This window comes from Podarcis pityusensis (assembly GCF_964106645.2).
Source record: "Podarcis pityusensis genome assembly, chromosome: 8".
NCBI classification, from domain to species: Eukaryota; Metazoa; Chordata; class Lepidosauria; order Squamata; family Lacertidae; genus Podarcis; species Podarcis pityusensis.
Window position 1 is genome coordinate 9,947,970 of NC_138033.1, and position 137,447 is coordinate 10,085,416.

The window sequence follows — 137,447 nt, forward strand, 5'->3', positions numbered from 1 at the left end:
GAAACAGTCCCCACCCACCCCCCGCCTTAGGCCCCATCTGTGCCCTGCATTTAAAGCAGTATCATGGCACCTTAAACAGCCACGGCGTCCCCCACTGAATCTTGGGAGTTGTAGTTTGTTCAGGGTGCTGAGAGTTTCATAGAACTGGAAGGGGGTCCCCACGATCATCTAGTCCAGTCCCCTGCAATGCAGGAGTCTTTTTGACCCCAATTCTCTTCACAGAGTTGCAGTTCTCAAGAGTGGTTCAACAAACAATCTCTGTTCCCAGGGAACTCTGGGAAATGGGGTCTACTAACAACTCTCCGCACCTTTAACATACTACAACACCCAGGATTCTTTGGGAGACAGCTTGCCTGCTTAAGGTGGCATGATAATGCTTTATTTTTTCAGCGCAGATGGGGCCTCGTTGGATAAAACTGAAATGAATTGCCTCCTCACTCAGAATTCTCTAAACGCTAATGCTCAATATTGCCCTAGCATTCTCTGATTAATCAAATATTTCCAGAAGGTTTGATGCTGGCCATAAATATACCGATAACCCAGTTTAATTATTTGGTACACGATATCTGACATGCAATGGTGTCCGGCATTATTTCGTCACCGACATGCAATGGTGTTTCCTATCAGACTGCTTTTAGCCTTTTGAAACTTTCGGCTGGACGGCACCTGCCATAATGAAAACAATGAAGATATATATGAACAAGTCTAAGGTGCTCAGGTTTCAAACGCTGTGAGGAAAAGCAACACTGACATTTGGGATTTCTGTTTCCAATGTTGTTTGGCCAAATTTTGTGAAGGCGTTTTGGCTTAACCACTGGATGGCGCAGCAAAGTGAAGCCTCCAGATGCACAGAATACGTGTCCCAGGGAAGATAAATATGGGATGCTGAAGAGAAGAGGTTTCCAAATTGTTTTCTGAGGTACCCAGCCCAGCCCAAAACATTTTGGTACCTGAGGCTGTCTGAGACAGAACAGCAAATGTCCAGGGCCATTTTGACCCCTGAGGCATCAAATCCCGCAAGCACCTCTCCCTGGCAGTAAAAATACAATAGCAATGTATTAAATCACTACCATTTTCTCATAACATCCAACCTCAGGTGCCTAGAAACAGAAGCCTCTAACTAATGCTAGAGCCAGCCAACCCTGGATTCTCTGAGAGCCTATGGGGAGTTTCTCAAGGAGAAAATTAGTAATAATGCATAAGCTTCCCTGACAGAAAGAAAAAAATCCCACTAATTGCCGACTTCTTTCTGCAAGAGGCGATACAAGAAAGTTTTGGAAAACGGTCCGTATGAGCTATGCGCCATAGAATATTCTGCAACGTACAGGTTTCCTTCCGTGGTAAGGCATGGCTCCATAGAAACAATTTTGTTTACATTTTCATACACGGATTTACTTGTAAATATTTTTCTATGTACATATATGTATATGACAAAAGAGCCTTGTGGAATTTTAACAAACGTATTATGGCATCGGCTTTTTGTGGACTTCATCAGACACTGTGGTTCTGAAAGTTTGCAAAAACCTGATGCCTTAATTAATGTCGTCGCTCTTACAAGAGCCTTTGTAGTTTTGGCCTTCTGGTAATTTAGATGTATAAATGCAAATTTAGAATTTAGATGTCACAACTAATCTTCCGTCCAAATCACCCCAGATAAACACTTCAATTAATTTGCGCCGCATCCCAAATCACCCTCTCTAATCAGTTCTCCTTTCATTCATTTCTCCCTAATTAACTTCCCCAAAGACCCTGCTCAAAATCATTTCAGTTCCCCTTCATTTATTCCCTTCATTATCCCAAATCATCTCTAGATAAAGCCATCTGAAATTAATTTATTGCGCCCAAATTAATATCCTGCTCAGCAATCCAGAACATTGCCAATTCGATTCCTCCTGAATTCATTGCCAACCCAGAAACACTTGGGGAACTCAGAAAAATATTTGGGGGTCTCTGCCCTACATGCCCACCCATAGCAACGTCTGTGTGCTCAAAAGTTCGTTGGGAAGGGTTCTCTAAGGATACAACGTTTGAAAACGGCTACTCTGGAGGGTGGGGGTCAATGGTGAGGTCAGGAATTATGTGGGGAGCCAGTGGTGGAATTGGTGACTGATGATAATCTGTGCAGGGAGGTTTTGGAGCCTGGAGTCAGCACTATGGAGAGTGGAGGGCTGGAATTAAGTAGTAATAATCAATAGCACTTCTGAGCACATGCAGAGTGTCTTTTGCACCCCTGAGAGACCAGGGCATGCACCAACACATCTGAGAACGCAGAAGGCTTGTTTCTTGGAAGAGGGCTGCTTATTTTCTTATTTTGCAGCTTTGTTAATTTTAGATCTAGTAAAGTAAATAAATACATCTTTGGGGAAATACTCTTAGTCTTAGAACATATTTGAAAGCAGCGCAAGGATGAACATTATCATTAAACCTATTATTCCAAAACATTGCAAACCTGCCCCCCCTCCTTATTTTTTCCACGAGCCTATTAGATTGGTCTATATGTATTCTTTTGCAATAAGTTAATTTAAACATTATAGACCAGCTTCTCCCCCCCCCCCTTTCACATATAGCAGGAGATACACTGGAGAGATGCTTATTTTCAAAACCAAAAAGTGCCCAAGCAGACATTATCTCTAAACCCAGATGTGTGAGTTGTTTTTCCCCTTCTTCCTCCAGTTAATAATTTTCCGTATATTTCCTCTCTCACTTAGCCAACGTAATTGGGGAGATTCCAAAAGGGGGGGGGGAGTTGCTGTTCATCTCCTTGGTCAGAGTCCTTCAAGGTCCCCGATGCTATTTAGCATCTACATGAAACGATTGGGAGAGGCTGCCCAGGAATTTGGGGACTCACAAGCCAAGACGTAGGCTGTGTACACATAAAGCACATGACTTAAAAAGAGCCCTGATAGTGGCTCATCTAGTCCTTCACTGAATTTTCAGCGCCACACTGAAATTTGAGAGCCCCAGGTCCACCGTTGCCATCATGTCTAGCAGATCCCCCCCCCCCCCAAGAATCCTAGGAAATGTAGTTTAAGGGTGCTGGGAATTGTAGTTCCGCGAGGGGCAAACTACAGGTCCCAGGATTCTTTTGTGTGTGTGTGGGGGGGGGAACCATGTGCTTTGAATATGCTTTAGATGTTGGGTGTGTACATAGCCTTTCTTCTTCTTCTTCTTCTTTGGCGATCACTTGGAGCCGAGTAAGATTGTCTTCCATAAACACAGTTTTAACAATGAGTCCAGAAGTGACTGTGGAGGCCAATCCACATGTCCTTCCACAGTGGGGACATTGGTTTCTGGGTGGGAGTTGATCACAGTGTGGATTTGCCAAACTGTGCCTTCCTCTTAGCACATTTCTCCCTTGCGTCCTGAGTTCGAGTGTCTTCAAAGCCCATGACACCTTTGGTCAAGGCTGTTCTCCAACTGGAGTGCTCGCAGGCCAGTGTTTCCCAGTTGTCTCTATTTACACTACATTTTTTTAGATTTGCCTTGAGACAGTCTTTGAACCTCTTTTGTTGACCACCAGCATTACGCTTCCCATTTTTAAGTTCGAAATAGAGTAGTTGCTTTGGAAGACGATCATCAGGCATCTGCACAACATGACCAGTCCAACGAAGTTGATGTTGAAGAATCATTGCTTCAACACTGGTGATCTTTGCTTCTTCCAGTGCACTGATATTAGTTCGCCTTAATCTAGCGGACAATGCAGAAGGGATATCTGTTGAGGAGCAGGAGAGAGATTTCAGGATTAGGCATGCGGCTGGTTCTAGACAGGACCACACAGTCATCTTCTGGAAGAGTTCAGGCTTGCAGGCTGGAGCCATCGCAACTCTTGGGACATCCTGGTTGCAGCTATGTCTGGGAGCAGAGGTGGATTTAGGTTTGATGAGGCCCTCAGCCCTTTATATGTCCAGCTGTGCTTTGTCAATAACAAATTGTCACTGTTTTTTGTGTTGAATATATGCTATATGGTAGTTTATGGACCTAATAGGTTTCTAACACCATTTGCCCGTAACAAAATATATACTTTTTCAAAGTAATTGTTGAACTGAAATACAATTAAGAAATATATTAATAGTGAAATACAGGTGGGGCCCATTACTTACATCACAGGAGCCTACACAACACAAAACACTATTGCTGTATGTAGGTTTTCTTTTTTATGTTATATTTTGGAAATGTACATCCAGGTTTTTTCCCCCTTTAATTTTTTTGGGGCCCCCAAGAGAGTGGGGCCCTAAGCTATAGCGTGTTTAGCTTATACGTAAATCCGGCAGTGTCTAGGAGTGAATTTGCACAGCACTGGTTAACATGCCAGCTAAAATGTACCCTTTTACTGGAACAAACAACTTCGGTCTCTGCTGCTCGTGCCTTGATCGCATCCAGATTAGATTACTACATTGCATCTGCGTGGGGACGGTCTTTGAAAAGTTTCCACAAACCTCAGCCAGAGAATTGACTGCGGTTTGCGAAACTTCTGTTCAATTTGCATTGGCTTCAGTGCTCAGTTTGAAGTGCTGCTATGAAGCTCTAAAACTGTCTGGGACCAGGCGATTTGACAGGGGGCCCCTCTTCCGCCAGCCTGAACCTGCTCACCCCTTGCATGCGAAATCTGAGGCTTTGATCCAGGCCAAGATTGTTCCTCAGGGCCTTCTTGGTTGTGGTGCCTGGAGCATGGAACTCAAGCTCAACTGGCTTCCCTCCCTTCATGGCTTCCCAGCCACCTGTAAAAAATGAGCCAAGTTCTTGGTTTGATCTGAATTTTCTTCTTCCTCTTGCTACGAATGCATTTTTCAATTTTCTTCCACTTTTAATTTTACTTCTGGATGCGATTGGAGTTTTTTTTACTTGACTGCTTATGTGAACTGCTTTGAGCACAGATGTATTTATGGAAACTCCGGTATATAAATAAATTGCAGCTATTATTACCATGACCATTGCTTTGTTACAGCTATACTGTATATTTCACTATTTGGGGTTGTTGCTGTTGTTTAATTCCAAACTGCCTTGGAGACCCATTTGAGCAAAAAGAGGAGGTAAAAATACTTAGATAGGTAAATAGGCTGTATAAAGCAATATTAATTTCTGGAGTGGCAGCACCCCGCCCCCAAGAATCTTTGGCACCTGAAAGACTAGATTTATTGTCATAAGATTCCATGTGTTTCATTACAGCACACAAAGCATCAGCTTGAGTGACAGCTTTATGCATCAAGAAAAGAACGACACTCTGCACTTGCTCAGAGGTCCTCTCTTCTTATTTCTAGGTCTCAATCTCAGCGCTTAAAAGTGGATAGGCAAGGGGAAGTATAACTTCATTTGTATTTTAAGGGGATATGATATTGTTGTTATATTGTAATGTAACTATAGGAGCGGGAATTGATAAATTGACAGCTGATGGATAATGGGAAATAAAAAATAATACAAATTTAAAAATAATTGCAAATTGTATATATGAACTGAAATGTGAGTTAAGAGATAAATATGGAATATTTATGCAAAGGGAAAAACTAGGGACGCATCTAGGAAGAGGAAACTATTTTGCCAATTTTTTATTAAATTTGATTTAATTTGGCACTCATCTGTTTAAAAATTAGAAAACTAATAAATATTATCTGGCAAAAAAAGAGAGGCTCCGGGCCTGAAATCCGGGTCCAACGAAGTCCTGCGCAAAGGAGAGCTGAGTCCCAGCACCTCGCTTTTTAGAAACCAAGCCCCGAGGGAGAGGGGCAAGCGTAGGTGGGTGGGGGGCGGATCTCGGCGCGTAAAAGCGAGATAGCGGAGTGACGGCAACCCCCTTTACCTGGGAGTAAGCTCCGTTGAATTCAACAGGGCTTACTTCCGAGGAGAGGGGGCTCGGATTGCGCGCCGAACTGGCAACCATCTCCCCTCCGGCCTCCGCCGGCTGGGGAGCCGCTCGCTCGCTCTCCCGCAGACCCGGGGGGCGCGGCTGGGGCTGGCGCTGAGCCGCTGGGGGCGGGCCGGGGGGCGGGCCGTCTCGCCGGGCCGGAGGGGGCGAGCTGGCGGCAGCGGCTGGGGTGCCGGAGTCGGTCGCTGCAGCTCCTCTCGGACGCACCAAAGGCGCACCATGGGCTCCGCTCGCTCCCCGACGGCGCTCCCTCTGTGCGGCCTCGTGCTGCGGCTCTTTCTGCTCGCCTGCTCAGGTAAGGGGGCCGGGGAAGACCCCCGATCGCGGCACTGGCGGCTGCGAAGGCTGCTTCTGCCAGCCGGGAATGGAAAGGGAAAGCGGGAGCCCGGGCGCGCGCGCCCCGGGGTGAGAAGAAAGAAAGAGACCGAGCGCAGCCGCGCCGGGAATGGCAGCGCAGCTCGCCCGGGATCTCCCTGCGCTTTCGGACACCCCCCTTCCCCAAAACACCTCTTTGCCCACCGAGGAAGCTTCCCCGGTCTTAATTCCTCCCCCTCCGCGGGTTTAAGCGTCGGATCCACCTGCTCTTCTCCGCAAGTCCCTCCCTTCCCAAGTTTCTGGCAACTTTTACGCGTCCGCGGGAGGAAGGATTTGGTGGCGAAGAGGGGTGGGGGGTCGCCTTGCACCTGCGATCTGCCCCCCCCTATTTTTGGAAGCAGCCAGCCTGCCACCTCGCCCCGCAGAAAGGTCTCTTTTCTTTCTCCGTGCTTTGCGTTTTGTGGGGGGATGATCCTTCTTTTCTACCCGATCCCTTTTAGCCAACCACCTTTCGGGACCAGGAAAGGCGCCATGCGTTCTCTTCTCCAATCCCAGGGAAGAGAGAGCCCCAAATGAATGGGGCGGGGTGGTGGGGTTGGCGGCGGCCAGGTTCAGTTCTCGGGGAGGTGGAGAGGACGAGGGGGGGGGACCTAGTAGATCAGGGTGGGGTGCAGGGACTGGGAATAGTTCTCTGTGTTACTGGATAGGTATCTCTTCTTTGCAAGGAATTCAGCTTAGTAGTTGGAAAAGTCTGGGGTTGGGGTGTAAGCGTCTCCTAATGGGGACCAGTCAAAGACCCCATCTTTGCCTTCTCCATCCTCCCCTCTGACACCGCCCGCATTCTGCACCACCTCTCCAATTAATATGCCACAGAGCCCCTTGGCAAGATCTAGGGTCCCCCTTGGGGTCACCGCAACTTAAAGCGTGTGACCCCCCTTCTTTCTCCCCCCCCAACTCTCTGCGCTTCCACCTTCCCAGGATTGCTGCTGTTCCCTGCTCCCCACCCCCACCCCACTCATATCCTCCCCATCCTCTCTTGGCACCGATCCTCGTTTCCTGGCACTCTTTCTTGCTCAGCGGTGACTTGACCGTTCTTAAGTGACTCATGGGCAGGGTGAGGTGATTTGGAACGTAATTAAGGGAGGGAAAATAATGTGCGAGTTCCTTACCCCCCCCCCGTCAAATACAGAAGAGGAACTGTGGAGAAGGGTGCCATCCTGGACTCAGTCGCACCTCTTTTTGTCCACACACACACACACCAGATGGTGCTATTTTATTCCAGGCTAATTTAACCTGGAATAAATCCTGAAGCCCGGTTCTGTGCACATTCTTGCTCGCTTGTTGTAGGAAGCTTGCATTTAAAAATCCCACCCTTAAAACCTCAGCCATCTGGATTATGAAAGGTGTTTAGTCCTTATCATCTCAAAAAAAAGCTGTTTTGAGTGCTAAGCCTGAGTGCTCTCTGGAGCATGAGGATTAATACAAAAGAGTGCCTCTGGGCATGTGCAGAGTTAAAAAAAATATCTAAGGAACCGCTCAGCCCACTTTTACATATTTGGGATTAGGACACTGAGCTCAGAGGGTGTGGCTTTTACACAGGGGTGAGATCCAGCACCTCTAATTCTTGCTACTTGAAAAAAATAAACCAAAAACTACAACCCAGCTTTCAGTCCTCCTCATTGGAACTGTAGCAAAGAATGGCTCTAGCGGCCTGAGATTCAGAAAACAAGCTTTGCAGAGCCTTTTCGCTTGGGTTCAAAGTTACCCCTCAAGTACACTTTCCTCCCCCACTCCCTTTCAAATCATTTTGGGACCCCCTTTCTCTCAGGACACCGGGTTTTGCCCCCCCCTGCCAACCCCCCCCCCCCCGAGTCATGACCCCCTCGCGCTGGATTTTGTAGATGCTAGAGGCTGGCACACAGGGGAGGATGTTTATACAATCTGCTCTTAGGGAGGCGGATGGGCTCAGATGCTGGAATGGTACTGGGTTGGGTGTGGAGGGCTTTGCTGGAATGAGGCAGGGGGTGCCCAGAAGAGTGGAGGAGGAGGAGGAGGAGGAGGAGGTATAACTCAGTTGTAAGTCTCCCCCAGTCCCCTTCCCCCAGCTTGGAGTACTGGGAGGGATGCTCTTACCCAAACAAGACCCAGCTCGTTGTTTGCTCAGCCCCAGCCTCTTTGCATTCCTGGTCCCCTGCGTTAGCTTTTCCCAGCCTCCTGGGCTCTTCAAGAACCGCTCCCTTTACCCCTCCGAGCAGTGGCTGAGATTGCTGCTCCAAGGCAGCTCTGCCTCACCGCAGGCGGAGGCAACAGCAAGCGCCTTGGGAGAGGATTTTGGGGGGTGTCCCTCTAGTCCCCCCCCCCTTCTTGAAACCTTCCCATCCAGAGCACCCTTTAGAAAAGGAGGTGTTCTGAGACTTGAGCCCCTGTGAAAACCACATATCCGATTATTATCAGTTGGTAAGCCTCTTTTATGGCAGGCCCCTTTAAGAACCCATTTTGTAAAGTGCTTAATTCATCTGATCCTGGCGAGCTCAGCTTGGGCATCCTTCATAATCTTGAAGTCTTTTCTCCAGGCCCAGAAGTATGAGATCAGGGTGGCTCTCCTGGTTTTCTGACTGGTGGGGAGGAAAAAAAGAGAAGTCACTCTGCACATGCTCACTACAGCCATCGCCACCATGTTCCAGAATTGAATCTTGGCTGAGATTTCAGTTCTCACGCAGCCCCTCTTTAGGCGTATCCTCCTCCTCCTTCAAAGATTTTTACCCTTTTTGTGTACATAAGAGCCACGAAAATCAATAAATTACAGCAATTAAAGCCTCTCCAGGTACAATTTCAGCAACTACAGCAGCCAGAACATTAAAAAAGGAGGGCAGAGAAGTCAATATCGATAGCAAATGCCAGGATAAACAGAAAGGTCTTTAACTGCCTGGGAAAGCAGCCCATTGCCACGGCTTTGCTGATTTCCATTGGTAGCTCATCTGCAAAACGGGTGCCACCACAGATAAGGCCATCCTCTGAACCAGGCTTCAGGAAACAGGGGTCCGGTCTGGAGGGCTTCACGCATAGATCACCCTGAGCTGCGTTGGGAAAGGTGATCTTGGAGAGAGCCTTGTCCCAAACTCTTTCAGATCTTTATAGGTCAAAACACGCACCTTAAATTGGATGTGTGGCAGCTAGCTGGCAGCCACGCCCTGGGTGGCATAATGTGTACTGGGCACGATTCCTGGTTTCTCTTATCTGCGTTCGCAGCTTCAAATGACAAGGGCCCGAGATAAGGAGTTTCATTTACTTCAGTTTAAATTAATATCGGCAACTGCCTTTTGGATTTAAGGCTGCATTTTAAGAGAGCGTGTGTGTGTTTTATTAATGCATGCTGTCTTAGTGGTGTAGCTGAAAAGTAGGATATTTATTACATATTACATGAATATATACTTTTTAAAACAAATATCTTATTGTATAAAATGGGAGGCATTAACTAAGAGTTCCAAATGCAATGCTATATGTTTAAAATGCATTAGTTGCTTGTGACACCCATGATAAATCTCCTTGCACTCTGCTAATGGTGAGCATCAAGGAGCTGTGCGGACAGAGGTGTGGCATCAGCGCATGGGGTGGAGGAGGGTTTTATCTAGTCCCCTGATTACTAATGGGGTGCAGATGTGCTGTGAAATCATCCCCAGCTACTGTGTAGAAGCAGTGCAGATGGCCAGCTCCCCATGTGGCCGTATATCTGCCCTAATAAGTCCCCACTTGCTGAATTGAGGTGGTTAAAGAGGTAAGGAGATTTGATTTCTTGCAGATGCAGGGGTCCCTGTCCTTGTTAATGGGGATGAGGGGCAGGATAAAGGGAGGAGAATAAAGAAACCGCAAAGCTCAAAAGCGTGATGCAGAAATCGGGTGTCGTGTTCTCCAGCAGTGCGCTCATACAAGCCTAAACGGGCTCCTCGATTGTGGTGCGTGTAGCATCCTGGAAGAAGCCTTGAGCCCTTGAGGGGGCAGTTGTTTTTGCTCCTGCTGCTTCATTTTTTAAGCCTGCAGTTTATAGCTGCTGCGTTGTTTTTACGCTGTTGCGTTTTTATGATGGTTTTGGTGGGTGGGTTTGAACTGTGGATTCCTAACATTCTTACGGGAAGGCAGCATAAATAAATTGTTGTGGGAATTTCTGGTTTGCTTTTTTAAAAACTGAGTTTCTAGTCCTCATGGAAGTGGAGAAAAATTTAAGAGTCGAAGGAGGAACTAGCTTGCAATTGGCTTCTCAGTAGCTATTTTCTTGCTTTCTTTATGCTGCTTCTCCTTTCTAGAAGTAGCTGCTCTCCTTACCCCGAACCCCACAATTCAGTCACTCTGTCTTGTGACCAGTGCCTCTCCTTGCCTATAGTTTGGAAGTAAAGAGTGGAGAAAGAAAATGAGATTTGCAACCCAGTTTGTTTGTTCTGAAGTGAGTCCCCTGTGCTCAGTGAAACGTATTCCCAGGTAAATGTGCGTAGAACTGCAGCCTGCGTGTCTATTTTGGTTCTCAAGAGGATGGAAAGTTAGGAGTCAGATACCAAGCTGACAGATCTCTGCCTGGGGAGATGGTGGCACTTGGATTCTGCGAGATGCCTCTTCCAGGCTCAGCCTCAGGGCATTGTGAATGAGACCGGTGTGAGCCTGCTGCCTTTTGCCCAGCCCATGTGTGTGACATTTGAGGTGTGAAAATTGCCTTGGCTCTCTGCGTAGGGAAACAAGACTCGGAGCAGCTTTCCACAAGTGGCATGAAGGATGCTAGAAATAATTGCCTCTGCATGGGAGCCGTGCATGGAGCACACCGTGTCCTGCTGGGAGCTGCAAGCAGAGTGCATGCATGGCCACATTTGCACCAACTGTTGAAAGTGCTATGATACCACTTTAAACTCCGGGAGCTGCAGTTTGTTAGGGGCACCGAGATTTGTCAGGAGACCCCTGTTCCCCTCCCAGAGCTACAATTCCCAGAGAGGTTTTAACTGTCAATCCCTCTACACAGTGAACTTTGGGAACTGTATCTCCCTGAGGGGAACAAGCTATAACAAATGGCAACTCCCAGAATCCTTTGGGGGGAACCCATGGCTGCTTAAAGCCCTTTAAACATGGTGTGCATGGGGCCTGTGTGTGGCAGCGAGGGGTCAGGCAGTCGTGGCGGCTCTTCCACACAAACAGCTTGCCTCGTGGGTTGACCCTTGCGCCCAAAGAAGCCCGGGGCTCGCCCGGGTGCCGCAGGCCTGTCATGGCTCCCTCGGCGATGGGGCTACGTTTTTGTCCGTTTGGGGGCACCTCTCGCTCCTTTTCCAAATCCTGCCCGCTTGCTTCATATCCGCACAAACGCTCTCCCTTGCCAGAGAGAAAATGCGCCTGCCAGGAGGCGGCTAAGCGGTGCCCGTGACAGAATATGCCGCTCTTGTGTGCCAGCCATGGCACTCACAGTGCCATGCTGCCAACTCTGGGCTCTCTTCCTCCACCTTCTCCCCCTCGGCCTGATTCCCTGATAACATCTCTTATATCCCTGAGCCAGAGAGAGGGAAGACAACCGGTCTGGCCACTTCAAGGGGCCCTCAGATCCCAGAGCAGCGGCTGGGGGCTGGGCGGCTGTCCTTGCAGAAGGGGATGTTGCCAAATCCGCCCTTCAGGCCTACCTAAGGGGGCAGCGCCCCGTCCCCTATTCCCTTGGCAACCGCCCTCTGCTTTGTTCCCCTGCCTTTCCCATCAAGGCCTCTCAAAGCCCCTTTATGCGGCGGCTTCTGTGGTTTCAGGTGTGTTGAGGCCTGTTCCGTCCCACAAGGAACGCCTTTCATTGAAAGGCACCTGCCCGGCTTCCTTCCTCCCTGGGGCAAGGCCTGTTTTCGTTCCCCTGCTGTCTTTCTCTGCCTCTCCCTTCCCGACGCCCATTTCTCTTTCTTTCCCCCTCCGTTTCTCTTGCTCTGCCTGACTCCTTCTTCGCCCGTCCATCCCCTTCGCCGCATTGTGTTTATCTGACCAAGCGTGTAAACTTCTCTTCAAATCGCAGGCTAGAAATTAATGTGCGTGATTCCTCCCCTTCAAACACACGCGCGTGCATCCGTGGAAGAGCCTGGGCAAAGATTGCCCGGTAAACTCAGTCAGAAAGGACACTTGACTTGTGTATTTTGACTTCTGGAGCGCTTTTATGCGCACACTGGGCTTTGTGTTCTGCTTCTTCTAAGTAGCCATGCTGTCGCAGGGAACCCCGGAGTCCTGGAAATCCTGTTCCCAGACCTATGGTCTAAAGGCTCTGCTAGAAATGGACCCCAGAACCTTTTATTTTAAAACGCCAAGGCTATATGTGGAGACAGGTGTCTCTGAGCACGTGCAGAGTGCCTTTATCTTTCTGGTGATTATCCATAGCTTGCAGATTTTGCAAGGTTTCTGGAGCGGTGGTTGATAAGCGGTCTGAAGCCACCGCACAGAAATATTTGGGTTGTCTTCTCAGAGCTGGGGAAGTAACCCAGGAGTTCTGGCTTTGATTTTTTTCCGCTTGGAGCGCCCCTTCTCCTTGCTCCTCCTCCTGCTCTCAAATTCCTGAAAGTTCCCTCTTCCTTTGCTCTGTTTGGCAGCTCCCACACCAGGCAAACTCCACTTCTCCCCCATGTTAATTAGCTGGCTTCATTAAGCGTGTCTGCAGGCGCCCCAGCCCGGCTGGGATGCTGAGCTGATGCCTTGCTCTCATCGCTGCCCTGGGAGCCAGGGAGATAAACAATGTGCCCAGCAGCACCGCCTTCCCTTTCATCCTTAGACTGGCACTGAGGGGTGGGGTGGGGGGGGAGAAAGCTCATAAAGTCCTTGCTCTAGCACCAGCTTGTGGTTATTTCTAGACCCCGGGGCTTTTTTTAGCTCCTCTGGGGATTTGGGGCTGGTCCCCCCAGGCAGCTCTGGGCTGGATCTATTCATAGCTGGGCATTTGGTCTGTGGGAGCTGGGAAAGAAAGCGTCCCTCGCTGTCATTTGCTCTGAACGTGACGCTGAAGAGCAAAGGAACTGTGTCGGATTCCAGCCCCCTTGCTCCCACCCTCTGGAATCCATGTGCCGAACATAGCAGGAACCCGCGCGCATGCATGCTACCTGGCATGCCCCGGATCCGCAGGAAAGCTGCGCCACGGGACTTTGTGTGCGCATGCAAACCGCAGGAGAGTCTGTGGTGCAGACACGCATGTTGCTACATGTACTTAGAAACACGCTTAGGTATGTGCCACAGGGGACGTTTGCCGTGGGTGTGTGCATGTTCTGCGCTTGATTTTTAAAAAGCAAAAGCTCTTCCAAGGCGATCTGGATTCTGCAAGAGGATGAGCTGAATTCTGCGACCTGTGTACATTATACACATTAGGTAAATCTTAATCCCCGCTTCCCCGAGCTTGCAGAATTTACTTTGCAGAATTGTGCTTATGTCACACAGAGGAAGAGAAATCGGCCAGGCGCTGAAATTTACAACACATTAAAACGTGAAATAAAACAACCCGGAACAAAACAAATTCAAGCTACCAGGAAAATATTTCAGATCCTTCTTAATAATAATAATAATAATAATAATTTATTATTTATACCCCGCCCATCTGGCTGGGCTTCCCCAGCCACTCTGGGCGGCTTCCAACAAAATATTAAAATACAGTAATGCATCAAACATTAAAAGCTTCCCTAAACAGGGCTGCCTTCAGATGTCTTTTAAAAGTCTGGTGGTTGTTGTTCTCTTTGACATCTGGTGGGAGGGCGTTCCACAGGGCGGGTGCCACTACCGAGAAGGCCCTCTGCCTGGTTCCCTGTAACTTAACTTCTTTAAGTGACATGTTGCTTTCTCCCTATTTATTTAACTACTTATCTTATAGAGCTGCCCCATAGCAGAAGGACTCTCGGAAGGCAATGTGGGGTAGTGGTTAGAGTGTCGGACTCGGACCTGGGAGATCAGCGTTCAAATCCCCACTCAGTCATGGCGCTCATGGAGTCAGTCACAGCCTCTTGGGTCAGGGTCGTTGTGGGGGATTAACCGAGGAGAGGGACAAACCACCTACCCCTTGGGGAAAAAGGTGGGAGATAAATTCAATGAATAAGTTCTTCTGCTTACCTGCTTAAGATAGTTGGAGGGGCTAGCCAGATGGAGATGTCAGTCGCCTGGCACCCAGAGATCTCCACGTGGTCGCAACTGGACCGGCACCAGTAGCAAATTGGATAATTTCTAACACCCCATCAGGACCAGTAGCTCTGATGCTGCAATGCCGGAGGCTGCATCCAGCGTTTCTTGGTTGCCCATACTGTCAGGAAGGGAGTCCCCAAACCTCCTCTCTCCTTGCTAAGTGAACTTTTCTAAGCCTGCTTTGTGCAGCAGCTGTTGCTAAGTAAACGAGGGAACTCGCTATCTCCAGCCGTCCATCCAGCCTCCCCTTGACCTTCTGCCATCTAGTCAAGATGTTTCTCTTCCAACATGCATCTGGCCTCTCAGGTTCAATTTTTTAGCAGATCGACCTCTTTATTTGCACCGCTTTTCTACACTGCTCCTTTTTCTTGTTCTATTGATCGCCAACAAGTTACAAATTGATTTTGCAGTTTTTTGAAACTGTGGTTAGCTACTCTGCGATTGCAACAGAAAATCAGCTGAAATAAAAACGAGCCAAAGGATAAATATGAATATTGCAATATGTTTTTCTGCCGAAGCTGGACACCCTTCCTAACCGGCGCTGTTAGGGCTAGGGTGATGGTGAGAATTGCTCCTCTGGTGAGAATTTGCCCTTTTCCAGATCTGGTGTAACATTATAGACTTGATCATGTGTGTGTGGTGGGAGAGAATGGGCAGAAAAATGGAGGGATAGGCCTGTGCACTGCAAAACTGATTTCAGCTGCAGAACTGATTTCTTGCTTGTCCTTGGAATCATAGTGTTGTCGAGTTGGGAGGGACCCCAAGGTCATCTAGTCCAGCCGCCTGCAATGCAGCCGTCCCTGGGTGGGCTCGAACCGCCGACCTTCTGGTTAACAGCCAGACTCACTGACCCATGGCGCCTTTGCCTGCACATCTGGTTTCCTTACATACCACATCAAGCTTACTTTCCCTGTTTCGCTTCTAGGCTGTTTGTGTATATGTGTGCAAGCATAATATTATCGTTATTCTTGTTGTAAAAATCTTAATTTTATGGCAAGGAAATCCGGTTTCTGTAGAACTGGAAATAAAAATGGGTGCAAATCAATTGATTTGCACTCATTTTTATTTCCAGTTCTACAGAAACCGGTTTTTTTTTAAAATTTTGATTTCTTTAATGTGTATTCCGCCTTTCTCCCAATGCAGGGCCCAAGAATAAATTAAGCAGATGCAACTTTAGAGTGGGGGGAAATCAAATAAGGAACCCTATTAAACAAATAAGTACAGTGGTACCTCAGGTTAAATACTTAATTCGTTCTGGAGGTCCGTTCTTAACCTGAAACTGTTCTTAACCTGAGGTACCACTTTAGCTAATGGGGCCTCCCGCTGCCGCTGCACCGCCAGAGCACGATTTCTGTTCTCATCCTGAAGCAAAGTTCTTAACCTGAAGCACTGTTTCTGGGTTAGCGGAGTGTGTAACCTGGAGCGCATGTAACCTGAAGCGTATGTAACCCAAGGTACCACAGTAAATCGATCGTGCATTGTGTGATTGACGCAAAAAGATGCACATGCATGTCTTCATTTTTGTTTTCAAGGGCCCAGATATTCAAGGAATCATTTCATATTCTTTCAGAGAAATGATGGAGAGGCAGTATGGGACACGGGGGGGGGGGGGAGCCTGTAGGTTATCGTGGCTGGATGCTAGGAAAGAAAAAACAATGCGAGGGGGACTGAAGTTTGCCTCTTGATCTTTGGTACCTCTTCATATACTGCAAGGCCACGAGGGCTAGCCAGTTTTCTTTAACAAAGGAGGGAGTGAGACTCCCAGGATGCCAAGTTTTGAGCTGGCTGCCCAGCGCTGAGGTGCAAGCCCAAATCCCAGTGGCGCAAAAACGCCGCGTTCTTTCTGCTCCCATTAGTCCTTGGCTGCTCGTCTTCCTCTTGGTTCCTCCTCCTTCTCACTCGGTCCCCCCCCCCGCTCTTCCTCCCCCCCCCCCCTGTTTTTATTCCTTGGTTGTCCCTGGCTCCTTTTTCATGGCAGGCCACAGCTGTTCCCTGGGTCAGCGGCACCTGTTACTGTTTAATCAGCCTCCCCTTTCTCAGTAACTCCTTCGTCTCCGCCACCCCACCCCACCCCAGGGACGACCTGGAACCCACAAGGCTAGCAAGGGAGATCCCTCCCTCTGGGGATCTGCAAATAGAGAACGGTCTGTGTGATCCACTTCTAGGGCTTCATCAGGATCCTCCCCTTTTGCTCTTTTTGGAAGTGACTAAATAGCCGTGCTTCTCAAGTCGCTAGGAAGCATGACATAGAAACATGTGCATGGCCTCAGGGTATGTCCTTGGAATCCTTCACCTTTTCTCCTTCTGCCCCGTGTTTCTTCTTTTCCTTTCCAGAAGTGGTGCCTTTTGAAGATCAAACTGTTTCAGCAGGCCTTTGGCCTGATTGGCTGATGATCAGCGTTCGAAACTCCCGTTGTTCTAGGCGCATTTTGCGAGCGTCATCAGCGCGAGCGGTTTCTGAGCTCTGGGCGCAGTACCGCGCCTAAGATTTCAGATTAAAACTGCAGAGGGGAAGGAAAGGAGGACCTTTTTCTGCCTCCCCACTTCCAGCTACTCTCTGAAGACTGGAGAAGAGAGATTCTCTTAAGAATATTAGGGGGCTGGGCAGGGGAAGGACTAGACCATGTGAAAAATGAACACAATATTTTAGCTGCAGTTCATTCATTTTCAGCTTTGTATTCTTCTTTAAAAAAAGTGCGCCTAGACATTCTTTTGTTGCGCCCATAACCTAGGTTTAAGCTGCCATTTAGCCGCTAGCTTTCATATCTCAATTTCTAACACTGATGATATAGTTATTCCCTATGCCCCAAGATGTCTCTCTTATCTAAGTGGCTGGTTTGCATTTAATTTTTGTGGGGTTTGTCTGGTGCATATGTGTGTGAGAGAGAGAGGAAGAGAGAGAATTGTTCTGTACGCCATTCTGGGAAGTTGAGAAGCAGAAACAGACAGGCGACGAGACATCAATATTTTAAGTAAATAAATAAGCGTGCTGCTGGGCTCCCCATGGATGGGGCAGGCATCCTGCCTGACGGAGCTGTGTCCTAAATGCCTTTTCATGCTGTGAATGCATGTCAGCTACTTGTAGACATCTCCTGGCTATGCGTGTGGCGGGGACAGGAATCACCTCTCTTTATGTGTTTCTCCGTTCTGTCCCTCCTCCTCCTCCTCCTGTGACATGAAACCATATCAAGGTGCATGTTCAGAACAGCTAGCTTAACCCAAGAAGCTGCCTTAGGATAGGCCAGACCATCTCAGCACTCCTCTGGAGATCTGTTTGGCTAATAAAGAGTTAACGCCAACTCACTCGGTGTGATTTACTGCTGCTCGCTTCACAGGCAGGTGTCTTCTCCATCAGCCTTCCTCAACCTGGTGCCCTCCAACTATTTTGGACTACGACTACTCCTATTCTTTGGAGGAAATGTGGGAAATCGATTGAATAAGTGAAGCAGCTGGAGGGCACCTGGTTGGGGACAGCTGTTCTACACCACCTGCTACCTGATCCTCGTAAATGGGAGATGCCAGGGATTTACCGGATTTTTTGCTCTATAAGACTCACTTTTTCCCTCCTAAAAAGGGGAAATGTGTGTGCATCTTATGGAGCGAATGCAGGCTGCGCAGCTATCCCAGAAGCCAGAACAGCAAGAGGGATTGCTGCTTTCACTGCGCAGTGATCCCTCTTGCTGTTCTGTCTTCTGAGATTCAGAATATTCTTTTTCTTGTTTTCCTCTTCCGAAAACTAGGTGCGTCTTGTTGTCTGGTGCATCTTATAGAGCGAAAAATGCGGTAAATGGACTGTGGCAGCTTGTACTCCCTACTATTGAGTTGTGACTTTAAGTTTAACAGCCTAGCTAACCCCTCAAAACCTTTCGCTGAGCTCTTGCCCGATGGGAATAATTGCAGTGGCTTCTCCCACACACCACCCTTGCAACTTTAATATATCTGCGTGTAAGCGGCTGGCTAGGAAAACCTGGAGGAATTACATGTTGCAATTTAACTAAATCTTCTGCAGCAGCAGCAGCTCCCTGTTTGGAAGCCGAGTCATCTTTACGGTCTCTCTTTCATTCCCCTAATGCATTAAGACGCCGCGGCCAAGAAGGTTCGGAGAAACCGCAAGCCAAGCATGCCTTTCCATCTCGGCCCCATCCATTAGGAGCCTTCCCTCCAATTGGCTGATTAACCTGCAGATTATATGGTTTCAAGCTTTTCAAGGCCAGATAATATGGAGGAGTCCTAATCCGTGTTTGTGATTGGGGTGGTAATTCTGGATTAATTAACGCAGAGCAGGAGAGTGTGACATTGAGGTTGTTAACAAATGCTTCCTCCTTGTTGATGTTTTCCAGCAACAGGGTTTCTTCATTGCTTTGTTTATGTGACAACTTGTTGTTCTTCCTCCAAATTTGAGGAAGTGTCTTCTGCTTGGCCAGAGAGGTGTTGTCTAGTCTCTGTCCCCTTTATCAGCTTTGCGTCCCCCCCCCCCAAAAAAAGGACTTGTTTGGGATGATAGCAGGAAAAGCAGAGCATAAACGCTTTAGCGAATAGATTAATGTTCAGTGGCGAGCATCCAAGCAAACCAGATTGCTTCTCTATGCTTTGGAGAGAGTCTGTTTTTGTTCTGCGCTTCACACTACAAAGGTGTAGGTCATGGGGCTATGCATTGGCAAAGAAGACCAGTTCCCTTCTGACGGTCTCCTTGTTTATCATGGGATCTGTTGCTCTGCTGTGGCTAGTTCCTGGGCTCAGTCCAAAGGGCTGCTTTTGATCTCTAAAGTCATTTATGGCTCAGGTCCAGCGTATCTCAGGGACCTGGTCTCCTCATATGAACCAGCCCAAACCCTTCGTCAGAGGCCCTTCTCTGTGTGACCCACCTGAGGGCTGTCACCTGGAGGATGGAGCGAGCTTGTCTTCTCCTGCTCCGGAGGGTAGGACCCGAAGCAACGGGTTCAAGTTACAAGAAAGGAGATTCCGACTCAACAAGAGGAAGAACTTTTTGGCAGCCAAAGCTGTTAAGACAGTGGAACGGATTCCCTCGGGAGGTTGTGGGCTCTCCTTCCTTGGAGGTTTATAAGCAGAGTTTGGACGGCCATCTGCCATGGATGCTTTAGCTGAGATCTCTGCATTGCACGGGGTTGGACTAGATGACCCTCAGGGTCCCTTCCAACTCTTATGATTCTATGTTTCTAAGTGCAGAATGCTGCAATATGAGTGCTGACAGGAGTGAGGCCCTGTCAGCATATAATAACTTTGCTCAGAGAGTTGCACTGGTTTCTGATATGCTACCACGTAGGTAGGCAAACTAAGGCCCAGAGGCCGGATCCGGCCCAATCACTTTCTAAATCCGGCCCGCGGACGGTCTGGGAATCAGCGTGTTTTTACACGAGTAGAATGTGTCCTTTTATTTAAAATGCATCTCTGGGTTATTTGTTGGGCCTGCCTGGTGTTTTTACATGAGCAGAATGTGTGCTTTTATTTAAAATGCATCTCTGGGTTATTTGTGGGGCATAGGAATTAATTCATATATTTTTTTCAAAATATAGTTCGGCCGCCCACAAGGTCTGAGGGACAGTGGACTGGCCCCCTGCTGAAAAAGTTTGCTGACCCTTGTGCTACCAGGCCAAGTTCAGTGTGTTGCTATTAGTATATAAATCCCCACCTCTTCCCCTTGAAAACCGTCTCTTTAGTGCAAGATCAGTTCCCCAGAGATGCAGATAAATCCTTTGTCATCTTTTAGGCAGCAGGCTAAGACCTTCCTGTTTCCCCCCTGTTAATGCCTTTGGTACATTAATGTTGCATCTTTTTAATGAGGTGGGTAGAAGTGGTTGCTGGATTTTGTATTTTGTATTGTTGTTGACTTTTCCATTTTCCCGCTTTTAAATTGCTCCGACGTGTTTCGTTGTGCCCAGCCGCTTTCGAGGCTTTTCAGTTGTATAAAGTGGACCAGCAAATGGAATAAATAGATAAATAACAGCAATAAGAACAGAAAGGGGCTGGGGATAATCAATACAGGGGAGTGAAAGAGGCACCGCATTCTGCACCAAAGCAAAGTGGATTCTGAGACTGGCATAAGTGAAGCAAAACGCATCGTCAGCTGTTGTGCATCACATATCGAATTTCCCAGACTTGAGGATCGACAAGGAACTAACCTCGCAGCGCCATAAACCCCTGCTCCCTAGAGATCCTCACCAGCCCCTTCCCCAGCTTTTAAAACTTGGAAGCATAAGCCTGCCTTTCTCCTGATATATAGCTATCTATTTTAAGCTGCTGCATTATGTCGCCATTTCGGAATATTTTAGCCCCTGTACCATGCTGTCAAGGAATATGCAGTTCTGGCTATGATGTCTGGGGCCCGATTGCATGTTTTCTGTCCATTCACAAGAGACGGAAGAGAAAAGCCCACTTTAGGGGTGTAGGGATAGGAAACCTTGAACCTGCCTGGACAGCTCAGTCAATTAGTATGTGGTGTGGACAATGCCAAGGTTGCGGGTTCGATCCCCATACGGGACATATTCCTGCATTGCAGGGGGTTGGACTAGATGACCCTCAGGGTCCCCTCCAACTCTATGATTCTTTCCACTTGCCGCTGCTCCGCTCCCAATTGTCTCTTCCAAAGATGTCCCCCCCCCTTTTTTTTTTCTTTTGGAAAGAGCTTTCAAACTGCAGTAACAGGCTTTTGTGTGTCTTGTGTAATTTGGCACTGACAAGAAAGGGGGGGGAAACGAGGCGGGGAGCTGACCTGGCTTTGGAAACTTTAGTTAAAAGAAAACCGCTCTTTTGGACGCAGGTTAGTATGTCAGAGAGGGATAATATGTCTGGATTATTGCATCACTTCCATGGCTCTCAGCAGGGCAGAGTTGGGACACTTGCAACCTGACACTGTATTGTTTTGATTCCAATTCCCACCGGCACCAACCAACCCGCATGCCCAGTGGTCAGGAATGATGGGAATTGTAGTTCAGCAATATGTGAAAAAGGGACACGGGTGGTGCTGTGGGTTAAACCACAGAGCGTAGGACTTGCTGATCAGAAGGTCGGTGGTTCGAATCCCCGCGACGGGGTGAGCTCCCGTTGCTCGGTCCCTGCTCCTGCCAACCTAGCAGTTCGAAAACATGTCAAAGTGCAAGTAGATAAATAGGTACAGCTCCGGTGGGAAGGTAAACAGCATTTCTGTGCGCTGTTCTGGTTCGCCAGAAGCGGCTTAGTCATGCTGGTCACATGACCCGGAAGCTGTACGCTGGCTCCCTCGGCCAATAAAGCGAGATGAGCGCCAGAACCCCAGAGTCGGCCACGACTGGACCTAATGGTCCGGGGTCCCTTTACCTTTACCTTAATACGTGAAAAGTACCTAGTTCGCTATCCCTGCTGTAGGGGATGAATTCAGGTTGGAGGAAGAAGGTCAAGATTCGCAACTGAGGTCCCTGGTTTCTTTTCCCATTTTTGGGAAGAGAGTTGTAGGGTCCAAGGTGTGAATCTTCTCTGCATCAGGGCAGGAGTTAAGGATCACATCTTCTTCTTTTTTGCAAACCTGCCATCAAGCTGGGAGGTAGGACTCCTGGGTTCTCTTCTTCCCAATTCTGGGAGATCTATTATTTTTACTAAATGTTCACGCTTCAGGAGCTCTGTCTTCAATGAGCAAAAAGTGTGTTAGAGTTGCAGTTTTGTTTGTTCTGGTGAGGATGGGATTTCTTGCCCAAGTGCATTTCAATATGTTTTGGCTCCGGTTTTGAAAATGTGCTTGGAGGTGGAGAGGAAAAAAAACTTCCTGTTTTCTTACGGATAGGATGGTTATCTGGAGAGTCCATAAAAGGTGGTAAAAGCTTGGCTGGAGTTGGCTGGACAGAGTTCAGGGCAGGAGGGATTAGGAACGTTCAGAGTTTGGGAAAAGGGGGTTGTAGGAGCTAGCCGAGGTATTTGGGGCTCACTGAGAGGCAGTGTGGCGTAGTGGTTAAAGCATCTTTCCCCAGCATGGTGGCCTTCAGATGGTTTGGGCTAAAACTCCTATCTGGATGGGAACTGTAGTCCAAAACAGCTGGAGGGCACTTGGTTGGGGAAAGCTGGGCTAGAGTGCCAAACAAGAAATGACGAGACCCAGGTTCAAATCCTTCCTCAGTCACGAAATCTACCTCACAAGGTTGCTGTGAGGATCAAATTGTGTGTGCTGCCGGAGCGGAGGGTTGGGGAACAATGTGCGCTGACCGCCCTGAACTCCTTGGAGTAAAAGTGGGATCGAAATGTAATAACAGACAAACATTTCACCCCACATTTTACTACAGTGGTACCTTGGGTTACATACACTTCAGGTTACAAACTCCACTAACCCAGAAATAGTGCTTCAGGTTAAGAACTTTGCTTCAGGATGAGAACAGAAATTGTGCTTTAGCGGCGTGGCGGCAGCAGGGGGCCCCATTAGCTAAAGTGGTGCCTCAGGTTAAGAACAGTTTCAGGTTAAGAACGGACCTGCGAAACGAATTAAGTACTTAACCCGAGGTACCACTGTACATGTTGGCAGTGGTAAAAATTCTCTTTTTTGATGCAGGAGATAGAGGCTGAACATTTGTAGCACAATCAACACACACGTAAAGCCTTTAAACATACATAAAATCCCACCAAGAATCTAGGGAGCTGTAGTTTCTTAAGGTTACTGGGAATTGTATATGTGAGGGGTGAACTACGGTTCCCAAGGATTCTTAGAGGGGAGGCAGTGTGCTTTAAATGTCTGGTGCAACTGATAAAGTTAGATCAGGCGTCAGCAAACTTTTTCAGCAGGGGCCCAGTCCACTGTCCCTCAGACCTTGTGGGGGGCCGGACTATATCTTGGGGGGGAAATGAACGAATTCCTATGCCCCACAAATAACCCAGAGATGCATTTTAAATAAAAGCACACATTCTACTCATGTAAAAACACCAGGCAGGCCCCACAAATAATCTAGAGGTGCTTTTTAAATAAAAGGACGCATTCTACTAACGTAAAAACACGCTGATTCCCGGACCGTCCGCGGGCCAGATTGAGAAGGTGATTGGGCCAGATCCGGCCCCCGGGCCTTAGTTTCCCTACCCATGAGTTACGGTAGATTGTCTGCAGGGACTCATTGCTTTTGCAAATCCCCCGCCCCTTTGCTTTCTCCTCTGCCCTGAGAGAAGTTGGCTATTCTTAGGAGACCCCTCCTCAATATGAATAAAGAGGCTGGCCTGGGTGCACGCCGGCCTCTTTCATCTGCCCTTCCCATGCCACTGTGGGCTGCGTCTGGCGCAGGCTCGGGGATTTGGGGTGGGTGTGGGCGAGGGGGCTCCCTTCCCGGCCTGGGAGCGTCCCCAGCGCCAGCTGTCACTGGTCTGCGTCCCCTCTGCGGGAATCCCACTAACAAGGCTAATCTGTCACTCCAGCTTCTCTTCCCTGGCAGGGAAGGCCTGAGGGAGGACAGGGCAACCTGAACCCAGACAGGGCTGGGGGCTGGGGGTGGGAGAGAGAAAGATGGCCGGGTTGGGCTCAGATGGGACAGCTTTTGTGTGCGTGCCTCAGAGGTGGGACACCGTGGTCCCCCAGTCTGATACGGGGCGAGGCAGCTTCTGCAGCAGACATTTTAAGCTAACCAGACAAGCCTCACATAGTTTTTTGTAGTGGGAGGTGGTGAGGAGTCACGGATTGGGGTTTGGCCAGAGCCTCGGAATTTGCTTTTAAAAACAAGTAAACAAAACCTTCGAGTGAAAACTAGGGGGCTGTTAAGCTGTCAGAAGTGGCTGGCTATTTACAGTTTGGACATGGCGGTGAGAGGAAATTTAAGAAAGGGGAAAAAAGCAACGCTTTGCCAAATTCTGGGAGAACTAGCACCGGGATAAAATCTATTTAGCTGTTCTTTATACAGCGCAATGAAGCTTTAGGCGGGTGTTAAGATGCACATTTCTTATGCTTTTGTTTTTCAAAGCACCAGTGGCTCATTTGACAACCAGGGTTCAGGGTCGCCCCCTCCCCATTTTACCCTCACAACCACGCTATGAGGCCCACAACAGTTTGTTTGGTTTGCAGATGTGCCCCCCCCAATGGTGATCCCTTGTGTAGCTGAATGTTCCCTTATACATAAAAAATAAAATTCAAGAATGTGATAGTTCCAAAAGCTAATCTGGTTGGAGGTGGCGGGGAGATGAAGAGATGAACGCAAACATGGCTATGGGCACATTCCCAACGTGAAACTCAGCTGCTTCACTCTGTTCCTCAGTTTCAATGGGAGATGGTTTGTGGGCAGATGCATCAAAGCAGAGTGTTTCATAAAAAACTGCAGAATAGATAGGGAATAAAGCAGTTATTTTATGTGTACTGTGTTTCCAGAACAGTGGTGAGCTGACTTAGGCTCCAAAATCTAGTTGTTTCAGTGCTGGAGTTAACACCTACCATCTCATTGTTCCGATGTGCACAATTTCCTTTGTGTAGTGGAGAGAGTGCCCCTAGGTACATGCAGAGTTCAGTTCCCTTGACGCAGCCACCACAGCCAGTCCTCCCTCACCCAGGATCTTAGCAGGGCTAGGTTTCTCCACAAACAAAAGAGCCTTGGTGAATCTCGTTTTGCAAAGCAGGCAGTGTACAAAATGCGTTTCAAGGTCTTTCGCTTGCCCACACACATGGCTAGGAAGGGGGGATTAACTGCATACTATTTGCAAACATGTACATGTGCTCATGCGTTTGTTTGCATGCAGGCACGCAGCAGAGGGGGCAGAAAGCCATTTTTTTTCCAGTCAGTCACACTTTGGGTTCAGTGAGTTGTTACCAGAAGCCCAAGCCTTCCTCTTCTGCTAAAGGGACACTTTTCTGCTGCAGAAACTCATTACAAGACGGACATTCTTCAAGGGACTGCCTTAAATCTAGCCTAGGCTTCTAAACCCAGCTGCTAAGATTATCTGAATCTGAGTGGCAAAACCTTTGCATGGTTCAGCATTTGAGTGAATGGGGCTTCCTTTCCTTGCCCTTTCCCAATCTCCGCTTTTGGGTGTAATGCCAGGAATCCTGGCTGGTTGAAAAACACGTTGACAGTTGAGGTCGCTGCCTGTATGTTTTATCACTTGATCTTGTGTAGTTTTCATAAGTAAACATGCGAATTTGGCTCTCGTGATGAGTCAGAGCGTCGTTTCATCTAGCCCGGTGGTTTTCCCCTCTAAGCATCTCGGTCATTTTCCGCTTCAACTTGCCTTTCGAGTGATACCTAGGCATTACCTGAACTTTTCTGTGTTGAAGAGGATTCTGGGCAGGTTTTTGTGCAAAGTCTTGGTTCACGCATGGCGTTTGTTGCAGCCTATTGAGTCTTGCTGTGGCCCCGTGTAAATTGAAAGGTTGCCCTAGGCAGGAGTGTGTGAAATGACCGCCAGCTCATTTCTGAAAATAAATGTTCAGGCTGAGTGTGTGTGTTCATGTGTGCTGTGTTCTTTAATTTTAAGAGTGTGACTTGTCCACACTCCCCATCCCTCCCCACTCTCTGTTTTGCATTTGGCTCCTGTTGGTGAATACAGTGGTGCCTCGCAAGACAAAATTAATTCGTTCCGCGAGTTTTGTCGTCTTGCGATTTTTTTCGTCTTGCGAAGCACGGTGTCGGGAAAGTTTTGGAAAAGCTTCAAAAATCACCAAAGTCTTTAAAAACCTCAAAAAAGGCTACCACACCGCGTTCTATGAGTTGCTCCTCGAAGTCAAGTCGCAACTGTATTAACGGTGTTAAGAAAAAGGAAACAAACTTGCAAGACGTTTCCGTCTTGCGAAGCAAGCCCATAGGGAAAATCGTCTTGCGAAGCAGCTCAAAAAACAAAAAACCCTTTCGTCTAGCGAGTTTTTTGCCTTGCGAGGCATTCGTCTTGCGAGGTACCACTGTAAAGTAGATTTGACAAGCCTGACATCTGCCCACCCCTTCTTCAGAGCACGCCAATACACCCTGCAGAGGAATCAGAGGGACCCCAAGGGACATCTAGTCCAACCCCCTGCAATGCAAGAACCTGAACTAAAGCATCCATGACAGATGGCCATCCAACCTCTGCTTAAACAACCTCCCAGGAGTTTCCCAGCCGCAGTGTGAAAAGCCACAGGTCTAGCCTGGATCGCCATGTTCTCTGGCAGAGTTCCTCCCTGGTCTCGCTACCAAATATATATTTTAAAACAAAACAAAACTTGGGGATGTTGCAAGCTGAGCCATGGGACTGTTTACCTACATGAGTAATGGTTCCTCTCCTATACAAGCGGAAGGGCCCATACATAGTTCAGTGGGAGGACATCTGCTTTGCATGTAGAAGGTACCAAGTTCAACCCCTGGCGTCTCTCAGTAGGGCTGGGCATGTCTCTCTTTCTGAACCTCTAGGGAGCTTCTGCCCTTGGTGTGCGCACTACTGAGCCACGTGACCCAATGCTCTTAAATTTCTTATAAAGCAGCTTCCAATAATAATAATAATAATAATAATAATAATAATAATAATTTCTTATTTATACCCCGCCCATCTAGCTGGGTTTCCCCAGCCACTCTGGGTAGCTTCCAACAAAATATTAAAATACAGTAGTCCATCAAACATTAAAAGCTTCCCTAAACAAGGGACACCTGCCAACCTTGCAGTTCGAAAGCACGTCAAAGTGCAAGTAGATAAATAGGTACCGCTCCGGCGGGAAGGTAAACGGCGTTTCCGTGCGCTGCTCTGGTTTGCCAGAAGCGGCTTAGTCATGCTGGCCACATGACCTGAACGCCGGCTCCCTCGGACAGTAAAGCGAGATGAACGCCGCAATCCCAGAGTCGGCCACGACTGGACCTAATGGTCAGGGGTCCCTTTACCTTTACCTTAAACAAGGGAGGATAATGGTCTGCTCAGGCTCAAATCCTACTTTAGCCATGGACTGCCTCTCTGGAGCTGTCCTTGCGATATGGGTGCCAGATGTACCCGGTTAAGTGGAACAGTTCTGGGAAGCGCATGAACTTTCTCCCTGTCAGTAGAGCGCAACGTCACCTTCCTCTGCCGTGCTCTCCTGAGTGCCAGCGAACTGAGAGGGAAGGAGGGAGATGTTCATGTTGCGAATATGCTTTGCCGCCACTCACAGAAAGGCATGAAGCCATGCATCCCAGTGGAGCCTGCTGCCTGGGCGCACCCAGTGTGCCACTATGGCCCTGTCTCCCTCACGGTGCGGACAGGAGACAAAGCGAGCGAGTGGCACACATCTAAGGCTGGCAGCTCGCGTTTTTCTCACCATTATCTATATAGGCCTTTCGAGAATAACGTTCTTCCTACAGGGGAGCCCTTGAAAATCTCTTTCCCACCCTGCTTCTTCAATGCGCAGGCTGGAGCATGGCCCCAGGGGAAAAGTGTGCTTCACAGGCCCAAACCAACAAGGCCCATGCTCTGGATGTGGGCCAGAGGTCCTCATTCTCGTCCTTTCTCAGTCACGATGGAAACAGCTGGTCGGCCTTCCCATGTTGAATGTCCCCAAAATAAAATGAAATAATCCCCAGACAAAACGGGCCTGGCAGCGCACCCTGGGGACTAGAGAAAGGCGCGTGGGCCTGTATGGTTCCATACGGTTTTAAGCTGCTGGAGGCGCACCTCAGGTGGAGGGAAAATGGGTGTGTCTGTGTGTTTTTGATGCCTGGTGTCGACCATTCTTGTGAGGCATGGCACCACCCAAGCTCTGTTTTCCCTGCTGCAGGGTGGCAGCAAGCTGGCAAGCTGCCTTCTGGTACAGACTGCCAGTCGCTGGCATCTGTCTCAGCCTCCTTCCCACGGGAGACCTGACTTGCTCTCTGAACATCAGGCGTGCAGGCAAACCCAATCCTAAGCCAAAGGGCATCCATTTTTAGGGTTGCTGTTATTGTTTTGGTAATGTTTGGTAATGTTTTGGTTGTTATTTGTTTTGGTAATGTTTATTGTAGAATGTATTATAGAAAAACAGAGCTCCGCATCCGCATTCAGTCGCAAGATACAGTCAGACAGGGGGTCTCTTCATATCTCCATCGCTATCAAACATCGCAATATATCGAGATATCGTGATGCTTAGCTGGTGATATATTGTGATGCTGAAAACCAGATATTGCCCAGCCCTAACGAACAAAGCACTGAAAGGAGGCAGGCGGGGGGAAAGACACTGCCTTGTTTTCCATCAGTTAACCAAGTCGAAACTCACATATTATTATTATGTGCAAAGCTGGTGAATGGTCTAAAATTTAAAAATATCTGTAAGCAATATAAACGAGAGACAGGGGAAGAGGGAGGGAGGGAGGGAGATTTTTAATTGCTTCGGTTGGGGCCATCAGTTTTCCACTACTGGGTTTAGAGGAGATTAATGTAACAATGCATATTTGCTGTTGTAGTTCAGCCTCGGCACCTCTGTGGCCGACAGTTGGTTCAGCTTCGGCAGCCACATTGTGAGCTGACAGGCGGCAGATAACCTGCCCATCTTATTTATACATAATTAACCTCATTTGCATACAATTAAGCATGTGCTCGGCGAGTGGAAGACTACAGCCGGTGGACATATTGCAACATTTCCGCGCCTGTCTTTTGTGTAATTTCTAGGCTGAGGCCAGGAGTGGGCTGTTGTTTATTTTCTTGTTGCTTAAGTGTGAGATTGCTGCACCTTCTCAAGCTCAGAGCAGTTACACCCCCCCACTCTGCAGTTGCTCATAATAAACCTATGTCACTCTGGAGACAAGTGAGAAAATGGACGGTTTCAGCTCTTTGCAAACGGAGGTCGCAAGTCTCCTTTTGCCAAGTCTTCCAGTCATATTGAAGGAGGTGAGGACAGGTGACCCCACCTAGGCCCAAAGTCACCCCGGAGGCTGGGAGTCAGTGGGTGTGAAGAAAGGTGAATGTAAACAAAGAGAACATTTTTCACCTGGGCCAAGGCAAGGTATATCTGCCAAAATGTCTTTCATTGATGGGGACAGGAGTGCCCTCCATTCCATTGCCTTGCCCCAGCCAAAATGAGGGTTTGTCAACTCAGACGTACCAATCCTAAGTTCACCTAAAGCATGGTTTGCAAGCCCACTTCAAACTACAGTTTTGGATTCCAGTTTGCTGTCCAGTTGTGAGCCACGGTCTGTCAACTTGGACTTTATGCCAAACCATAGTTAAACTACAGGAACCATGCTGTGGAGCTAAATTCAGCCAGAGTCATAAAGCTGTTGTCCCTAAACATTCAAAATCATAACGCTGTCTCTCAGAATCACGATATAGGGGTGCATAATACATTTGAAGCTCTTCTGGGTTTTGATAATAAGGTGTTTACTCAGGAGGCTGAAAATTGGAGGGGAAATTGAGTTCTTTCCTCCTCTCACTGTTCCGCAACTAGAAAAAAACAAATTTCAAAGTGAATAAATCAACTTGCTTAGTTTAGACAAACCTGTTAGTATGCCCCTGTTTGAGGACTGGATCGCAGGACTTGCCTGTCACAGTCCTCATCTTGTGCATATCACTCATCTCACCGTATGCAAGAGAGGAACGCTCAGTATTTTCTCGGCTCCATTTTGTCACTCGCTCCAGGGCAATTGCCTTCTCAGTAACGTGTTTTAGCCTGCTGCAGGAAGGAGAATGGTAAGGGCTTGTTCTGTAACCATTCCTCCCCTTTCATCTCTTTTACCGAAGCTTCTGCTTCTCCTAAGAGAGAAACCCGAATTGGGTTTGCTCAGCATCTACAGGTCTTGGGCATTTTAAAACAACAGGACGTGTTCTTTCTTTGAGAACTTGCCCCATGCCTTCATGTCTTTCTGCTGTGAATCACCCCTCCATACCTCAGTATGCAAAACGGCATTATACGGAGAGTGATTATGGGTGTATCTACTCCAAAATGCTGCAGAACACTCAAGAATGGCCTTGGCCTTGATTCATGTATTTTTTCTGATGTCCGATATTGACGCTGTTTTGCCCAAGACCAGATTATTGCCCAGACTAACAAGGCCAAAGCCTCAGGGCTTTGGTTTTCATAAAATGGAGCTGGTGCATCAATTCATTTTCTTCTCTAAATTTATCAGCTAAAAGGCTTCTTCTCAACGGCCTGGCCGAGGGCCTGTAATATTTGGATAAATATGGCGCTGTGTTTAATGGTTTATGCTGGTGCTGGGGAGAGGAGAGCATTTCACAAGTGGGGGGGTCACCACAGAAAAGGCCCGTTCTCGTGTTGCCACCCTCTGGACCTCTTGTGGAGGACACACATAAAGAAGGGCCTCAGATGACGATCACACTTTGGCCACCTCATGAGAAGAGAAGACTCCCTGGAAAAGACGCTGATGCTGGGAAAGATTGAGAAGCGGACAACAGAGGACGAGATGGTTGGACAGTGTTCTCGAAGCTTCCAGCATGAGTTTGACCAAACTGCGGGAGGCAGTGGAAGACAGGAGTGCCTGGCGTTGAGAGGAGTGCCATGCGTTCATGAAGAGTTGGACACGACTAAACGATTAAACAACAACAAGCTGTTAAAAGCTTTATAGGTCAAAACCAGCACTTTGAATTTGGTCCGGAAACTTATCAGCAGCCAGTGCAGTCAGGCCAGGATCGGTGCAGTGTTCTCAAACCATCTTGCCCCGGAGATCAGCCTAGCCGTCAAATTCTGCACCATCTGGGGTTTCCAAACTGTTTTCAGAGGTTATTCTTTCAAAGTGACTTGGGTTATGTTTTCTGTGAAGTTCCATTCGGCATAACAGAACTAAATGGGCTCGGCCCTGTATACCTGAAGGAGCGTCCCCACTCCCATCGTTCAGCCCGTGCACTGAGGTCCGGCTCCGAGGGCCTTCTGGCTGTTCGCTCACTGCGAGAAGTGAAGCTACAGGGAAGCAGGCGGAGGGTCTTCTCGGTAGTGGTGCCCGCCCTGTGGAACACCCTCCCAAATGTCAAAGAGATAAACAGCTACAGTGGTACCTCGGGTTACATACACTTCAGGGTACATACGCTTCAGGTTACAGTCTCCGCTAACCCAGAAATATTACCTCAGGTTAAGAACTTTGCTTCAGAATGAGAACAGAAATTGCACAGCAGCGGTGCGGCAGCACCGGGAGGCCCCACTAGCTAAAGTGGTGCTTCAAGTTAAGAACAGTTTCAGGTTAAGAACGGACCTCTGGAACGAATTAAGTACTTAACCCGAGGTACCTCTGTGTTTGACTTTTAGGAGACATCCGAAGGCAGCCCTGTACAGGGAAGTTTATAATGTTTGATGTTTTATTGTGTTTAATATTTTGCTGGGAGCCACCCAGAGTGGCTGGGGCAACCCAGTCAGATTGGGGGCATAATAATAATAAAATTATTATTATTATTATTATTACACACCATTCTCTTGAAACAGTGTTCCTAAAGGCTTAGCTTGGCACGAAGTGGCTACGAATCCCCACTTTCACACTGACATTGGAGACAGGGACCCCATTGCAGAAATAGTAAAGGGTATTCGAGACACCCCCCCCTTGCCCTGTGCCCTGAACCATTACTCTACTGGTTGGGACACAGGGAAAGAGAACTTGACGGGGTCCTGCCCCATTCAGCCCCATGTCCCCTTATAAAGTGCAATAGTTCTCATCTGAGCTCCCAGAAGTCAGAGTGGAACAGAAACATCCGCCAAAAAGAGAGAGAAAAGGGTTAAGCACCACGGGTAAGAGGGGTGTGGGAGGATATTTGGGAATGGTTGGCCTTGAAGCTAAAATCTTTTTAAGTTGCCAGGCCAGCTGCTTATGCATCTCTTTGCCACAGGGTTGTTTGAGCTTTGCTGCTGGTCCTTTAGCACAAAGGCGTTTGCATCTGAATAATGCCAGGAGCTGGAAGCTTTTGATTTGGCCTCTCTGTTCCTGCTGTGCTCTTAATTTCAATTTCATTTCCTCTTCTATCTGGGGGCACCTGTTTTCTCTTTCCCCATAAACATTCTAGGGTGGCAGCACTTAAATAAACCCAAGGCTGTCCTGAACCTCTAATAGTTATTCAGAACAGGGGTAGGCAGACTTCTAGAACCAAGGCAGAATTACGTGCAAAAGACTTGGAATTAAAGAACAGTGAACAGGATACCTGTGCTCAGGACCGCAGTACTTCAAGGACGGCTTATCTCTATATGAACCAACCTGGACCCTGCGATCATCATCTGAGGCACACCTTCTTTGTGTGCCTCCTCCACGAGAAGTCTGGAGCGTGGCAACACGAGAACGGGGCCTTTTCTGTGGTGGCTCCTTGTTTGTGGGATGCTCTCCCCAGAGAGGCTTGCCTGGAGCCTCCATTGCATATCTTTAGGCGCCAGGTGGAAACCAGGCCTTTGATTCTATGACCTTTTAAATGTGTTTGTAGGAGGAGAGTTTTTGTCTTGTTTTTGTTTTATTATGTATTTTGTGTTCGCATTTTGTGTTTTCGTGTTGTGAACTGCCCTGTGACCTCTGGATGAAGGGCGGTATACAAAATGTATTAAACAAGTAATAAATGACTCTGAGCACTTTCTCAGTCGAGGAAATTGCTTTTTGTACTGGAGCTAAACTTAGTTCGCAAACCTTTCACATGAACTTCTGCTCCTTACTGGCCTCCTTTTTCTCCCCCACTTCTGCCACTTAATTTACACGGAAAAAGGCACTTTGTGGTTGCTGTTGTAAAACAATCATAATCCCTTGCAGCTCCTGAGCTGGAGTTTTATTTTGTTTTAATTTAATTCAGACTGGCTTTCGATGGCCAGAGAGATAGATGAGAGGGTATTGGCTTAGCGGTCGGCATGTTGTGATGTTAGATTGCCACAATCTGCCCTGGGACCAGGTGGGTTGTCAATCAGAGAACTCATAAAGGACTTTGGACAGGTGCAGTTTATCTACATAATGGTTGACCTGGGCGGCCCAATCAACTCCCAGAAAACTGGTGGACTACGTGTTCTGCGTCATATCTACCAGTGGGCATTAAGAGAGCCAGTGTGATGTAGTGGTTAAGAGCGGTAGACTCGTAATCTGGTGAACCGGGTTCGCTTCCCCGCTCCTCCACATGCAGCTGCTGGGTGACCTTGGGCCAGTCACACTTCTCTGAAGTCTCTCAGCCCCACTCACCTCACAGAGTGTTTGTTGTGGGGGAGGAAGGGAAAGGGAGATTGTTAGCCGCTTTGAGACTCCTTAGGGTAGTGACAAAGCGGGATATCAAATCCAAACTCTTCTGTTCTTCCATGGCAATTCACAGGTTTTGGATGTAAAAAGCCTTTGGTTCAATCCCTGATAATCTCCAGGTAGGACTGGGACAGACTTCCTGCCGGGAACCCTGGAGAGCCACTGCCTCACGTTGTAGACAGCACTGAACTAGATGGATCAATAGTCTGACTTCGGTATTATGCAGTTTCCTAGATTTCCCTAGGAATGCATCTATGAAAGAACTACAGAGCCCTTAGAGGGCACCTGTCAGGGACTGGCTGGATGCAGAGGAATGGTGGGAGGAACCAGGTGGGGAACCCCCAAGGGAAGAAGGCTCAGAGCTCGCCCTCCTGCTGCAACAAGCTCCCCTCCTCCCTTGTCTCCCAGAACCAGGAGAGGCATGAAGAGGGTGGAGGAGAAATTAGCACCATGAAGGCGCAGTCTCAGATTGCTTGGGGAAAACTCTACACAGGGGGGAACCTAGGCAGCTGTGAGAAGGCAGGGACCTTCAGCCTCCACAACTGCTCCATAGGGACAAGACTCACCAAAGATGATTTGATATACGATATATACAATATACGATATCTTTATTGTCATTGTCCCATGCAGAACAATGAAATTGAAAAACTACATAAAACATTCAAAACCCCCTAAAAACTCTGAAACCCCATTTTAAAACACACTATACTATAGAAACCCCTTATCCTGCGTTTAGAACCAGAACTGCATTTGCGTAGAAACTGTTTCTCAGGCGGCTAGTCCTGGCCTTTATAACCCTATACCTTCTTCCAGAAGGCAGAAGCTGAAAGAGATCATTTCTGGGGTGCGCACTATCCTGCGCTATCTCTGCCACTTTCTTATGGCACCTGACAGCATAGATTTGATCTAAGGTGGGAAGAGTGCACCCAATTATTCTCTCTGCAGTCTTTACAACCCTGGATAGCATTGTTTTTTCCCTGGCCTGACACACTTTTTTTTCTAATGAAGAGTCCGGCTAGCTCAGAATTGTCTCACTAATAGGCACCTGCTTTCCAGAGTTTAAGGCAAGGGATGTTCTGAGCCTTACCTGGAGATTCCCAGGATTGAACATGGCGCCTTATGCATACACGACACATGCCGTACCCCTGAGCTACGCTATGCCCCTTTCCCCAGGAGGACTGCGGATTGCTGGAGGTGTTTCACACAAGGGATATTTTCCCTGCAACGCAAACATTTACCCCCCTTAGTAAGCAAGCTTCCCTTGCAAAACCTTAAGCAGCTGAGTAACCAAAAGAGGGGGGGAAAGGCATTTGTTTGTTGTACCTCAGAGACAGCGATGCCTCTGCCACCCCATTTTCAACCCTGGACATGCTTCTGCCTTCCCTCGTGCACTGTATTCATCCAGCATCCTTTAGACCTTGCAATCCCTCCCTGTCTCTGGGCCTTGTGCCTGCCTGCTCTGCAGTCTGAATAAGTTCCTTCCTTCCTTCCTTCCTTCCCAGAGAATCTTTTACAGAGGAGCTTATCATAGCCCTGTCTCTGCCTCCAGCTTTGGGTACCCTTGGGGGGTGTTTTGGTGGGGGGACCTACTCTGTTCCTCCGTCTGCCTTGGTTTGAGATGTTACGTGAAGACGAGGAGCCTTCTGTCTATGCACCAGTGTTTATGAATCAATCTCTTTTTCTTCCCTGGGTTTTCCCAGCTGGTTCCCTGGCGCTCAGCAGTTTCTGGGCATTCCGCCTTGCCAGAACCGCCCCCCCTCCCTCTCCATTACCCGGCTGGGAGATGAAAGCTGGCTCTCTCCCCCCACCCCCTCATTTGGAGGGGCTTATCCTGGAACAAAGCCCTCAGCGCCAGCCTGGAATCCCAAGCAGCTGCCGGCTTGCTTGCTTCCTTGTGGGCCCTTTCATATCGCCAATTTCTCTCTCCCCTTTCACACCCCCCCAGTGCCAGATAGCTGCTTTATTCCTCTTCTCTCTCTCCCCCCCCCATACCAGCTCCTCCCAGCAATTCTCAATCAAGATTGCCTTAAGTGTAGCTAAAGGCATATAATATCTGATATTTGATGGAGGAAAAAGAGGCAGGCTTGTCCTGTTTTGAGTGCATGAGAAATGCACAACATACAATGTAATAGAGAAAGCTCTCTCTGTGTGTTAGGTGTTTGTGTGATGCCTCATGAACCAGTCTCCCTACAACGCACACACACACAACGCTAAACTGTGGTTAACAGTGTTGTGATGAAAAGACCCATTGCTTAGTTCAGATGATCCCCTAACCATGGTTTGGAGGGCTGGGGATAAACCATGGGCTCACACACTCCCACTTCCCTTCTTCTGTGCAGTTTCACTTCCCCGTTTCCTGTTTGGAGCTAACCATAGTTTGCCATGGCACCCGGGTCAGGAAACTATGGTTAGCTCCTGCTCTCCACTGTGCTGTTGCTTCTCTGCAAATTGGAAAGATGCAGTTTTGGCTCTGTGTGCGTTTGTGTGTATGTGCAGGAGTGCGAAAACCCTGTGTAGGCTTGCAGACTGTTGAGTTGCGTATGAAAGGAGGAAAGGTGGTATACAGTGGTACCTCAGGTTAAGTACTTAATTCGTTCCGGAGCTCTGTACTTAACCTGAAACTGTTCTTAACCTGAAGCACCACTTTAGCTAATGGGGCCTCCTGCTGCCGCCGTGCCGCCGGAGCACGATTTTTGTTCTCATCCTGAAGCAAAGTTCTTAACCTGAAGCACTATTTCTGGGTTAGCGGAGTCTGTAACCTGAAGCCTATGTAACCTGAAGTGTATATAACCTGAGGTACCACTGTATCTGGAAGGGTATCGATCATATAATCATCTATAGCATCCATGACAAACGGTCACCCGCACTTTGCTTAAAAACCTCAAAGGAAAGTCTGTATAATCAAAATAGTAATATTTGGAGGGGTATTAATTAGTACACACATACCAGCTACAATCCTATGTAGTGCGGGAGGTATCCTCAGACCCCACTTTACCAACTTTATTCTAGTAGTAAAACCGGAAGTTGCAGCAGTATACCTCTGGGACTTTAAACTTAGAATTTGAAATTTCTCCTCAGGATGTTGCAAAGAACGTGGTTTCTGCACCAGAAGCATTAGGCGGTCTTGTGGTGGCCAGCGAATGGAGAATAAAAGGATTGTGTTTCCCACTTAAAGCCAAGCTGGCCTGGCCCTTATCTGCTTCTAAGACACGGCAGCAGAGAGAGAGAGACAGAGAACGAGCCGTGGATATTTTTAGAACTGCTGAGGAAAGAGGAGCCATTCGGTGGTTCTGCTTTGCAGCTTAGAAACTTTCGAGGGCAAACTTCCCTTTGGAACCGTCTCTCTCAACAGCGGTGGGGAAAACCAATGTTAGAAAACGTTTGTTGAGTACTGTGGGGATCTGATGGTTTTCAACAGTTGTGGAGACCCCCAGCACCGCCCTCCTGCCCCTCAGGGGGTGAATGCCAAGGACCTTACCCTGCTGAACACAGCATGCCTGCCTTTCCACATATTTGCAATTCCCAGAGTTGCTTGGGAAGAGAGGTGGATGGTTAAATTACCATGGGAAGCGTAGTTCTGAGAGGGGAATAGGGGGGTCTCCTAACAACTTTCAGTGCTCTTAACAAACTACAGTTCCCAGGATTCTTTGGTGGAGGCTAGGGCCACATTCACGGTGTACACAAAAATTTTATTTTATTTATTTATTACATTTATATGCCATCTTTATCTTCCAAGGATCTCAAGATTGTGTACGCGATTCTCCTCCCCATTTCGTTTAATCCTCACAACAGCCCTGTTGTAAATCTCGCTCCCCATATCTCTGCAGCCACTTGCGGGGTTTTTTTAAAGCATGGAAGCCCTCCAGAGAAGTTGCCAGCGTTTTTAGTGGAAATCTGTCCTGATGTACATACATGTACACAAGTTTGATAAATGTACAGTCGTTGGAAGCTGAACGCCTTGGCTCCCAAACAAATCGGCTCCCGAACGATCGAAACCCGGAAGTGAGTCTTTCGGTTTTCGAATGATTTTCGGAACCTGAACATCCGGTGCAGCTTCCGCGACTCCTGCAGCCAATCGGAAGCCGCACTTTGGTTTTTGAACGGTTCCGGGAGTCAAACGGACTCCTGGAACGCATTTTGTTCAAAAACCAAGGTACCACTGTACACATCTGCGCAAGTGTTTTTTTCCTCACTATAATTAAGGACTTTGTACACTTCGGTTGCTTTGAGAACTCTGCCCCAAAATTCAGAGAAGTGCAAATTTTGAAAGAATAGTCATGTTTTGAGAAGTGCAGATTTGGGGAATTTCTTGTTAAGATCAACATCAAATTTCTCCTTTCAGAATGGTCCCTGGTGATGACAGGGGCAAGGAGAGAATCTGCTGAGGGCATTTATTTCAACCACACACACACACACACACACACACACACACACGAGAGAGATCTCACATGTTGTGAGAATCATAATTCTATACAGAACAAGTTTCACACCTTTCAAATCAAGGCATTTAGAGGCCAGAGAGATGAATTGCATTCCCTTCAGAGGCCGTTTTACTTCCCATTGGGAATGTTACCCATTGTGATAAAAGATGAGCTGCCAATTTCAATGTTTCTCCTCCTCCCTCTGTTGCCATGGATGGGGCAGAGGAAAGGGCCGCTGTTTACAAAAAAACAATAACAGCCCCGTGAAGGGACAGCCCCGTGAAGGGGGGATGACCTGTTTGTTGAAAAGATAGGCTGGCGAAAGCTGCTGCTGTCACATAATAGATAAGAGCAAGTGCTGTGAGCCAGGAAGTACACGGTTCAGATTTCATCTCTGCTCTGAATTTATTAGATAGCTTTGGGCAAATAACCAACCACACACCCCCTCCCCCCGCCCGGATTTTTTTCCCTCCTCAGCCTCAACCTTTGCAATATGAGAATAAATGCCTATCTTGCAGGATTTCACCGGCGAGGCCTGAGAGGAAGCACTTTGAAAAACACTTTGTGAGAGCTGCATAAATCCTAAAACACGCTGCTGTTATTTGTTATTTAAAATGATGGGCGAGGGCCGTAGCAAAGGGTCAGAGCGCTGCCCTTTCTTGTCGAAGGCCCACGGTTCAATTCCTGGCATCTCCGGGTCGGGCCTTGCCTGAAGGCGTAGAGACCTGCTGCCGATCAGTGTAGGCAGCACTGAGGTAGATGGAACATTGGTCTGATTTGGTTTATTTACTTATTTATTGAATTTGCATTTTTTTTATTTCTTAACATTATTATATTACATCGGTAAACATTGTCATATTACATTACAGGACTTACTATAATATGATTTCCTACATGTAAACATAAATTATATACAAATTTTATATACCTAGAAAGAAAATGAAACAAAAAAAGAGAAAGAACAAAGAGAAAAAACAAAAACAGTTCCCCCGCCAAAATCATATACATACCAACACACTAGACTTCCTGTCTTTCCCGTTTTATATTCCTTTTTTTCAAATGATTGTACTCTTATTATTGTATATTTCTTTACATATTATCTAATACATTCCTATATCAATATGTGTTCTTAGTCCTATTTCTCAACTCAGTCTCACTCCAGCATCAATCAAATGCTATCATAGATAGCGAACTTTTACTGTATTTTTGAACATATGTTTTATATCTATCCCACTTTTCCGTAATTTTTTGTTTTGAATTGCCTTTCAGGGTATTTGTTAACTGCGCCATTTCAGCAAATTCTTGTAGCTTGTAATGCCAGTCCGTTATTGTCGGGGCTTCTTGTTCCTTCCACCCCTTTGCCACCAAAGTCCGAGCTGCGGCCGTTGCATATAAGAATAAAGGCCTCCGAAGCTCTGACTTGGTTTAAGGCAGCTTCCCATGGATTTAAACCACAGGGTGAACTTTGAACATAAGGAGAACCTGTTGGGTCAAGCCTGCGGCCTGTCTAGTCCAGCATGCTGTTCTCACAGAGGCCGCCAGAAACAGAAACAGGCAAGAAGAAGAGCATTGTTCCCCCATGTAGTTTCCAGAAATTAGTATTCAGACCGCAGAGGCAGAGCATAGCCATCATGGGAAGAATAATAGAATTCTAGAGTTGGAAGGGACCCCGAGGGTCATCTAGTCCAACCCCCTGCAATGCAGGGATATGCAGCTGTCCCGTATGGGGATCGAACCCGCAACCTTGGCATCATCAGCACCACGCTCTAACCAACTGAGCTATCAACAGCCTTATCCTCCGTTAAGTTGTCCAATCCTCTTTAAGACCGTTATGTGGCCACAATAAAAGTACGTGTTTATGACTGCGACATCTGTTTTGTGCTGTAATTAATTTTGGCGGTTAACGTTTTTGGGAAATTGAGTCTGTAACGAACGTGCCCCGTGAAAAGAATGGTGGGCAGCACTGAGCACTTTGTAAGGATTACAGTGAAGGAGCTCTTGACAGCGACACAGCCGTTAAGATAGAGGTCAGCAACTGGTGGCCCCTAAGCTGAATCCAGCCGCCCTTGAAGGAAGCCCCAAAGTTGCCAGCTTGGAGGCAAAAATATGGGATATGGAAGAACCATTGACGGTGGATATGGGGCTTGCATGGGTAGGTCCTTAGGCAGGTGGGCCTTGGGCCTATCCATTTTGAGGAAACCTCTGACAAAATCTACTACTGAGCATGGCCTTAGGTTGTTTTCTGGTCAGTCCTGATCGCCATTCATTCATTCATTCTTTCTTTTTCTCCTCTCCTCAGCCCCAGAATGCCACGCAGAAGTGCAAGTGTCCGTCCCGGCTTTGTTGGAGGTCCAGCTAGGCCACAAAGTGTCCATCTCCTGTACACACACCACGGAAGGTCACGATGGCTTGCCCCTGGTGGAGTGGTTCATCGTAAGTATGTGGGTCTTGGGAAGGCGGATAATGGCGGCTGGGGGTGTGGTGCTTTTAGACGCCCTTAGTAACCAGCCCTTTTGTCCTTGTCCGTGAAACCCTCTGCAGACGGACAAGAATGGGGAGCAGCGGCGTGTGGCCTACAGCGATCAGGGTCGGCAGGGGGTGGACAGAGGCACCGAGTACACGGACCGCGCCTCCATGGAAGCCGGCCACAGTTTGGTCATCAAAGCGGCCAAGGTGATTGATGAGAGAGCCTTCTCCTGCCAGGTGACGGCGGGCGCCGCAGGGAGCGGAATGGGAGTGACGCAACTCAAGGTGTACGGTGAGGCTCCTGCCATCGCTTCTCTCGCCATTCGGACCACGAGGCACTCATGCCGCCATCTTGTCTCCTTGTCCTTCCCTCGTAAAGCTCTCTTTACGGCTTGCCCTTGTTTTCGCTGCCTGCCCACAGCTTTCCTGGCTCCACCCTTGCTCCCCTTGCACCTGAAAGTCTCCTTTGGGCCGGCCCTACCGTTGGGGCAGTGCGAAACGGCTGCCTCAGGGTGCTGGTTTTGGCTGTCAAAGAAGGCTAGCAAACGACCAGCTACCTAAATTATTGCTAGTAGATTGGCAAGGAGGAGGAGAAGAGGTGCTTATAGGATTTTCTGCCTGTGGGACCAAAATAATTTGGCCAACCTCAGGCTTTGTGCAGGAGAATTGCAGGCGGGTGGAGATTTATTGCTCTGCCTCAGGCGGCAAAGTCTCTTGGACCGGCCCTGCAGATTCCACCTTCAGATCCCAACCTTGCCTTCAAATACACCGTTTTTTGGTTAACCCTTAGGCCTCCACATGAACTGGCGCAAAGCCTAAATAAGTCCCTGCGGCTGGGATTTAGATCCTTGGAGCCAGAGACCTCTCCCCACTCCCTTAAGTTAGCTGTATAAGCACCTTGTGAATCAGTAAAAATGAATCTTGCTTTTCTTGGCTTGACTAGCACTTAAAAGCTCCGTGTGAATCAACCGATAGAAGAAAAACAATCCCTGCTGCGCGACCCTTCTTGGCCAAATGTGGTTTTTTTCTGTTCCGGGTGTCTTGGTCCTTTTATGTCATCTCCGTATTCCCTTTGCCAAACTCTGAAAGGCTCCTAAAGAGGACGTTCTACGCCCTGAGATGGCCCAATATATTTCTGGTACCCGAAGCAGAACATCCCTAATGGTGGTAAAATATTTCATGTTATTATTATGATTGGCAGCTTAATGGTGCCCTCAGAGCTGCAGCCTGAGGTGCCCCTTCCTTGCCTTGCGTAATGATAAGGCCCGTCCTCTCTAGGTGTCGTCCTCCACATTAACCTGTGGATAAATTAGAACTAAGCCGGTGTTTTGTGGAGACAGGACACACAGTGTTAAGATATCATGAAACGCCTGCCTTGCACCAGTTCAACCTGTGTCAACCTGTTTCCTTATCTCCTTAGAAGGCCCCTGTTTTTTGTGTTCCTTTTCATTTCGTTTCACTTTTAATTTGTATACTGCCTACCTATATTACTATACGCAATGCGGTTTACAAGCTGAAGAAACAGCACCTTATAACAATCTGATCCAGTACAAATAAGGCGCAATAGAAACATAACTTTAAAATAAACAACTTACGTCAAATAAAATAACCCGTTAGAATATAATAGTATGTAATGAAATTAAATTATAGGCAAACGACAATCAAATAGCAATTCACTCTTAACAATTACAATTACAGTGGTACCTCTGGTTACGTACTTAATTCGTTCCGGAGGTCTGTTCTTAACCTGAAACTGTTCTTAACCTGAAGCACCACTTTAGCTAATGGGGCCTCCTGCTGCTGCCGTGCCGCCGGAGCACGGTTTCTGTTCTCATCCTGGAGCAAAGTTCTTAACCTGAGGTACTATTTCTGGGTTAGTGGAGTCTGTAACCTGGAGTGTATGTAACCTGAAGCGTATGTAACCCGAGGTACTACTATAATCAGTGAAAATGACAGCGAGTCACAACGCAAAAAATACCACAATACGTTCAGAACCACGAGGAAGGATCAAATCGAGAAACCAAGACACACAACTTGAGCCTGGTTTTGTGGCAGCCCTGCCTTGCTTAACGCTGGTCCTGCTTGAGAAAGATATAATATAATTTCTTAGAGATGAAATAGCATCGTAGAATTGTGGGGCTGGGAGGGACCCCTAGGCTCATATTGTCTAACCCCCTTGCGGTGCAGGAGCCTCGACTATCAGAACACCGATAGAACATATTGTCGCATTGCAGGGATATCACTCAACCTTCCCACTCTGAACTGGCGAGAAATACCCTGTGCCCCCATCTCTTTGCTATCCCGGTTGATCTCCCCCATCTAGGACTATCTAGGACTTCTCATAACTCCCTCCAACCTAGTCCTCCTGGGCCAGCCTCTTTCCCTCCAGCCCCCAGCTGCTTCTTCGCCCGATGATGCGTAATTCCGTCCCTTACGAAATCGTTTCCCTGCCTGCAGCAAAACACCTGGAGATGCCACCTCCGCTCTTTTTTCCAAAGGCGGCTTGCATCTCTCATTCTGTCTGTACTTTCCCCCTCCAGCAACCTAATGCTGATGGGTCTTGTATGCTCCGAGTTTCCACGGCCATGGTCTTCCAGTGGCCAGGTTCAGGTCAGCTTCCCTGACTTTGGGACATCAAACAGCTGCTTGCAACAACATCCCAGTGGCTCTGTCATGCACCTGCAAACACAAATGGGACAAGAGAAGCAGCTGTGTTTGTCTACACACCTTCCATGCTAATAAACAGAGACGCCTGATCATTTCCCCCTCTCTGATTAAGAGGAAGCAGTGGGGTTTGTTGTCCCGGAATCTAGCTCAGTGCTGGTTTGTTTTGGGGTTCAGCCCCCCGCAACCTTGCTTATTGAATAAGATAACTTCTATTGTGTTTGTCCTTGAACCACAGCAGCACCAAGCGAGATAACAAAATTTAAACCAGATAACAGAAACTCACACAAAAAATTCAATACTCTCTATTTATAACCAGTAATTCATAAAGTTAATAATTAGGATTAGCAAAATGAAAACATTCACACTGAAGCATGAAACATATTAAAACATATTCTTTAAAAAAAACAAAACCATTTGTGTAATACAAAACTGATATCAAGGTATGTTGCTTGTGTTTTCAGATCTCCATGGTACCTCCATACGTACTCCTATATAAAGCAGCCTTTATGGCAAAATAAGCAACCCTCCGTGCCACATACTGATTAGTGACTTGTAGCAGGAAACCCAGCTTCCTTTTTGCACCACAAATTTTGGGAAACCTGTTTACTGATGTGGGGGCCCCTGCATTTTGTGGGTGAGATCACCCTGAATTTTGTTCCGAGACAAGAGCTCCTCGCTTATTTTCTCAATTTCAATCTCTTCATTTCCCCTTGTATCTGGGGAGTGAAGATGGGAGGAGGCGGGACTTCCTAGTTTCCTAATTTCCGCAGTTTAGGTGCCACTTGTGAAAAGGCCCCGCCTTGCATAGTCACCCACTCAGGACCCATCCTCAAAGGAAAAGCTTAATAAACAGGGATGTACATGCAGAACATGGCAAGTCTTGTAAGTGAGCAGAGTAGTCAATGGCCCTACTATGTCTGACCTCTACTGTCTCCTCAAACAGGTGCACCAGAAGCCCCAGAGGTCATACCTAACAGCAGGACCTTCTCTGTGACTGAGGAGGATGCCTCAGAGGTGAGATGCTGCTATCCTTTTCTTAAAGACAAAAACAAAACCTTGGAAGTGCCTGGAAGCCTTATTTCCTGACCTCAGGGCTTGGAATAGGTGCACTGACTATGGTGCCTTCACACCAAAGGGAGAGCACTCTGTACATGTTCAGAGGAATTCACCCTTCTCCAGCCCATTTCCTGGCGCTGAAGTGAAATGGCTTAAAGAGATAGATGAGGATGAGCTGGAAACAGCTTTGAGTGTGTTCCCTGCTCCGTAATTATTATTGTGAGGGAGGTTTTTAAGACTTTCCTTAGGTGTGTGGATCTAGCTTCCCTTCAAGTTGGAAGACCCCACAGTTCCATGGGAATTAAATATGGCATCAGTCTCAGATTTCAACTACTTCTCTATTTTGAGTTCCATTTTTAAAAAGAAAGAAAGCATCTTTCTAGCTCTCGTGCTTCAAACTGTGTGGGCTGTGCCTGGTGAATCTCAGGGGAGGCCACTGAATAAGATTTCCAGTTGTCCGGAGTCAGGCTTCTCTGCCCTATATAGCTTTGTCTCTCCTCATAATCAACAGAAAGAATAAATCATGCAAAACACTCACTGCGCTCGGCAGGAGATGGTGCTCCAGCCAACAGCCATCTCCTCAGGAGGTCCCCTCCAAGTGACGTAAAAATTGGGCCTTCAGCCTTGCCAATATTATCTTATTGGTTCCTATTGAATGCCTTACTTTTTCAACAAGACTTTTAAAATAGAGATTATTTTAACCCATTCCGTATCCGTGTTGCAGCTAAAACATTTAATATACCGTATTTTTTGCTCTATAGTATGCACCGGACCACAAGACACACCTAGTTTTTAGAGGAGGAAATCTTGGCTTCTGCCATAGCCGCGCAACCTCTCCAGCCGGGAGCTAAACCTCTCCAGCGCGGCTAAAGAAGCATGGCTAAAGAAGCCAAGGCAGCGAGCGCGATCCATCCCGCTTGCTGCCTTGGCTTCCTCTTTAGCCTTGCGCAGCCTCTCCCGGCTGGAGAGGCTGCGCGCGGCTATGGCAATTCCCCCACCTCCTGCAAAAGCCCACAGGAACTGCGCACCCTTTAAGGAGCGTGCGGCTCCTGCGGGCTTTTCTACGAGGAGGGAGAAGGGACTGTCTGGCCGCGTCAGCCCCTTCTCCCTCCTGGGGAAAACCCGCAAGAGCCGCGTGGAGCTTGTTTGCGGCTCTTGGTGCCTTTTCCTTCCTGCCTCCCCCCTGCATTCGCTCCATAAAACACACACACATTTCCCCTCACTTTTTAGAATGGAAAAAGTGTGTCTTATGGAGCGAAAAATACGGTATATATTTTTTAATTGTAAATGGCTTCGGGGTGTTTTATGCTGGGAAACGGTTAACAGGAAGTTAGGAAAGGTTGCAGAAACCAGCGCAATTTAGCGTTTCCTCTTTTTTTTTTTGTACAGCCCTGCTGGCAAGGTGGGAGGCTGTGACTGTAAATAAGACTAACTAAAATCCCAGGTGGGAGAACTCTCCTAAGGACAGTGAGGGAGAGTGGTCATAGCAGGGCCTTACCAGTGATTCACCGGCTTTCCTTCCTCCCCAGATTGCGACCTGCACCAGCAAAAATGCCAACCCGGTGCCAACCATCAGCTGGTACAAAGATGGCCGCTCTCTGAATGCCTCCACAGAACGCAATAAGGGTAAGGAAGCTGTTTTTCTGCTGTTGTCTTTCCTTCGAGGGCATGAGCTGTCTGAGAAAACATAGCTCTAGGTACATCTCCGACTGCCACTGCCATTTTCAATCTTACGTTCCTGACTGCCACTGAGCATCTTACGCCATCCTGAGGCTAATTTGGAATAAATGTATAGACAAACAGTTGCTCTCTCTCATCCTTTCCTCAGGTTGCAAGAGTGCTGCCTGTTGTTTAAATTTATTTTTCCCCTCAAAATAGGCCTGCATCACTCAAAATAGGCCTCTATTCCTGCAGAACCTTAAAACCACCCATTAAAACAAAACCACCACACAGCTGAAAACCATATAGCTGCTAAATCCTTAAACTGCATGAAAGTTGCCATTTTATATACCGTGGTACCTCGGGTTTTTTAGGGACGCGGGTGGCGCTGTGGGTTAAACCGCAGAGCCTAGGACTTGCCGATCAGAAGGTCAGCAATTCGAATCCTCACGATGGGGTGAGCTCCCGTTGCTCGGTCCCTGCTCCTGCCAACCTAGCAGTTCGAAAGCACGTCAAAAGTGCAAGTAGATAAATAGGTACCGCTCCGGCGGGAAGGTAAACGGCGTTTCCGTGCACTGCTCTGGTTTGCCAGAAGCGGCTTAGTCATGCTGGCCACATGACCTGGAAGCTGTACGCTGTCTCCCTCGGCCAATAAAGCGAGATGAGTGCTGCAACCCCAGAGTCGGCCACGACTGGACCTAATGGTCAGGGGTCCCTTTACCTTTACTTTACCTTGGTTTTTGAACATCTCCGTTGACAAACATTTCGGTTTTTGAACACGCCTCAGAAGTCGAACATGCCACGTGGCTTCCCCTGAGTGCAAGATTCTGAGGCCTAGCTGCTGGCTATTGAGTTTTCGGTTTTCAGAACTCGAACGGTCTTCCGGAACGGATTATGTTCAAAAACCGAGGTACCACCATATTTCTTTCAAATCACCGAAATGATGCGTTGGAAAATATCCTTGTGCTGCCCCGTTTCCAGAGTTCTCGCCTTCCCATGTGCCCCTCGGCCGACTGGCCTCACTCTCTGCATCACCTGTATACCTGTGCTCCTCCCCAGAGCTGTATGTCGTGTCACGGACAGTGAAAGAGGCGTCAGGGCTGCTCTCCGTCTCCAGCACACTGTACCTGCGGCTGAACAAATCTGACAAGGACTCCAACTTCCTCTGCCACGTCAGCTACGCAATGCCGCACGGAAAAGTCGGCATCGCAGAGTCGGACCCCTTCCAGCTCACGTTGCACTGTAAGTTACGTGGAAATGTTGGGAGCGTCTGTGGAGCATTCATCCTGTATGGTTTCAGGTGTGGTGGCCTTCAGTAAGCATTTTCCGTGTGACTGTGTCAATGTTATCATTAGTGTTTTATTAATTCTCTTCCAAACCACCGTTCTGAGGCCATTTACACATGTTTGTGTCCCTGCCCAAGTTTTAAGATCTCCTTTGGAGGCCTGCCTTTGATCCTCAGCGAAGGCCCAGTGGATGGGTACAGGGCCTTTTTGGTGGTGGCCCGCAGACTGCAAAATGCCCTCCAGCAGCTTTCCTCTTTGACCTGCTTTTAGAGGTACAGCCAGAAGGGGTCGGTGCCACCTGAGGGACAGCTCATTCGGGAGAACATGGGACTCTTAAGCTCAGGGTTATGGGTTCGAGCCCCACGTTGGGTGAAAGATGCTGGAGGGTGGGCTAGAGACGACTCTTGTGGTCCCTTCTAATTCTGTGCTTTTACGAAGACACCTGCTTTTTGGTTTTGCTTTTAAAATTATATTTGTTGCGAGCTGCTCCGAGGTTCCTAGTCAGGTAGAAGGTGCAGGATTACAAATATCGTTCAGAATAAATCTGTTCTGGCAGGCTTTTAATTTGCTTTAATCCTGGCTGAGGGCTTTGATGTATGACCTTAATGCTCCTGCTTCTAGGATCTTGCTGCGCATTGGTTCTAATTTTATTGTATCGTGGTCAGGCGTAGCTAGGTACTTAAAGGAATTGGTGCACGGTCCCATGGCTCAAATTCTTTCAGCCTAGCCAGCCTCACAGGGTCGTTATGGGAATTAAAGGAGGAGGAGGAGAACCATAGAAACTACCTTGATCTCCTTGGAGAAAAAGGTGGGGTTATAAATGCAAGAAATAAGCAAATAAATACTGTGCCGCAGGCTTACAAGATCTTTGGAATGTGCAGGAGAAACTCAGAGATCTACGATTAATAGTAGTAGTAATAATAATAATACAGAAATAAATAGTCATGTGGTTTCAGTGTGACCCTCTTTCCTCAGACTTCACAGAAAACGTGCAGTTTTCTGTAGATTCCCCAGAGGTCATCAAGGAAGGGGATGATATCGAGTTGCAATGCCAGGCAGACGGCTACCCCCCACCAGAGTACGTCTTTTACAAAATAAAGGTACCGTTGACCATGACTTTTTATCCATGTCCAACCTGTTTCTTCCTGGGGAGAGACAGTGGGGGAGGGGTTTGAGACGATCTGCGTGTTTTGGTTTTATTTGCTGATACGAGTTGGAAATGAGGGACGCGGGTGGCGCTGTGGGTTAAACCACAGAGCCTAGGACTTGCCAATCAGAAGGTCGGCGGTTCGAATCCCTGTGACGGGGTGAGCTCCCGTTGCTCGGTCCCTGCTCCTGCTCACCTAGCAGTCTGAAAGCATGTCAAAGTGCAAGTAGATAAATAGGTACCGCTCTGGCGGGAAGGTAAACGGCGGTTCCGTGCGCTGCTCTGGTTTGCCAGAAGCGGCTTAGTCATGCTGGCCACATGAGCTGTACGCCGGCTCCCTCAGCCAATAAAGCGAGATGAGCGCCGCAACCCCAGAGTCGGCTACGACTGGACCTAATGGTCAGGGGTCCCTTTACTTTTACCTTTATGAGTTGGAAAACAAGGACATCCTTTCTGACAGCAGTGGGCATGAAGTCACTTCTCCAGGCCTCAGGCTGGGTGGTGGTTGCCATTGCTGTTTCGCTCCAGACAAAACAGGCCTCCTGACCTTTTTGGGGGGGGGGGGGACCTCCCCTTTTTGCCTCCCTTGCAAATCCAGAGTGAAGACACACAGGTAGACCTGGGGTCCCACACCAACGGAATCCTGAGCCTTCCACATGTGACCAAGGCAGACGGCGGGACATACCGGTGTCAGGTGCTGGACTTTGACAGCCCCAGTACCGTAGAGCTGGAGAAGGAGGTGACCATCTCTGTCAACTGTGAGTGCCCCGTGGACTGCTGGGGGAGGGGCAACAGGGCATCATGCTGGGAGACAGGTTGGTGGGGGACGACGGCAGTGAAACCTGTTGGCAAAGTCACTTCAGTAGCACAGAGTCCAGAGAGAAAAGTAACCCTGACAACACCTTAGAGAAGAAGCAAAAATGGTGTAGAATTTGAGGAGAATGTACATAGCAGGGAGATGTACAACCAAACATACAGAGGAGAAACTTCCTCCAAACTACAGAGCCAACCAGAGCACTTGCTGCTTCACGGAAGATCTTGCCAATCTGTCTGGTTGCCAAGCAACACCTCCACATACGCACACGCCCTTCTTGGGTAGTTGAGTATCACTGAGAACGGAATTAACCCCTTAAGTTACAAACTGAATGATCCCTGCTGTTGCGCTTCCATCAAAACCCTGAGTATTGTCAGCCTCTCTCACTCTTTGTCTCTCTCTTTCTCCCCCCCCCCTTCCCCCTGTTCCCACTTTAGATCTGGACCCCCTGGTTCTGAACCCAAACAAGACGGTGATGGCAAGATTGGGTGAAAACATCGAGCTGACCTGCTCTGGTACTGGCTCCCAGATGCCCACCTTGCTATGGAAGAAGGTGGGTGGAGGCGCCACACGCTTACGAAATAACGCAGGAGCTACGATCTAGCTCAGCATCACCATTTGTTGTGATTCAGCACTAAACATCAGGTTTTCCTGGGGGAAAGTGGGGGAACAAACAGAAGTTTGACTGATGTCCTTGCTCTCTTGCAAAGCACAAACTCCGCAGGTGCCCTGGGCGGGTTGTGATGGTTTCCACACTTCTCTCCCTATTATCTTCATTCCTCTAGCAGCTTAACTCAGACCTTATCTTGTCTCGCAGAACTGTGTCTTTAAATTTGCAACTTGCAAGGCTGAAACAGGGGCACTTCTCTCGAAAGGCGCAGCTAGCAGAACAAAGCCTAAAGCTGCACACTCAAAGGAATCCTGCGGTTCTCTTGCCCAGCTTCCCATAGTTGCAAATGGAGCCTGTGCAAGAGAACCACCTTGTTGGGTAGCAGACTGTCCTGCTGGTCATAAGGGTGGAAATGGTAGGCAGTCAGAAGTGATGAATCTCCAAATACCAGAGTCTTTTCAGGTTGTCAGACCTGTTGCGACAACACTGAGGGATAGAAACTTGCATTTTAAGTGTAAGACTAGAGATGCTTGGAAAATGCATCTGGTGGTGGGTGGTGAGTCTAGGAGCAATCTCTCCCCCTGGTTTGTTTTTAATTGTACTTCGCCTTGTAGTTATTTATTTCATAAAATTTATATACCGCCTGATTGTGGAAAAAGCCTCAAAGCGGTTTACCAAAAAAAAAAGCTAAAGCAATAACATTATCACTAAAAGATTTGCAACCGCAATTTAAAACATACAGAAAGTTTAAACCGCAGTAGAGTAGAATGAAACAAATCAAACTCCTACAAACTTTCTGGGTAGGCTTGTCTAAATATGAATGTCTTCCGAAAATCCTGCCCATTCTCAAAGGCTCGAGGCAGGTGACCCCACTTTCAGAAGTAATGATGATGGTTTAAGGTCATTTATGTCCTGCCTTTTCCCCAAGCTGGGGTTCAAGGTATGGCTTACAGCGTTTAAAAAGGACGAGGCAACAAACTAGCTAAAAACAATCTTTAAAATGCATCAGAACACATTTAGGACCAGCAGTTCAGATCCACTTTGCCTGGACAGTAGCTGAGTGAGCAGATCCCGTCTTCTGCTCTGAGCCGGAAGGTCTCAGGCTGCCAGATGACAAAGAGGGAGCTGGGCTAGCCTCTCTTCGGAGGGAATTGCACCATTCAGATGCAGTCTCTTGTTTTTCCTCCCCCATCCCCCTGCAGGGAAAGACTAAGGTGGGAGACGGCGAGACGTTGCCCCTGAGTTCACTCAGCTACCACATGGCCGGCGCGTACACGTGCGAAGCCACTGTGCCCAGCGTACCTGGGCTGCAGCGGACCCAGACGGTGGAAGTCGTGGTGGAAGGTAGGCTGGTTGGGGGGCGGCGGAAGCTAAGAAAAGAATTGCCCTGCAGAATCAGGCTGATGGCCCATAATACTCGAGCATCCTTTTCTCACAGTGAAGACAACCTGAAGCCCAAGGGAAGCCTCGGAACAGGACATTTTATTTATCTGTCGTGATACATTCCTCCAAGGTGTTGTAGTTGTTGTTATGATTAATTAAATAAATTTGTAAACCGACCTTCATCCATAGTTCTCAGGGCAGTTCACAACATAAAAATACAAGACAAAAGCACAAAATACAGAATAAAAACAACAAAGGACGCCCCCCCCACACCAATAACCTCCACCCCCTCTCACGAACACGTTTAAAAGGGCGTCAGACGTTAATTAGCCGAAGGCCTGGTTGGAGAGGGACATTTTTGCCTGGCGCCTAAAGGTGTATAATGAAGGAGCCAGGCGGACCTCCCTGGCGAGTGCATGACACAAACAGGGAGCCACCACAGAAAAGGCCCGTTGTCATCTTGCCACCCTCCAGACCTTTTGTGGAGGAGACAAATGAGGAAGGGCCTCAGAGGAAGCTCACAGGGTCCAGGGCAGTTCATGTAGAAAGAGGCAGTCCTGGAGGTATTGCGGTCCTGAGCCTCTCAAGGTGGCATGCGTGGTTCCCCCCCACAATAACCCTGTGAGGTAGGTTTGCCTGAGAGTCAGAGATGGACCCAAGGCCACACAGTGAACATGAATCCTTTTCTCCCAGTTTCTCTTCCAACTCTCATCCGTTGCCCTTTTAAATGTGTTGTGGGAGAGGGGGGGGTTATTTGGTTTGTTGTTGCTCATATTTTTACTGCGTGCTTTGTGGTTTTATGTTGTAATGTTACATCCTGAACTGCCCTGAGATCTGCAGATGAAGGGTGGCATACAAATTTAATAAGCATTAATAATATCAAACACCGCAACACGTACTGCATGAGTGACGCAGTCTTCCAGTCACTGGCATTCGGGCGTTGGTTGACTTCTTGGGATAGGCTTGGGCCTACGCCTGTCTCTCAGGCCAGCCTACCTCAAAGGGTTGTCGTGGCGATAAAAATGGGAGCTCCTTGGAGAAAAGGCCAAGTTTAAGCAAATCTTGAACACAAATCTCATACATGATTCTGTGAAAGGGGGACGGGGGACAACGTTTGCTGCTGGGATTACTCTCCTTTCTTCCTTCCTTCCTTAGCAACTTTCTAGTCCCCAAGACTATGAAGACCAGCTTGAAGGTGTATAGGCCGTATTAGAAGCTGACTAGAATACATAGATGGATATAATTCATTCAGTTAGTCACGGAGAGAGGCTGGTTAGCATTTTCGGTGCATGTTGCAGAATCCATCCTTTTCCTCGGCCCAGAACTTAAAAGCCTTTTGGGGGCAGGGTTCATGTGCCCCCTCCTGGTTGTCATGTCCTGACTTCCTCCTCCTTCCCTAAAACAGGAACCCCGCAAGTGGAGCAGCCCCAGTCCACACGCCATTACCAGAGCCTGGGCCAGAAACTGACCTTCACGTGTTCTGCTTTCGGCTACCCTGAGCCAGAGATCAAGTGGAGCGTCACTGGGGAAGAGGTGAGTCCAGCGGCGAAGAGCTTTGTCGGGGAAACGCAGGGGACCGGCTGGTGAGGATTGTGGAGCAATTGTAGCACCCTACGGGGCGCTGGGGACGTGGGTGGCACTGTGGGTTAAACCACAGAGCCTAGGACTGGCCAATCAGAAGATCGGCGGTTCGAATCCCCGTGACGGGGTGAGCTCCCGTTGCTCGGTCCCTGCTCCTGCCAACCTAGCAGTTCGAAAGCACGTCAAAGTGCAAGTAGATAAATAGGTACCACTCCAGTGGGAAGGTAAACTGCGTTTCCGTGCGCTGCTCTGGTTCGCCAGAAGCGGCTTAGTCATGCTGGCCACATGACCTGGAAGCTGTACGCCAGCTCCCTCGGCCAATAAAGCGAGATGAGCGCCGCAACCCCAGAGTCAGTCACGGTTGGACCTAACGGTCAGGGGTCCCTTTACAGGGGCGCTGGACCTTCCCCTTCACCCTCCTCTGGGCCTGAGGGCACAGAGGTTTGCAGAGTGTGTTCCTGCTGGATTTCTTGGGAGCTGGTTGGGTCTTTCTCAAATGAGGCCAGCGGTGGCAGATCAGCTTCCCTGAATACGTCAGCACAAGGGAGGGTGTGTGTGTGTGTGTGTTGGGTCTCTTCTTTTGATTCTGGGGAGCAGACGATTTGCTACCTTAGGCCAGAGGGCTTTGTTCCCACGTGGCTGGCAGCGCAGCGTGCAGCTCACCCCACAGATCACAAGGAGACCTGACAGGCCTGCTTGGGGGCCCCCTATTCAGCACCTGTGCCCCAAAACGAACCCAGATAATCCCCTGCAACGTCCTGGAACTGAAAAGCAGGCTTGCAAGGGGTTCATTAGTGGGCGAGTCGACGTCTGCAGGATTCCCTGCTGGAAGATGGTTCGCAAACCTCTGTTTTTAGGGGTCCTTCTCTCCCCCACACCCTTGCCTGCTGATACCCAGCTGCTCTCAAGCTGTCAGGCTGGGGGAAGCGGACTCCCTGGGTGGCCTCTTTGTGCGCCGAGATGAACAGAGGGAGTGGGCAGGGGCTGCGAGAAGAAGCCCAAGGTCACGAGTAGACACAGAAGAGCTGTCTCTGCCGTGACTTCGCCCCAGTCCGCCCCCTCACCACCAGCATGCAAGGCACACTGGGAATTGTAGTCCACAGGACAGAGCTGAGAATTCTCCCTTCGTTCTGTGAGGATTTCCATCTGTCCATCTGACTGGGTTGCTCCGGCCTATACAAAAACATAATGAAACATTAAACGTTAAAAACTCCCCTATACAGTCATACCACATGTTACGTCCGCTTCATGTTACGTTCTTTCAGGTTACATCCCGCGGCGACCCTGAAGTACCAGAAAGGGTTACTTTCAGGTTTCGTCACTCGCGCATGCACAGACGCGCAAAATGACATCACGCGCATGCGCAGAAGTGGCGAATTGCAACCCGCGCGTGCACAGACGCACAGACTGCAGGTTGCACTCTTTTCATGTTGCGAACAGGCCTCCAGAACGGATCCCGTTCGCAACCAGAGGTACCACTGTACAGGGCTGCCTTCAGATGTCTTCCATAGCTTGTATAGTTACTTATAGTTATGGAGGTTTGGGAACACATATTGGCTAAAGTAAGCTGTAGTTCTGCCCTTGAGCATCCTTGCAACAACCTTGTTAGGTAGGTCGTTATTTGTAATGAGGTCGGGTTTGGCATTGAACACGTTAACCTGGTTTTCAGCTCAGTCTCTTGGCCCCCTACTCTGCAGCAGCATTCTTGACTGCTTTCGTTGTAGCTCCTGCATGGAGTTGGGCCTCTGGCATCCCAACCCACCTGTCCAGGTAGAAACAAAGGTGAATCAGGTGTGAGGCAGAGAGCTGGGAATGGAGAGAGACTCCGTCCCATGTGAAATGCTGCCATTCATTGCTTCTCTCTTCCCAGCCGTCTGCGAGGACCTTTGGCAACAGAGTCGTCAGCGAATTGTCCGTGGAGGTGACCCCTGAACTGGCCCAGAACGGGGTCACGTGCTGGGCAGAGAATGAGCACGGCAAGGCCGAACAGACGTTCCTGTTACAGATGGGTGAGTGTCCACAAAGGGAAGTGTAGGACCTTTCACCCTTTCGCTGCAGACGCCTCTGCTCATCTTTGTTTGCAGATGACTTGTAGTAAATAGTCCAAGCAGCAGCATAAACCAGGGTCCGAATTAAGCAGAATGTTCACTGCACAATTGCAATTTAACCTGCGTGGTTTTTAAAATTTAAGTGGCAGCGGTAATGGTTGGGGGAAGAGCAGGATTGCCTCCCCAAATGCTCACCACGGCCTTCTCCTCACTCCAAACTGCTGTTGTTGTTGTTTAGTCGTTTAGTCGGGTCTGACTCTTCGTGACCCCCTGGACCAGAGCACGCCAGGCACTCCTGTCTTCCACTGCCTCCCGCAGTTTGGTCAGACTCATGTTTGTAGCTTCGAAGACACTATCCAACCATCTCGTCCTTTGCCGTCCCCTTCTCCTTGTGCCCTCCATCTTTCCCAACATCAGGGTCTTTTCCAGGGAGTCTTCTCTTCTCATAAGATGGCCAAAGTATTGGAGCCTCAGCTTCAGGATCTGTCCTTCCAGTGAGCACTCAGAGCTGATTTCCTTCAGAATGGAGAGGTTTGATCTTCTTGCAGTCCATGGGACTCTCAAGAGTCTCCTCCAGCACCATAATTCAAAAGCATCCATTCTTCGGCGATCAGCCTTCTTTATGGTCCAGCTCTCACTTCCATACATCACTGCTGGGAAAACCATAGCTTTAACTATACAGACCTTTGTTGGCAAGGTGATGTCTCTGCTTTTTAAGATGCTGTCTAGATTTGTCCTCCAAACTGCTACCTACCCAGAAATCACAGGATTGTAAAACGGACCCCAATGCAGGAATCTCAACTAAAGAATCCAGGATCAAAGTCTTCTCCCTCCCACATGCTGCTGTCCCAATCCTGACAGCCGCTACTGACGTCTTTAAAAGCCGGGCATGTTAAATTGCAGTCATGCAATTAATTACATGCTCAGTTTGGCTCTCGCTTACATTGGTTCTGGGGATGCCCAAACCCTTCAGATGAGTGGAGGTTTTTGGCCCAGGTGTGGCGCTTAGTCATTTGCAGCGCTCAGGCTGCTTTCTTTCCCCCCAGGCTGGGCAGGTGTAGACAGGTTGGCAGGGAAAGGGAGCACATGGCAGTGGTTAGACAACCACAGACATCGGTTGAGGCCACTGCAAGGGGCGTTTCCACCCCCTTTCAGTAGGTCTGCCTCTCATTCTAATTTCCTGGCGTTAAAGCTGTTGACCAATTCTTAATCTTTGCATTTAAACCAGTTGTGGGGAACCTGGTGTGTGACGATGGGCCTCTCTGTGAAGGCATGCTCTCGTCACGCCTTGCTCCAGAACCAGGAAGGGGTTTGCATTGAACCTGCTGCTAAAACTGAGAGTTTCCCTCTCCGTATTAGCCGGGAGTTCAATGCGCACGCCTCCCCAATTCTTGAGGAAGCTGCGCTCCCAATGCCCAATCGCCAGTTTAAAAATCGAAGCCGTCAAGTGCACAGCCTTGTGGGTAAACTGGTCCCAAGCTGATATGTGGGATAATCTTGTGAAGAGGGGTGTTGCAATTTCTGTGCAGGTTCCCTATCTTTTTTGGGGGGGGGCATTTGTGCACAGGGGTTGTGGACGTTAGGGTCTGACTTGACTCCTAGACAAACCTTCCCCAATCTAGCGCCCTCCAACATTTTGGACTACAAATCCCATCAGGCCCCTAGTCCAAGACCATCGGGGGGGGCACCAGGTTGGGAAATGACCCAAGGAGCCTTTTCCATGGCTGCGTGAACTCTGCACAAAGTCACGACCCAAAAATGTGAGCTTAGAAAGGCTCAGTTCTGCCACAAACTTCTTGCAAGGTGTGTGTTTACTTCTGCGAAAACATGCATAGGTCCTTCCTCTGCTAGGCCACAGATGGGGCAATACGCCTCATTCCTGGAGCAACAGAAATCATACTCAGCGTCCTCCTCCTCCCCCAGCATCGAAGATTTCGCCATACATTGCCTGTATTCTTTCAACAGCCATCTCTCCTCCCCCCACCCCCACCTTCCCAAAAAGGGAACAAAACAAAGGTGCTTGTTTTTATTTAACTTTCCGACAAGCCCCTTGGAACGGAAAAAACGTACAAAGCCGTTTCACAACGACGCGGGGGCACTGCAGAAAAGGAGAGCCTCTCTCTTGAAAACCAAGCACTAGTGGGCCGTGCAGTTACAGAATCGTAGAGTTGGGACCCCGAGGGTCATCCAGTCCAACCCTCTGCAAGGCAAGAATCTCAGCTAAAGTATCCATGACAGATGGCCGTCCAAACTCTGCTTAGAAACCACCAAGGAAGGAGAGTCCACCAGCTCCCGAGGGAGCCCGTTCCACTGCCGAACAGCTCCTACCGTCAGAAAGTTCTTCCTGATGTTTAGTTGGAATCTCCTTCCTTGTACAGTGGTACCTCGCAAGACGAATGCCTCGCAAGACGAAAAACTCGCAAGACGAAAGAGTTTTTCGTTTTTTGAGTTGCTTCGCAAGACGAATTTCCCTATGGGCTTGCTTCGCAAGACAAAAACGTCTTGCAAGTTTGTTTCCTTTTGGATTTTCAATGCATTCCAATGGGAAACCGTGCTTCGCAAGACGAAAAATTCGGAAGACGAAAAAACTCGCAGAACGAATTAATTTCGCCTTTCGAGGCACCACTGTAACTTGAATCCGTTGGTTCGAGTCTTACCCTCTAGAGAAGGAGAAAACAAGCTTGCTCCATCCTCCATGAGATATTCCATTGAGATATTTGAAGATGGCTATCGCCTCTCAGCCTCCTCTTTCCCAGGCTAAACATGCCCAGCTCCTTCAACCATTCTTCATCAGGCCTCATTTCCAGACCCTTTTTTTTTAAAAAAAGTTTTTTTTATTAACAATTTCAACATAACAAAATATCAAAACATATCATATTCATTATTTCCCCCCTTTTCCCCCCACTTCCCCATCGAACCCTGCCCCCCCGAGACTTCCCTCAGCTCCTCTCTCTGATTTCTCAACACATGTTATTCTCTGCATACTCTGCATAAAATTGTATAAATCCTTATATTATCTGTCTACTATGTTAACAATCAATACATCTGTGTATGTTTATTCAAAACCTGCCAAGGAGTCCAATTCATTTTGTTGTCTTTTTAAGTAATTTGTATAAAGTTCCCATTCTTCTTTGAAGTCACAGTTGTCCTTATCTCGCAGTTTGCATGTCAGTTTAGCCAGTTCTTCATAGTTCATCAATTTCTCTTGCCACTGTTCCTTTGTCGGGGTTTCCTCCTTCTTCCATCCTTGTGCTATCAAGACTCTAGGCCTGGTTTCCAGGCCCTTGATCATCTTGGTCGCCCTCCTCTGCACACCTTCCAGCTTGTCAATATCCTCCTTAAATTGTGGTGCCCAGAACCAGATGTGGGAATCTTCTGAATGATGAAAGGGATAAGGGGAAGTGGGGATTTGGGTGCAGGCTGAGCGACTGCAGACCGCAGCAAGAATTCGCCCTGTACCTTTGCTAACGTACCTGTCTCTCTTTCCAAGCAGTTGCGCCGACGACATCTGCCTCTCCTGTGCCAGCAGGTAAGTCCCTCTTTGCCTCCCTCCTTCTCCATTTTCTTCCCACCCTGCTGCCCCCAGACTCTGCACTGCTATTACAGTGGGTGGGCAGGGTGGGCAATGACAGCACAGCTTAGCAGGGTGGGCTTTCTGACAGTTCAGGTGGCTAACTGCTTTTTCCTTCTCATGCATGCTGCCTCAGGGAACCCTGAGCTCCGGACAGGTGGGTGTTTGAGGCTGAGAAGGCAGGGCAAGAGTCACATGCACAATTGCCATATGGAAAGGGTAGAGACAGGGCCTTTTTGGTGGCGGCTCCCTGTATGCGGAACTCCCTGCCCCAAGAAATCGGGTCGCCTTCTTCTTTATTTGCATTCAGCCAAATAAAGGAAACAGCCTTAAAAATAATAATAGTTCCCTTTGAACAAGCTTTCGAGTCTGTTGCTACTTAAAGGTATCAATTGTCTATTCTGGTCTCTGCGGTTTTCACTTTTTTGCTGCTGTTTTTAAGCTCAATAATTTATGTCTTAACAGTTGGGTCCCTTTGGCTTTTCTGCTTGCGTTGATATTCACAAGTCTCTTTGAAGGGGAAATAGTGGAATATAATCCCTTTTTTGGGGGAGTTGGGGGAGAAGCCTAATAATAATAATAGTAATAATAGGTCTTCTGGGTTTGACTTATTTCCACTTCTCCCTCCCCACGCGAGGGGAAAAACAGGCGAAATAAAAGAGGGAAGCCTTTCATGGAATCTCTTTCCACCGCGGAAAGATCGGAATAGATTAATTTCCCAGATGTTTTTGCTTGCAGGTTTCTTTTGCTTTCAAGTGGAATAAGGTCAGGGAAGGTTCATTGTGTGTAATTTCGGAGCTCAGAAATGCTATCCAAGTTTGAAGTAGTACATGATTCACTCACCACAGTTTATTTCTCCCCGAGGTTTTGGGTTTTACTGTTTTTTAAAAAATCCAAGATTTCAGTGGTGTGTGTGTGTGTAACACACCACATGAATAGCTGTGGCCTTGTGCTGTTGGTGCCCTGTGGCTGAAACTACACCGTGGAGCGAGTTTTTCCTCAGGTTTGAGTCCCTAGCTGTTGTTGGACTACAACTCCCATCATCCCTACCTAGCAGGGGTCAGGGATGATGGGAGTTGTAGTCCAACAACAGCTTAAGAACCTGAGTTTGAGAACATGGCTAGACCTATAGAAACTGCCTTTGGCTCCTCTTCCTCCCGCACTCCAGCCCAAATTCTGAGAATTGTGGTTTTGCCCCACCTCCTTCAGAATAACAGTTCCCCATGGTTCCCTGGGGAAGATCCAGAACAGATCCAAGATCCAAAATAAAGCAGCTCTCCATGCAGCATGGAGTTAAACTCTGGAACTCGCTGCCTCAGGAGCCAACCAACTTGGATGGCTTTAAGAGGCAAATTCATGGGGAGGATAAAGGCTACGATTGGCTACTAGCCGCGATGGCTACGCCCTGCCTCCACAGTAAGATTCCTTGTAGATTTGCTGCAAAATGTAGTTTTTATAGTGTTTGCTGTTTCAATGTTGTACACCGCCCTGATACATCACAAAATGGCGGTGTTGAAATAAATAAATAAGCAAGAGATCTACCAGCAGATCCTGATCAACGTTTGTTCATTCTTCATTCATTCCCTGACCAACCTTCTGACCTGCTTTAAATTGCCAGAACACAAAGTACCTGTTGGAATAGTAATAGAGGAACAATTAACTGTAACCCTCCTACAATTTTACGAGAAGTCATGGGGTCCTTCAAAATGGCCCTCCTGTTTGGCATTAGTAGTGAACAGAACTACAGATGATCACATGTGTGTCTGTGTGATTTCATCTAATGTGTACAGTGGTACCTCTGGTTAAGTACTTAATACGTTCCGGAGGTCCGTTCTTAACCTGAAACTGTTCTTAACCTGAAGCACCACTTTAGCTAATAGGGCCTCCTGTTACTGCTGCGCCGCCGGAGCACGATTTATGTTCTCATCCTGAAGCAAAGTTCTTAACCCAAGGTATTATTACTGGGTTAGCGGAGTCTGTAACCTGAAGCATATGTAACCCGAGGTACCACTGTATTTAGTTTAAATGGCATTGATATAATTGTCAGGAATGCAATTTGCTGTTCTCGTTACAAGCTGAACAACATTGTTGTTGATCTTATTAATGATAATATGTATTTCATTTATACGTAGTATAACAGTAAATACATCCTTACATAGCAGCAATAAAAAAAAATGTTATCGAACAATACTGTTACTGTGGCACGTTTAACAATAGACGTTTCTCTGGTGAACCGCTCTGTGATCTTGTGATGCAGGGCTGCATATAAATCTAATACAGTGGTACTTCGGGTTAAGTATTTAATTCGTTCTGGAGGTCCGTTCTTAACCTGAAACTGTTCTTAACCTGAAGCACCACTTTAGCTAATGGGGTCTCCTGTTGCCTCCGCGCCGCTGGAGCACGATTTCTGTTCTCATCCTGAAGCAAAATTCTTAACCCGAGGTACTATTTCTGGGTTAGCGGAGTCTGTAACCTGAAGCGTATGTAACCTGAAGCGTATGTAACCCAAGGTACCACTGTAAATAATAATAGCAACAACCACAACGCTTTAAAAGCAACAACAAAGTTTTGATCTGTAGCAACAAATAAAAATGTGGGTAGAAAAATGATACCGCTGTTCAGGCGGTCCTTCCCAATCTTTGCCAGACAGAAGCAGGCTACAGGCAAGGAGGCTGGCGAAGGATCTGGTATCTGCAGGGCCTCAAACCTCCCTTCACTTTTTCTGCTTCCTTCCCTCTAACAGTGGACGGGGAACAGAGCCAGGGCGGCAGCACCGTCGCCGTGATTGCCGTGTGCGTCTGCGTCTTGCTCCTTCTCCTCATCGTGGGCTTCTTCTACTTCATGCAGCGCCGGGGCCAGCTGCCCTGCGGCGGAGGCGAGAAGAGATCTTTGTGAGTAATAATAATCATAATCATAATAAATTACTTATACCCCGCCCAGAGCCGGGCTCAGGGCGGCTAACACCAATAAATCACAGTAAAAACATAATGGGGGGGGGGGACACAATTTAAAAGACAATTTAAAATACAGCCTCATTTTAAAAGTAGCCAATAAATCAAGACCATAAGAGGAGGGAAACATTAGGGTCAGACTGAGTCCAAACCAAAGGCCAGACGGAACAGCTCTGTCTTCCAGGCCCTGCAGAAAGATGTCAAGTCCCGCAGGGCCCTAGTCTCTTGTGACAGAGCGTTCCACCACGTCGGGGCCACTGCTGAAAAGACCCCGGCCCTAGTTGAGACCAATCTAACCACCTTGCGACCTGGGACCTCCAAAATGTTGTCATTTGTGGAGCTTAAGGTCCTCCGCGGGGCATACCACGTACCATACCAGTAAGGCCTCGTGGGCCGCTCAAACTGCATGTATCCTACAGCCCCTTCCGCCTCTGCAGGGCTCGGCACTAGTAGGGACTAGCCACAAGGCCTTCAATGTCTAGTAGCAGGGCCGGCCCATCCATGGTGACCGGCTCAGGCGGCAGGATCCACAGAGGCAATGACACGCCAAGCATTCTGGCCTCTGGTGCTCCTCATCTGCCATTGTTTGCGCCTTAGTTACACGCATGCATTGAGTGGTATCTGGCAAACCCCTCTGCTGCTCCTTGTTCTGTGTGTTGTGTGAAGTGCTCGGGAGGAGAAGGTTAAAGACCTCTGCCTTTCTTCCATCATGGCTGATCAGAGGAAGAGGAGAAGGCTTATGCTACAGCCCTTCACTCTTGCTAAGTCAAAACGGTGCCGCACTTTTTAAAAAAACCTCCCTGCCAGCTCACCTAGTTTTTAGAGGAGGAAAACAAGGGGGGGGGGGATTTTCTGAATGAAACAGTGGATGTATGATTTTTGTGGTTCATGCTGTGGCATTGATTTGACGGTGAGTTTGGGGTGACCCAATGCAAAAATCCTGAGGATCCATGTGCTTTTACCTCCCCCCTCCCAGGCAGCCTCCTTTATCTCTAGAGTCCCTTATCTCCCTCCAACCACTTGCCGATCAGCTGCTCAGTGGCTTTGTTTCAACACCCCCTTCGCTTTTGTTTGCCCTGGTGTCTTTTCCTTAGCTGGAGCAGTTTTTTGCTCCTCCTTTTCTTCTAATTTCTCTCCTCATCACTTGTTTTAGTATTCCTGTCTCCTCTCCTTGCAAGTTCACTGTCTTTACCTTCCCACTCCCAGGCAGCCTCCTTTATCTCTAGAGTCCCTTATCTTGTTCCCCGATCGCTTGCTCTTCAGCGGCTTTGTTTCAACACCCCCTTCCCTCTTTCTAAAAAAAAAAAAAAAAAAAAAAAAGCACAACCTGCTTTTTGCCCCTGGGCAATTCGGCTCTAGGGACCACACATTTGCTCCATAAGATGCACAGACATTTCCCCTTACTTTTTAGGAAGAAAAAAGTGTGTCTTATGCAGTGAAAAATATGGTAAATGTAGACAAACCAGTGGCCTCTGGTTCCGTATATGTGGGTGTTTTGTTGGCATCTGTCTGTCTTGAGAGACAACAGAGGGGTCCTTCGGGGGCAACATAAAAGCATTGCGTTAGCAGCACCTAAGTGACCTTTCCGGGGTGCAAGCCTGGGCAGTGTGCATGGAGGTCCTGGGCTGCCCCAATGACATGACCACCACCACCCCCTCGGCCTCACTGATGTGGTCCAAAGAAAAGCAGAGCAAGACACTGGGCAACAGCTGAGCTGCAGGAGTTACTGGAAGGAGGCGTACAAGACTCCATCCAACCACCCTAGGGTTTCCACTCCGGGTTCACTGCTTAGCCCTTTCTTAGCCAGTGTGGTGTAGTGGTTAAGAGCGATAGACTCGTAATCTGGGGAACTGGGTTCGCGTCTCCGCTCCTCCACATGCAGCTGCTGGGTGACCTTGGGCCAGTCACACTTCTCTGAAGTCTCTCAGCCTCACTCACCTCACAGAGTGTTTGTTGTGGGGGAGGAAGGGAAAGGAGATTGTTAGCCGCTTTGAGACTCCTTAAGGGTAGTGAAAGGCGGGATATCAAGTCCAAACTCCTCCTCCTCTTCTTCTTCTTCGTCCAAACTCCTCTTCCTCCTCCTCCTCCTTCTCCTCCTCCTCTTCTTCTTCTTCGTCCAAACTCCTCCTCCTCCTCCTCTTCCTCCTCCTCCTCCTCTTCTTCTTCTTCTGCTTCTTTTTCGTCCAAACTCCTCCTCCTCCTCCTCCTCCTGAAGATATCCTGCAAGACAGTGGAGGTTTAGGATCAGAGTTTCCCTTCCCTTAGATGGGCTACCTTCCAAGGTGGCCCTAGATAGATAGATAGATAGATAGATGATAGATAGATAGATATAGATAGATAGATCTATGTAATTTTTTTATATGTAAATCTTCGCCAGCCTTCCCTGGGCTGCAGAGCCATAAATGGATGAAGGATTGTGGAGTTGTGCCGGGTGGGGTGGGTTCGGGGAGAGGCTGGATGTAACCGTACCCTGTTGGCTTTCGTGACCACCTGTTCCCGGAATGCGGCGCTCAGATATATCTGTTTCCTCCTCTCGCCAGGACCCCCAAGGAAGGGAACCCTGACGACACTGTGGTGGAGATGAAGACGGACAAACGGAACGAGCAGACGGGGCTCTTGAGCCCTGGGGGCGGCGGTGGCGGTGGGGCAAATGAGGTGAGGAATGGAGGAGAAGGCGGAAGGCGGTAACCCTGCTCTCACTGAGCTTGGGGCAAGGGATTCTCCCTGTTTCTTGAGGGTGCCAGGAATCGTAGCTCCACAAAGGCAGTTTCCCACTCCTTTTGCAGACCTGGGGCAAAGAAGAAGCGTTTCTGGGGCCTGCTTTGAGGAACAGGGCTGCGTACATCTATTTAAAGCACATTTAAAACTTTGAGCCCCTAACACAAAGGTGGGGTGAGGGGTGGTGGATGGTGATGGGAAAGGGAATTATCTGTGGGATTGAGTGTAGGTATATTTGAACATTTTTAAGGATTGTATGAATTGTATGTTTGTATATTCGCAATATGTGTGTATTAATGCTGAATTATTTTAACAATAAAAACTTTTCACAAAAAAAAACAACAAAAAACTTTGGGCCCCGCGTTGGGCAAAAGATTCCTGCATTGCAGAGGCTTGGGGGGTCCCTTCCAACTCTGTGATTCCATGAAAACATATTCTGCCCCCCAAGAATCCTGGAAACGGTGCTTTGCTATTGGGAATTGTAACACAGCGAGGGCTAAGCTACCGTTTCCAGGATTTCCTTGGTGTGGGGATGTGCTTTCAAACGCACGGTTACAGCCCGTGTCTCTGTGGCAGGACTGCAATGGGTCCCGTAGGGAGAAGGCTGGGGGGTGGAGCTGAGGGAAAAGTCTGGGGTGCCGACTCCCTGTTTCATTCTCCCTCTCTTTCCAATCCTGTCTCCCTGCAGTGCTGAGAGCAAGCCTGGAGTGGCCTTCTTCCGGAGGATCTGCCTCTTGCCTGCTCTGTACCACACAAACCACGGGGCAAAAAGGACGCCAGGGCTGGACTGTGCGAGGGGAACCCGGTCCCTCCGGGGCCCTTCCTTCTCCGAGGGCAGGGGAGCATCCTTCCTTGCGTCTGGACTTCTTTTATTTTGTGCAAATGGGGTGAGGTGAGGGGGTTGTGCTACCGCTACTACTTCTTCCTCCTTGAAACGCCTGATTGTTATTATTGTTCTTGTAATTATTTTTGAAGAAACTGACACTTGCCTGGACCCCTCTGGCGTGAGTAGACGTGCCATCGACACACAGGCCTCTGTCTCTCCACACACCGGTTTGCCTCTTGCTGACTTGCGCACCTGAACCAAGCCCACACGTGCACTTACGTCCTGAACACGGAAACACGGCCTTGGAAGAAAATTCACACAAGTTGACTCGCCCCTTTCTTCTGGCACACGACTGTTAGCCACTTGTGGTCTGAAAGGACCCGTTTTTTGTAAACCTTCCCACCCCCACCCCGTCCTGCTTAGTCGCTTGGAGGCGATTCTCGCTCGCCGTAGGTGACCAGGCTAGCAGTGTCTGTCTTTCGCCGTTGGGCAAAGACATGTGGACACCTATATTCCTGCAAACACTTCTTTATCCTCCATGTGAAGCATGCAATGTGAGTGAACACATACAGGCACACCCTTGTTACGCCGCGCATCCACACCCCCGCACCCCTTGAGAGCGTGCTTGTTGGGAAGTCGTGCGAAGACTTGCAAAGTTGACATGCTCCCCACATGCATGTGAATGTGTTCCATCCATACATTAACATGTTCGTGTGTGTGTATGCACCCAAGGCTTTGCAAATTACGTGTGGGCATCGTAGCTGAGTATTAATTTCTACTAGACAGCCCCGAAGTCCATTCCACAATAATGGCACAAACAGCATCCTATGCATTTATCAGCACAGAAACTGTCTGATGAAGTGATATCTCTCAGGCTGCAATTCTGTATGTACTAAGCTCCATTTATCTCAATAATGCTTGCTTCTGAGTAGATCATGCTGTCACGCTTTTATCTAGGTTGACAAACACATGGCATCTTTCTTTCTTTTTTAATTTCCTTTCAAGTTGTGATTCCATCCACAGCTTCTGCCTGTTTTTGTCCCCTTCAGATTCATAGGGTTGTTCTACACACACACACACACACACACACACACACACACACACACTTATTTTCTGGCACCAAACCTCAAAATACAGGAAAGCATTGGGTTTGGCTAATCAGTTACTTGTTTTTAATTTTCTGACTGAGGTGTTTTAGTACAAAATTGAAGAGCGGAGGGGCAGTTTTTGAAAGAGGACTTCTAAGGCCTCTTGAAAACCAAATCTTTTTTTGGTGGCCTGACTGCAGAATCTACCTGGGGAGTTTGTTCCTTTGAAGTCAGCAGTAAAACTAGTTCGATACCCAGCTTTAAAAGAGTCCATCTTCAGCCAGCCAAGGTTCAGCTTTCATTTAGGAATGTGTACAATCTCACAAAGAGGTGTTTATTCTATTTAAACTGCTGGCCTGAAGTAGAAATCCCATCAGTTAAGAAAACAATTTCCCTTCTCTTAATGAGTGCAAGCAAGGATCTCTGACTCTGCCGTCCTGCTTGCTCAACCACCCTCCTGTTTTTAGTTCTGGATTCTTGGCTTGACACAGCTGATCTGCATAGATAAGAACAAGCATTGCCCTACAGAGAAAATCTCTCTGCTCCATACATTTTTTTTTTGAAATGCAGCGAATATGTCACGGACAGTAGTAGAATTTGAAAGCCTCGTTATCACTTAGTCGTAGAATTTGAAAGCCTCGTTATCACTTGCCAGAGGGAGAGCCTTTTGCCACAATTACTCTGCTGTGTGGTTTTATGGAAGCCTTATGCATGTGTGCCTACACACAGACACACAAACACACGTGTGTGCTCACCCCCATAATAAAAACAGCTGCCACCCACATACATTTCCAGTTCGTAAGTATATTTTCTAGCACATTCACAAGCCAGCTGATGGGCATATTAGAACAGCCAACCTCTGGAACCAGGCCTCTGCAGCTACCCCTTTTAAACAACCGTTTGATTTGCAGCAACAAGCAAAGGAGAGCGTTTAGGGCACCATGCCATGGAAAAAAATAGAAGAAAAGCTTTGCTTGCAGATTTCTCCTGCAGATCAATACTCCGTTGCAGCAGCCCAGGCCGGTTTGGGTGTGCTTGTTCCCCTGCCGTAGTTACACAGCTGGCAACCTTGCAGCATGCCGGTGCCAGATAAAGCATGCCAGCAAACACACCCACCCACCCAATGCGGAATAGGCGCACAGGTTCCCAATAAGTTGCGTCAGGATCTTGCTTTTTTAAAATCTCTGTTCCCGGAGGCTGGCTAATGGAGAGCGCTTCCCTCCCTCTCTGCATCTCCCTATGCAAAATGCTTCCATCCCTAAAGGCAACCTTACGTCCTGCAGGGGTTTGACGGCGGGGCCTTGCCACCAGAGATAGTGTGGCTTCTAGGCAGCTTTCGACTGCTGCCATCTTTCTCGCAGATTCAGCAGCAAATCTGTGCCTGCGTTTCCTCCTCTGTGTACACATCCACACACCACTTCTGACGAGTGAGGAACCCGTGGTTCCCTGGGATTTCGGCTCCCATCATCTCCAGCCAGGGATGATGGGCCTTGGAGGGCTACAGCCTCACCCTGCCTTAACGTTTTTCCACGCACGATGAAAAAAGCCACGGCAGCTGGAGAATGGGCAACCTGCCCCTAAACACCTGAGTCTTACCACTAGGCAGCCACTCCCATTTCGTCTCCGTCCGTGCTCTCGTTGTTCACCACCACCACCACTACAGGGTGCGTCCTGATTTTCTTCATTGAAATGCATTGGGTTGTGTGTGTTGCTGTTGTTTTTTTTTAAAAAAATGGCATTTATTATCCGTCTGTACGGGACAAGCCTTTTGGAGTTCTAGTCTTCCTACTCTTCCCTGACCCCCCCGACGGCTCGTGTCCTTTCTCTGTCTCTTGCACTGTCTTGTCGAGACACTGGCTCTGTTTTGGGTGGGTGGGTGTGGGGAGACTTGGGGCTTTTAAAAAAAATGTAGTGTATTTAATGGTGTTGCATCTTAGAGAGCAAAGTGAGGCTGCTGAGCTATGGCAGAGCCCAGGGTGGAGGTGTGGGAGAAGGCAGCAGTGAGGGCAGTATTCTGGCTACTGAGCTTTAACCATCCTTGCAAGAAACGAAGGTGGGGTTTTTCCATAACTCCCCTCCCAGTATGGCAGCTGCAAGACTCCTTGGCGACCCCTTCTTCATGCCCTTCCCCACATTTTCCTAGCGAGGGATGGTGTTGTGTCTCTCTTAAACACAGCCCACTAGCCCAGACTGCCCCCTCGTTACACCCCTCCTTGTTTCATGACCACTTTTTACTTGTGCCTGCTGCTGTTTTTAGGTTTTGCCACCTTTTAAACAAACAAAAAAACGAAACAGATACCTGACTCTACCTTCCACAGCTGTTTGATCTGCAAGCTGCTAGCAGGTAAGACTGCTATGAAAAGTTTCACCTGCCATTCTCCACCCCATCCACCCACAGACTTAAGTTTACTGCAAAAACCACGCAGGAGTAGGTCAGTTGGCAAATGCAGCCACCTGCCACCCCTCTCTCAGCTCCTGCCATAGCTCCAGCTTCTCACTCCCCATCCCTTCGGATGTCTCTGTTACCTGCTGCCCCCCCCCCCAACTAGGTTACACTGTACATTAGCAAATAAAAAATATTGTAACCTCAGTTTGGCTCCGGCGTTCGTTTCTTCTCCCTGCAGACCTTGTGCCCCTTCCTCTAAAGTCCCCCTTTTAAACTGGATTAAAAAAAAAATGCAACCTCTTTCATCTGAGACGTACCATTTGGAGTCGCCCTTAGTTGTGGATGGAGCAAAAAATTCTGTTGGCATTGGCTTTGGAGATGTTAAGGCTTCCTTCCTCCTGGGAAGGAAACTTCAGCTGGGAGTGGGAGCGAGTTTATGTTTTGTTTTGTTCTTCTTCCTGCAAGGTGCTCGTGGTCGGGTTTGACCTTCTGCCTTGCGTGGCCTGCTTATTTTTGGCCCTGGATTCCCACGATGCACTGCTGTTGTGGAAAACGCCGAAAGCGCAGGCTTGAGATCTCTTGAGCAGTGGAATGTGGGACGCTTGATATTTGTTAAGAGATCCTCCTTTAGTAGGGCAGATCCCTACTTTTAAAGCACATGACTCTTCCCCCCCCCCCAATATCAAAGAATCCCAGGAACTGTGGTTTGTTAAGAGTGCTGGGAACTGTAGTTCTGGGAGGGGGAAACTACAATTCCTGGGATTCTTTGGGGAAAGTTGTGTGCTTCAAATGTGCATTGGGTGTGTCTCTTCTATTTCTCTCTATCTTTGGCAATCCCTCGTAGCCGATTAAGATTGTCTCCCATAAACACGGTTTTAACAGTGAGTCCGTAAGTGACTGTGGAGGCCAATTCTGGATCCACACGTCCTTCCACAGTGGGGACATTGGTTTCCGGGCGGGAGTTGATCACGGTGTGGATTTGCCAAGCGTGCCTTCCTCTTAGCACGTTTCTCCCTTTCGTCCTGAGTTTGAGCGTCTTCAAAGCCCACAACACCTTTGGTCAAGGCTGTTCTCCAATTAGAGCGCTCGCAGGCCAGTGTTTCCCAGTTGTCGGTGTTTATACTACATTTTTTTTAGATTTGCCTTGAGAGAGTCTTTGAACTTCTTTTGTTGACCACCAGCATTATGCTTTCCATTTTTAAGTTCAGAATAGACTACAGTGGTACCTCAGGTTAAGTACTTAATTCATTCCAGAGGTCCGTTCTTAACCTGAAACTGTTCTTAACCTGAAGCACCACTTTAGCTAATTGGGCCTCCTGCTGCCGCCACACCACCGGAGCACGATTTCTGTTCTTATCCTGAAGCAAAGTTCTTAACCTGAGGTAATAGTCACATAGGATGTCACATAGAGGAGGGAGAAAGGTTGTTTTCTGCTGCTCCAGAGAAGCGGACACAGAGCAATGGATCCAAACTACAAGAAAGAAGATTCCACCTAAACATTAGGAAGAACTTCCTGACAGTAAGAGCTGTTCGACAGTGGAATTTGCTGCCAAGGAGTGTGGTGGAGTCTCCTTCTTTGGAGGTCTTTAAGCAGAGGCTTGACAACCATATGTCAGGAGTGCTCTGATGGTGTTTCCTGCTTGGCAGGGGGTTGGACTCGATGGCCCTTGTGGTCTCTTCCAACTCTATGATTCTATGATTCTAATATATCTGGGTTAGCGGTGTCTGTAACCTGAAGCGTATGTAACCCGAGGTACCACTGTAGTTGCTTTGGAAGACGATAATCAGGCATCTGCACAACATGACCAGTCCAACGAAGTTGAAGTTGAAGAATCATTGCTTCAACACTGGTATCTTTGCTTCTTCCAGGACACTGACATTTGTTGCCTGTCTTCCCAAGTGATATGTAAAATTTTTTGGGAGACACAATTGATGGAATCTTTTGAGGAGTTGGAGATGGCGTTTATAAGTGGTCAATGTTTGACAAGCATACAGTCAGGTTGTTAGTACAGTAGCTTTGTGAACAAGCATTTTGTTTTCCCTCCAAATGTCCCGGTCCTCAAACACTCTTCACTTCAATCAGGAAAAAGCTGCACTTGCAGAGCTCAGGCGAAAAGCAAAGTCATTGCTTTGACTTCAATAGCACCTCATCCCACAAGATGAAGCTTTACAGGTGAATCTTTACCTAGCATGGCACTAAGTCATGGGGCAGGTGTTGCCAAGAAAGGTTGCTCAATTAGACAAGGACCCAACTTGGTTGAGTGCTGCTTGCAATAATCTCAGTAACAGACAGACGCTAAGTGGTCCATTGGAAATTCAGCACCAGCCAGAAATTCTCAGCTGGAAGCATCTGTCTTAAATATTCGAATGGGAGGAGTACAAGTGTAAAAAGGTTCATAGAACCATAGAATTCTACAGTTGGAAATTACCACAAGGCTCGTCTAATCCAACTCCCTGCAATACAGGAATCTTTTGCCTAGCTTGGAGCTTGAACCCACGACCCTCAATTAAGAATCTTGTGCTCTGCCGACTGAGCTATCCCAGGCAATTATAAGATCATTGTATAATCTTAGACGGAGGCATGGCTGTGAATATCGGGAAGGAATCCTGCCCTTCTGAGTTTACCGTTACACTACCGGCAAAGAAGGAAGGTCGCTATAGGCAGAGATTGGTGAAACTTGCTTTGGGGGTGAGCAGCAGAAACACATACATAAATATGTAAACCACATGTCTGAAACCCCACAGAAAAAAAGTCCTGAACAAATTGACCTCAAATATTTCTCTGCAAGGTCAAAGTGGGAAACCTCCCCATTGTCTCTTTCCTCACAAATCCTGTCTTAAGGGCACATTTAAGATATGACTAGGGTGTGAGCTTGTGACCTGGCTCAGGAACGAAGTATTTATCATTACAAAAGACTGGCCAGGCTCCCCAGGCAATCCAATCAAGTGACCATTAAACAGGTAACCTGCCAGACAGGAAATAAACAACGCACTCAGATTTCTGTTGTAGACCGCCTTTTCTGTGATGTATGTATGATGCTTCTGGGGGTGGTCTTGGACTCGAGGGTGGGCAATTTTAAATGTCTATATAAAAGCAGGCACGCTTTTGTTAGGGGTTCCTCCTCCTTTCTCCTGTCTGTGAGGGGGCACCCTGTTGCAGTAGTTGAATAAAGATCGAGCTTACTAGCTGCTTTGCTTCTCAATATTCTCTGGTTGGCCTCTGTTATTTTTTCCTACCGATAGAGAACCTACAAAGGACTCTACAAGGGCTCTTATCTACCCCATAAGGGAATAAGGGCAGATTTTGTTTATTACAGAAGGAAGCAGCAATGAAAGGAGGGTTAGATTTCTTCCAGCAGAAAGAAAACTGGGAAGAGAGGAGCTCCACACCTCCCGGAGCTCCAGAGGTCCCTTTCTGCTAGTGGTTTGCCTTGGTGCAAGCTAAGGACAGGGCCAGGCTGGGCAAAGTGCAGGATTGAGAGCCCAGGAACCCACAGAAACAGAAGGAGGAAACTTTTTTTTCCTTTCCAGAGGCCTTTGGCAGCTCCTGTTGCTGCTGCCGGTCTGAACAGCTGCCAAGGTTCCTTCTCAGGAAGCAGGGATTTGCCTGCGGAGACCTGAACAAAGGAGAAAACGTAAGCCGGGACTGGGAGGGGAAGCGTAGGGGACGCATTGGCTTGAAATGCCCAGCCATGTTCTGTAGGCGCCTGGTAGACAGTGACATTTGGGGGCTGCAAGAGCCTGCCCCATTCTTGCCTTGCCTTGCATTTATATCTCACCTCCGTCTCCAAGGAAATCTCCCCCTCCTCATTTAATCCCCTGTGAGGTAGGTTAGGCTGACTGGCACAAGATCGCCATTTGAGCTTCATGGCTGAGTGGGAATTTGAATCCTGGTCTCTTTTAAGAGTCCGACACTAGTCTAAACGCTGTATCTCACTGCTACTCTTAATGCAAGGGAAAGCCCCAGTTACAGGAGGCTGCCGGTTTGAGTCGACGTCTGTCAGGGGGAGACATGCCTGCTGTTAAATTCTGGCAATGGTCCCTGCTCAAAATCTTCCCCAGCCGTTTCCCCATCCATTGGGGGAGTGAGGGAGATAAAGAAAAGGCAACCAGAGGAGGTTATGAACGGAAGACCCTGGAGGGGACAGGGTTAAGCAGCCTGGACTCTCAGTGTGCTGTAGGACAGGCATGGCCAAACTTGGTCCTCCAGCTGTTTGGGGACTACAACTCCCATCATCCCTAGCTAACAGGACCAGTGGTCAGGGATGATGGGAATCGTAGTTCCAAAACAGCTGGAGGACCAAGATTGGTCATGCCTGCTGTAGGAGATGGAATGGGTGAGGGAACTACAGGCCACTTGAGATTGTTGGACTCCAGTTCCCATCATCTCTTGCTATTGGCAGTGCTCTCTGAGCCTGATGGGAGCTGGAGTCAGTCAAGCACACAGATGGCCAGAAATCTTCACAGCAGAAGTAGGGGACCATTTTTTCAACCTGAGCAACCTTTAAGAGGCTGGAGGAGGGGGAAAAATGTTTGGGGCAATGGATGCCTTTCTACAGTCGGTGACTTTCCAACCATGCAAAAGGCAGATTTTGAGACAGCCCCTCTCTGTCCTCCATTAGGCATTGCCGCAGTTCCCGGGCACATTCTAGCCAGTCGAAAGCATTTCAGGAGAGGCCAGAGCAGCGCCACTGAGGGCTGCTCTACTCTGAGGAAGTGCCATGGCCTGAGGGCCACATAGGGAGTCCTAGAGGGCCCTGGGGCATGCCCTTCCCCACCCCTGCTTTGCAAGGAGTTCCCACCCCAGCGCTTTGGTTCTTGCCATATCAAAGGAGGACCAGAGCAGTCAAAACATGATTGCCCATCACAGATTAGAAATGGCCCATCTCTCCTGCTTTGGGGCACCACAGTCGACTGCCTGTTAGGACTTCAAAGGGAGGTTGTGACCTTCATGCATGTGTGAACATGTTCGGAGGTCCCACCTAGCCTTCCTGTGGTTAGAACAGGGGTGGGATAAAACGTGGATTCCAGAGCTGGATCTGTCTATGCCGAGGCCAGCCACCACGACTTTACACGCCTTCCCAAAAGTGCATTGGACTCTCCCATCTTTTGCACCTCTTCCGCAGGGACTCTCTGAGTCTCTGGAAGACTCATAAGCTGCTAATTAGAGCAGTTCCTTCCTGCCTTCTTGGTCAGACATCCTTCCTTACTTCCTTGACTCCCCACACGCCCTTTTTGCTTTTAACTCATTAGCTCTTCTCCCTGTTTTTTTCCAAGGAATGTCCAGGGGCACTCGCCTGCCCCAACTCAGCCTGTTCTGCTCAGGGACGCCAAATTTCTTCCTGGTCTTGGCTCCTGTGCTCTTAAAACCAACCAACTTTTTCTCTAAACTCTGGGTAAGAGGAGACTACAAACCGGGAGTGCATCTGGTAAGATGGTGAGATGGAAACATTGGTGCCAACTCCCCGGGGTTCTGGGTGGCCCAGCACCCACAAAATTCCCCATGAAGGGGCCAGGCACCCACAAATTTCAGGGCCATGCGGGCTTGCATGGAACCCACGACCCCAGGCAATCATGGCCGCGGGGCCAAGTTGGCACCCCTGACTGGAAAGGACCCCCCTCCCTGGCTAGCCGCTGTCTGAGCCAAACCACCACCACCAGGGAGTTTCTGAGAATGAAAAGACTTGACATTGGAGATCATTGGCCAGTATCTTTGCAACTCTGTGTTTCTGGGCCTGTGAAGAGAGACAGCAATCACAGTGCCCTTGGTTCCTTACCCTTGCTGTAAATCTGGGGAATTATCGTGTGGGTTGTTGTTTGATTTATTTTTGCAAAATTAATAAAAAATGCATGCATCAACAAGTTTGCACCTCTGCAATCAGCTTTCTAGGTGGTCTTGCTTAGGGCAATTGCTGTCAATCAGGCCCCTCCTTGCCCTATGGGGATAATAGCAGTGGCACAACCTACAGGCCCTGTTTTGCAATAATTTAGGAGAATACGCACAGGCTGAGGATTAATCCCTCAGAAGGGAAAAAGCGTTGCTGGGGGGTTGCAAGGAGACAGTGGTTCTGAGTACTTTTCTCCAGCTCAGCTGAGGAAGAGGGTTTCTAATAGTAATATATGCCTTGTCAGCATATAACACCTGTGCTCAGAGATCTACCTTGGTTACAATCTGCTACCCGGCCAGGTTTTAGGTGCTACTATTAGTATCTATGGTGCTGGAGGAGACTCTTGAGAGTCCCATGGACTGCAAGAAGATCAAATCTCTCCATCCTTAAGGAAATCAGCCCTGAGTGCTCACTGGAAGGACAGATTGTGAAGCTGAGGCTCCAATACTTTGGCCACCTCATGAGAAGAGAAGACTCCCTGGAAAAGACCCTGATGCTGGGAAAGATTGAGGGCACAAGGCGAAGGGGACGACAGAGGATGAGATGGTTGGACAGTGTTCTCGAAGCTACCAGCATGAGTTTGACCAAACTGCGGGAGGCAGTGGAAGACAGGAGTGCCTGGCGTGCTCTGGTCCATGGGGTCATGAAGAGTTGGACATGACTAAACGACTAAACAACAACATTAGTATCTAAAGCCCTTGGGACCAGTTTACCTATGAGATCACCTCACCCCACCTCCGGCCACTTGGCTGGACCTGCTGAATTCCTGCCTGCTGTGTATCTGTTAAAGACACGGGGGAGAGGGAGTTGGGAGTCCCCTTTCTGACCTGGAATCCTTTCTGGCTCGAAAACCCTTAAGAGGTGAGGGTTGTATGTGACTACTCGGAATAGCACTCTGTACACGCTCAAATGAACTGATGCTCTAGTGCTGAATGATTGAAACTGAGAAGAGCAAGCTGGGAGGCTAGGTCTCGAGGGCGTTCCTTGATTTCGTTTAAGCCTCCTGCTCACAAAAATCCGGGGGGAAGAGAGACAAGGCTTAAACATGAAGCTTTCTTTGTGTTTTACATGTACCTAAAAATCCTCTGGGGAGCCAGAAGCTAGTAAATAATGTAGGGAAGTTTATGATCTCAGTTTTACAGTGTTCAATAATGCAGTGTGTGTAATCTGCAATTTGAGACCCTGAAAGCATTGTGCAAAAAATTTGTGTGTGTGTGTGTGTGCCAGAAAACGAGCAAGCGTCTGTGTGACACAGAAATCTTTCGTAGGGCAAAAGACAGCCACACCTCATAATTTATGGTTGGTAGCATTGCACACACAGTTCAACAGGTTCGGAATTCAACAGCATGGAGTGGGCAAGGAAAGCTCGACTTGTTGGATTTCTGCCTGCCATGGGGAAGAAAAAATGAGAGAATGGAAGAAGGGTGGTGGATGGAAACTCTGTCACTTCCTGAACTCTATAGGTGGTCCCTGACTGGATGTGTTACAGCTTCCTATCTGGCTCTGTCCTGTACCGATATCGTTCAGCTAGCTAAGTCAGAGAGACACAATCGTGGCTGGCAACTTACTTTGGAAATAATGGTTGAACAGGTATGTGTGTGGGAGACCGTGGTAGAAGGACACATGCTTAGCATGCAGAAGGACTCAGCCCTCATCATCAACACCAGCCTAAAGGTTTCTGAGATCAGTGGGGTCAGATATGGGGTCTTTGGCCAAGATCCCATAGAATCATAGAATTCAAAGTGTTGGTGCTGACCTTTAAAGCCCTAAACGGCCTCAAAGGCCCAGTATACCTGAAGGAGCGTCTCCACCCCCATCGTTCTGCCTGGACACTGAGGTCCAGTGCTGAGGGCCTTCTGATGGTTCCCTCACCGCAAGAAGCCAAGTTACAGGGAATCAGGCAGAGGGCCTTCTCGGTAGTGGCACCCGCCCTGTGGAACGCCCTCCCACCAGTTGTCAAAGAGAAAAACTACCAGACATTTAGAAGATATCTGAAGGCAGCCCTGTTTAGGGAAGCTTTTAATGTTTGATGTATTACGGTATTTTAATATTTTGTTGGAAGCCACCCAGAGTGGCTGGGGAAGCCCAGCCAGATGGGCGGGGTATAAATAATAATTTATTATTATTATTATAGAATTGGAAGGTCCCCGGGGGCAGTGGCGTAGCGTGGGGGGTGCAGGGGCGGCCAGCCGCACCGGGCGCAACATCTGGGGGGCGCGCTCGCACTCACAGCTCTCTGCCCCTACTAAAATCCACGGGTTAGGGGGCGCAAATTACTTGCCTTGCCCCGGGTGCTGACAACCCACGCTACGCCACTGCCCAGGGGTCATCTAGTCCAACCCTCTGCGAAGCAGGAATCTCAACTCAAGCATCCATGCCAGATGGCCACGCAACCTCTGCTTAAAACCCCGCAAGGAAGGCGAGTCCACCGCCATTCCATGGCCGAACAGCTCTTACTGTCAGAAAGTTCTTCCTGATGTTTCATCAAAATCTCCTTCCTTGAGATTTCTCGAGTCCTGCCCTTCGGAGCAGTAGAAAACAAACTTTCCCCATCTTCCACGTGACAGCTCTTTGGATATTTGAAGATGGCAATCACGTCACCTCTCAGGGGATTTGGGGAGGGCTGGGCGTGTCCCACGCGATCTTTGCTGATCCCTTCTTAACCAAAACGCCGCGCCCAAGAACAAGCCAAGTTGGCATAGATGGCAGAAAGCAAAGGGTGATCACACCCAAAACCCGGTGTATGTTTGTGTCTCTCGCCATCGTCCTCGCCCTGCCAAATCAGCCAGGCAGCTGAGCACCCAAGTTGCCATGTGGGTGCTTTCTAAAATAAATCGTGGGGATGCAACGACTGAAGAGCCATTGGGGACGAAACGAGGCTAGGAACTGCATGCTCCCAAAGGAGTTATTTTTATTGAACTGTTTGCCAAATCAAGACAGAAAACAACAAGGTTGCCATGGTACAACGACACAGTCCTTTCTGTGGAGCAAAGTTTCCTACAGATGTCCTCAAGCTGTGGCCAGTCCTTTAAATATAACTCTTCCCCATTGATATCTGACTTGATGGAGGTTTGCACAAATCTTCATCGAGGTATGAGATAAAGGACCACCGTATTATGTCAAGTTTATCTCTCTCTCCTGTCTGCAATGCCTCTCGCTCGCTTGGGTGTGATACAGCAATTGCGCTGATAACACCACATCCCTGTGTTCAGGCTAGCCAGGGTGTCAAACTGTCTGGCCTTTGGTGACCCCTGCCACCCCCCCAGTGACAAGCTGTTTCTAGTCTAGCTGCTGTCAGCAGCAAGGTGGCCAGTTCTCCAGGAATTATTTGAAAGTCATCACAACTTGGAATCATTAATAAAGCTTAAAGGTAAAAGGTAAAGGGACCCCTGACCGTTAGGTCCAGTCATGGATGACTCTGGGGTTGCAGCGCTCATCTCGCTTTATTGGCTGAGGGAGCCGGCGTACAGCTTCCGAGTCATGTGGCCAGCATGACTAAGCCGCTTCTAGCGAACCAGAGCAGTGCACAGAAACGCCGTTTACCTTCCCGCCAGAGCAGTACCTATTTATCTACTTGCACTGCGTGCTTTTGAACTGCTAGGTTGGCAGGAGCAGGGACTGAGCAATGGGAGCTCACCCTGTCATGGGGATTCGAACCGCCAACCTTCTGATCGGCAAGTCCTAGGCTCTGTGGTTTAACCCACAGCGCCACCCGTGTCCCTAATAAAGCTTACCCTGCCTCAAAGCCTCGATGGGCCATTTGGCTGCATAAACACCAGGCATTTAAAGCACACTCAAAGACACTCTTGCCAGAACCCTGGGAACTATAGTTTGCTAAGGGTGCTGGGAATTGTAGCTATCTGAGGGCTAAACTGCAGCTCGCAGCAATCTTTTTTGGGGGGTGGGGGTAGAATGTGCTCTAAGTATGTTGCATACCAGTTTCTTCGAAAAGCCCCAGCTCTGAGAGTGATGTGAATTTTCTGCCTGTGTCCTTTGACCTTGAAAGGTCTTTTATCCTCAGATTGAGGCGCCTGAGGAAAATGCCTGTGTTTAATGGGGCCCAGTCTCAGCTCCCTTCGCTTCCTAAAGAGGTGTTATCCATCATCGTGCCGCAGTGCTGTGCATCTTCTCGACATGCCCTGCACACTTGGCGCACACATATGCCAACTCTGGCCCCTGGGGGCTTGTGACGATGTGCTAAATATGACATCCTTTGCTGAGATGCGGAACAGAGAAAGATCACAGCGCGCCTGGCAATTTCTGAACCAGTCCATAAAAGGAAGCAAGGGAGTTTCTGCTGAGGCCTGTTTGCGGTAACTCTTTAACAGGGGACCAGCACTCTGCACATGCTTTGGTGCACTTGAGATCATCAGCATTCCTGCTGCCAGCTTTTGGGGTTCTGTTCCTGGTTCCTGGGTTTAGAGGTGGACTCCCGGGTGGGTTGCTGCCCTCTGTTAAAGGCACAGGAGACCCAGCAGGGAAAAACATGGCCCCACTGCCGTCTCCCCACAAACAATTAGGTATGCCATGCTCTTTATGGACTGAACTGCATTGACTTTAATACTTCTTCTTTGGCGATCACTCGTAGCCTAGTAAGATTGTCTTCCATAAACACGGTTTTAACAATGAGTCCGTCAGTGACTGTGGAGGCCAATTCTGGATCCACACGTCCTTCCACAGTGGGGACATAGGTTTCCGGGCAGGTGTTGATTACGGTGTGGATTTGCCAAGCATGCCTTCCTCTTAGCATGTTTCTCATTTTTGTCCTGAGTTTGAGCATCTTCAAAACCTATGACACTTTTAGTAAAGGCTGTTCTCCAATTGGAGCACTCGCAGGCCAGTGTTTATATGACATTTTTAAAGATTTGTCTTGAGAAAGTCTTTGAACCTCTTTTGTTGACCACCAGCATCACGCTTTCCATTTTTAAGTTCTGAATAGAGTAGTTGCTTTGGAAGATGATAATCAGGCATCTGCAGAACATAACCAGTCCAACCAAATTGATGTTGAAGAATCATCGCTGGTGATCTTTGCTTCTTCCAGGAGACTGGCATTAGTTCGCCTGTTTTCCAAAGTGATATGTAAAATTTTTTGGTGATACCGTTGATGGAATCTTTTGAGGAGTTGGAGAGGGCGTTTATAAGTGGTCCGTGTTTGACAAGCATACAGTCAGTTGTTAGTACAATAGCTTTGTAAACAAGCGTTTTGGTTTCTGTGCAAATGTCCCGATCCTCAAACACTTCAGTCAGGAAAAAGCTGCACTTGCAGAGCTCAGGCGAAAAGCAAAGTCACTGCTTTGACTTCAATAGCACCTCATCCCACAAGATGAAGCTTTACAGGTGAATCTTTACCTAAAGGTAAAGGTGAAGGTACCCCTGACCGTTAGGGTCCAGTCGCAGACGACTCTGGGGTTGCGGCGCTCATCTCGCTCTATAGGCCGAGGGAGCCGGCGTTTGTCCGCAGACAGCTTCCAGGTCACGTGGCCAGCATGACTAAGCCACTTCTGGCGAACCAGAGCAGCGCACAGAAACGCCGTTTACCTTCCTGCCAGAGTGGTACCTATTTATCTACTTGCACTTTGATGTACTTTCAAACTGCTAGGTGGGCAGGAGCAGGGACCGAACAACGGGAGCTCACCCCATTGCTGGGATTCGAACCGCCAACCTTCTGATCAGCAAGCCCTAGGCTCAATGGTTTAGACCACAGTGCCACCCGCGTCTTTACCTAGCATGGCACTAAGTCTCATGGGGCAGGTGTTGCCAAGAAAGGTTGGCAACCTAGGTAGTTCTATGGATGCCAACCTCCTCTCCACGCAAGGAGATTGGAGGGATTCAGGGTTCGGTGGCCAATCACCTGTTTTGTATGCAGAAGATCCTGGGTTCAAATCCTTAACACCTCCAGATTGGGCTGGGAAAAGACCCCTCTCTGAGACTGCCTCCGCTTTGAGAAGTTGTGCACGGGATGCTGGCAACAGGGTGTCGTCGCTTGAGAGCCAGTGCTGCGTAGTGGTTAGCGTGTCGGCCCAGGGTCTGGGAGACCAGGGTTCAAATCCCAACTTGGCCACGTAGGATGGCCTTAGGCCAGTCACCGTCTCTCATCCCAACCTACCTCACAGGGTTGTTGTGGGGAATGAAAGAGGAGGGGAGAAGAATGTAGAGCCCCCTGGAGGAAAAAAAAAGACGGGATATGAATGCAGTTGATTGCACGATTGATGCAAAATACAATTAAACGCGAGCAGGTGGCACAATCTCAGCGGTCCTGATTGCAGACATGGAAATCCATCAAAGCTTTGTAGAAAAGGGTGTTTGTGTGTGGGTTAAGTGATCCTGCACATGTGTGTGTTCATGAGCGACACACACACACACACACACACACACACACACACACACACAGACTTTTCCTGATTATTAACGCAACCGTGGTCCTGAATCTGGGCTGGGTTCCCCTTTGGACGGAAGGGCTGGGTGGGAGCGGCGGTGAATTTCCTTCCCTTCACGGGCAGCCCTGGGATGGAGCTCCAATTCCCTAGCAACTGAGTGCTTGCAAGGGGTTGAGTGTGTTTTGCTGTGTGTGTGTGTGTGTGTGTGTGAGTGAAGGTTCACTCAGAGGTGACACACACACAGAGGACACTTTCCCTTCAGGACCTCGGCTTAGTGTGATGTCAAAACCAAGACGCCCCTACTTATTTCAAATCAGTACATGAGCTGCAGCCAACCCACACCTTTGCAGCCAGTGGGGGTGGGCATTTGGGACTGGTAGGGTGGAAAGTGGGGAGCCCAACAGCAGGTGGCGCCAGAGCCAACGTGAGGCAGGGGCAACCAACTCTCGTTTGGTCTCCATCCTACCATTCCCAGCTGAGTCCTACAGGGGGCAGCACTGAGACAGAGGCGGCGGTGGAGGAGGAGGAATCTGACAGACACCAGTCAGTCTCCAGGGGTGGAAGGTACCCGGCCACAAACACCCACAATAAACCCCATTGCCTTGGGGGGAGGGAATTACTGGAGTGCTGCTGCCACTCAGTGCCTACAATACTGAGTTGGATCGACTGCTGGTCTGTCCAGGCAGATTCCTGGATGTACTCCATTCTTGGTTTTTGCTATGGGTATCGATGGTGCTGCATAACCGCCAACATTTCCCCGACAGAAATTGTTGTTGTTTAGTCGTTTAGTCGTGTCCGACTCTTCGTGACCCCGTGGACCAGAGCACGCCAGGCACTCCTGTCTTCCACTGCCTCCCGCAGTTTGGTCAGACGCATGCTGGTAGCTTCGAGAACACTGTCCAACCATCTCGTCCTCTGCCATCCCCTTCTCCTTGTGCCCTCCATCTTTCCCAGCACCAGGGTCTTTTCCAGGGAGTCTTCTCCTCTCGTGAGGTGGCCAAAGTGTTGGAGTCTCAGCTTCAGGATCTGTCCTTCCAGTGAGCACTCAGGGTTGATTTCCTTCAGAATGGAGAGGTTTGATCTTCTTGCAGTCCATGGGACTCTCAAGAGTCTCCTCCAGCACCATAATTCAAAAGCATCCATTCTCTGGTGAACAGAATTATGGTCCAGCTCTCACTTCCTATTCCACAATAATATTAATAATAATAATAATATTAATTTTTATTACTTATACCCTGCCCATCTGACTGGGTTGCCCCAGCCACTCTTGGGTGGCTTCCAACATTTATAAAAACATAATAAAACATTGAACACTACATTTCCCCCCCTATACACAGCTGCCTTTAGATGCCTTCTGAAGGTTGTATGGTTTCTTATCTCCTTGGCTCGGGGGTCGCATAACTCCTACCCTCCAACATTTCTCCAATGAAAACAGGGACGTCCTTAGGACATTCCGGGATCAAATCAGAAACCGGGACTGCTTCTGTAAATCTGGGACCGTCTCTGGAAAATAGGGACACTTGGAGGGTCTGGTGCTGTTCAGGCCTCAGCGTTGAATTCTCTGAGTATGTACACCCTACAAAAATGTTCCTCCATGCGCATGGGCACCTGGTGCCTGCAGAAATGGGAGAAGCATGTGCGTTGTCTTTTGAGACGTGGTGGTTGAATGCACCCCGCTCCCAAGGCAGCCTTCACGCAACCATTTATTCCGTTTCCTCGACATTTCCTTAACTGTTAACTTCTGCAACGTACTTGAAGTTTCACACAGTGTAAAAGCCACTTTTGGAAATATAACGCAACAGTGGCACAAATGTGACGCTTGTTTTCGTGTTATTTCTTTCCGGGAGGGGGGAGACCTGTTTGCAAAGAACATAGAAATGAGCGCTGGGCTTGTGCTATATATTCCACTTTTATGTGGCACAAACACAGTGCTATTTTCCGAGGTGAGAGAAAGCTGCTGGACCTCTCTGTGAACGCCTCCCTCGTTCTCTTAGAACGACAGCAGTGGCATTGGAGTACAGTCATACCTCATGTTACGTCCGCTTCATGTTACGTTCTTTCAGGTTATGTCCTGCGGCGACCCAGAAGTACCAGAAAGGGTTACCGTATTTTTTGCTTTATAAGACTCACTTTTTCCCTTCTAAAAAGTAAGGGGAAATGTGTGTGCATCTTATGGAGCGAATGCAGGCTGTGCAGCTATCACAAAAGCCAGAACAGCAAGAGGGATTGTTGCTTTCACTGCGCAGCGATCTCTCTTGCTGTTCTGGCTTCTGAGATTCAGAATATTTTTTTTCTTGTTTTCCTCCTCCAAAAACTGGTGCATCTTATAGAGCAAAAAATACGGTACTTACAGGTTTCGCCACTCACGCATGCACAGAAGCGCAAAATGACGTCACGCTAATGTGCAGAAGCGGCAAATCGCAACCTGCGCGTGCACAGACCCACCACTGCGAGTTGTGCTCTTTTCATGTTGCGAACGGGCCTCTGGAACAGATCCCAGTCGCAACCAGAGGTACCACTGTATTCTGTGAGCAGGGATGTCCCCTCTATGTGCTGCGTGGAGCAGGGATGTTCAAGGTGAAAACTGAGATGAGCAAGACGACATCTGGCAGTTCCTCTTCCCTTTGGGCATCAACCTGACCTCCAGTGGAGCATATGGGAGAGGTCTCGCCCGGCGAGCGCTAGTCAGCCCCTCACCCCAAAGCAAAGAGCTTGCCTGGCTGGGTCAGACCAAAGGTCCTTCTCTCTAGGCCACTTCTCTGGCTCCTAATGGTAGACAGCCAGCTAGCTGCCTCAGGGATGCTCATTATCAGGAAGAGATGGAGACAGACCTGTGTCCCTGGTTGGAAGCCATTGACGCTGCCTGCTATTAATGCAGCCCTGTCAAAGTGAAATTCAGGAAGCGCCGCCCCACAGGCAACTTTGACCAGCTGCGTGGACTTGTGGCAGAGCACTGGGGCTCTGAGCACTGCCATACCCTAAACCGGTGGCAATTGGGAGGTAGCGGATGTGACAGAGCCCAAGATGAAGGCCTTTCAAAGTGGGTTTGTGTTGTGAATTCACAAACCCTCCAAGTGTCCTTATTTTTATACCCTGCCCATCTGGCTGGGTTGCCCCAGCCACCCTGGGCGGCTTCCAACATATATAATAATAATAATAAAACATTTTAAAACATCTTCCCTATACAGGGCTGCCTTCTGATGTCCTAAAGAGTGTATGGTTACTTATGGTTACTTATATCAATAGCAATGTCCTAAGCAGGGGTGCCCAAACTTTTTTCAAAGAGGGCCGGATTTGATGAAGTGAACATGAGTGAGGGCCGACCAAAGTTGTTGAGCATATGGAGAATGGAAAATATTTAAGGAATATGTAAGATTATATTGTAAAAATGACACCATCTTAGCAGAACTTGAATGATACTTGTAAACAAAAATAAATGAAACAAATACTCTAGTGGAATGTATGAAAAAGGGTATAAAGTAAAGCTGCGCGATAAAACCATGACAACAGAAACAGTATAATGAGAACAATTGGAAGTTTTATGCAGAAATTTTTATTTGAGAGACATGATTTTGTATAAATTTTTGGTTCTTTTTCTTCTTTTCTAATTTTTTTCTTACTTTTATCTCTTGAGGTTTTCTTTTTTTGTGTCTAACTTTTCTATACTTACCTTCGTTGTATGTTTGTATTTTAAACCAATAAAGAGTTACTTTATAAAAGTTGTTGAGCTTTTTTTAGGATTTTACCCCAGTACATGTACTGCCACGGGAGCCAGATTAAATCAACCGGCCCCCCCAAAACTGACTTTGGACATCTGGGTGTCTGTCCCTGGAAAAGAGGGATACTTGGAGGGTCTGGTGTGCTTTTTTTGTGTGAAATGCATTCCTCCACCCCATTCTCTCTCTGTCATTTGGAAATCTCTCAGGCCACGCTCCCTCTCAGTCAGCCCCCTCTCCCACCAGGACACACCTGCCCCCAGTTTTGGGAGTCCACAGCAGTGCAGACACTCAGGAGCAGTTGTCCCTGGATAAATCTTAACCTCCAGATTCCCAGCTCCCTCCCTCCTTCCTTCCTTCCTTCCTTCCTTCCTTCCTTCCTTCCTTCCTTCCTTCCTCTTTGAGAGAGAGAAACTAGCTGGCTCTCTCCTTTCAGTGCTTCATCTTGCTGCTTGCTAGAAAAATTCCTGCAGGTGCCCCATCTGACCCGCCCTCCTTCCTCCGCACCCTCCTTGAGTGTTTGCCAGCCTGGAATGTGCTCTTCAGCTCTGATAAGGCCTCTCGCTTGCCTGGGTGGAAAATAGACAGGAATGTTTCAGCGTGTGTAGAAAGTCGCCAACCGTGAGAAGGTCAACTTGACATCCGTTGCTCTTCCTACTTTTGCCCAACACTGCCATGTGTGTCCTCACAACCCCGTGCCAAAGGTTCCGCCCTCCGATTTCGGCTGAAAATGGCTCCCCGTCCCTGGCCTAGGGCGCTTTGGCTGGCTCGAGGAAGTGAGCCAGACTGCATGCTACAGGAATGAGTGCTTAAGCACCTCTCCCTCCTTTGGCTCATTTCCTGTGTTGAGTAGAAAGTGAGGAAACGTGTGAGGAGCTTCGATCGCCCCCTTAAAAGCAAAGGCATGGGGGGGGGGAAGGAGAGACATGGGCCGCTCTGCTCCGATTGCTAGAGCAGCAGGCGGGGAAGAGCTGCAGCGAGTGGCTAATGAGCCGGCTCGATTTAATGGACTCAGAGAAAATCAGCATCCGCCAAAGGGAGCCAGAAAACCCCTATTAAGGCTGGTGAGTATCCGGCCTTTCAGCGCCATACGGGGACTGCCTGAGTGTGACGGCAGAGAAAGACAAAGAGGGGTTTCGTGTGCATGTCCACGAGGGACAGGCTTCTGGGGGTGATTGAGTAGGGGGCTTAGCCATCATGCGACCCAGAACTTGGGGGACAAAGCATCTTCCAGGATATTGGGTGAGCGAAGTTCAGCGAGCACGCAGAGGCAGCCAGAACTTTGCTGCTGGATTCAGGCTTGCCACTCGGTGATGCAATGGAATGATTGATGAGGGCATACCGTATTTTTCGCTCTATAAGACGCACCAGACCATAAGATGCACCTAGTTTTTGGAGGAGGAAACAAGAAAAAAAATATTCTGAATCTTCGAAGCCAGAACAGCAAGAGGGATCACTGTACAGCGATCCCTCTTACTGTTCTGGCTTCTGGGATAGCTGCGCAGCCTGCATTCGCTCCATAAGATGCACACACATTTCCCCTTACTTTTTAGGAGGGAAAAAGTGAGTCTTATAGAGCGAAAGATATGGTATATACAGTTCTCTGGTCGGGCTCTTAACACAGGCCTGCGACAAAAAGCTTCCTTTACATCAGGGAGCCAGTGTGGTGTAGTGGTTAAGAGCGGTAGTCTCGTAATCTGGGGAACTGGGTTCGCGTCTCCGCTCCTCCACATGCAGCTGCTGGGTGACCTTGGGCCAGTCACATTTCTTTGAAGTCTCTCAGCCCCACTCACCTCACAGAGTGTTTGTTGTGGGGGAGGAAGGGAAAGGAGAATGTTAGCCGCTTTGAGACTCCTTAAAGGGAGTGAAAGGCGGAATATCAAATCCAAACTCTTCTTATTCTTCTTCTTCAGGGCTGGGGAACCTCTGCCACCAACCACCAAGTCATAGCTGGACTTAGCAGTCCTAACCCACATGCGATGATGGGAGATGTAGTTCAGTGATGTTGGGGGGGGGGCTCCAGGTCCCCCTCCCCACCTTACAGGAGGAAAGGGGAGTCTGGGATGTTGTCCACTGGCTGAGGCGTCAAGGAGACCTGGGTGAGGACCGACGTTCCCCTAGGAACTTGTGAGAGAAGCGTTGAGTAGCCCCAGGCAGTGCCCTATATTAGGATGGCTGACTCCCTGCCCCCCCCCCCCGCAGCTCCTCAGTTCTGTCAGACCCCATCTCTTCCCCTCACTGAGTCTCATCTGTGGTGCGTCCCTCCCGGCAATGTTGCCCCCTCCCAAATCCCAACCCCCACCCATCCACCCATCCACCCACCCATCCCAACCTTGAAATCAACTGTCCGAGCAAGACACTTCATCTGTTGCCGTAGAAACTGCCTCTTCTCTCCCTGCTAACTGGACCAAATCCTATGGATGCTGGGAGCAGCAGCAAGACTAGCCTGATTCATAATAGGCTCGGAAGCCATGGCTGCTTTCCTCAGGGGAGGGGAGGAGATAATCCCCCCCCCCAATAGCCCGACAATATTATCTCCCAGTTCCTTGCCATATTTTATTCTGCGGGATGTGGCAGCCCATATCTCACCCCAGGCGGGAGAATTTTGACTCCCGTTTCTGATAAATGCATTCCCTGGTCCTGTCAGTTGCACCAGGCCCGTGCGGTTTGTGTTGTGTGGGGAGGAGGCCATTTTGGAAGCCTCTCAATGATTTATCCATTGCCTACCCCTCCCTAATGTCCTTCCCCACCTCTTGTTTGCTTCCAGCTCTCGCTGAGGGGAAATTGGATGGGAAATGGAGCGTGGTTACAGCTGGCGCAGTGGCGTCTGGGGGGTGGGTGTAGGATGCCCGGGGGGGGGGGGGAGAGATGGATGGAAAGAAAATAAGATTGCAGGAGCCAGAATGGGGGAGAAGAGGCAGGAGCTATTTCAATCCCCCACATGCCGCCCAGTTTGCCTCAGATGGAGAACAGAGTTAGGAGTTGTGAAAGAAAATGGCAGATCTGTAGCTCGGCAGTGATCAAGGCTTCTCCCTCCAGTGCCAGTCTGTTAGGGGTGTCGGACCTGGGAGATCTGGGTTCAAATCCCACAGCCTTAGCCCCAAAATTCGGCTGGGTGGCCTTCGGCCAGTCACTCCCTCTTCCAGCCCGACCTACCTCACATGGTTGTTGTGAGGAGAACATCAAGAGATGAGGGGGAAGACCATGTCTGCTGCCTTGTGTTCCTGGGATGAGAGGTGGGGCAGAAATGGAATTAAATTAACAGGTAAAACGCCAAAGGCAGGTGGGGAGAAGGCGGCGAATGGGTGGCGGTGGCTTTTGCTGGGATCATAGCAGCGGGTTGCAAAGGGTTAAACTCCCCCTCCACGCCCACTGGGATCCTGATCTTGCTCCCCCCCCCAAGCTCAGTGACTTCTATATACATTTTAAAACATATATACTGCAAATTACATCCATGTCATTAGCATCATTTCTGCTTAGGCCACAAAGGATGAGCACAGGGTAACTAAAGAGCTGTCCTGTACTTTATTGGCTGCTGCTCCCCCCCAAACACCCCTGGGAAAAGTAGTTTACCCCTCACAGAGCTACAGTGGAGGAGCAGGTGCGTAGTTTGGGGGTGCATGTGTCCACAAATTGGAAAACCCCAAATTGATGTTTGCTCCAGTCGAGCGCAAAAGAGAGGGTTTCCCCGGGGAAAACTCCAGGGCAACCCCCCCCAAAAATAACAGCACTCAGACACTGAGCTATTAAGGATGGCCCTGTGAAGAAGCCCCGAGTGGTGATGGCATGGGCACTGCCCAATAGGAGCCTCCGACAGGTTCACAACTGCTATTCCCCCCAAGGAAAGGGCGGGGGGGGCAAGTTGCACCCCACGAACCCGTCTGTCATAATAGCACCTCATCTCCACCACCTGCCTGTGTGCCTCGGCAGTCCAGAGGAGGGGGGTTTCTTCTAAGCCTCCTCTGTTTTCGCGCAGATTCTATTCTGCTCGCCTCCTGAGCTCTTCATTCCACCACAGAGCATTGATCTGTGCTCTCAACAGTTCCCGGAATAGGAGCTGATCTCACCAAACCACCCGGAGCCAGCGAGCCACCTCTTCCTTCCCCCTGGGGAAGCGAGATCAATAGTCTCGCCAGAGGAGCAAACTGCCACACGGGTCAAGGTAGTGGAGAACACAGGTTGAAGATCTATTGGGGGGGTGTGGAATCCCCCCTCCAACAAACTGTAACCTCCAGGTCCCCAGCTTCCTTTTTCTTCCTAGCAAATATTCCTAGCATTTGCAAAAATTGCAATATGAAGGAAAATGCATTGCCCCTTTTCTTTTTCTCTTTTTTGGCGAGAAATTATTTGTTCCTGCCCTTTCAGTGTTTTGCTTTGCTTCCCCTATCCTTCGGATGTCCTGCCCGATATTTTGGGCACATCTCAGGGCCATGGTTTCGTTGACAGGCTCAGATCCTGCAGCCTCGGATGGAGGAATTTCGCAGACAAAGTATTTCCTCGTCGGTAGTGCCAGGGGCGGGGTGGTGGTGAGGTGGGGTGGCCGCTGGCGGAGCTTCACATGAAAACATCCCCTTTCATGTGTGGCTAAAGGGACAGCAGGGACGTCAGTTTTAAAACGGCAGAAACCCTAAACCTTGGACAATTTCCAGCGCTGCACTTGAAATTTAAAGGTAATGTAACCTGGACTTGTTAAAGCTATGGTTTCCCCCAGTAGTGATGTATGGAAGTGAGAGCTGGACCATAAAGAAAGCTGATGGCCGAAGAATTGATGCTTTTGAATTATGGTGCTGGAGGAGACTCATGGACTGCAAGATGATCAAACGTATCCATTCTGAAGGAAATCAGCCCTGAGTGCTCACTGGAAGGACAGATCCTGAAGTTGAGGCTCCAATACTTTGGCCACCTCATGAGAGGAGAAGACTCCCTGGAAAAGACCCTGATGCTGGGAAAGATGGAGGGCACAAGGAGAAGGGGACGACAGAGGACGAGATGGTTGGATAGTGTTCTCGAAGCTACCAGCATGAGTTTGACCAAACTGCGGGAGGCAGTGGAAGACAGGAGTGCCTGGCGTGCTCTGGTCCATGGGGTCACGAAGAGTCGGACATGACTAAACAACAACAAACCTGGACTTGTCATTATGACGTTTTAAGACAGTAGCATCCCACATGTAATGCATGATGAAGGGCGGCCAATATATCTTATAAATAAAAATTGTAAGAAACTCCCTGCATCCATCAGCACCCATAATAAACAATGCATGCTTTAAAAATCTGAAAGGAGACTGGTCGCTTCCAGGCGACCTGTTTATTACACTTTCATCCTGATTTGTTTGCACAAGGTTTAGACAACATGTATATTTACCGAGTATACATTCTGATTGGTTTGAGGGGAGTTTGCACAATGTCAGGTCAAGCAATTGTCATCTCACACTTTACAAGGACATTTCCCCCATCATTTTCCTTATTGCAATAAAATCTGATTTGAGGGAAGCAGGTCTGCTGCAAAACAGCAGCCCAATCGTCTTTAGAAGTGCAACCTGAATTTGCGGGCATGAGAATGAATCCCACTTGGAAGCAGCAGTAGTCTGGAAATGCCCTAGAAGTGCACACGTGTGTGTGTGTGTGTGTACACAAGTTCGAACTTGAAGTTGTGGTATTCTCTGCCTCTATCACTTGAGTGTTGACACCACCTTGTGGATGTGGCTAACACAGCATCCATTCAACCAAGAAAAGCATCATGCACACACAGCTAGATTGAAATGCTAACCAAAACTAACTCTTTACCACTCGTAAAACAGGCCAGATTCAACCCTGACCTCAGAAGGTCTGGGGAAAAAATATTGGACCCTTCCTTCTGAGTTTGCTCCCAAAAGGAAAAAACAAGGCATCAGAGCAATTTACAAAAACCAGCAGCCTGCCAAACAATGACGCAGCTAGGCAAGGAATGGGACGTGACAATGACGGCATGGACACTGTCCAGTCAGAGCCCACGGCATGAGCACCACTGCCATTCTCACAAGGATAGGAGGAAGTGCTTGTGATGCATCAGCAGGAGTGAGAAACCACTGTTTCCCAGCAATGATGCTTTGAGTGCTGAGCGATTTTCTGCTGGCAGGAGTGGCTGTCTGTGTGATGTGGTTTGCGCGGGTTGTGCCGTTCTCCTGGGAAAACCGGTAACCGTCTGAAAAGGCACCCAGGAGTCGCTGAAAAATACAGAGGACCCACTTGGCTCTGTCCTTCATCCTTAGTGGGGGGAGTCCGTGTGGTTCAAGGCTGCGAGGCAAAAAGTTGCAAAGGAGCAAACCCGTCTCTCCCCCTGGGAAAAACAGGGAGCAGCAGAGTGGGTGACAACCAGTGCGATGGAAAGTTCAGTCTTGTGTGGCTACTGCCCCCAATGGACGCAATCCAGGCTGGCGATGGGATGCCGGAGGCGGAGGGACAGGGGTACCTTCCAGCAGAGCAGATTGTGCGTTGCAGATGGCATCAGCTGTGCAAACACAAAAACGGGTTAGGTGACATCTAGCCTTCTGGCTGCTTCTGTTGGCTCTGGAGAGGGCAGAAGCTTTGGAGTCGGGTAAAGGAGGCACTGCCTGGCCAGGAGCCCCCTAGAGAGCCAGCGTGGCTTAGTGGTTAGAGTGTTGGACTTGGACCTGGGAGACCAGGGTTCAAATCCCCAAGCAGCCATTATTATTATTATTATTATTATTATTATTATTATTATTATTAGAATTTATATCCCACCCTTTACCCGGGGGTCTCAGTCATGAAGCTAAGTTGGTGACCTCGGGCCAATGGCTATCTCTTAGCCCAACCTACCTCACAGGGTTGTTGAGAGGATAAAACCCACATACCCTATCTCAGTGGTGTAGCGTGAAGGGGCTAGGAGGGGCCCCCGTGACCCTGGGCACAGAATCTGGGGGGGGGGGGGGGACAAACCAGGCACACCCTGTAGAGATCCTTGTTGCACCCTGCCTGCCTCTGGCAGCTCAGAGTCACTCTCTTTCAGCCTGACCAAGCTTACTGGGTTGTTGATGAGGGGCAAACGAAGGAAGCATTTTTTAAAAATATACTGAAAAACTGCAGTGGGACTCTCCCACCCCCTCCTCCAAGCAGCTTGGGGTGCATTTCAGCTGCTGCACAATGATCCTGTGAGGTAGCTGAAGCCAGAAGATGGATGCTTACCCAAGGCCACCCATAGCTGGTTGGAACAGGTTCTGCTGAAGGACTCTGTGTAACTTATGAAGCTTGCATCCTTCCACCAACGGACATTGCTCCGATAGCAGAGAGGGCCTTTCAGATTTCTCCCTTCCCTCTTCCCCCCTTTCTCCTCCCACTGTCCTTTTTCATTCTGCTCTTCTTTCACTGGGGGGAACTTTGATTCAGCACACAGGTCTCATATTCTCCTGTGATATTCATATGCCATCGGCCTAACCTTCCCTCCTCAGTCAGTCAACTTCAGTCTCTGGTTGATTAATCTGCTGGCAATGTCTCTTACCCGTCTCCGCTGCCGTCTCAGCCACAATCAGCTCAGCTGCTCCTCCTCAGGAAACGGCGAAGTTGCCAGGGTGTTCCAGGGCGCTGCTGAAGGGGGCCTGCCCTGGGGGAGACTTGGCAAGGGGCGATGAAGCATCCAGTGGCCAGAGGAGGAGGCCTGGGAAGAGAGTCAAAGGGTTGGCATCAGCTGGCCGCCAATGATGTTTGGAACTCATAGGCAGGGCCAGATTTAGGTTTGATGAGGCCCTCAGCTACTGAAGGTAATGGGGCCCTTTATATGTCCAGCTGTCCTTTGTCAACAACAAATTGTCGCTGCTTTTGGTGTTGAATATATGCTATATGGTAATTTATGGACCTAATAGGTATCTAAAGCCATTTGCACATGTTGCCATGCAACCCGTCCATGCAGAACTGGCACCCTATATATAGAAATGAGCAAACCAGTGATATATTAGGGAGCAGACTAGCAGGCGGGGCCCATGACTTACATCATAGGAGCCTATGCAACACAAAACACTGTTGCTGTATGTAGGTTTTATTATATTTGTTTTTTATCTTATATTTTGGAAATGTACTTCCAGGCTTTTTTCCCCTTTAAATTTTTTTGGGGCCCCCTTGAGAGTGGGGCCCTAAGTTATAGCTTGTTTAGCTTATACGTAAACCTGGCACTGCTTGTGGGCACATTTATCCTCGCATTGCAGGGGAGTTGACCCGATGACTCTTAGGGTCCCTTGCAACTCTACAATTCTACGATCCCACGTCCTGGGGTTTACAATACGATACGATAATCTTTATTGTCATTGTCCCATACAGAACAACGAAATTGAAAAAGTCTACATCAGACATTCAAAAACCAACAAGCCTGCTATCCTAGCTATCCCAGCCTGGTTAGCCCCCTAAAAACTCTGATACCCCATAATTAAATACAATATACTCCCACAGAGACTATCCTACACTGCGTTTAAAACCAAAATCGCATTTGAATAGAAACTGTTTCTCAGGCGGCTAGTCCTAGTCTTTATAACCCTGTACCTTCTTCCAGAAGGAAAAAGCTGAAAGAGATCATTTCTGGGGTGCGCAAGAGAGTGCTGGGGGAAGCACCCACTCTGGGTTGCAACAAATGCCAGTCGCCACAAATGTGCAATCTGCAGGGGAGAAGCAGCAAGGGGGAGGGTGTACTTATCCCGCCTCTCCTTGCCGCTTTGCCCCTGAAGTTTCCTGGCCTCTTCCCTCATATTCACAGAATGGTTATTGCTTCTGGAAGCCCCTGTTGGAGGGAAAGCTCATTTGGGGGGAAATGGTGGGTGGGGAAAGGGTAAACTCTCCCCTGCCTGGTGCTTCTTCACTGTAAATTGTTCCTCTCTGCCTCACAGAGAGGAAGAAGAAACTGGAGTCCTCCCTGCCATTTGACAGGCTCCAGGGTTGGATGGTACCCACCAAAGTCATTCAAGCAAACCTTTGCAGACCGTCCAGGACAGGGGTCAGCAAACTCGGGCCTCGGGCCAGTGTCTCCAGCGCCAATTGCGTGGCGGGCCGGAGGGTGGGGGAGCGCGTGCCCAAATGCGTGCGTACACGTTCTTTCCGGCACACTTACGGGTTGGAGGAGCACCGGAAATAGCTTGTGCGCATGTGCATGGGCCTCCTCCGACCCGGATGTGAACCGGAAATAACGCTTGTGCATGTGCAAATAACACTTGCGCACAAACTATTTCCGGTGCTCCTCCGACCCGTAAGTGGGCAGCCGCACAGCACAGCGCCGGTAAGAGCGGGTGGCGGCAGCGGGCGGCAGGGGTCGCCGTGGGCCAGATAAATGAGTCCCTTGGGCCTTATCCAGCCCGCGGACCTTAGTTTGCGGACCCCTGGTCCAGGACATCCTCTGCACCTCCCACGCCACACTAAATGCAAGAATAGCCTGCTGGATGAACCCAATTGGCCCATCCAGTCCAGAATCCCGTTCTCACAGTGGTTCTCTTCGGGGAACCCTCTAGCTCAGTGTTTCCCAGACTTGGGTCGCCAGCTGTTTTCAGACTACAACTCCCATCATCCCTAGCTCACAATACCAGTTGTCAGGGATGATAGGAATTGTAGTCCAAAAAAGCAGCTGGAGGCCCGAGATTGGGAAACACTGAGCTAGCAGAATCCAAGCACCAGAGCCCTCTCCTGTGGTTTCCAGCCACTGGGGTTCAGAAGAATTGACGGAAAAACCTAAGGCCAGAAAACGTGGGATTTGTTTCCTCCTTCGGCTTGCGTCCAGCGGTGGAGGCAAGTGTCTAGCCCTCATAGTTAAAGGTAAAGGGACCCCTGACCATTAGGTACCTATTTATCTACTTGCACTTTGACGTGCTTTTGAACTGCTAGGTTGGCAGGAGCAGGGACCGAGCAACAGGAGCTCACCCCGTTGCGGGGATTCGAACTGCCGACCTTCTGATCAGCAAGTCCTAGGCTCTGTGGTTTAACCCACAGCGCCACCCAGCCCCCAATAGCCCTCTCTCCTCCATGAATGTGCCCAATCGTCTTTTCAAACCATCCAAGTTGGAGTTCCGCAGTTTAACTATGCACTGCGTAAAGGGAAACGCTCTTTTGCCTATCCTGACTCTTCCACCATTCAGCTTCACTAGATGCCTCTGAGTTCTGGTGTTGAGAGAGAGAGCACAAAACTTAAGAACTGGGTACCACTCACCTGGTAGTCGGGACTGGGCAGGGGGCTCTTATTCTGCCTCTGCATGTTTAGCCGAGGTGGCACTGGCGGGGTTTGCAACTTGGGGGTGGCACACGGAGGCGAGACACCATTTGCTGCCTGGAGCTGAGGGTTGGTGCAGAAGGGGAAGGGCAGAATTAATCCAGATCTTGCCCCATAAGCTGCACTCCCCACTCCACCCTGCCCGGTATTGCACCTTCTTCTACCGACCTTTTTCTCCTGGCGCATCATGGCCAGTTCCTGAAGCACCACCTCCACGTCTTCCATATCCCCCTCGTCCCCCTCGTCCTCCAGGCTGGCGCTGTCTTCTTTGTAGCTGAAGGCATCAATGAGGATGTCTTCGTGGCCCCAGATCTCCCGGCGACAAAAGGGGCAGGTATGAGCTTCGGAGAGCTGGGGGCAGAGAAGGCTGCGTTAGAGTTTGCCAGGCTGGTGTCAAGGGCGGCTGTGTGCCTGAAGGGGGAGTTGGGAGGCGGAATCCTGTCCAAGGCGAATCTACATAATCCGCACACAGACCTCCCATGAAACAGGCCCTTTTCTGAATTTTGCAGCCAAGTAACATGTACCAAAAATGCTGGGATAATGTGCATTTTTTAAATTGCACATATTAGTGAAAATAATGATGGAAATATAGGGAGTGGAGTTGGAAGGGAGCTTAATAATAATAATAATAATAATAATAATAATAATAATAATTTATTATTTATAGCCTGCCCATCTGGCTGGGTTTCCCCAGCCACTCTGGGCAGCTCCCAACAGAATTAATGATAATAATAATAAAAAGATGATAAAACATCAGACATTAAAACTTCCTTAAACAGGGCTGCCTTCAGATGTCTTCTAAAAGTCAGATAGTTGTTTATTTCCTTGACATCTTATGGGAGGGCATTCCACAGGACAGGTGCCACCACCAAGAAGGCCCTCTGCCTGGTTTCCTGCAACCTTGCTTCTCACAGTGAAGGAACAGCCAGAAGGCCCTCGGCGCTGGACCTCAGTGTCCGGGCTGAATGATGGGGGTGGAGATGCTCCTTCAGGTATACTGGACCGAGGCTGTTTAGGGCTTTAAAGGTCAGCACCAACACTTTGAATTGTGCTCGGAAATGTACAGGGCCATCTAGCAAGAATCACAGCTAATGTCCCCAAAAATCCACATTATATTAAGGAAAGCTGCATTGTGAAAATGTGCATATTACGTAGAATTGCATACAAGCAAATTTGGAGAACTTCACATAAAACACTGGTGAATTTTCATGAGTTTTTTGTTTTAAATAAAGCAGTTGTGAATTGGTATGGAAATGAGGGGAACAGGATTTAAGGCTGTAAAATTGAGAAACTGAGAGGAACCGATTCGGCCAGATTTGTGTCCAAAGATTTGTGCCTAAGGGTGGCAGGAGAAAGCGCAGCAGCTGATGTGCTTTTGCAACACATGTGAACAGCGTTAAGAACTGGGAACGTCAACAAAGTGTTGCTGCATGGAGTCCTGCTGTCCCAGATTCTAATTGCTCCATTTCATTCCCTTGGGTTGTAATTCCTACACTGTCAAGTTAGCATTCCCTGGCTGATGAGGGTACAGAGAGCCAGCATAGTGTAGTGGTTAGGGCTACGGACTAGGACCTGGGAAGGACCAGGGTTCAAATCTTGGGCATGAAGCTCACTGGGTGACCACTGCCTATCTCAGCCCAGCCTACCTCGCAAGGGTGTTGTGGGGATTAGATGAGGAGGGGGGCCTCAATAATAATAATTTTATTATTTATACCCCGCCCATCTGTCTGGTTTCCCCTTGAGCTCCTTGGAGAAAGAGGTGGGGAAATATATGCAATAAATAAACAGTAAATACTGAGTAAATACCTTGCCAACAAAGGCCCGTATAGATAAAGCTATGGTTTCCCCAGTAGTGATGTATGGAAGTGAGAGCTGGACCACAAAGAAGGCTGATTGCCAAAGAATGGATGCTTTTGAATTCTGGTGCTGGAGGAGACTCTTGAGAGTCCCATGGACTGCAAGAAGATCAAACCTATCCATTCTGAAGGAAATCAGCCCTGAGTGCTCACTGGAAGGACAGATCCTGAAGCTGAGGCTCCAAGACTTTGGCCACCTCATGAGAAGAGAAGACTCCCCGGAAAATACCCTGATGTTGGGAAAGATGGAGGGCACAAGGAGAAGGGGACAACAGAGGACGAGATGGTTGGACAGTGTTGTCGAAGCTACCAACATGAGTTTGACCAAACTGCAGGAGGCAGTGGAAGACAGGGGGGCCTGACGTGCTCTGGTCCATGGGGTCACAAAGAGTCGGACACGACTAAACGACTAAACAACAACAAAATACTGAGCACGCTCAGTCTTCACTGGGTTGAGTTTTTTGGGTGTTTTCTCTCCTTTATGGCGTTTGTGGTTTCCACTCTCTTTTATCACCCCATGTGAGGCTAGGAGGCAGCGACATGCCCAAATCATGCACCTAAAATTTGTGGTTGTGTGGGAATTTGAACTACGCCGTCCCTCGTTTAAATCTGACTTCCTGACTGTAAGAGACACACGGTCTCCAAGTTGGTTAAAATACGATGGGCTGGAGAATTGGTTTATGCTGCCGAACGATAAGGAGCAGCTTATCTCCGAAATGTGCTGAGGAGAATTAAGAGAGCGAGAGAGATCCTAATGAACTGGCTCATGCAAATGGGCCATTAAGCCTGATGGAACTGATAAATCCAGATGCGTGGCGGATGAACTTGTCAACTCCCTGTACTGCCGTCTCCAGTCTCAAACGATTTTCTTAATGATTTATGGAAGCTTGACGAGCGGTCCGGGGGTTAGATTACAATCTCAGGGCCGTATTTCAAAATGGAGATACGTAGATAGAGATATAAAATGAAGAAGACGCATTTAGAAATAGCGAGACTTCCGGGGGCGGCGCGAACGGCAATGGCGGTCCTCTTCTGAACGGGAGAGGAGGCTCCGCAGGCAACGGGTCGTCCGCTACGGCGAAGCGGAGACCCATCCTGGAAAACCCCAGGCGGCAAGAGCCTGGGGTCCTGAGGCACGGTGGGCGCCTTGAGCGACCCTCCAAGCGCAGAAGGAACCCCGTAAGGAATAGCAATACCCCGTAAGGAATTAGAAATAGCAAACCAGGGATGAAGAACCTGCAGCTCTGCAGACGATGGTGGACTACAGATCCCATCATCCCTGACCAGTGACCATGCTGGCTGGGGCTGATGGGAGTCGGAGTCTGGCCACAACTGGAGTTCCCCATCCTTGTACAGTGGTACCTTGGTTCTCAAACGCCTTGGTACTCAAACAACTTGGAACCCAAACACTGCAAACCCGGAAGTAAGGTTTGCGAACTTTTTTCAGAAGCCGAACGTGCTCCGTTTTGAGTGTTACGCTGAGGTCTGTGTGTTTCTGCTATTTATTTTGCATTTTTGTTTTTGCGGCTCTCTTTTTGTGACCGTGTGGAACCCAGTTCAGCTACTGATTGATGGACTGTGTGACGGCAGTGCATTGTTTATTGCTTCCTTTTTATTGATCAGTGGTCTCGTCAGAGAGTAAAATTCATGTTAAATTGCTGTTTTAGGGGTTGTTTTTAAAAGTCTGGAATGAATTAATCCATTTTGCATTACTTTCTATGGGAAAGTGCACCTTGGTTTTGGAACGCTTTGGTTTTGGAACGGACTTCCGGAGCGGATTAAGTTTGAGAACCAAGGTACCACTGTACTGACTGGATGAACACTTCAGCAAGATGTAATCAGTATTATGGGCTGGCTGGAAGCAGAGGAATGGAAGAAGGAACCAGCTGGGGATGTGACAGTTCATCTTGTGGAGCACATCAAGAAAACAACAATAAGGGGCTCAGCTACACCGTCCAGTCTTATGCCACTTCAAAAGGCATAGCTTCCTCCAAAGAATCCTGGGAACTTTAGTTTGCTTGTCACAGAACGACCTTGCCCTCTGACAGGTTTAATAGCCGGTCCCTCCTCCCAGGGAACTCTGGGAACTGTAGTTCTGGGAGGGGAATGGAGGCCTCCTAACAACTATCAGCACAATTCCCATTGTGATATTTTTTAAAGGTTTGTTAAGGGTGCTGAGAAGGGACGCGGGTGGCGCTGTGGGTTAAACCACAGAGCCTAGGACTTGCCGATCAGGTCAGCGGTTTGAATCCCTGCGACGGGGTGAGCTCCCATTACTCGGTCCCTGCTCCTGCCAACCTAGCAGTTCGAAAGCACATCAAAGCGCAAGTAGATAAATAGGTACCACTCCGGCGGGAAGGTAAACGGCATTTCCGTGCGCTGCTCTGGTTCGCCAGAAGCGGCTTAGTCATGCTGGCCACAAGACCCGGAAGCTGTACGCCGGCTCCCTCGGCCAATAAAGCAAGATGAGTGCCGCAACCCCAGAGTCGGCCACGACTGGAACTAATGGTCAGGGGTCCCTTTACCTTAAGGGTGCTGAGAGGAGGCCCCTACTCACCTGTTGTTGTTGTTTTTTAGTCATTTAGTCATGTCCGACTCTCTGTGACCCCATGGACCAGAGCACGCCAGGCACTCCTGTCTTCCACTGCCTCCCACAGTTTGGTCAAACTCATGTTAGTAGCTTCGAGAACACTGTCATATTCGCCTACAGAACTAAAATTCCCAGAGTCCCCTGGGGAGAGGGACCGACTGTTAAACCACTCTGAGGAACTGTAGTTTCAGGAAGGGGAATAAGGCTCTCCAAACGACCCTCAACACCTTTTACAAACTACAGTTCCCAAGATTCTTCGGAGGGAAGCCAAGACTCTTAAAAGTGGCGTAATGCTTAACGTGGAATGGCATTAAGAGTGGCTGAGGGTCAAGGAAAGGGTGAGGAGACAGTATGCTGTTAGTTCACAAGAGAAGCAGCTGCTTGCATAAGGCAGCGAGGCCCAGCCAGGCAGGGGCCTGGGAAAGGTCAGGGATCGGGCCCTCACCTGCCATGTGTTGAGGCAGCCCCGGCAGAGGAGATGCCCACAAGGCTGGATCCGGACATCTTTGTCGTTCTCGGCGCAGATCTTGCAGAGCTGGAAGGTGGAGCCCACCTGGCAGTAGACTTCAAACTGCTCCTGTGGGAAAAGCAGAGAAAGGGGCATGGGATGGCGACTTGAGAGAACGAGAGGCAGCGTGGCTTAATGGTTTGAGCACTGAACTCGGAGACCCATGTTCCAATCCGCACTGAACCCTGAAGCTCAGGTTGCTGCCTCTCAGCCTAACCTACCTCACAGGGTTGTTCGGAAGATACATTTGGGAGAGGGGAAAGCTAGGGATAGGCATGCATTGTTTTTCCACAAAGGTCTGGTGAAACGCAACGGTTTTAACCTGCCATTTTAAATGGCAAAAACAAAGAGGAATCAAGGGGTGCCAGGTGGATTTCTCCAGGGAGTGGTAGGCCACAAACAAGGTGTCAGTACCCAAAAGTCCCCCTATCCTGGGTGGATCTAAACACAGGAAACCCACCCCCCGTGCTATAAATGTCAGAAATTAGATCATTTTAACAAAAGATTTAAAAAATCTCTATGGAAAATCACATCTTTAAATTTTCCTGCTCTCTGGCGCCACCTTGTGTTGCATGTTGATAGCACATTCAAATTGCTGTTTCTTTACTAATGTAGCTGAGTCCCCAGGTGGCACCCACCTAGAAGCTGCAGATATGGGTGCTGGAAACCAGGCATTTGATGAAGGTGGGCATGCATGAGTTTTTTATCCTGTTGTCCTTGCTGTCTCTCTACTCGGAGCACTTAATTTTAAAGTCTTAACGGCCTGCTCAGGTTGGGGGAAGAGCACAAAGAGACTTACTTGCGAGACCTGGATTCGGTTTTGGGATGACACCTCCGTCAACTCGGCCAGATCCGGATTTGCATTCTTCCCGTCAGCATACAGATAGCTGCAGAAGGGGGATGGGATAGAAATTCAATCCAGGTCTTGCCTGAAGCCGAATTTAACAAATTCCCTTTCCAAAAAACCACCATGTGAACCGAAACACAAAAATGTGTGCGGTTATCTGAATTTTGCTCTGCAGCTTACTCACCGAAGCATGTTTGCAAATTTACATATATGGGGGAGGAGTTTGCATAAAAATGAATACACTTTTTGCTTCTTGGACGAAAGGTGGTATAGAAATATAAAGAAATATTTCTTTATATTGTGCAATGCGCTCTATGTGGGGCTACCTCTGAAGGTGACCCTGAAACTACAACTAATCCAGAAGGCGGCAGCTAGACTGGTGACTGGGAGTGGCCACCGAGACCACATAACACCGGTCTTGAAAGACCTACATTGGCTCCCAGTACGTTTCCAAGCACAATGCAAAGTGTTGGTGCTGACCTTTAAAGACCTAAACGGCCTTGGTCTAGTATACCTGAAGGAGCGTCTCCACCCCCATAATTCTGCCCGGACACTGAGGTCCAGTGCCAAGGGCCTTCTGGTGGTTCCATCGCTATGAGAAGCCAAGTTACAGGGGACCAGGCAGAGGGCCTTCTCGGTAGTGGCACCCGCCCTGTGGAACGCCCTCCCATCAGATGTCAAAGAGAACAACAACTACCAGACTTTTAGAAGACATCTGAAGGCAGCCCTGTTTAGTGAAGCTTTTGTTTAATAGATTATTGTATTTTAATATTTTGTTGAAAGCCGCCCAGAGTGGCTGGGGAAATCAAGCCAGATGGGCGGGGTATAAAAAAATAAATTATTATTATTATTATTATTATTATTATTATTATTATTAATATAAAATTAGTAACAATAATAGAACACCCGCAACTCTGGCCCCACCACATCCCCACCGCCAATCCCCATCACCTACAAGCCCTCCTTGCGTCCGTCAATCAGCGCCTGGAAGAGAGGCTTGTTCTGTGGGATGGTTTGCAAGATGCTCCCGTCTTCAGTCACGTAGCCGATGGCCCACTGGCCCAGCCGGGTGCAGCTCAGGCGGAAAATATAGCTGAGATGGAGAGAGATCCAGCGAGAGGTCAATAGCGTGGCAATACAGCAGTAAGAACTGGCGGCACAAACGGAATGGCGGTCCTCAAACTGGGGTGGAAGAGACCTGGAAGGGGGTGGATTGGGGAGTTTCACAGAGGGAGGCGATCTAGAAGCATTTTTAGCTGGGAGCATTTAAGCGGTAGCTGGCACGGGGGGGGGGGGCGTTGGCTGGCATCTGCTAGGGGTCCTCAGAAAACTCCCTGATACCAAGTCAGAGCCTTTGTCCACCTAGCTCAGTGCTGCGCAAACTGTGCGGCAGAAGGTCTGCAGGACCTCTCTGGGGGGAAAGCAGCATGGCTCAGTGGTTAGGGCAACTGCCTTGCAGATTTCAGCATATGACACCGATCCTGGTCCGACCGCACTGGCTGCCAATTAGTTTCCGGGCCCAATTCAAAGTGCTGGTTTTGACCTATAAAGCCTTAAAAGGCTCAGGACCGCAATATCTCAAGGACCGCCTCTTTCCATATGAACCTACCCGGACCCTGGGATCATCTTTCAAGGCCCTTCTTCATGTGCCGCCTCCTCCTCGAGAAGTTCGGAGGGTGGCAACACAAGAACGGGGCCTTCTCTGCAGTGGCTCCCTGTCTGTGGAAGGCTCTCCCCAGGGAAGTTCACATGGCGCCTTCATTTTATACCTTTAGGTGCCAGGCGAAAACGTTCCTTTTTAATCAGGCCTTTGGCTGATCTGATTGACATCCTACGCCCTTTTAAAATGTGGGGTTTTTTTTAATTTTTATAAGATATTTATTAAGATTTTCAAGAAGTTACAAAATAGAAAAGAAGTAAGAAAAATACCAAAGAAAAAAGATACAAAAAAATAAAAATAAAATAAAAATAGTTAAAAAACAATTCAATCATCACATATTTTTCATTTACTTGTTTCCCGGACCTCCTCGCGCCTTCCTTCTCTGTATTCCAGTTCAAATTATTATTTCAGCAGATCCCTCCCCTCTTTCAAATCCTTTCCCTAATTCATAATATTCTGTCATCACATTACCTTAATCTATTTTCATCTTATCTTATATATATATATATATAAAAAGAAAGAACCTTAAAGTTTAGAACTTAAATCTTAATTTTTACCAACTTCTCCTAACCATAACATTCTTACCTAATTCTTTAGACATTTTTATAAGAGCCAAATAATTTCATTTCAACATTTTCCTAACATTCATCAATTTTATAAAACAGTCCTAATGATAAAATAAAAAAGTAAACAATCCAATCTTTGTCCAGCGTCCCTTCCTCCTGGTCCCGGGTTTTGTCAGTCCTTTTTATCCTATTAATCTAGCACATTAACCTGGCCCTCTTATATCTGAGGCTCTCAAGTCTCTTCCATGTCCCTTCTGCTGCTCTTCTTCATATTTTCCTTTTATTCGTGGGAACTCCAGCTTGGTGATATTTTTGACCCTTTTCAACAAAAAGGTCCCTTTTCCATAGTCCAGACTAGACTCGATGTAGTATTTAAAAACATGTTCCAGATTCCCTTCAAAGTTAAGAGCCCCCACAGCTCCAGACATCTGGCGGCCCCTTTCCAGACTCGAAAAGTCCAAATCTCCCTGTATAGGGGGGTCTATCCAACCCCCCATTTCCAAACCAAACCAAATTTTTTCTTTCCAAATCTGGTCTTTTCCTAGTTCATTTATCAAATCCAAAAATTTATATTCCTGCTGGGCCGCAACTCCTTCCATCTCTGGCGCCCGAGATTGAGCAAAATCCTCTTCTCTCAACTGTTCTGTCATGGCACGCTCCTGTTTTAGTTCCTGGGTGGGCTCCATATAGTTTCCCACTACCTGTTCAAAGGTTCTGGCCGCATTAGTCATCAAATCCGTCTTCTGGCTTAACTGATCCAATAGGGCATTTATTTTGCAGAAAGCACCCAACAGTGCTTCTGCAGATATTGTCCTGCAAGGTCACAAACCCTTTCCCACGGTTGTAATCAGTGACAGCTGCAAGTTCCCAGGGATTAGTTACAATTTCACAATTCCCCTCGGGGGGGGGGGGACTTCTGGTTGTTCTTTCTCTTAAAAACAATAGCAACAAAGTCTCTTTTTTAAGATATTTTGTCCATATTTGTTCTTTTAAAATGCGAAAGGAGGCAATGGAGTCACTATGTTTCACTTCTTTTAACTATCTGTCAAAAACATTTGTTTCTGGTCAATGAGCTTCAAACGTCAATTCTGACACCCCGCTCCAGGATCAGGACGGAGGAAAATTACTTTGCTTTAGATTCACTTCTGCAGGTTTAAACAGCTCAGAAAAGAGATCCCCCTTCTTCTCCTGCTACCGAAGGGGGGGTTCAACGATTTTAAATGGTGAAAGTCAATCCTTTGAAAGTGATTTTTAAGGCTCTATTTTGCTTTGTCTTTGCTTTGTTCTGGCTACAGGGAAACGGAAGGCTGACTTCCTGTTTAAACCTTTCCGCTTCAGTACCAAATTAAGGTAAATTTTTAAGTCCAAATTCCTTTCTATTTCGCCAGTTCTTATTTAAAGTCCAAATATTCAATGTTCCAGTACTCACGGTTGGTTATTTTAGATGCCTAATTGTCCCAGGAAAAAGGCAGCGCTCTCCGGCAACGGCTATGCGGCTTCGCTCTGCAGAAAAAGCGATTGACTCACAGCACCGCGCCACTTTCCCCTCTTCGCTTCGGAGCCCGTTTGTGGGTTCCTTTGTGGGTTGGGGGGGGCGCTGAGGGTGCCCGCCGAGTCCCACGGTCACAGGCTAAAATGTGGGTTTTTTTGGCGGGCGTTGTTTTTATTTTGATTACATATTTTGGGCTTCTGTATTTTGATTTTGTTCTTTGAATTGCCCTGAGGACCTCTGGGTATAGGGCAGAATAATAATAGTAATAATAATAATAATAATAATAAGGAGTTGCCCCTGGATGAAATGCAAAACAGCCGCTGCCAATCAGTGTAGACAACGCTAGATGGATCAATGTTCCAATTTGATTTAAGGAAATTTTCCTGTGTTCCAAGTAGTAGTCTACCTGGAGCTGCCACAAATTGAACCCGGGACTTTTGACTTGCAAAGAAGGTGCTCTAACCACTGAGCAGTAATGTCCTTGCTTGGGGTTGGACAGCCACACCTCGTCCTCCTCCCTTTGCTCGCTGAAGGTGCCTCGGCTGTCAAGGGATTCCAGAGCAAGGCAGCATTTTAGATTTGGGCAATTAGAGCACATTGTTGTTGTTGTTGTTTAGTTGTTTAGTCGTGTCCGACTCTTCGTGACCCCATGGACCAGAGCACGCCAGGCACTCCTGTCTTCCACTGCCTCCCGCAGCTTGGTCAAACTCATGCTGGTAGCTTCGCGAACACTGTCCAACCATCTCGTCCTCTGTCGTCCCCTTCTCCTTGTGCCTTCAATCTTTCCTAACACCAGGGTCTTTTCCAGGGAGTCTTCTCTTCTCATGAGGTGGCCAAAGTATTGGAGCCTCAGCTTCAGGATCTGTCCTTCCAGTGAGCACTCAGGGCTGATTTCCTTCAGAATGGAGAGGTTTGATCTTCTTGCAGTCCATGGGACTCTCAAGAGTCTCCTCCAGCACCATAATTCAAAAGCATCAATTCTTCAGCGATCAGCCTTTTTATTGTCCAGCTCTCACTTCCATACATCACTACTGGGAAAACTGTCCATCTTGGGTGCCCTGCTCGGCATAGTTCATAGCTTCTCTGAGTTATTCAAGCCCCTTCGCTACGGCAAGGCAGTGATCCATGAAGGGGTAGAGCACATTAGATTTGGGCAATTAGAGCACATTTGGACAATCTGTTGCCCCAATGCAATTAATCCACCACCACCAGTCCCCAAACCCCCAAAACAACACTGAACTTTTGAGGTTAAGGAAAGCAACGAGGAAAAATGCAAGATGAATGAACGATCAGCAGGAAATAGTGTCAATATCTCACAAATTGTGTAAATATCCCACAAAGAGCCCAGGAATGCACACAATGTGGAGTTCTTGAAACCTTAAGTTGCATTTTCCTCGATGTGACAGAACTTGCTCTGCATTATCTCAAACCCCAAACCTCTTGTGTTTTCCAGTGTTCCTAAACGGTTAGCTTGGGAGCATACAGAACCACAACTCCTCAGTGTTGCTCCTGCATCTCCTCTCCAGGGTGACCCTAGGAGCCCGTCCTCAATGGCCGACTCATCCATAGCTGTCAACTTACAGAGTTGAAAATAAGGGACCAGCAGCCTCAAAAATAAGGGATCAGCAGCCAAATTAAGTGATTTTCAGAGCACAGGTATGTTCAACTTCTGAGCCCCTCCGAGCCAAAGGCAAAAAGTCCAGCCAGCAGCCAAATGAAGCCTCAAGCGGTGGTTCCCATAGCGCAGCAACCCAGCAAAGGGGATGCAGCAAGGAAAACAACCGTCACCTCTCCGCTGGGAAGCGCTGAGCAAAGCCGAGTCCCCAGGCAACCCGGCCAATTTGATTGGCACAAGGCATGCAAGCTCCACCCCCAGTTGTTCTTAGACTCCTTATTGGATGAGCAACGCAGCCAAGCAACACAGTTGGAGCCTCCCTCCTCCCTGGCCGGCAGGGAGGGAGGGAGAGGAGCTGCTTCCTTCGAAACCCGGGAAATTTAAGGGACATCATCAATAAGGGACAGCAGCGGGACACAGCGCTGGGATAAGGGACTTTCCCGGCAAATAAGGGACGGTTGACAGCTATGGACTCATCTCCTTTCACTCAGATTGGTTCCAATCAGCACAAAGGACAAGAAGACTTCTTAGTGGCTGGAAATCTCCCCATTCATTCTGGCTGGGCACCTCCAGGAAGCTAGAGGCAGGGACCCCACTGCAGAAATAGAAAGGGGACTTTGGCCCTCCCATGACCCCAGACCACTACACCTCGGCCCACCAGCGTAACAGGAATGAATGCTGAAATATGTTGAAATATACATTTTTTAAAAAACCAGAAGCATTTTTACTTGGTATTATAGGTCAGGACATTAATAGGCAAGATGTTAAATTGTTTTTATATGCAACAACTGCGGCAAGAGTATTGTTAGCCCAGAAATGGAAACAAGAAGAAATTCTGATGAAATAAGAATGGCAGACAATATTAATGGACTATGCAGAATTGGACAAAATGACAGGAAGGATTCGAAACCTGCGGGACCAGCGATTTACAGAAGATTGGAAGAAGTATATGAATTATTTGAAGAGCAACTGTAATCAACAAATTACGCTAGTAGGACTACAAGAAGTTTTGTAAGGAGAAATATACGAAGTGTTACAGAGTAGAAAAAGATAGAGATATTGGTTAAGAGTTGGAAATGTAATAGGGAAGATAAGAAATGCACACTGAGAGATTAGATTGGAAAATATTCAGACAGGATTGATGGAAGTCAAAAATTTGAATAATATGTAAAAGTATGTTTAATTACTGTTGAAAATGATATGTTAAAAAAACTAATAAAAAATTATATATATATATATAAAAGGAATGAATGCGGGAAAGACGCTCCTTATTGTATAACTGCCCCATAAACAAACCGGAACAAAGGCTTGAGAAAGAACGGAGCTGGTCTAACCGCCGCATACACTTTGTGCAAGCGAACCGGAATAAAAACTGGAGGGTCCTTGAGAAAACCAGTTTTTAAGTGAGGCAAGGAGGCCTGCTCGGGTAGAACCACTCGGGGGCGCCATCTTACCTGCCGGGCTTATTGGTGTAAGCCTGCAGGCGTGCCTTCACTTCGTCGTAGGTGAGGAAAGCCATGTATCCTGGGTGCGTGACCGCGAGGTACGTCCAGTTCTTGAGCAATGTCGGCCAAGGCTGCAGGGGAGGGAGCAGAGAGAGGCATCAGCAAGCAGCCGGGAGCCATTATAAATGTAAGAGAGGGGGGTGGAGGACCTGTTTCAGCCTGAGGGCCAAATCCCCTTCTGGATAAAGCTTCCAGGGGCCGTATGCCGGTGGTGGGTGGGGCCATGGGCAAAGTGGGCAGAGCAACAGATGCAAATTTCCCCTTCTGGAGTAGGCTTACATCTACACACATATAGTCCTCCATCCGGGTATTATTAAGGGGGCATTTCCAGGCAGGCTGAAATATACTCGGAGTCAAGAGTGGATTTCATGCTTTTGATTCAGTTCATAGTGGTGAGGAGGAATGAAAGTTCCCCCAAAGTATCTGCTTTATATACATTATTTACACAGTGATTGGCTAATTCCGGGATTCTCCTGTAGGCCAATCAGGTCATGGATTCACTTCCACCTGGAGCTGGATTGGGTGGCTCCTGTGGACCAATCAGGCTGCTGCATTCTGAATCCTATTCAACTCAGTACATACACAGGCAAAAGCACTCACAGAGGATGCAAAGCAGGGAGTGTGACTAGGGAGGAGCAGCAGCCCTGAAAGAGCCCTGGGGGCCAGAGAAAGAGGTCCGGAGGGCCACATTCCCTACCTCTGATATAAGAAAAGTCCTCCTATATCAGACCAAAGGTCTATCTAGTCCAGGGTTTCTCCAGCTGTTTTTGGACTACAACTCGCATCATACGGGACCGCCTCTCCTGGTATGCCCCGTGGAGGACCTTAAGGTCCACAAATGACAACATTTTGGAGGTCCCAAGTCGCAAGGTGGTTAAATTGGTCTCAACTAGGGCCAGGGCCTTTTCAGCACTGGCCCTGACGTGGTGGAATGCTCTGTCACAAGAGACTAGGGCCCTGAAGGACTTGACATCTTTCCGCAGGGCCTGCAAGACAGAGCTGTTCCGCCTGGCCTTTGGTTTGGACTCAGTCTGACCCTTTTGTTTCCCTACCCTTATGGTTTTGATCTATGGGCTACTTTTAAAATGAGGCTGCATTTTAAATTGCATTTTAACCTGTATTTTAAATTGGTTTTCCCCCCCTATATACTTTTGAATGGACTAGTTTTTGTTACTATTGACTATTGATTTGTGAGTAGGGATCACTCCCACTACTGAAACTTACATTGGCCTGAGTTCTTGGTGTGCTTTTTTCTTGCCATCTCAGAATGCAGGACACAGTATCTGGAAGGCAGGGCAAACTGACTTGCAGGAAGCTTTCGGCGAGAGCTTTGCAAATGGGTCAGAGGGCTGCCGGCTCCACCTGACAAACAACCGGCTGCCTCCTTCACGACATCCGTCCCCCCCCTTCCTCCACACCCCTCCATGGAAGATCTTTGTCTTGTGTGCACCGTTTGCGTTTTTCGCGCCTCTTGCAAGGAGAGCTGCTGACCACAGGGCAGGATGTGGCTGATGTGCGTCCATCACTCGCTCAAGGCTGCCATGCGTGGGTGGTGATAGCAGAGGTGGGTCAGCAGAGGTGGGCGAGGAGCCAAAGTTTCCATCTCTTGGCTCGGTTTAATTTTGCAAAGGTGCAGGGAGGAAGTGCGTTCAGGTTGTTTTTTTAAAGCAAAAACACCTCCCCTCACTGAACATAGAAAGGCCACAGGCAACACAACAGAATATATGGGCCATGTTCCCTCTAATAGCAAACTCGGGGGGTGTTGAATGACAACTGGAAATGGAGATAAAATAGGACCACCGAGAGCAGTTTTCCTAAAATTAGCCCTGGCGTTCCTCTGATTCATATCACCAGCCCCCATTTTCCGTGTTTGCACCCCCTAATTTCCCATCCTGCGTTTTAAAAAATATATATATACCATTATATTATTGTCTTCTTGGTTTTATGTTGTATTTTTGTTTTAAAGATTTTTTTTTGTTTCACTATCGTACACCATTTGGAGTTTTGTTTTTTTAAACGCTAAGCAGTTTATAAATGCTTTAAAATAAAACAAATACATTTCAGTGCCCAGGTATTCCGACGTTGCTTATTTTGAATGTGAGGAGTCAAAGGAGAGCAAAACGTTTCATTTTCAGCGTTAAACTCCCCCCCCCCCCCTGTCCAGGGAGGGATAACAGATATCTATGTTAAGAGTGTTTGTTTTTATTTCATAGACTTTCTATTATATCAAAAGCCTGGAATGTATTACTGCTGTCTACGCCCTCCACACCCAATTCTTTGTCCCTACTTCGATATTTTGCAAAATGACCTGCACCTGAGAGTGGATGCCAGGCCAAGACCGGCCCATAGAAGGAAGAAGCCACAGCCAAAGAAGACAAAGAAGACTGGTAAAATAATCTAGTGAACTATGCAGGACATATTAGACAATATGAAACCCAAAAGGACATTGGTTTTTTCCTTTCTTTTTTTTAAACAAAGAAAATGTTTAAAGCATAACCTTGTGAGCTTTGTGTATAGGTTTTTACATTAACTGAACTTTTAAAAATCACTTGTAATAAGATGAACAAGGTTTAAAAATTAGATTATTAAGAATATAAGATTTTAAGGACATGCATGAATAAGAGTAAAATAATGGAACCAGGAGGGGGAGTGGAGGGAAGTCAATTAAGATTTATGGTTGAAATTGTTAATTGTGAATATTATTATTGGTTTTTTTATTGCTTTTATTTTTGGAAAATTAATAAAATGTTATAAAAAAAGATATTTCGCAAAATGATGATTCCGTTTTGCGTTTGATTTTGTATTTTGACAAAACAGTAAATAAATATAAAATAAACAGTTTTCCGTTTTCCCTCCCCAAGCATTCCGATTTTGCTTCTTTTGAAGGTGAAGAGGGCACGACGTTTCGTTTTCAGGGTTAAAACCAACTCCAGGGTCCCACCAACTCCCCAGGTGTACCTGAAAGAGGCGGGTGAAAATGTCAAACTCGAATACGGAGATGTGCCCGTTGCAGGTGAGGTCGATGGTGGATCTCAGGGCTAAGGCCATTGGGCCGGGATCCACAGGGTGGACCCGATCGAGTCCTTCCCGAAATTCAGACCAGGATACGAGGCTCCTGCAGAGAAACAGAAGGGTGATGCCAAATTCAGAGTAAGGAGGGTCACTGGCCAATTGGAACATGCGCAGACGAGGGCAAGCAGGGGTAGCAAGACAATGAATGAAAAGCCATTCATTCGAAGCACTACGAAGCCACATTTGTAGACATGGCTTCCCCCCAAGAATTCTGGGAGCCACGGACTGTGGAGGGAGCTACAATCCCCAGAGTGGTTTAGCATTCAATCCCTCCTCACAAGGAAACTCTGGGAACTGTAGGTCTGTGAGGGGAACCGGGGTTCTCCTAAAACAGCGCTTCTCAACCTGTGGGTCCCCAGATCATCCCTGGCCTTGCCATCATCTGGCCTTGCCAGCTACGGAGGATGGGAGTTGTAGTCCAACAAAATCTGGGGACCCTCAGGTTGAGAGAGGCTAAAAACTCCCAGAGCCCTTAAGGAACTACAGCTCCCAGGATTCTTTGGGGGGAAGCCCCGAGTCTCAAAGTTGCTGGGGCTGAGTTGCCCTGCCCTTGCATGAAGTCTTGGGTTTGCAATTTGGGGTGAGGGGAGACTGCCCGCTGGGGGGTGGTCAGGCTGGGGAGGCCCCCTAGATTTAGAGACCCTAGGCTTCAGCCTACTTAGCCTATACATACCGTATTTTTCGCTCTATAGGACGCACTTTTTCCCTCCTAAAAAGCAAGGGAAAATGTGTGTGCGTCCTATGGAGCGAATGCAAGGGGGAGGCAGGCGGGAAAAGCCCCCAAGAGCCGCACACAAGCTTCGTGCGCTCTTGCGGGCTTTTCCCCAGGATGGAGAAGGGACTGACTGGCTGCATCAGTCCCTTCTCCCACCTCCCAGAAAAGCCAGGAGAAGCCGCGCAGCCCCTTTAAAGAGCTGGCGGCTTCTGCGGGCTCTCCGGGAGGTGGGGGAAGCTGCAGCAGATTCCCTCCTCCCCAGCTCCCTTTGAAGCAGCAAAGTGGGAGGGGAGCAGCTTACACTTGTGTAAGCAGCTCCTCTCCCACCTTCCTGCTTCAAAGCAACCACAGAGGAGGGAAAGAAGGGGACCATGGATCCTCCTCTGCTCGTGGCTGCAGCGGATTCCCTCCTCCCCGGCTCCCTTTGAAGCAGCAAAGTGGGAGGGGAGCAGCTTACACTTGTGTAAGCAGCTCCTCTCCCACTTTCCTGCTTCAAAGCAACTACGGAGGAAGGAAGGAAGGGGACCATGGATCCTCTGCTAGCGAAGGCAGCGGATTCCCTCCTCCCAGGCTCCCTTTGAAGCAGCAAAGTGGGAGGGGAGCAGCTTACACTCGTGTAAGCAGCTCCTCTCCCACTTTCCTGCTTCAAAGCAACTACGGAGGAAGGAAGGAAGGGGACCATGGATCCTCTGCTAGCGAAGGCAGCGGATTCCCTCCTCCCAGGCTCCCTTTGAAGCAGGAAAGTGGGAGGGGAGCAGCTTACACTTGTGTAAGCAGCTCCTCTCCCACTTTGCTGCTTCAAAGCAACTACGGAGGAGGGAAGGAAGGGGACCATGGATCCTCTGCTTGCGGCTGCAGAGGATTCCCTCCTCCTGGGCTCCCTTTGAAGCAGCAAAGTGGGAGGGGAGCAGCTTACACTCGTGTAAGCAGCTCCTCTCCCACTTTCCTGCTTCAAAGTGGATGGAATCCACTGCAGTTGCGAGCAGAGGATCCATGGCTTCGCTTCCTTCCCTCGAAGCAGGGTGCGGGGTGCAGGGGAGAAAGAGGGCAGGAAATAGATGCCGGGCAGGAAGACACAACCACACTTTGACCACTGGAAAGTCCACCCCAGCCTCCCCAGATTTCCACTGAGACGGCCAGGCTAATCTCGATGGCCATAAGTCAGGCTCAACATTATTGACTGGACTTAGATAAGCCATGGTTCCCCTTCCTACCCTCCTCTGAGGCTCAATTTAAAGCAGCAAAGCGGACAGGAGCCGCCCGCTTTGCTGCTTTAAATAGTTTAGTGCAACATTTGATTCAGAATATTTTTTTGTGTGTTTTCCTCCTCTAAAAACTAGGTGCGCCCTATGGTCAGGTGCGCCCTATGGTGCGAAAAATACGGTAAATCCGGCACTGCTCCATATTGCTCAGTTGTTGGGTTTGTTTGCAGATATATTCTGCAATATAAAGGTAAAGGTAAAGGGACCACTGACCATTAGGTCCAGTTGCGGACGACTCTGGGGTTGCGGCGCTCATCTCGCTTTATTGGCTGAGGGAGCCAGCGTACAGCTTCCGGGTCATGTGGCGAGCAGGACTGCAGGAGCAGGGACCGAGCAACGGAAGCTCACTCCATCACAGGCATTCAAACCACCGACCTTCTGATCGGCAAACCCTAGGCTCTGTGGTTTAGACCACAGCACCACCCGCGTCCCAGTATATTAATAGTGAAATACAATTACGAAGAAGTCTATTAATAGTGAAATCATTATTAAACTCTAACTTAAAATGATTTTTATTCAAAACAAACTTAATAATGTAAACCCATTGTCATTTGGCAATAACAAATGTTCCTTTAGAAACACAATTTACAAAGACTTACAATCTAGTCTCCAGAAACTTGCTATAACATGAAAAACTAATAGGTGTAAATATATGGTGCAAATAATAATAATAATAATAATAATAATAATAATAATAATTTATTATTTGTACCCCGCCCATCTGGCTGGGTTTCCCCAGCCACTCTGGGCGGCTTCCATAGAAACCAAAAACACACTAAAATATCACAGATTAAAAACTTCCCTGAACAGGGCTGCCTTAAGATGTCTTCTGAATGTCAGGTAGTTATTTATCGCTTTGACATCTGGTGGGAGGGTGTTCCACAGGGCGGGCGCCACTACCGAGAAGGCCCTCTGCCTGGTTCCCTGTAGCTTTGCTTCTCGCAATGAGGGAACCGCCAGAAGGCCCTCGGCGCTGGACCTCAGCGTCCGGGCAGAACGATGGGGGTGGAGACGCTCCTTCAGGTATACTGAGCCGAGGCCGTTTAGGGCTACTACTAATTATAAATAGCAGAATGTAGGCGCCCTATATATAGAAATGAGCAAACCAGTGATATTTTAGGGATCAGGCTAGCAGGCGGGGCCTATGACTTACGTCGTAGGAGCCTACACAACACAAAAAAATGTTGCTGTATGTAGGTTTTATTTTATTTCATTTTTTTCTCTTATATTTTGGAAATGTACATCCAGGTTTTTTCCCCTTTAATTTTTGCCCCCCCCCCAAGAAAGTGGGGCCCTAAGCTATAGCTTGTTTAGCTTATACGGGTGGCGCTGTGGGTTAAACTACAGAGCCTAGGACTTGCCGATCAGAAGGTCGGCAGTTCGAATCCCCGTGACGAGGTGAGCTCCTGTTGTTCGGTTCCCTGCTCCTGCCAACCTAGCAGTTTGAAAGCACGTCAAAGTGCAAGTAGATAAATAGGTACCACTCCAGCGGGAAGGTAAACGGCATTTCCGTGCGCTGCTCTGGTTTCCAGAAGCGGCTTAGTCATGCTGGCCACATGACCCGGAAGCTGTACGCTGGCTCCCTCAGCCAGTAAAGCGAGGTGAGCGCCGCAACCCCAGAGTCGGCCACAACTGGACCTAATGGTCGGGGGTCCCTTTACCTTTTCAAATCTGGCACGGGTGTGTTGAAGTAGAAAGAGTAGGATGTTTGGGTGTGCTGTTGTACCAAGCCCGAGCGACCTGCAGTGAGGGTCCTACCTTGAACCCCACGTCTCCCTCCAGAAGGTCTGGGCCTCGGGCTTGCTGAGCTGGTAGGTGCTGCCGCGATCTTGTCCATCAGGGAACAGAGCCTGCAGTTCGGCCAACATGTGGCTGAAGATCAGGGACAGCTTGGTGAGATTCCTCCTGCAGCAAGAAAAGGCGAAGTGGATAAGGCCGACCAGCCAGTCAATCAATCACACACAACTGGCTTTAGCTGTAGGCATAAATGATAATCATTTACCAGCGGTGCCCGGGGAGGCAATTTTTACAAGCACACACAACACAACGAAGAATCGGCACAGCAGGTGTGAAATATAAAGCCATTTCCTGCTTCTCACAATACAGCAGTACCTCTGGTTAAGAACTTAATTCGTTCTGGAGGTCCGTTCTTAACCTGAAACTATTCTGAACCTGAGGTACCATTTTAGCTAATGGGGCCTCCCGCTGCCGCCACACGATTTCTGTTCTCATCCTGAAGCAAAATTCTTAACCTGAGGTACTATTTCTGGGTTAGCGGAGTCTGTAACCTGAGGTACCACTGTAATTTATCTGAAATAAACGTTGGCGGTTGTGGGCTCTCCTTCACTGGAGGTTTGTAAGCAGAGTCTGGATGGCCACCTCTCATGCATACTTCAGTCGATATTCCTGCATTGCAGGGGGTTGGACTAGATGACCCTTGGGGTCCCTTCCCGCTCTGTAGTTTTATGATTCCAGTTGCCCCCCTTTGACTCATAGTCTTGAAAGCCGTTCAGAAATACGCCATTCATAAAAACCACACCGTGCAGCAATCAGCCGCATGTTGCTAATAATAAAATTCAACAGCACGGGCTTTGAACGGATTTCCCTTCGGGTTTCACGACAGCAAAGCTTCACCTGTTGGATTTCAACTGTGCAGCTGTCAAAGCCCCGGCCAGGACAGAAGGAGCAACCTTGCAGTCAGGCATTAGGGCTTGTTTTTTTGCGGGGGACATGGGGGAAATATGGGAAAATATATGGGTTGTCGTTTAACAGCAGAACAGGCAGAAATATAACAGGTGAAGCGCTTTCCTCCTCAATGCCTCTTGGGGCTTGTGCATTAGGTATATGTTGCGGTGGGAAGGGCTGGGTGAGTGGCTTCAGCGGGGTCCAAACAGGGTTGCCAAACAGCCAGAAAAAAAGCCAGGCCTGGCCTGCTTCTGTTCCTTTAACAGCAGGCTGCCATGAAGGAATGAGACAAAGGGACATTATCTGCAGATTGCTGTAGATCAAAAGGCTGAAGCTCATGGGTTCAAAAGGCAGCAAGAAACTTTTATTCATAAGGTCCAATTGTGGCCTTATAAAACAGGAGGGGAGAGGCCCTGGTTACTAAGCAACCGGCTGATAAATGAGGAAACAGAGCTCACTGAGGCCGCAGGTGGATGGGTGGGGAAAAAATGGCCAACTCTGTTTTCTTTCACCTGCTCCTGTGCTGCTATCAGTCCCGTGATCTGCACACCTTAGCATGAAATAATTCCCTGACGAATTTTGCAGTCAAGTTGTTAAACCAGGCGGAGGCTGTACACTTCCGAAAGGAATCATGGGAACTGTAGCTCACCTCCCCCAAAAAACTACAGTTCCCAGCACCCTTAAGAAACCGCAGTTCCCAGATTCTTTGGTTGTGTGTGTGAAAATTTAAATGTACGCAGCCCGCCACCCGCCACCCCTAATTCACCACCCTAGTTGCCATTTCTGCCAAAGCATCTAAATTAAAATTCGTCAGCGCCCCTCTTGGAGGGAGAATTTTTAAAAAATGCAGCTCCCCTTAAATGATTGGATTTAAGATATGTACAAAAACTCACTATGCACGAACAGGTTGCGTGCAAACATAGGCATGCCATGAACAAATTTAACGATATTTGGATTTCGTTTTTATAAGTACCATAAGGTCTGGTTAACTACAGTAAGAATTTCTCCTCTCTTTTTTTGGTAATGTACACAATATTTGTTGTTGTCCTGCTTTGTTTTCTACATGGGTACTATTTCATGCTTCTTTTTTGTGTCTTACTTTACCCTGTGCACTCACAATTTTGTACTTTTCTTGTTTTTCAGTGAATAATATAAAACAAAAAACCACCACTCCTCCACTCCTTCTTGCATATAAGGCTCATAGGTCCAAGATTCCCTTCTGTTCTGCCTTCTCAGGATTTACAGGCGCAGTCCAGATTCTCCTGACCTGGTGTTCAAAAATGTCTTCTATGTAGGCACAGAAATGTGCCACCTCTGCTCACAATGTTTCACAGCCTAAGAGAGCCCCAGGGACTAAATGATATTGATCTATCCCAGCTTTCGACGTGTACTTGATTTTAAACTAACCACAGCCCTTATTGCAACTTTAAATCCAGGACCTTCACACCTGAGATATGTGCTTTCAAGGCCCACCCTATTCCCGTGATTGCAATCTGCTTTAAGCGTTTTTAATTTTAAATTGCTGTATCCCACCTGGGAGCTGCTGGTGAAGGGAAGGTAATAAATGTAATAATTATTACTAGCAAAAAAAATTGCCCGTGTTTTACCATGGCAGAAACTCTGTTTCCCTTAACAGCTGCTGTGTGGCAGGCAGAAATCCAACAGATGCAGCTTTTTCTTGAACTTGTGCTGCTTGGAACAAACTGCCCTGGTCATATTGTTCAGTAGAATACAAGAATTGTAGAGTTGGAAGGGACCACGAGGGTCATCTAGTCTAACCCCGTGCAATGCAGGAATCTTTCGCCCAACGTGGGGCTCGAACCCACAATCTTGAGATTAAGAGTCTCATGCTCTACCTATTGAGCCACAACCAGGTTGTTATTTAATAGGGTTTTTGCCACGAAAGAAGCTGGCAATAGTGTTGCCTTATCCCAGAGCACCAGCAGGGTTGCTAGTTTGTAAAACTCCGCCTGGCCAGAATCTTGGGCTTTAGCCAGGCAGAAACCTAACAGGTGCAGCCTTCCACCAGCATGCTTGCAGCCTGGGAAGGAAGGGAGGCGAAAAGCGTGCCCTTGCACCTAAATCTGGGGGGGCCACTGGGGTGATCGCTAGATGTTGCTGAATGACAGCTGCCGCCATCCCTGACCATTGGGCATGCTGGCTGGTGCTGATGGGAGCTGCAGTTCAGAAATGCCAGATTAATCCATACTTTGGGGTGGTGGTCTTTAGCTTTGTCAAATTGGAGGGACCCCACAGCACTAACTATTTCCCCAAAATGTGTGCTATTCTGTCAGAAAACAGAAATAATGAACTTTCGCATTTGCAAGCTCACAAGCCGGCTGAAACATAATTGTGTAGCACCATACCCTCCAAGATTTCTCTGATGAAAACAGGGACATCCTATTCAACAACAACAACAACATTTATGCTCTGCCCATCTGACTGGGTTGCCCCAGGCGCTCTGGGTGGCTTCCAACATATATGAAAACATAACAAAACATTAAAAAACCTTCCCTATACAGGACAGCCTTCAGATGTCTTCTAAAAGTTCTAAAAGTTGTATATTTACTTATCTCCTTGCCTGGGGGGTCACATAACTTCATACCTTCCAACATTTCTCTGATGAAAATAGGGACGTCCTAAGGAAAAGCGGGACATTCCAGGGTCAAATCAGAAACCTGGGACTAAATCTAAATCTGGGACAGTCCCTGGAAAATAGGGACACTTGGATAGCCTGCAATATTTGAAAACTTAGCTGATTATTGTGTTGTTTTAGAGACCCTGCATAATCGGAGGCCCTAAAGCATCATAGAGTTTTGCTCGCTCGCAAATCCAGCACTGGCAACCACCCTTGTCCCAGAAAATGGGGGCAGCCTAGCAAGATGTTGCAGAACCTAGGATAGTTCTATTGGCAAAGCGTGAAACTCTCGATGTCAGGGTCGTGGGCCCTAGCCCCACGTTGAGCAAAAAATTCCTGCGTTGCAGGGGTTTGGACGAGATGAGGCTTGTGGTCCCTTCCAACGCTACAATTCTATGATTTTACTATTCGCCCTCTTTAACGTGCAAAGATTTGACCCGTTTCTTGACGTTTACCTGGCAGCCGAGCCCTCCTGGAAGATTTGCTCCTTCTCCCTCTTGAAGAGCCTGGTGGCTTGCTTGATCTTCTCCAGCAGGTTGGCGAGGAAGACCCGAAAGTAGGTTTCTTCCCAGAGCTGGGCCAAACCTGCCCCATAGTGTTCCCGAACAAGCCTCAGGTGCTGGTGCGTCTGGGGCAGGAGGTAGGGCAGGTGAGGGGGGCTGTTGCGGAGCCCCAGGCGAGGCTGCCCCACAAGGTGCTGCAGCTTCGTCAAGCCCTGCAGAGCTTTCTCTAGGGTGCGATGGGCCGAAATCCAGCGAGGCAGCCGGGACGGCCCGGGAAGCGTCTCCATGGCAGTCGAGGGGAGGAAAGGAATCGGAGAAAGGCGAGGCCCAGCCTTTGCCGGAGTTCCCCAGTGCCAGGCTCGGAGCCAGGCTAGCAGGTTTCTGAGCGGGCACTGGCTTGCGTCACCCAGAAAAGCAGGGAGGAAGGAGGAAAGGTAGAGAAATAAAGAGAGCCAAAGAGCACGGCTGAGTCGTGGAAGGGGAAAAAAAAAAACCCTGAAAAGGAAACAACAAACAGCGTCGGAGAGCGAGAAAGGCCTTGACAACACACCACAGGGCTGGCCACAACACACAGGGGAGAGTTTTGCAGCAGGAGTGGACAAGCTGATGCCTGCGCTGAGCAGGCTTGTTCGTCTGCCTCAGGGCATCGCACACCCACCCTCAGCACCCCCCCCACACGCAAAAGTGCTCTGGTTATTCACCTCCCGCTGCCTCTGAATATTTACCGGCTGCATATTGTGCACTGGGTGTGTTGCGCAGGCCGCAGCAGGGGTGTGGCAGCTCTCTCTCTCCTCCTCCCAGGGCCGCATTCGCTCCCGTGCAAGCTTCCGAGGGCCGCGTGCGTACCCTCCGACATTTCTCCGATGGAAATAGGGATGTCCCTGAGAGGAAACGCAATACGAAAAGTGAATAATTGGAATGGGCCATATTTCAAGAACACCTTAAAAAGTACACGGGTAATGTGAATCTCCTGGCAGACGCAGAATGGATCTTGAAAACGGAGAAAACGTAAAGCAAAATTTGTATAGAAAAAAGATAGGAAAGTAGAATAACAAAAATGAAATGCGTATAGATGAACAAATTACAAAACAACGCAATAAATATTCACAGTGTGTTTATGTTGGGTTTGTATATATGTAAATTTTTGTATTGTATGTACAGTGGTACCTCGGGTTACAGACGCTTCAGGTTACAGACTCCGCTAACCCAGAAATAGTACCTTGGGTTAAGAACTTTGCTTCAGGATGAGAACAGAAATCGTGTGGCGGCAGCAGGAGGCCTCATTAGCTAAAGTGGAACCTCAGGTTAAGAACAGTTTCAGGTTAAGAATGGACCTCCAGAACGAATTAAGTGCTTAACCCGAGGTAGCACTTTATTTTATGTATTGTATTGTCTAAGTTCTATGTAAATTAAAGTATAATAAAGAATATTTTTTAAAAGTAAAAATAAAAAAAGGAAATTGGGACGTCCTGTTCCATAATGGTAATTTTACTATTTATACCCTGCCCGTCTGACTGGGTATCCCCAGCCACTCTGGGCAGCTTCCAACATATATCGAAACATAATAAAACATTAAACATTTTTTAAAAAAACAACTTCCCTATGCAGGATTGCCTTCAGACGGCTCAGGGGGTCAGATAACTCCATACCCTCCAACATTTCTCCGATGAAAATAGGGACATCTTAAGCAAAAGTGGGATCAGATCAGAAACTGGGATGGCTTCTCTAAATCAAGGACATCCCTGGAAAATAGGGACACTTGAGGGTCTCTGCATGCCAGAGTGGTGAGGGGCTGGGAAGGCGGGAGGTGGGGGCTGGGGCCTAATTCGAAACCCTGCGAGACTGTCTGCACACAGAGACGTCTGGAGCCATCCTCCCCTCAGGCGAGGAAAAGGCTTCGTGGTCACAGTTGAAGGACATGTTTAGGGCAGTTTTTAATGTTTGATGTTTTATTGTGCTTTTAATTCTGTTGGGAGCCGCCCAGAGTGGCTGGGGAAACCCAGCCAGATGGGCGGGATATTATTATTATTATTATTATTATTATTATTATTATTATTATTAATGTTTCTAGCCGGGGGGGGAGGAGTTTGGGAAGGGGCTAAGCAGGGCTAGGGAAAGGTGGGGCTTGAGGAGAATTTTGAGAGCTGGACAGAGTGCCTGGGGGCCACATTCGGGGCCAAGACTGCAGGGAAGGTTGCCAGCTTTTCTGGTTTGCCTCTTTTGCCTCCAACAGATGCATGCAGAAATTATAATAATATTTAATAATAATAATAATAATAATAATAATAATAATAATAATTTTATACCCTGCCCATTTGGCTGGATTGCCTAGCACTGTTGCATCCTTGGTCAGGAAAACCTTCAACGGTTATGTTTCTGGCTGCAGGGTAGCCGTTCAAGGCGGACGACCCCCGTCAGTAGAAAATCCGGCTACTTTAACCATGCCTATTTTGCATACGGCCTCGGTCCAGTATATCTGAAGGAGCGTCTCCACCCCCATCGTTCTGCCCGGATGCTGAGGTCCAGCGCCAAGGGCCTTCTGGCGGTCCCCTCACTGCGAGAAGCCAAGTTACAGGGAACCAGGCAGAGGGCCTTCTCGGTAGTGGCGCCTTCCCTGTGGAACACCCTCCCACCAGATGTCAAAGAGAACAACAACTACCAGGCTTTTAGAAGACATCTGAAGGCAGCCCTGTTTAAGGAAGCTTTTAATGTTTGATGTATCACAGTATTTTAATATTCTTTTGGAAGCCGCCCAGAGTGGCTGGGGAAGCCCAGCCAGATGGGCGGGGTATAAATAATATATTATTATTATTATTATTATTATTATTATTATTATTATTATATGACCTTTAACTGCAAGCATTTGCCTCTTTGGAAGGCCCATAAGCTAAGGCCTCAACTGCACATTACATTAAAACAGTATCATGTCTTCTCCCAAAGAATCCTGGGAGCTGTAGTTTGTTAAGACTGCTGAGAGTTGTTAGAAGGCGCCTACTCTCCTCACAGAGCTACAATTCCCGCTGATTCCTGGGAAGAGGGATTGACTGTTAAACTGCTCTGGGAAACCAGCCTCATATAACCAGCATACTCAAGTCAAATTAATGCATGAAGGGGTTAAGACCATAGAGTAAGCTGTCCTGCCAGGCTTAGCTAGGCCACACCCCCTCACCTTGGGAGGAAGGGTTATCAAGCTCCTTGTTCTTCCATTCCACCATGTGAACCCCACCAGTAAGGAGGTCTATGCTGGTTGTTCCAAGCTCAGACTCTGTGGCTTAAGCAAGCCGCCCTTTGCGTTTCTATACAAACAATTTAGAAACACTCACCACTTGGAAACCGAAGTTTTGCTGCCTGTGTTTTCTGACTGCTGTATGGAAAAGCACATGAATTTGACCTTTGAAGAGTTTGTAAGGAAATCATTTTTCACTTACCAAACCTATGGTCTCTTTCTGTGCTAAGGGAAAAGAGGAACTTTGGGAGCAACTTAGGATATTTTAAGGGTCTAACAGCCTATATTTCCACGCTTTCCTTTGCTGCATGTTTTGTGGTTTTAATTCTCTCACCAAAGACTACTAGCCCCCAACCTGGATCTTAGGCATCCAGCGAATTCCCTTTTTATTTATACCTGCACGGCCTGCACAAGAGCCTTCTCCCCTCCAGTGGTTTCCAGTCAAGGCAAGCTGCATTTTTTCTAAGATTTGCTTATAGATTCTTTTGATTTTTGGCCTGTTGCCTTGAGAGTCTGTTTTGGTGGAAAGGCGTGTACAAATGCTATTTTATTTATCTTTCAGGGAACTTGAAAGCTTCCTAGCTGCTTCGTGATGTTTTAGTTGGACCTGATGCAAGAGATTATCATACTGATACTTATCCAAAATATGGTTGCTTTTCATTATTCTCCTTACTACTTTTTAATCTCTGTCGTTTGATGTTATTTCAATGTACATAGTTCTTTGTAGGGCAACACAAGGAAAAGCAGACCTTCCAAGTATCCCTATTTTCCAAGGACAGCCTCAGGTTTACAGAAGAAGCCATCCTGATTTCTGATTTGAACTCAGAATATCCCACTTTTCTTTTGGACGTCCCTAGATAAATAGGTACCGCTCTGGCAGGAAGGTAAACGGCGTTTCCGTGCGCTGCTCTGGTTCACCAGAAGCGGCTTAGTCATGCTGGCCACATGACCCGGAAGCTGTATGCCGGCTCCCTCGGCCAGTAAAGCAACCTCAGAGTCGGTCACGACTGGACCTAATGGTCAGGGGTCCGTTTACCTTTTACTATTTTCATCGGAGAAATGTTGGAGGCTATGGAGTTATGCAACCCCTGAGCCAAGAAGATAAGTAACTATACAACCTTTAGAAGACATCTGAAGGCAGCTGTGTATAGGGAAGTTTTTAAATGTTTAATTATGTTTTTTATATATGCTGAAAGCCTCCTAGAGTGGCTGGGCAGGGTAAAGGTAAGGGACCCCCGACCATTAGGTCCAGTCGTGGACGACTCTGGGGTTGCGGTGCTCATCTCGCTTTATTGGCCGAGGGAGCCGGCGTACAGCTTCCGGGTCATGTGGCCAGCATGACTAAGCTGCTTCTGGCGAATCAGAGCAGCGCACGGAAATGCCATTTACCTTCCCACCGGAGTGGTACCTATTTATCTACTTGCACTTTGACGTGCTTTCGAACTGCTAGGTGGGCAGGAGCTGGGACCGAACAACGGGAACTCTCCCCGTTGCGGGGATTCGAACCGCCGACCTTCTGATTGGCAAGCCCTAGGCTCTGTGGTTTAACCCACAGCGCCACCCGCGTCCCTCAGGCTGGACAGGGTATAAATAATAAAATCATCACCATCATTCTTAAGGACTCTCCTATTTTCATTGGAGAAATGTTGGAGGGCACAGAAAAGGTCTCTGCACGCAAGCAGCTTGTATTGTAAAGTTAGAACGGGGCTTTACTTTGGAGGGGGCGGGGACAATGGCAGTGGGAGCAAAAGGTGGAATTGTGTGGAAATGTCCCTTCCTGATTTGCCGGCCGGGAGCCAGACAGAACATATGCGGCTCAGGATATCAGAAGACGCAGAGGAGTTCAGGCAAATATGAGTAAACAAGAAACTTGTCACTGCTTTGGTTGTAGATGAGGATGGAGGGGGCTTAGGCCAAAGGTTGTTGGGTTTGGTGGGGGGGAAGTCTCTTGTTCAAAGTGTTATAAGAAAAAGAACCTGCTCCCTGGGGTACCCAAGAGCCCGTGTAGAGTCCTTATGTAGGTTCTCGGCCTCGGTCCAGTATACCTGAAGGAGCGTCTCCACCCCCATCGTTCTACCCGGACACTAAGGTCCAGCTCTGAGGGCCTTCTGACGGTTCCCTCCCTGCGAGAAGCCAAGTTACAGGGAACCAGGCAAAGGGCCTTCTCGGTAGTGGCACCCGCCCTGTGGAAAGCCCTCCCACCAGATATCAAAGAGAAAAACAACTACCAGACTTTTAGAAGACGTCTGAAGGCAGCCCTGTTTAGGGAAGCTTTTAATATTTAATAGACTATTGTATTTTAATATTCTGTTGGAAGCCGCCCAGTGTGGCTGGGGAAACCCAGCCAGATGGGCGCGGTATGAATGAATGAATGAATAAATAAATAAATAATTATTATTATTATTATTATTATTTTCTATCGGTAGGATAAAATAACAGAGGCCAACCAGAGACTATTGAGAAGCAAAGCAGCTAGTAAGCCTGATCTTTATTAAACTGTTGCAGCAGGGTGCTCACACCCCCCACGCAGGAGGGAGGAGGAACCCTGAACATTGGTGCGCAAGCTCTTATATAGACTTTTGAAATGGCCCACTCTGTATCCCAAGACACCCCCCCCCCGAAACATCATACATACATCACAGAAGGAGGCGGTCAACAGCAGAGGAGGCTGTCTACAGCAGAAATCCTGTTTGCCAGGGTACCTGATAATGGTCACTGATTGCATTACCTGGGCAGTCTGGCCATTCTTTTGTGATGGATGATAAATACTCAGTTCCTGAATCCTATTCACACCCAGATACGCCCTTACGACAGGATTTGTGAGCAAAGAGATCATGGGGAGGTTTTCCCATTTCCTTCTTCCTCACAGAGAAACATTTGAGGTCAATTTGGGAGAGTCAGAATGGTTTAAGGACTATTTGCCTGTACTGTTTCAGACAGGTGGTTTATATATTTATGTATGTGTTTGCCTGGTACATTGATGAACATTTATTTTATATCTTAGACCTTACAATTCTCATAACATTTTTCTTTTATATAAAATATGAATTGTAAACATCTGAAAACGTTTGTAGGTTTGAGTTGAAATGTCTTGTAATGTGAATGTAAGGAACTGAGGTGAAATGTAAAAAGAAGATAGAAGGTAAAAAAGTGGTTATAGAAATGCTAAGAATTTAGTAAAGATGTTCAGAAGTCAGAAAGGAGGAGGGAATGAGGTCGATGCTCTGTCTGAACAATGTTTTAGGCTATAGAATAATGTAATAAAATGTGGTTATGATAAATGTGGAAAACTCAATAAAAATTATTATTAAAAAAATACAATTCTTATAACAAAAGAAAAATGCAAGGGCTCTTCGGGCAGCTTGCAGGTGCTTTGTAACACCAAGAATGTGTGGGGAGCCTTCATGTGATTTGGATGACACACAAAGAGCAAACTGGCTTCGTGGTTACCCACAGAGAGCAGTTTAATGGGGAACTCCGAAGATTCACCCAACAACTCCCAGCGCACTTCACAAACTGCAGCTCCAATTATTCCGTGGGGGAAGCCATGCTGCTTTAAAGTGGCATCACGCAGTGCTTTAAATATATGGTGGGAAATATATTATCGTAGAGTTGGAAGGGACCCCAAGGGTCATCTAGTCCAACCACCCGCGATGCAGAAATCTCAGCTAAGAAAAAAGCACATCAAGAACTCAGGCCAATGTAAGTTTCAGTAGTGGGAGTGGTCCCTACTCGCAAATCAATAGTCAATTGTAACAAAAACTAATCCATTGAAAAGTATGTGTTCTGACAAGGATTTCAAAATCAAATAGAAATTACAAACTCAAACAGAGATTACAAACTCAAACTCATAAGGATATGTATAACACAATAATTCGTTACAGAATTAGAGATAAGAGTTTATGAGTAGAGATAAGTTCATGTTAGTCCATAGTTAGATTCGATGGGAAGGTTTCTGATCCATAATTGACTTCTGACTTCTGCTCAGTGATTGAAACTAAGACCTTCACGTGTAATCTTTGTCAGAATACATACTTTTGAATGGATTAGTTTTTGTTACAATTGACTATTGATTTGCAAGTAGGGACCACTCCCACTACTGAAACTTATATTGGCCTGAGTTCTTGGTGTGCTTTTTTCTTGGTATACAGTGGTACCTCAGGTTACATATGTTTCCAAGCACAATAATTCAGTGTTGGTGCTGACCTTTAAAGCCCTAAACGGCCTCGGCCCAGTATACCTGAAGGAGCATCTTCACCCCCAACATTCAGCCTGGACAATGAGGTCCAGCGCCGAGGGCCTTCTGGCGGTTCCCTCACTGCGAGAAGCAAAGTTACAAGGAACCAGGCAGAGGGCCTTCTTGGTAGCAGCCCCCACCCTGTGGAACGCCCTCCCACCAGATGTCAAAGAGAACAACAACTACCAGACTTTTAGAAGACATCTGAAGGCAGCCCTGTTTAGGGAAGCTTTTAATGTTTGATGTATTACTGTATTTTAATATTTTATTGGAAGCTGCCCAGAGTGGTTGGGGAAGCCCAGCCAGATGGGCGGGGTATAAATAAATAAATAAATAAATAACAACTATTATTATTATTATTATTATTATTATTATTATTATTATTATTATCTTGGTTGCCCTCCTCTGCACATGTTCCAGCTTGTCAATATCCTTAAATTGTGGTGCCCTGGACACAGGACTCCAGGTGGGGTCTGACTAAGGCAGAATAAACGGTGCTATTACTTCCTGTGATCACTAGACTTCTGTTGATGCAGCCTAGAATAACATTAGCTTTTTTTTGCTGCTGCTGCATCTCATGTTAATCTTGTGGTCTACTAAGACCCCTAGAGGTTAGTACTGCTGGCAAGCCAAGTATCCAGGCCCCCCCCCCACTTGTATTTGTGTCACTGGTTTTTCCTGCCTTAGTATGTAGAACCTGGTATTTGTCCCTATTGAAATTCATTTCGCAGGTTTGGGCCCAGTTCTCCAATCTGTCCAGGTTGTCCATGTGGCCTGAGTGTCCGTCTTACCTTTGCGCAACTCTGCCAGGTGGCGGAAGGGGACAAACCCAGGAGGAGTTGGCTCTGCCTGTCACTGGCTCTGGCGCCACCTACTGGTGGCCTCCCTCCCTGCCTGCTACCCAACCAGACCCAATGGAAATATGCAACCACTATGCTGTGGGTTAAACCACAGAGCCTAGGACTTGCCGATCAGAAGGTCGAATCCCCGCGACGGAGTGAGCTCCTGTTGATCGGTCCCTGCTCCTACCAACCTAGCAGTTCGAAAGCACGTCAAAGTGCAAGTAGATAAATAGGTACCACTCCGGCGGGAAGGTAAATGGCATTTCTGTGCGCTGCTCTGGTTCGCCAGAAGCGGCTTAGTCATGCTGGCCACGACCCGGAAGCTGTATGCCGGCTCCCTCGGCCAATAAAGCGAGATGAGCGCCGCAACCCCAGAGTCGGTCATGACTGGACCTAATAGTCAGGGGTCCCTTTACCTTACTCACCACGACTCACTTTGCAGAAGCGGCCTACCGTGGGGACAAGATAATGTATCATCTGGCCCCTGGAAGAAACAGGAAGCAGGGCAAGCGGGACAGATTATTTTCTAAGACAGCGCCCTGTAGTGGTTAGAGTGTCAGACTGTGACTGGGAAGCCCCAGATTCAAATCCTCACTTAGCCAGGAAACACTCGTTGTGTATATGTGCAACACATTCCCTCTCGGTCTAACCTACCACTAAGAGATGGGCAATATGTTAGTTTTGGTTTCACTCAGTTTCTCATTTTTTCCATTCATATTTCCACATCAGGGTGCGATGCTGTTGTTTTTTTAGAGTCCTCGCAAAAATTTGTCAGCATCTTGGTGTGCGTTGTTTCCTGTTGTGCCCCTTTTTTATGACATTTTGCCCAATATTCACATTTATATTTTTTTTGTCAGCAGCTTTCCTCAAACATGGCGTGTGGATTTCAAAGAAAAGATACATTTCAATTTGCGTACTTTTGGGAGGAAGTGCCGTTTAGTAGGTTTGCATTCAAACGTGAAGAGAACCGAAATTCTCCTCCATCCGTACTACCCTACAAGGCTGTTGTTGTGAAAAAATACGGAGGGGAGAATCACGGCCACCACACTGAGTGCCTTGCAGAAAAAGGATGGGATAAAAAGGAAATTAATAAGACAAGAGGCTCTGGAACTAAGCTGAGCTTTGTTTGAGGAAGGCCTTCCCCAATCTTTGCTCCGAATCTTAGCTTTTGATATTAAAGAAGAACTCGATGATCTTTCCGTCATAACAGATCAACCACCACATTCCTTCCCATGGCACCTGGCTCTGGGCAGAGGACAGATATCAGAGCCTCTGAGGTAAAATCAGCAGACAGGCTTTGAACCCGATCACCTTCCTTGATCTCTGAGAGGGAATTTCCCTGGCTCTGATATTGTCTACTCCCGGAAGCATAAGGGTTGGTTATGATTGGAAAGGTAAAGGCACTTTGTACCTGCTTATTTATGCTCCGGCCCCAATTAATTCCTCCCCACACCCAAAAAATGTTATAGGGTGGGAAACGTTTTCTTTCCGTGTAACGTGAGAAAAATAAAAGCAGAAACCTTGGGAGTTGGGAGAAGAGGAGGCGAGTCGCTAGGTGTATTTGCAAAGAGACGGAAGTGCAAGAAACATGGAATAAAGGTCTGGGACAATGGGAGTTGTACTCCTGGCAAGGTTCAAGGTCCTTGTGTTAATTCACAAAGGGCTAAACTACCTTAACAACCATCTGATCCCTCAAGCTCCACCTTGATCGATGGCATCTTCTGAGGGGGCTTTTCTGGGGGGTTCCCCATATCCCTGAGGTTCAACAAGGACTCAGCCTTTAGTGTGGCGAGCCCTGCCCTGTGGAACTCCCTGCCACAAGAGGTTTGGCAGGCACCGCCCATGCCTACTTTCAGACATCTCTCAAAAACGGTGCTTTTTTCCAGTCAGAATTCTCAAGAAGTGTTTTCCATAGTGTTTCCCCCTGTTTCCTCTAACATAATGTCACAATGTATGGTTGCATAAGTTTTGTTTAAACTAAAGCAAAAGCTCTGGAGAACTGATTTAAACAAAACTTGATGCATTCCCTAGTTCATCTTGCTTTCTTCTTACTCTTGCAAAAAACACACAACCCTCCCCTGCAATCTTTCCCTTTAACTGACTGAACTTTGTTCTTTATGGCATTGTCTGTTGCTATACACCTGTATTGAAGCTACTGCATGGAACTGTACTAAAAGCTGGTAGTCTTTTTAAATTAATAAAAATTGTGCTCTAATGAATTGTAATGTGACTTTTGTGGTTATGTAAAATAAAGTTTGCCATGCCTGGCTAACAAAATAACAAAAACAAAACGGTGCTTTTAAAACAGGCCTTCACAATAAAAAGTTTCTCTTTTTAGCCAACATAATTTAATTATGTTTCATATATGTGTATGTGTGTGTGTTTTTATTGCATTTTGTGTTGCAAGTTGCCTTGATCTATTTACGATGGGATGGCGCCGGCGGGCCTGAATACCAGGTGCTCCTGGGGTCTAAAGGGAGTGGGGTCTTGTCTTGCATTGAGCCATCTCACTGTTCCCCCGGGTCTTGGCTGACATTTTGAAGAGAAGAGGTGGCAGACGTGACTTGCTGTACCTGTCTATCCAGCTGCTATCTGCTCACCTGGGAACCCCACCCTTCTCTCGGCTTACCTTGGAGCCTGGCCCAAAAAATATTTGCAGAAAGGGAGGAGAGTCCCAAAAGAGATTATGTCCTCGCCACATTGCAGCAACCACCATGGGGCGATATTGCTCTGTTGTTTCCTTCTTGCATGGACCTGAGAGAATTTCCGCCAGATTTTGCTTTCCCACATCAGAGTGTGCAATGACATTCAACTTGAACGGTCCTAGCACGTGAAACGCCACCGTGGTTTTATTTCTGGTCTGTGTCAGACTCACGTGTGCGCACTGAAAAGTCCCTTCTGTCCAGTACCTATATTAATCTGCTGATGTTAAAAAGAAAAAAAAAACTCACAGCAAAAATAAATGTTTAAAGCCACATTCTATCGCCATTTGCCGATCTCCTTCCTTGGAGGTTTTTAAGCAGAGGTTGGAAGGCCATCTGTCATGGGTGCTTCAGCTGAGATTCCTGCATTGCACAGGGTTGGACTAGATGACCCTCGGGGTCCCTTCGAACTCTATGATTCTATGAAATGCATATTATCCTAAAATGCGCATGTTGGTGCATTTTGAGAGCCAAGGACTGTACTATCAGACCTGGTGAATTCAGAGTTTGAACTCTGATGGATCATTTCGATTTGCGCATTAATCTGGGAGGTGGGAATCAGGTCAGTTTACGTCAGAATGGAGAGGAATAAATTTCCTTAAGCATCCTTACTTTATTGCTTCTTCTTCTTTGGCGTTCCCTTGTAGCCGAGTAAGAATGTTTCCCATAAACACGGTTTTAACAGTGAGTCCGTAAGTGACTGTGGAGGCCAATTCTGGATCCACACATCCTTCCACTGTGGGGATGTAGGTTTCCAGGCAGGAGCTGATCATGGTGAGGGTTTGCCAAACTGTGCCTTCCTCTTAGCGCATTTTTCCCTTGCGTCCTGAGTTTGAGCATCTTCAAAGCCCATGACCCCTTTGGTAAAGGCTGTTCTCCAATTGGAGCGCTCGCAGGCCAGTGTTTCCCAATTGTTGGTGTTTATACTACATTTTTTTAGATTTGCCTTGAGACAGTCTTTAAACCTCTTTTGTTGCCACCAGCATTACACTTTCCATTTTTAAGTTCTGAATAGAGTAGTGGCTTTGGAAGACGATCATCAGGCATCCGCACAACATAACCAGTCCAACGAAGTTGTTGTTGAAGAATCATTGCTTCGACACTGGTGATCTTGGCTTTTTCTAGGACACTGGCATTAGTTCGCCTGTCTTCCCAAGTGATGTGTAAAATTTTTCGGAGACACCGTTGATTGAATATTTCGAGGAGGTGGAGATGGCCTTTATAAGTGGTCCATGTTTCACAAGCATACAGTAAGGTTGGGAGCACAATAGCTTTGTAAACAAGCATTTTGGTTTCCCTGTGACCCTGCTGGGAGTACGAGATTCCTGACGGCTTCACTCACTAGGGTCATAGGAACATGCAAGCCCACTCACCACGGCAAGGGGGTGATCCAGCAAATGAGACTTTACTGCAAGCACTAGGCAGAATGAATGGTCTTTGCTGTAGGAGTAGGGGAGAGAGGTGAAAAGGAAGTAAGAAGAGCTGTACTGAATACCTGCAGTTCTCTGGTTTTCTTTTGAGAGCCCAGGCTTGGCCATGAGATACAGCCCTACCAGAAAGCTGATTAAAATAACTATTCCCAAGCATTTCTTCTAGGGATTATAGGGGCAGAGGTTTCAAAAGAGATGTTTAAATTGTTTATATATGCCACAACCACAGCCCAGAATCCTGTCTGGACAGAAGTGTAAAGGGGAAGCAGTCCCAATGATTTATCGGCTACTTTAAAATGAGGCTGCATTTTAAATTGCATTTTAACCTGTATTTTAAATTGGTCCCCCCCCCCTTCTCTTTTTCCCGATTATGTTTTTATTGTGATTTTATTGGTGTTAGCTGCCCTGAGCCCAGCTCTGGCCGGGGAGGGTGGGGTATAAATAAAATTTATTATTATTTATTTATTAATGAAAGAAGAATGGGTTTTGAAGTCAGTGGACTATGCAGAGACGGCAAAGTTGACAGCAAAAAATAAGAGATCACAGAGATGAGAATTTTGTCAAAGAGAGGAGGTTCTTTTCAGGTTACAGTGGTACCTCGGGTTACATACGCTTCAGGTTACACACTCCGCTAACCCAGAAATAGTGTTTCAGGTTAAGAACTTTGCTTCAGGAAAAGAACAGAAATCGGGCTTCGGCAGCGCAACAGCAGCAGGAGGCCCCATTAGCTAAAGTGGTGCTTCAGGTTAAGAACAGTTTCAGGTTAAGAACATCTCCGGAATGAATTAAGTACTTAACCTGAGGTACCACTATATTTGGGGGGGAAACTACAGTCAGATGAAATTGCGAGCCTGATTTGAATGACAGGCAAAGGAAGGAGAATAAATAAATGATTACAATATAAGTTATAAGGCAGTTGAAAATAAATGGCAGTTGTGGCAGCAGATCAAGGAACACAACAGGAACGTCACAGGCATAAAGATGGGAAGTGAAAATGTAAGAAAGTATTACACTGGAAGTGAATTGAATAATGTCAAAGTTTGTGTAAAAACCCCTGATAAAAATCCATTTAAAATAAAAACAGAGTAACAGCCCTACCAGCACCGGTGAACTTACTGGATTCTATGTTCTGTTTAGGATACTGAGTGGTGCCAGTCCCAGTACACCGTTCCCTGGCATATAACATTCGTATCCAGAAATAATTGTGTCCTGCTGCTTCTCCCCAGTCTGCTACAATATGCCTTATATACCTCTGCTGTTCCTTAAAACCAAGCAGTCCAACTCATCCCAGAGGATACCCTCTGTTGTTGTTGTTGTAGTAGTAGTAATAATAATAATAATAATAATAATAATAATAATAATAATAATTTATTTATACCCCGCCCATCTGGCTGAGTTTCCCCAGCCACTCTGAGCGGCTTCCAATCAAGTGTTAAAAACAGTACAGCATTAAATATTAAAAACTTCCCTAAACAGGGCTGCCTTCAGGTGTCTTTTAAAGATAAGATAGCTGCTTATGTCCTTCACATCTGGAGGGAGGGCGTTCCACAGGGTGGGCGCTACCACCAAGAAGGCCCTCTGCCTGGTTCCCTATAACCTCACTTCTCACAGGGAGGGAACCGCCAGAAGGCCCTCGGCGCTGGACTTCAGTGTCCGGGCAGAACAATGGGGGTGGAGACGCTCCTTCAGGTATACTGGACTGAGGCCATTTAGGGCTTTAAAGGTCAGCACCAACACTTTGAATTGTGCTCGGAAACGTACTGGGAGCCAGTGTAGGTCTTTCAAGACCGGTGTTATGTGGTCTTGGTGGCCGCTCCCAGTCAATGAGCTTTGTGGCCGAGTGGAGATTTGAACGCTGGTCTCCCAGCACTCTAACCACTGCACCGTGTTGCTACCCTGAACCAGTTTAAATGGCCCCACCTGGAGCCACCGTATGACATCACGCACGGACCCGGCTGACTTCAACCACAGATGTTCGGAGCTTGGAGTACAGGGCTGATTCATCCGTCAAGGAATGCCGACCGCCTTCCTGCAGGCATGTGGCTACCAGCCCTTCTTGACACCTTGAGAGTCTGAAGGAGTTCTGCTCATTCCACTGGGGCACGACTGCGCTAGGCAGGAGCGGGCTAGGATATAGAATCATAGAATCATAGAATCATAGAGTTGGAAGAGACCACAAGGGCCATGGAGTCCAACCCCCTGCCAAGCAGGAAACACCATCAGAGCACTCCTGACATATGGTTGTCAAGCCTCTGCTTAAAGACCTCCAAAGAAGGAGACTCCACCACACTCCTTGGCAGCAAATTCCACTGTCAAACAGCTCTTACTGTCAGGAAGTTCTTCCTAATGTTTAGGTGGAATCTTCTTTCTTGTAGTTTGGATCCATTGCTCTGTGTCCGCTTCTCTGGAGCAGCAGAAAACAACCTTTCTCCCTCCTCTATGTGACATCCTTTTATATATTTGAACATGGCTATCATATCACCCCTTAACCTCCTCTTCTCCAGGCTAAACATGCCCAGCTCCCTTAGCCGTTCCTCATAAGGCATCGTTTCCAGGCCTTTGACCATTTTGGTTGCCCTCCTCTGGACACGTTCCAGTTTGTCAGTGTCCTTCTTGAACTGTGGTGCCCAGAACTGGACACAGTACTCCAGGTGAGGTCTGACCAGAGCAGAATACAGTGGCACTATTACTTCCCTTGATCTAGATGCTATACTCCTATTGATGCAGCCCAGAATTGCATTGGCTTTTCCCAAATCAACCGTGCATTTTTCCGAAACACAATCTCATGGTTTGTGCATTCTTTTTCACCCCGGTCATGTCCTCGTCTTCGTTCAAGCGTTACTCTAGGAAGGAAGGAGCCAGGACTGAATTTTGCAGAATCAGCGGTCTCTGAACCTGTGCCAGTCACTTCCACAGAAAGGCAACAATGTCTTGTCTTGTTTACCCTCAGTTTTTGTTTTCCATTTTCCCCCGGGAATGGCGTCACAAGGTTAGTCCAAACAGACACACAAGCAGTTGACATCACTGCTTCAACTCTAAATTCATCAGGGAGCAATCCCAAGAGACCACACAGTTATTTTGGACTTGTGCAACGCTGCTGTGTGTTTGTGACCTTTATGGATTTCATATTTCAGGAACTCTGCCTGTAGAAAGTTCTAATAACTGCTAGCATTTAAAGAGCACATTTCCGTTGCTGAAAGCAGTTTGCCACAACCCTCTAAGGCAGGACAGATTTATTTATCCTGTTTTATTATTGTAAATAATTTTATGTCACATGTCATTTTATTTAGAATTCCAGGGCAGTGCTCAATCAGTTGGATTAATTATAAAAGACAACATATTATCCCCATTAATGGCTATGCAGCCCCTAAACAGCCTGCTCCAGAGGTAAACAAATTGCCTCCAAAGCGAAGTGGGCCTGATCCGAAATGGTCCAAAGAGAAGCAGCTGGTCCCCAACACTTTGGACCCACTTAAAAGGCATTCCTCCCCACCTAAAGTGCACAATTTGATAGATTAAATTCTCCCGTGGCAAACTCTCCCTAAATGGCAAATTCCTGAAGGAGGAAGGTGGTTTCATTTTGTGACTGACAGCTGTAGCTTCCAATCAGGGAATGACTTTAGCAGGGTTCCCCCCACCCCTGTTCTAGGCAATGTGATACCCTGCATACGATGTTGGGACAACAAGCCCTATCATCCCAGACTAATTGCCACACTAGCTGGGGCTCATGGGAGTTGTAGTCCAACTGCGCCCAGAGGGTGGCACACCATTTCTCTCTGCTCTTGGCCATTACTAGCTGCAGCTGGAGCCCGCTGTTGCATGAACCAGACTCATTGCATCAAAAGCTGCAAAGGGAGGCAAGTGGCGGTGATGAGCCACCACATTAGCATACAGTTATGAGTTTGTGGGTGCCCAACTCCCTTAAATTCCTGGATCGAGCTAGTGTTAGAATATAATTACGGCTTGTGTTAGAACGGTGCTGGACCCAATGTGTATTAAGGTGTGTGCGTTGGATGCTTTTGATCTGCTGGAATTGGCGTGTGTTAAGAGGTAATTAAGCCAGGCAAACTTCCTAAAGTATCAGACCATGATAATCCCAGGCAACCAACATGAGCTAAGAGTTAATTGCATCAAATTTCCTTTGAGGCAATAGCCTGGGGGTAATGAGCCGTTAGCACAACACAGGATCAGAGGAGCCATGTGAGATGCGAATGAAATGGTGAATGAATAGGCCCTGCCTCTGCAGATAAAAAGAGCTAAGCTCTAAGTACAGGGCGTTATGTGACCTAGGAAGTCGAGATACAGAGCAAGGATCTTGCTGTGTCTATGGGAGAAGCTGGCATACGAAAGATGTGTGGCTCTGTTGTCCGTGAAGTTAACTCTTTAGTCAAGGAAACTACAAGGTGTGACTGGAAAGTTCAGTGAATGGTCACAGAAATTGGACAGTGAGAAATATTTGAACGTACATACCTTAAAAGGTAAAGGGACCCCTGACCATTAGGTCCAGTCGTGGCCAACTCTGGGGTTGTGGCGCTCATCTCGCTTTACTGGCCAAGGGAGCCGGCGTACAGCTTACGCGTCATGTGGCCAGCATGACTAAGGCGCTTCTGGCGAAACCAGAGCAGTGCACGGAACGCCGTTTACCTTCCCGCCCGAGCGGTACCTATTTATCTACTTGCACTTTGACGCGCTTTTGAACTGCCAGGTTGGCAGGAGCAGGGACCGAGGAACGGGAGCTCACCCCGTCGCGGGGATTCGAACCTCCAACCTTCTGATCGGCAAGTCCTAGGCTCTGTGGCTTAACCCACAGCACCACCCGTGTCCCTGTACATACCTTACAGGCCTTCAAAGTAGGCCCCCTCTGATACAATGCACCTTTGACAATGTTCATAGAACTGTTGGAAACTTCTGGAGAAGTCCTCTTTTATTACTGCTTTCAGTTCCCTCATCAGAGCAGCTTGGACATGTGAAATATTGGAAAATCTGCACCCTTTCAGTGCAGTTTTTAGTTTTGGACAAAGAAAGAAATCCGGTGGGGCCAGATCGGGAGAATAAGGAGGGTGGGACAACTCAGTAACCTCAGTAACGATTTCACGCGGAATATGCCATTCTTCTGCCATCATCCCGCATCAATAACTCACGAACTCTGTTGACATTTGGAGCTGTTCTGCTCGCCGACGGTCTGGCGGACTGAGGGTCATCTTCGATGGTTTGCCGCCCTTCATGGACATGCTTCAACCACTCGTACACTGTCTTTTGAGTTACAGCTTCATCTCCGTACACAATTGTGAGCATTTCGTGCGTTTCCAGTGCCGATTGTTATGTCCGAATATATTTCGCTGTCCGATTTCTGTGACCGTTCACCGAATTTTCCGGTCACACCTTGTAGATACAACTCAGCAATACTTCCCAGCAGGTCTTGCCTCTATGGAGCAGTTGCTAGGACTTTAAGGTTGCTGCCTTCCACCCTTTCAAGACTCCTCCTCTCCTGGATGTTTCCCAAGCAGTCTCAAACTGTGCCTGCGCACCTCTGAGCTCTGTTCTGCCCTCATTATTCTGTGCATTCTTGGAGACCAGTGGGGAAGGCAGTTTGTTGCAGCAGGGGAGGGAGAACCCCCCAGATTCTTCAACAGTCTATTGATCCCCCTCCTCTGCTTCAGCCTTGGAGTCTGAACTGCTCCCTGTCACAGGTTCCTCCTGCTCACTAAGCCCTGTTGTCCCTTCAGCATCTGGCACCTCCTCCCAATCTTCTCCCTCTGACCTCTTCTCATTGTCCCACAACAACCCCCTGGCTCTGAGCCTTCCTCCTCTGGGATCTCCGGGGTGTGTGTATGTGTGTTCCCCAGCTAGCATTTCTAACCACTACTCTTCATCCAGCCAATCCTGGAGGAGCTGGAACTTCTTGGGAAGTTGATGTTTCATTATAGGCTCAGGCTATATTTATGTGTAAATAAGCCATATATTATAGACACCACAGTCTCTGTTGTGTCTGTTTCCAAAAGGAAACAGGAACGGCCCCGGCCCACTATACCTGAACGAGCGTCTCCACCCCCATTGTTCAGCCCGGACACTGAGGTCCAGCTTTGAGGGCTTTCTGGCGGTTCCCTCACTGCAAGAAGTGAGGTTACAGCAGGAATAGGCAAACTCGGCCCTCCGGATGTTTTGAGACTACAGTTCCTATCATCCCTGATCACTGGTCCTGTTAGCTAGGAATGATCGGAGTTGTAGTCCCAAAAGATCTGGAGGGCTGAGGTTGCCTATGCCTGAGTTACAGGGAACCAGGCAGAGGGCCTTCTCGGTAGTGGCGCCCGCCCTGTGGAACGCCCTTTCGTCAGATGTCAAGTAGATAAACAACTATCTGAATTTTAGAAGACATCTGAAGGCAGCCCTGTTTAGGGAAGCTTTTAATGTCCGATGTTTTATTGCTTTTTATCATCATCATCATCATCATTAATTCTGTTGGGAGCCACCCAGAGAGGCTGGGGAAACCTAGTCAGATGGGTGGGGTATGAATATTATTATTATTATTATTATTATTATTATTATTATTATTATTACTCCTGGCACCTCACACCACTTGGAGAGGGGTGGCGTGTAACAATACCGTAAGCACACCTGGCAGAGATGTTGGATTATGCAGTAGGAGTTGGAGGAAGTAACAGAATTCCCATAGCTTTACCTACCAATGGACTTTCCCCCATCCGTCGGTGTTGCCTTCACCTCTGTCCCCCAAAACACACATATGCTGCCTTTGAAAGTAGAAAAAATATTTTATTGACAAATTAGGAAAAGACCCTTCCCCATCCTGTTTTCTTGCCACGGGATGAGCAGAGGGTGCTACTAGTACTTTTCAAGTATTGGTCCCACAGAAGCAGAGAAGGAACATTTGGCAAGACGATTGCAAGGGGAGGAGAGGGTTGGGAAGAGAAGGATCTGAGATCTCACTGCTGGGTGTTTTCGTGGTTTCTTTTTTTTAAGAGGTGTCGGTGGTGGAACCCGGGAATGCAAGGGTTAATACCAACAAGAGCGAAGGGGAAGCTGCCTTATACCAAGCCAGGCCATTGGTCCATTTAGCTGAGTATCGCCTCCACAGATTGGCAGCCGTTTCAGTCTTTCTCAGCCCTGCCCAGAAATATCAGGGATTGAACCCTGATATTTTTCAAGTGGTGCATTTCACAGGAGGAGGTTTTCGAGACAAAGTTGCGTGTGACTCCCTCTTTCTTCCCAGTTGGCAA

General features: G+C 48.0%; 2 protein-coding genes and 1 long non-coding RNA gene across 4 annotated transcripts; 1 reads left to right on the top strand and 2 right to left on the bottom strand.

The window, feature by feature from the left end:
- The first annotated feature begins 5,998 nt into the window (after window positions 1-5,998).
- BCAM (basal cell adhesion molecule (Lutheran blood group)) lies at window positions 5,999-68,251 on the top strand. Of its 2 annotated transcripts, none has more exons than XM_081018871.1 (16): window positions 5,999-6,155; window positions 40,090-40,223; window positions 40,332-40,548; window positions 43,867-43,937; window positions 45,509-45,605; window positions 46,698-46,880; window positions 47,900-48,024; window positions 48,670-48,829; window positions 49,323-49,438; window positions 50,698-50,839; window positions 52,284-52,411; window positions 54,330-54,468; window positions 57,998-58,036; window positions 60,822-60,969; window positions 63,570-63,684; window positions 64,436-68,251. In XM_081018871.1, the coding sequence occupies exons 1-16, from the start codon at window positions 6,080-6,082 to the stop codon at window positions 64,439-64,441; spliced, it is 1,896 nt and encodes a 631-aa protein (XP_080874997.1). In that variant the 5' UTR covers window positions 5,999-6,079; the 3' UTR covers window positions 64,442-68,251. The 2 variants fall into 2 exon arrangements, with proteins under 2 accessions (XP_080874997.1, XP_080874998.1); XM_081018872.1 differs by having other exon boundaries at window positions 58,001-58,036.
- LOC308484531 lies at window positions 65,649-73,870 on the bottom strand. Its single transcript, XR_013989938.1, has 2 exons — window positions 66,299-73,870; window positions 65,649-66,266 (listed from the first exon to the last, which is right to left on the bottom strand). It is a non-coding gene; the product is annotated as an uncharacterized lncRNA (long non-coding RNA).
- Window positions 73,871-89,289: 15,419 nt separating this feature from the next.
- On the bottom strand, window positions 89,290-118,762 carry CBLC (Cbl proto-oncogene C). Its single transcript, XM_081018955.1, has 11 exons — window positions 117,728-118,762; window positions 113,708-113,854; window positions 109,859-110,015; window positions 106,850-106,971; window positions 101,018-101,155; window positions 100,015-100,102; window positions 99,153-99,284; window positions 94,430-94,612; window positions 94,202-94,324; window positions 91,523-91,678; window positions 89,290-90,514 (listed from the first exon to the last, which is right to left on the bottom strand). The coding sequence occupies exons 1-10, from the start codon at window positions 118,060-118,062 to the stop codon at window positions 91,550-91,552; spliced, it is 1,554 nt and encodes a 517-aa protein (XP_080875081.1). The 5' UTR covers window positions 118,063-118,762; the 3' UTR covers window positions 89,290-90,514; window positions 91,523-91,549.
- Between the last annotated feature and the right edge of the window lie 18,685 nt (window positions 118,763-137,447).

Bases quoted from the DNA above. Each gene is read 5' to 3' on its own strand.
- BCAM (XM_081018871.1), top strand. From the start codon at position 6,080: ATGGGCTCCGCTCGCTCCCCGACGGCGCTCCCTCTGTGCGGCCTCGTG. The intron at 49,439-50,697 runs GTGGGTGGAGGC...ATCCCCCTGCAG, and splicing joins CCACCTTGCTATGGAAGAAG to GGAAAGACTAAGGTGGGAGA. The intron at 54,469-57,997 runs GTGAGTGTCCAC...TCTCTTTCCAAG, and splicing joins GACGTTCCTGTTACAGATGG to CAGTTGCGCCGACGACATCT.
- CBLC (XM_081018955.1), bottom strand. From the start codon at position 118,062: ATGGAGACGCTTCCCGGGCCGTCCCGGCTGCCTCGCTGGATTTCGGCC. The intron at 99,285-100,014 runs GTAAGTCTCTTT...CTTTTCCCACAG, and splicing joins ACCGAATCCAGGTCTCGCAA to GAGCAGTTTGAAGTCTACTG. The intron at 94,325-94,429 runs GTCGGTAGAAGA...ACCAACCCTCAG, and splicing joins TGATGCGCCAGGAGAAAAAG to CTCCAGGCAGCAAATGGTGT.